At 38.4% G+C, this 144,179-nt stretch overlaps 3 protein-coding genes and 1 pseudogene across 4 annotated transcripts; 3 read left to right on the top strand and 1 right to left on the bottom strand.

Annotated features, from left to right (window-relative positions):
• The first annotated feature begins 495 nt into the window (after positions 1–495).
• LOC118847693 lies at positions 496–978 on the top strand (annotated as a pseudogene).
• A 53,287-nt stretch (positions 979–54,265) lies between these two features.
• Positions 54,266–90,881, top strand: TMEM220 (transmembrane protein 220). The gene is made up of 6 exons (XM_036754620.1): positions 54,266–54,438; positions 55,934–55,963; positions 58,084–58,144; positions 85,074–85,197; positions 87,752–87,811; positions 88,056–90,881. The coding sequence occupies exons 1-6, from the start codon at positions 54,349–54,351 to the stop codon at positions 88,189–88,191; spliced, it is 501 nt and encodes a 166-aa protein (XP_036610515.1). The 5' UTR covers positions 54,266–54,348; the 3' UTR covers positions 88,192–90,881.
• A 927-nt stretch (positions 90,882–91,808) lies between these two features.
• Positions 91,809–112,197, bottom strand: ADPRM (ADP-ribose/CDP-alcohol diphosphatase, manganese dependent). The gene is made up of 4 exons (XM_036755664.1): positions 112,127–112,197; positions 95,416–96,077; positions 94,995–95,111; positions 91,809–92,299 (listed from the first exon to the last, which is right to left on the bottom strand). Exons 1-4 carry the CDS (start codon positions 112,195–112,197, stop codon positions 92,004–92,006), a joined length of 1,146 nt encoding a protein of 381 aa, XP_036611559.1. The 3' UTR covers positions 91,809–92,003.
• A 44-nt stretch (positions 112,198–112,241) lies between these two features.
• LOC118848741 (protein SCO1 homolog, mitochondrial) lies at positions 112,242–136,594 on the top strand. 2 transcript variants are annotated; one of them, XM_036757757.1, is made up of 7 exons: positions 112,259–112,611; positions 114,684–114,774; positions 119,659–119,856; positions 123,203–123,295; positions 127,152–127,267; positions 129,159–129,274; positions 135,513–135,591. In XM_036757757.1, exons 1-6 carry the CDS (start codon positions 112,306–112,308, stop codon positions 129,225–129,227), a joined length of 873 nt encoding a protein of 290 aa, XP_036613652.1. In that variant the 5' UTR covers positions 112,259–112,305; the 3' UTR covers positions 129,228–129,274; positions 135,513–135,591. The 2 variants fall into 2 exon arrangements, with proteins under 2 accessions (XP_036613651.1, XP_036613652.1); XM_036757756.1 differs by lacking the exon at positions 129,159–129,274 and having other exon boundaries at positions 112,242–112,611; positions 135,513–136,594.
• Positions 136,595–144,179: the final 7,585 nt, after the last annotated feature.

Genomic DNA, 144,179 nt, shown 5'->3' with positions numbered 1-144,179 from the left:
TGAGCTGTAGCCCTGACAATGAGGGGTAACAGCAAAAATGAGACAAGTTTGATTTATAGGAGGGCTTCATGACTATAACGTGGGTCCCACAGGTGCTTGTCTGAACTTAGGGATCATCTGGCGCTAGTGTGAAACAGAGGGTAAGCACAAAGGATTGTTGTTATGCCAAGCTCAGGGCACAGCTTGCTTGCTGGGCCTTAGCAGAAGTACCTAAGTTAGAAAAGACTTCGGAGCATCCTTAAGAGATATGTGTGGTAGACTTCTTGAAGTGGGAAATGAGATGCATATATATCAGTCAGAATGTAAAGGGATTTTCTGGGGAGAATTTACTACTGAATTCAACTGTACCAAACTTTCTTCTCAAACACATCTATCGTCTAAATTTCCCTATTTCTGCCAAGTGAACCATTATCTTTCTAGTCACCCAGATTCAAAATGGGACCTCTTACTTTTTTGAAGAGTATATAGCTCTGTTGCTGCCTGATCATCACCATCATGGGTCACATGCACATTCCCAGGAAGGGCCTGTCCCAGTCAGGTTGGCTGTACCACCAGGGTGTGACCGTGTGGCTGGAGATCACCTCGGAAGCCATGATGGAGCAGATCTCAAGCTGGCCAAGAAGGGCCTGACGGTTCCCAGATTCGTGTGATCCTGAGGGATTCTTATGGTGTGGCAGAAGTACACTTTGTAACTGGCAACAAAATTTTGAGAAGTCTGAAGTCCAAGAGACTTTAGACTTTATCTTCCTGAAGATCTTTATCACTTAATTAAGAAAACTGTTACTGTTTGAAAGCACCTTGAGAGAAACAGAAAGGATATGGATTCTAAATTCTGTCTGATTCTGAATGAGAGCTGGATTCACTGGCTGGCTTGGTCTATAAGACCAAGAGAGTGCTCCCACCCAATTGGAAATATGAATCATCCACAGCCTCTGCTCTGGTTGCATAAATTTTGGTTTGTGTACTAAAATAATAAAGTCACATTAAACTGGAAAAAAAGTATATAACTATTCATTTGCTGGGTCTTATTACTTCTACCTTCACAGTCTCTCTCATTTGCATTCCTTTTCTCCCCAATTCACATAGCCATCACCCTAGTTAAAAGGTCCTTATCACTTCTTACCTCAATTGTTGCTTTCCAAATGGTTTCCCTGACTTTAGCTTCTGCCCCAATATAGCAGTAAGGCAAAATTCATGACCTCTGAGAAGACCATGGGCAAGCCTAAATGATTCAGAATTGTGAAGTATAAGGAATTCTCTAGGTAGAAAGCAGAGGAAGTATAACATTTATTTAGACTCCAGAGGATCAGATTCAAGGACCAATGTTCCCAACTTGATATTGTGGCAATAATATTCCAAAACCAATAAGCCCACCTCACTCTAGTAACAAGGAAATTATAACAAAATATTACAGCAAGGAACCAAGCCATACTGTAGCTTCCCCTCCATATAGGCCTCACTATAAAAAGGTCACTCATGAATCCTAATTCTCTGCTCAGCACTCTCTCCTGCAGCTCTGTCGACTCCGAGTCCCTCGATCTCTGCAAATCTCTCTTGTTTAGCACTCTCTGCTTTGCACTGTCAATGGTGCTCTCTGAATCCTGCCACTCGTCACTCCGCTGGTCCCAGAGCTGCTGTAGGGGTGTAAGACCCAACAAGATCAGCAACAAGTGTTGTCAGTACAGGTTCTTTGATCTGCTTTTCTAAGGAAAGCAACTTTAAGGGGTTAACAATCTCACTTTAATCAAACATACATATATAATTCACTTAGCTCAGGGGGAAAAGCCAGCACCCTGAACTTCAGAGTAAATACAAATAGAAATTGCAAACACAGAATATCAATAGATCAAATAACACAATTCAACAGACAGGCTTTGTCTGATTAAGATATCACATACATAGTTACCAAAAAGAGAAGCACCAACATCTGGGTTTTCTTCAAAGCTAGGAGGCTCCAACAGCTACCCAGAGTCTCCACACGAACACTTTTCCAGTGAGTGAGAGCCCCAAACAAAATGCTAACCTCTGAGTTTATATACCCTTCTTAGGTTCTGAAGGCTTCACACCTAATCAGCAAAAGGGTGTGGGCCTGGGGCTTTACACCTAGTTAGCAAAAAGGGTGTGGGCCTGGGGCTTTGCACCTAGTAAAATTACTTCAGTGCTCCAAGAGGGAAAACAGTAAAAAAAAAGTCCCACCTTAATTACCAATACACCCTCTTCATTCCATCTTCCAAACATCTACCAAGGTGGTTTTCCTAAAGCAAAGATCTCACTATGTCATTACCCTATGTAATAGTCACTAGTAACTCATTATTAGATCTTGGATCTCTGGCATTTAAAGGACTTTGCAACCTGGCCCCAACCTACCTTTCCAGACTTATTGTACATTATTTCCCTTCATTATACTGTTGTCCAGTCAAACTGGCATTCTTGCTTTTCCTCACATATATCATTCCATGCCTTTGCTCTAGATGTCGCCCATGCATGGAATGCACTCCCTCCTTACCTACCATCCCCCACCATTAGAAGCTCTAATTTCTTTCCAGGCTCAAATCATAGTCTCATAGACCTAGAGCTGGAAGAGCCCACAGAGGGCACCTAATCCAACCTACTCATTTTACAGATCAAAATTGGAGCCAGAGAAGGTCACACAGAGAAGTGCCCAATGTCACACAGAGAAGTAGGGAAGAGAACATTATTAAGGGTCTTCTAAGTACTTTACAAATATCTCATTTGATCCTCACAACAACCCTGTGAGGTTAGGTATCATTATTATCCCCATTTTACAGTTGAGGGAATTAAAGCAGACAGAGGTTAAGTGACTTACCCAGGAACATCACAGTCATTAAGTGTCTAAAGTTAGATCTGGCCTCAGTTCTTCCTTACTCCAGGGACCAGCACTATATCCACTGAACCACCTAGCTGCCTACACACAGGTATGCGATTTTAACCAGCATACCACAAACTCCATACCATACTGCCTCCTCAAGCACCACATCTGACGTTAAGACCTGCTCTGATCTCCGTGGGTGTTACTACCTTCCTAGAAAAATTATTAGTATATCTATTTTGCATTTATATTGTTTCCCAGCTAGAGTGTAAGCTCCTGAGGGCAAGGCCTTTTTTCTTTGTAAATCTATAACATAATATAATACCTGACATAGAGGAGGCACTTAATAAATGCTTGTTAACTGATTGGAGAATCAGATATCAGAGGATCTGTGCACTTACAGAGTTGTGCACAAAGGAATTCTAGTTTGGACTATGGGCAGAAGCAACTGAGGCAAGGGAAAGACTAAGAGAAGCAGGAAGCAAGGCCTAAGTGAGTTGAGACTGAATGGAAGTGCTTCCAACAGAAAAGCCAGATTGACAAGAAGGCTTTAGCTGGATGGATAAGCTCATTTTTTTGTTCTTTTTTTGTTCCGTCTACATTGTTGTAGTCACTGTGTATACTGTTTTCGTGCTTCTACTTACTTCACTCTGTATCAGTTCATACAAGTCATATTTGTCATTTCTTAGGCTGTAGTAATATTTCATTACATTCATATACTACAATTTGTTTAGCCTTTCCCCAATCAATAGGTATTGACTTTGTCTCCAGCTCTCTGCTATCACAAAAAAAAACACTTCTATGAATATTTTGGAGTATGAAGGAATTTTATTTCTGTCTTTGACCTCCTTGAGGTAAATGTCTAATGGTGGGGTCAAAGGGTATGGGTGTTTTAGTCATTTTTTTAGCATATATCCAAATGCATTTCCAAATGGCTATACCAAGTCAGTTCCAGCAATAGTGCCTGTCTGTCCACAAAAACTTCCAACATTGATTATTTCCATCTTTTTTTCATCTTTGATAGCTTGTAGCTAGATGAGACAATAAGATTTTATCTTGTTTAACTCCCCATACAAAGCAAGGAACCTCTTTACAACATCTGTGGCATGTGGCTCTGCTTGAGGCTGGATAATGTCATAAGCATATCTCAGCAACTTTCCACCTAGAAGGTAGAAATAATAATAGAATTTGTAGATTTTCAAGAGGTCTTGCAAACCTGCTGAGAGTTAATTGGTCCTTATATTGGCTTGTCCCCATGCCCCACAAGTCAATGATATTTATTTGGAAATAATAATAATATATATAATAAAATAAAAATAAAACATATTGGTATGTTCTAAGAAATAGTTATACAACAATACTTTGGTATCCATTAAATTCATGAGAATCAAAGAATCTCAGAGTTGGAAGGGACCTCAGAAGATAGCAACCCATCCATTCCTTCTCATCCCATCCAATTCTTATCAATATCTTTGCACATACAAGATATATGTAGAGTGGATGAGATATAAATTCATAGGATGGGCATTACCAGAAAAGGGATCAAGTAAGGCCTTCTGTAGAAAGTGAGATTTAAGCTGAATCTTGAAAGAAGTCAGAGAAGCTAAGAAACAGAGGTGAGAAGGAAGAACATTTCAGGCATAGAGGACCGCTAGTGTAAAGGCTGAAAATTGAGACATAAAAGCATCTACTAGAAGGAAAGGCAAGCAAACCAGTGTAGCTACAGCACAGAGTTTAAAGAAAGGTAGTAAGTATAAGAAGGCTGGAAAAGTAGGAAGGGGTCAGTTAGTGAAGGGCTTTAAATGCCAAAGTGAACCACTGGATTTTATTGAGTAGGGGAGTGCCATGGGAAGGACAGTGGGAACAATCTGCTAGAGAAGGTCAAATGGAGTAGACTGAATGGTGCAGTCAGAGAAGTTAGTTTTGGCCAAAAGGGCTGCCTCTTCATAGAAACAGGAGCATAGCAGGGACATAGTAGGAGAAGATGTTTGAGTAACATGACATGTGGAATTGGGGACAAAAGGAAACTCTTGGCCAATTGTTTTAATTTATTCAGTGAAGTACAAAGAGAAATCCTAAGTCAAGAGGGTTGGGGATGGGTATGGTGGGAGTTTTGAGGAGGGAGGAAAAGGTTTGGAATAGGTTTGGATAGAGAGAGAGTAAATCGATAAGGGAAGTATAAAAGAATTGCATCATGGTTAGCCTTCTGGTCTTCAAACTTGACTGAGAGAATGAATGACATAGTCTGATAGCAAAATTCTTTCCTCTTACTCTACATGCCAATTAGTTGCCACATCTTGTTATTTCTACCTCTATACAGTCTTTCGCATCTGTCTCCTCTCCACTCACACAGCCACCAACTTTATTTAGACCTTTATCACCACCTAACTGGACTACTGCAAAAGCATCTTAATTGGGCTCCTTGCCTCTAGTCTCTTTCCACTCCAATTCATTGTCCCCTTGGCTGTCAAAATGATTTTTGCTAAAACAAAGATCTGGCCATATCAATGTCCTATTCAATAAATTCCAATGACTCCTTATTACTTCCAGGGTCAAATATGAATTGCTCTGGTATGTATATAAAACTCTTCCCAATGCAACTCCCACCTACCTCTCCAAATCTTCCTTCCATGCCCTTCATGGTCTAGTCAAACTGGCCTTTTTGCCATACCCCCATACATGACACTCCATCTCTTATCTCTGTGCCTTTGCATTGGTTAAATCCAATGTCTAGAATTCACTTCTACACTATATCTGCTTCTTAGAATCTCTGGTTTTCTTCAAGACTCAGCTCTGATACTTAATGTTTGCGTGACCTTTAAACTCCTTCGAGCTTCCCCATCTTTAAAATGAAAGAATTGGACTGGTGGCCTCTGAGATCCCTCCCAGCTCTATAGATCTATAATCCTATTAAGTCACCTAACTTCCCTAAGCCTTCTTTTCTCTTTTGTAAAATGAGAACATTAAAATTTGCATGATATACCTCAGAGAGTTGTCATGAAGATAAATAGGATAACAATGAAACACTAAATCATTATGAGGGATTATTATTGTCATCAACAAATATCTTCTTGGCTCTTTATTTAGGTTTCTGATGTCAAAAAGTAATGAGCTGACTCACCTTCAGATCCCTGAAGTATTCATTAGAGATCTGAAAAAATATATGTGTGTGTGTTGAGGCTACTCATAGAAATGAAAAAATGAAAAAACATTGCTGTCTCCCTTCAGTGCAGAGGGGGCAAACAATGGAATATTGCATCCACTGTCAGATTCATTCAATATGTCGGTTGGTTTTGCTGAACTGCTTTTTTTTCCTTTCTTTTTTTACCTTTCTTATAAGATATGACTTGAAAGTAAGAAAGTAGAAAGCAATATATGCTGAAATGAACATGGTTGTAAAAACAAAAAGCATCAATAAAAATAAGAAAGTTCATAGGATGTACTCTCATATCTGGCACGGGGGCCTATCAGATAATCCTCAAATGAGATTGCTGCAGTAATTCCCAAATTCTATTCTGCCTGTCTCTATTTGCACAGTCAGTTTGGGATTGGTTGGGTTCCAAGACCAGGGATCACACTGACCAACATCATCAGTCAAATGGCTTCATTAGGCCTTTGGTGAACAAAATTCTCCTGAAGGCCATGATTTGTTCTTTCAAATATAGTGCCTTACCCAGTTGCTGATAAAGCTAATGCCATGACTATAGAATATCTTTATTAGGGCTGGCCATACAGTTGGATAATTTTCTAGTAATAGACCCCTGCTAATCAAACAAGTTGGAGAAAATACCTAAGTGGGATTCCCCCAATGGCCCAAAATATATTAGACAATCACTGAGTATTACAAGCCTCATTAGCTTGTCTAGCCAATATACTTCTAATAAATGCTTGTTATGTTTATAGTACTAGGCTACTGTCTCCTAGGGGCAGATAGAGAACTGGGCTTGGAATCAGGAAGTCATTTTCATGAGTTCAAATCCAGCTTCAAATCCAGCTGTGTGATCTTGGGCAAGTCACTTAACCCTTCTTGCCTCAGTTCCTCATCTGAGAAATAAGTTGGAGAAGGAAACGGCAGACCACTCTAGTATCTTTGCCAAGAAAACCCCAAATGGGACCATGAAGAGTCAAAAATGACTAAACAACTGTTTCCTAATATTCCAGTTTAGATTGTTTTCCATCCTTCTTATGGATGGCTCACCTTCTCAGCCCAACTTATTTGAAATTTTTGTGTCTGGCATGAAAAAGAGGAAGAAAGTTGAGGAAAGGAAAATGTGTTTTCTCTGAAATGGTCCCTGCCTCCAGAGAACAATATGATACATTCTGATCATTCAACCAAAGCCAAAGAATGTTCTAATTACTGCTTTTCTCTTTTTGCTTTGGACTGCTGAAAGCCTAAATACATTATCTTTTCCCTCTCTCACTTCTAATGTAGGCTGCTTGGAGTGTCACACCCTTAACCACAACCATTATGGGGGCTCTAGGCCAAGTATATCATCCCAGAGGGGAAAAAAGTCCTATTTCTGCTAAGATCAGCTGAAATAGAGACCAAAAGAGAGGAGTTGGGGCCAGAGAACAGAAAGAAAGATGAACGATTAGGAAGGGAATAAGGGGAAAGGTGGAGGAAAAGTTGAAATGGGGGTTTAGGGGTCAAGATGTGATGGCTCCAGCCCCAACCTTTCTGCTTAGTGGGGCAGAAGTTCCAGGAGATTTTCTTTTAACCACTTTCTAATTTATCACTGATTTCTAACTTGCAATTAGAGGTACTAAGGGCCTTGAATTTTCTAGTCTCTGAGCCTGTTTTGACTCCCTGGCTCAATCTCATTCCTAGTTACCTATCCTCACTTTTATCACTGCTATTGTAACTGGATGCATTCTAGTACAGCAGTCACTTCATCTTTTTCTGCTTATCTCTGTCAGCCACACACGCTCCAGACCATGAGAGTGGGTTTTCTGGGGTTCATTTATGAGTGGAAAAAGAATAAACAACTATAAGCCAGAGTAATTTAAAGGTATCATATCCAGAGTAAGAAATCCATAAGTATAAATAAACCAACCCAATCTCAGACTGAGTGGTGCCTGTGCAATCTAACTTAATATTTAACTAAAGTTCCCTGGTGATTTTCTCTAGATCACTCATAGCCTCTTAAATCAAAAACTTTTTGAGGATTACGGGAAAATTATAAATTGTCTGTACTGATGTTATACCTAAAAGAATTGTTGATCTTAAAGATGAGTCGCTATGCATGAGGATGTCTTCATCTGAAGAATTAAAAACCAGAGGAGACCAGATGACAAGACAGAGGTCAGAGAAATGAGAGAGCAACCACAGTAAACTAACAATAGGTAAAGGAGCAGAGCTGAGAATGTTCCTCAATGCTTGAAAGAAATAAGGTGGAAGAGGATCAGAAGTTTGAGCAGCTGCTTCAAGCTGTTCTGGGAGCTGGTTGGATTGAAGGAGAGCTCTGTAGCTGTTGAAAGCTAGAAGAAAGCAGAATCCTGCTATGTGAAGAGCCAGCTGGGTTTGGGTGCATTGCCCAGAGATAAAATTTGAAGAACTTTTCACCTCTCTGTTTTAAGGGAAAAGTTTGTCATTGACCTAGCTTAATACTGCTTCAGCAATAAGGCAAGGGAACAGACTCAAAATGCTACTGATCCCAGGATTGGGTCTCCTGTTTCACTGAAAAAGTAAAATATGACTACTTGATGAAAAGAGCTTAACATTTCCTCCAAGAACAGCAGAGAAGTGTATCCAAGTGTATTCGAAAGGATACAAGCACACCTGTCTTTATTTCACTTCACTTTATTGAGCTCCTCGGCACAATTTGCATTTTTTTTTTTTTTACAGATTGACGGTTTATGGCAACCTTACTTCAAAAAAATCTATTGGTACCATTTCCCCAACACCATGTGTTGACATAGTGTATGTCACAGTGTGGTAATTCTTACAATACTTCAAACTTTTTCATTATTATTATATTTATTATGATGATCTATGATCAGTGATCTTTGATGTAATTGTTTTGGGGTACCACATAATACAGTGAACTCAATCGATAAATGTTGTATGTCTTCTGACTGCTCCACTGACCTGCCATTCTGTCTCTCTCCTTGGTATCTCTGTTCCCTGAGACACAACTATATTGAAATTAGGGTGATTAATAACTCTGCAATGGCTTCTATATGTTCAAATAAAAGGAAGAGTCAATCAATGCAGCAAACTTCATTGTTGTCTTATTTTGAGAAATTGCCACAGCCACCCTGACCTTCAGCAACCACCACCCTGATTAGTCAGCAGCCATCAGCATCAAGGCAAGACCCTATACCAGCAAAAAGATTACAACTCTCTGAAGGCTCAGACGATGGTGAGCATTTTTTTTTAGCAATGAAGTATTTTTAAATTAAGGTCTGCACATTGTTTTTTTTTTTGACATAATACAATTGCACACTTAAAAGACTACAGTATAGTATAAACATAACTTTTATATGCATTGGAGAACAAAAAAATGTGTGATTTGATTTATCGTAATATTTGCTTTATTACAATCATCTGGAACTGAACCCACGATAACTCAGAGGCATACTTGTAGCGTAGAAGTCCAAAAGGCCAGTTGGTGACATGTGTAGAGATTGTTTCCTAAAAAAGACCACTAATGTCCAGGCCAATAGGCCATCATGACTTGCCTCAGAAATATGAGTTTCTCTGTTCGTGTCTCAATGCCAAGTTTCTCTACGTGTGCACCCACTTCTCAGCTCCCCTCAACTCTTAGATACTGTGTATGTACACTGATAAGAGAGTGTGACCTGGGTTTATAGACAGACTGTCATGTTTGGATTATTTCTCCTTTTGCTTTCAATTAAGTGTATGTTATATTACAGTTATTCTGGATTTTGCCTTCTAATTTAGTAAACGTTTCATGTTAAAGAGCCAACAGTAATATTATGACTGATTTGTATGACAATGATAATAATGATAATGACTAACAATTATTCAGTGCTTTAAACCTTGCAAAGCACTTTACACATATTATATCATGTTAGCCTGACAACAACCTTAGAGGTAGGTGGTATTATTATCCTCATTTTACAGAAGAGGAAACTAAAGCAGACAGTAAAGTGACTTTTCCAGGATCACATAGCTAGTAATTATCTGAGGGAAAATTTGCACTCAGGGCTTCCTGACACCAAGTCCTGCATGACTGAGAGTACATCCACTGGAGCTCAGTAGCTACAATAGTACAAAGAAGAAATGCATTCCCCAGATTTCCTACCATGAGTTCTCCCTAAATAGGAGGCATTTTGTCTTGCTTTCATATGCCTACTTAAGAATATTTTAAAGTTTGCACTAGTCCAAAAAATGATCAACAAATCCAATGAGAAGCGACAGTAAATGACTTTTTCCATCCCAGTACTAAAGAAGAAGTCAAGTAAAAGCCTGATGGCAATAGGAAAGAGGATTCCTCCAGCAAATCCAGCACCAGCCCAGCATAACCCAGAGACAGCCAGGGACATGCATAGCCTGTCAGGCTCTATGTCTTAGGGAACACGAGTAGGGAAAGCCTCAGAATAGAGATCCTGGAAGTGTCAGAGAGTCACGGTGGGCAATGAGACTCCCTTGCAGACTTAGTCTGACTAAGACAACCCAGGCCCAGGGACTGAAGTTCCCTGATATGTTGTCCTCAGATATCAGAGAGGATCTTAAAGATCTGGAATGCTGAAACTCAAAGATCCAGGAGAGCCTAGCCCCAGGAGGAGAAAGTCAAAGACCCCTCCCAAGACCAAGTAGAGCCAACCATAGCACCAAAAAGTTCAGCATAGAACACCAACTGTTTCTAGCATGAAATTAGCCCTAACTATTCCTCCAGCTATTTTAAGGTCTTTATTTCTTTAATTGTAATTGAAATGACACAAGTATTTTGTGTGCTTTGATAGACTGATCCTCAAAGTTTTTATGCATTTAGTAGATATTTTGAATTTATTTTTCTATTATTCCTTCTGGGATTTTTGTTATTATTACATAGCAGTGCTGCTAAATTTTGTGGGTTTATTTTGTGGCCTGCAAATTTGCTGAAGCTATCAGTTGTCTTGATGGCTATCTTTGCAGATTCCCTAGGATTTCTGAAGTAAATAATTATGTCATCATTAAATTGGAGTAGTTTTATCTCCATTTTGCCATAATACATCTAAAGCAGAGAGATTTCTCTACCTTTGTCCTCCATTACTGAGAATTTTCCTTACTTCTTGGCCTAATTAAAATTAATCAATCAATCAAGAAGCATTTATTAAGCAGATGAGGGGTAAAGAAAGGATGCTCATCATCACCATTACTCTTCAATATAGTGCTAGAAATGCTAGTGATAATAATGAGAAAAATAAATTGAGGAAATAGGTATAGACAAACAAAAAATTAAATTATTACTTTTACCTTAGAGAGTCATGTAAAAAACTGATTGAAATAATTAATAACTTCAGCAAACAAGCAGGATATCAAACCCATAAAAATCATGAGTATTTCTCTATATTACCAACAAAAATCAGCAGGAAAACAATAGAGAAATTCCAATTAAAATAACTAGAGAAAATTTGAAGAAAATTAAGAAAGCACTTATGAGTATGCCTGCTAAGACATATACAGGAACTATATTAACACAATTATAAAACTCTTTACACAAGTAAAGATAGATCTAAATAACTTAAAGAATACTCATTGCTCGTGGGTAAGCCAAGCCAATGAATGTAGTGAAAATGACAACAGTTTCTAAATTAATTTATTTATCCAGTTCCACACCAACCAAGCTAACAAAGGATTGCTATGTAGAGTGAGAAAAACTAATTAAAAATTCATGTGACAGAATGAAAGGTAAATAGTATCAAGGGAATTAATGGGGGTGAGGAGTGGGAAGGAATGGGATCTAGCAGTACCAGACCTCAAAGTATACTAAAAGTCAGTAATCATTAAATTTTTGGTACCAATAAAAAATAGAGATGTTGATTAGTAGAACAGAGTAAGTACACAATATGCAGAAGTAAATGATCATTGTGGATCAATATTTGATCAGTTAAAGTATACCAGCTACTGGGTAAGAAGTCCCTATTTGACAAAAATTGTTGGGAAAATTGGAAAGCAATCTGGAGGAAAGTAGCTATAGAACATCATCTTACATCAAGATAAACTTAAAATAGGTAGATGACTTTTACATAAAGGGTGACATCATAAACAAATTAGAGAAGCTAGGAAGAAATCATCTGTCAGATATATGGATAAGGGAAGGGTTTATGACCAAACAAGAAATAGAGAAGGTAAAAGAAAGTAAATTGGTGATTCTGATTATACGCAATTTAATTTTTTTTCACAAACAAACCGCTTGGAGGTTCTCTTTTACACACATCAGATTGGCAAAGTTGACAGAAAAAGAAAAAGGCAAATTTTGGAGGAGACGTGGGAAAACAGGTACGTTAAATTAATGTAATATGTCGGTGGAACTGTGAATTATCCTAGACATTCTGGAAAGTACTTTGGAACTATGCCCAAAAAGCCATTAAACTATGCATACCCTTTGATCCAGCAATACCACTAGTAGGTCTGTACCACAAAGAAATCAACAAATGAGAAAAGGATCATATGTACAAAAATATTAGGGCAGTTCAGTTTGTAAGGCAAAGAACTGGAAACTAATAGGGTATCCATCAAACAGGAAATAGCTGAATAAGTTATGATATGTGAATGGAACGGAATACTATTGTGCTATCAGAAATTATGAAGGGGATGGTTTCTGAGAAACCTGGAAAGGCTTGTATGAATTGATGCAGAGTAAGGTAAACAGAGCTAGAAGACCAATTTATGTGACAACAACAATATTATAAGGACAAGCAATTTTTAGACTTGGGAATTCTGATAAATACAATGACCAGTCACATTTCCAGAGGCCTCAGGATCAAACATACTGCCTACTTCCTGATAAAGAAAGGGATGGTCTCAGAGTGAAGATTGGAACATAACCTTTTTGGATTTGGTCAATGTGGAAATTTGTTTTTCTTGACTATTCATGTTTGCAAAAGAAATATTTTTTGTTGCTTTTTGTAGGGGAAGGGGCTGGGGAGAAAAGGCAGATCTTCATTTAAAAATAAAAATTTAATTAAAAAACAGAAATAGAGGGAATGGTTTCAGAGAAAATTGGGATGTCAGAACAAGGAGAACAATTATACAATAACAGCAATATCATAAAGACAATTAACTTTAAAATCTTAAGAACTCTGTGAACTACCACAATTCCATATGTCTCATGATGAAACAGGCTACCCACCTCTGGATAAAAAGGTGATGAATTCAGAGTGTACCTATACATATACATGGCCTGTGTTTGTAAAAGGGAATTTTTTTTCTTGCTTTCTCAGTGGGGGCAAGTGTAGGTGAGAAGGACAATGCAGATCTTCATTTGAAAAAAATTTTTAAAGAAGAAAATAAAATGAGTCAAATGATGTAATGTCAGTTTCAGGGAACATTAATTAGTCTAGTTTGACTAGGTTAGACTTCATGGGTCTTCCAAGGTCCAAGTCCCATACCACTTCCCACATTCTATTCAAATATGCTTAGTCAATCCTAAAAGAAGTAAACTTTTTTCAGTCAGGTTTCCATTTCCTCACAACTAAATGTCAGGTCAGAGGATGGCAGGAATCAATGTTTGTTTATGACCCTCACAACTTCTAGTAAAACAGAAGCATAAGTTAACTAAATGCGCTGTAAATACTCAAGGAGTTCGTGTTTTGTTTTGTTTTGTTTTTTCAATTTATTTATTTATTTTTAGTTTACAACATTAAGTTCCACAAGCTTTTGAGTTTTAAATTTTCTCCCCCTCCCTCCTTCAACTCCCCATTCCCCAGGACAGCATGCAATCTGATATAGGCTCTACATATACATGCATATTAAACATATTTGCACATTAGTCATATTGCAAGGAAGAATTATAGCCAATGGAATGAATGACAAGAAAGAAGAAACAAAACAAAACAAAAAAGAGAGAGAGCAAATAATCTGCTTCCATCTGCATTCAGACTCCATAATTCTTTCTCTGGATGTGGATAGCATTTTCCATCATGAATCTTTTGGAGTTGTCTTTGAACCCTGCATTGCTGAGAAGAGCCAAGTCTATCAAAGTTAGTCATTGCACAGTGTGGCCTATACTGTGTACGATGTTCTCCTGGTTCTGCTCACTTCATTCAGCATCAGTTCACATAAGTCTTTCCAGGTTTTTCTGAAGTCCACCTGCTCATCATTTCTTAAAGCACAATAGTATTTCATTACATTCATATACCATAACTTGTTCAGCCATTCCCCAATTGATGAACATCTCCTCAATTTCCCATTCTTTGCCACCACAAAAAAGAGTTTTAAATGAAGGAAGTGGGGAGGGGAACATATAAACCTTACTCTAATCAGAATTGGCTCAAAAAGAGAATACCCACTTAGTTGGGTATAGAAACCTATCTTCCCGTATAAGAAAGTAGGAAGGGAAGGGGATAAGAGAAGGGAGCCAGGAGCTGATAGAAGGGAGGGCAGTTTGGGGGAGATACAAGTCAGAAACAAAACATTTTTGAGAACGGACAGGGTAAAAGGAAAGAGAGAGAGAGAGTAGGATGAATAGAGGGGAAATAGGATGGAGAGAAATAAGTAGTTGGTAATCATTACTGTGGAAAAAAATTTTACAGTGAGTTTCTCTGATAAAGACTTCATTCCTCAAACATAAAGAAAACTGAGTCAAATTTATGGAAATAAAAGCCATTCTTCAATTGATAAATGGTCAAAAGATATGAACAGACAGTTTTCAGACAAAGTAATCAAGGCTATCCATAAAAATTAAAAATGCTCTAAATCACTATTGATGAGAGAAATGCAAATTAAAACAAGTCAGAGCTACGACCTCAACCTGTCAGATCGGCTAATGTGACAGAAAAGGAAAATGACAAATGTTAGAGGGGATAGAAAAATTAAAACACTAATGTACCACACACAAAAGAAGGAGATAGTGGCAGAAGTTTCAGACTTCAAAGTACAGAGGCCCCAGATCTCCCTGCTACTGACTGCTTCCCTACTGCTTTCAAACTCACCATGTCTCTCCCATCTTAAAAAAACAAAAACAAGCAAACAAAAAACTCACACTTGATCTGTCCATCATCTCTAGCTTTTGTCCTCCCTTTTGTAGCTAAACTCCTTGAGAAAGCTATCAGTACTCAGTACCTCTAATTCCTTTCCTCTCCATCACTTCTTAACTCTAGAGTTTGGCTTCCAACCTCATTAATGAACTAAAATTGCTCTCTCTGAAGCTGCTAATGATCCCTAAATGACCAAATATAGCAGTGAGGCAAAATTCATGACCTCTGAGAGGACCATGGGCATGCCTGAATGGTTTGGAATTGTGAAGTATAAGTAATTCTCTGGGTAAGAAGGCAGAGGAAGTATAACATTTATTTAGACTCCAGAGGATCAGATTCAAGGACCAATGCCCCCAGTTTGATATTGTGGCAATAATATTCCAAAACCAATAAGCCCACCTCACTATAGTAACAAGGAAATTATAACAAAAGATTATAGCAAGGAACCAAGTCATACTGTAGCTTCCCCTCATTGCTAGGGCCTTCCTATAAAAAGATCACTCATGAACCCTAACTCTCGACTTCAGCACTCTCTCCTGCAGCTCTGCTGACTTCGAGTTCCTTGATCTCTGCATCTCTCTCTTGTTTAGCACTCTCTGCTCTGCATTCTTGATGCTGGCTCTCTGCTTCTGAATCCTGCCCCCCTCTGCTCTACTGCTCACAGTTCTGCTCTGCTGCTACCAGTTCTGGGCTCTCTTTTTATACAGTCTTAGCCATCATCTGATTGACTAGAACTCATCGTACATACCATTGGCTCTGGTCTTAGCAACTCCCCTTAGGGTCCTGAGGGCTTTATGCCCACATATGCTTAGCATCTAGTAAGCAGGGGCTTGGGGCCTACTTATGAACAAAGATATAATCAGGCCTTCCCACCTAGGCCTACCTGAGCCCCATTGAATGAGTGGGGAAGATCTTTGATCAGATTAATACTATACCAAACCTAATGGCCTTTTCTCAATCTTTGGGCTTCTTGATCTCTCTGCAGCTTTTGACAGTGATATCAGTCTCTTCTTGATACTTTCATCTGTCTAGGTTTTACTCCTATCTGTCTCACTGCTCCTTCTCAGCACCTTTTGCTGGATCCAGATCACACCTGCTAACCCCTCTTCTTCTTCCATACTCGTCCACTTAGTCATCTTATCAGTTCCTATAGCTTAAATTATCACTTCTATAAAGATGACTCTTAGATCTACTTATTCAGTACTAACTTGTCTCCTGATCTCCAGTCTATTAAACATCTCAAAATGAATATTGCGCAGACATCTTAAACTAAGTATATCCAAGCCTGAATTCATTGTCTTTGTCCCAAAACCTTTCCATCTTCCTAACTTTCTTATCACTTTTGAGAACACCGCTATCCTTCAAATAACCAAGCTTCAACCTACTCAAATCCTTGATTCCTAACTCTCACCCTCCATATCCAATTAGTTATCAAGTCCTGTCATTTCTAGCTTTGCAACATCTCTTGTATATGTCCTCTTCTCTCTTCTGATACTGCCACCACTCTGGTGCAAGCCCTTATCAACTCACACCTGAATTATTGCAATAGCCTACTGGTGGGTGTTCTTGTCCCAAATCTCTCCACATTCCAATCTATCCTCCACTCAGCTGTCAAACTGATCTTCCTAAAATGAAGTTCTGATAATATTACCTTCCTCTATTAAATCATCTCCAGTGGTTCCCTGTTTCCTGCAGAATCAAATTATAAGATTCTCTGTTTGCTTTTAAAGCCCTTCATAGCCTGTCTCCTTCCTATCTTTCCAGGCTTCTTACACTTTACTACTTTCCATGTACCCTGAAATCTCACATCCTGGCTGACACTCCATTTTCTGATTCCATGCACTTTCATTGATTGTGCCCCATGTCTAGAACACCCTTTCTTCCCCTTCTTTCTCTTGGCTTCCTTCAAGTCTCAGCTAAAGCTCCTGCAAGACGCCTTTCTCAGTCCTCCTTAATCTTAGTGTTTTCCCTTTGAGATTACCCTCTGTTTTATATAAAACATCTTCTTTGTGTGTGGTTATTTACATGCTGTCTCCCCTATTGGTCTGTGAGTTCAGTGAGAGCAGGGACTGTTTTTTTGCCGTTCTTTATATGCCCAGAATTAATGTGCCTACACATAGGAGGTGCTTAATAAATGCTAGCTGACTGACTGCTGGGATCCTCCTTGGAGAGGTTGCTTCCTCCTTCTCTTCCTTCATGTCACTGTATTTTTATTCCCCATCTGTTGTTCTCTTTTTCATTTCTTTGGAGAGACCTGTTATTGTAGATTCAGATTTTTCTATTCTGCCAATTATTTCTGCTGTGTAGGCCACAAATTATGTGATCATGATTCTTATTACTCTTTGAACCATTCAGCATCATCTTGCTTTCTTTGGAATCTACAGGGTCTTATGTCTCATCAGGTGTTGATTCATTTTCCTTTGTCTTATAGTATGTATTCAGATACGTTCAGTATAGCTTCATTTAGATGTTCCAGAGTCATCTTCCCTTCTGCTATTTAATTATCTGCTTGTGCTCAAGGTTTTATCTTTCTTCCTCCTGATATCTTTATTAATTTCAGTCCTTTTCTCTTATATACTGCTATCACCCTTTCTAACTCCTCCTTTGATGGAAAATGGCCCAAAGTTTGTACCTCGAATAAAGCTATCTCAGTCTCCTTCCACATCGGGGGATTCACTTTTAACCAAACTCAGTCCTTGCTCCAAATGACTTCTGCAAGGACAGAACTAGAACTGCTTGGATGGCAGTCCCCTTTCTCTGAGGTCTGATAGAGCCTCACACACAAGCTGGGCCTCAGTATCTTCTGATCTTTTGTTCTCCAGCTGAACTCTGAAGCAATACAATATTGTTCATTCTGCCCCAGGGTGAGGATACTGCTTTCCTACACCTCTACTGCGATTGTGAGGTCAGAAATTGCAGCAGCAGTAAAGGAAACAATTGTGGAATGGGTCCCAGAGCCCTAAGCCCATGGTCCTGTTGTGTAGCTCTGCCAGGGTTTAGAAGTTGGGGAGAGAGGTTGGTGCTAAATGAGCATATTAAGGACCGGAGATTAGCCTTCTCTGAAGTTAGCTCATCAACCCTTGTTTGGTTCCTTGGTGTCTTAGCCTGTGGAGACAACTATAATTACTTTACCTCTTGCATATAATTGTTATTTTGGAGAGTTTTGAGATGTAGTAATCTTCAGTGAAAATGCCTAGTCCTCCTTCTTGCTGGTCATGTGACATCTTGCCTCTTTATTAAATACTGATTACTCTACTACTGTATGGGACAGGATTTTTAAATAATAGGAGAGACATCCTTAGGAGAAACAAAGTAAATTTATTTTACAAACCTTGCAAGATTTGAGCACACGTCCATAATGGAGGAGGCAAGGTAAAAGGGAACCTGCCTTAATTTATACTCTTAATGAAAAAGATTCCCACCCACTTCTATCCCTTCTCACCATTGGCTGGGAGGTGGGCTTACAGTCTAGGCTCAAAAACTAGGCAGAGGACCAAGGTTGATCTGGTCCATTCAGGTTTTTCCTTATCAGAACTCAACTGCCAGGGTGGCGTCTGAAAGTCTAGGAGAAGAAATAGGGTGGGAGGGAGAAGAGACCTTCCTGGAGGAGAGAACATCTGTTATCTTCTAACATCTGAGAGAGGGGAGGAAGGGCACGCCCACAGTTCCAGGCCCTGACCTTCCAAAATCACAAAGCCAAATCCTAAAACCTCTCCTACTCCATTCAACATACCCTGTGAAGTCTTCACAATTATCCATCCCATTCACTACTCTCTGCCTATCCCAATTATCTCTCTCCTTCAAGGCCCCGATCCCTTTTCTTCCCAGAAGTCTTCTCAGGCCATTGAATCGTACAGGCATCACTCCCCTGAATCTTGTATCTACAATTTTCTGTACTACTATTCTGACACTAAATACAGACTAACTGTGACATCTATTTATTGTCTCACATTATTATTTGTAATCTTTATATAAACTGGGGTCCTTATCCCAACTCCTATTTGCACTGACAAACCGGGTTCCCAGAATAAGGCTATTGTCTTCCTCCCTTCTGAGGGTTTGGGGTGCCTTTCTAATGCTGTCATCTTCAGTGCATTCTCCCAGTAGCAAATGCCAGTTATAGTTTTATATCCCATTTATTATCACACCCTGCAGTGATTAGCAACCTTTAGCCAATTAACATTCATTAGCTTTTATGAAAGGATATTTATGGAGAAGATATATAAAAAAACAAAGTACAAATCATTCCCCTAGGCCAAGGCACACTCTCCCCTTAATACACAGTCTAGAGTTGGGGGGTGGGGTGGGGAAGTCAGTTCTCAAACCTAAGAGAAATTACAAAACATTTCTCCCAAACCAAAGGCCCACCTCAGACTTTGAGAAAAGTGGTTTCTGCCTTAAAGCAATTGCTACAAAGCATTCAGCCCACACAATGCTCACTTCTGAATAATGATGGATGAATCATAGGCACTGTCACTGCCACTCCTGGGCTGCCTTATTCATTTCTAGGCTGGGTCAAGCAGGTGGGTCAGGACTTTGCTCCTCACTGGGCTTAGTTGTCTGTAAAATCTGGCATGGACTCCAACTGCAGACATCTGGCAGCTTGCTCTCTCGACCATTTGAAGCTCACAAGTGACAGCCTGATCTTTCACAACATGTCTTCTTCACTTGAATCAGGCAGGAAAGAGAGCTGAATTTCCCCCATCAGTCTTTGGGATCCAAAGCTGTTTCTGGCTCAGCAGCCAATCACAATAGGATGTGGCAAGCTATGTAGAAAGGCCACAAAACTACTATGCATGCTCTGAAATGAAGAGCCGGGACCCTCGATTCTGTGTTATTAGACATTTTCAGAAACAGGCTCACCCAACATGCATGTTTCCAGGACTTGCTGGCCAGACCCATAATATTTAACTTTGTATGCTGTATTACAGATAGCCAGGTAAAGAAGTGGCTAGAGTGTAGACCTGGGGCCAAAAGACCTTAGACAAGTCACTTAATCTCGGTCTCAAGTTTCCTCAGCTCTAAAATGGGGATAAAAATAACACCTAACTCTTAGAGCTATTGTGAGGACAAATATTTCTAAAGTGCTTTACAAACCTTAATGCATACTATAAATGCTTAGTAGTATTATTATGCTATCTCTGCTATACTACAATGAAACTTCTTTGAGGTCAGGGGCTGTGTCTCAGATTTCTTATCTTGCCATCACCTTAGATGTACAAGGTTCCAAACACAGGAGGCAGTAGGCTCTCAATAACTATATGTTCAATGAATGAATGAATGGAGATTTTTAGTGCCTTTTCCTTAATGATCTCTCCATTCTAGACTTGAGAGCAGACTCAGATTATTCTTTTCCCCAAGCTCCTTCCCCACATCTACAATGGCACTTGGGGACTTCCTTGTCAAAGCAAAACCACATGTTTTTCCATTCACCAAGCCAAGCTATGGGGACTGCAGAAATGGCATGCACACACACACACACACACACACACACACACACACACACAAAATGTCTGATTGTAAATAAGAAAAGTCTTTTGTTAGAAGAGCTCTTTGTTAGAAGAGCTCTTCTAACAAAAAAAGGGTTTTGTGTTGTTGCTAGTCAACCATATTATTGAATAAAAATAAAAGAGAAAAAGGAGTCAATAGTGGTCACTTTGCTGTTCCACATATATATATATATATATATATATATATATATATATATACACACACACACACACACACACACACACACATATGCATATGTGTGTGTGTGTGTGTGTGTGTGAGTGTGTGTGTGTGTAGATTCTGGGCTCCTACTCTTCTAATCTGACGCCTCGTGCCTATACCCCATTCACTGCCTATGAACCATATGGAACAAGATGGATCCTACTGTTTGAGGAATCATATGATTGCTATTGGAGCTGATTTCTTTTTGGTTTAGGGTTTTGATTCAATTTAACAAACACTTATTAATCATCTACTTTGTGCAAAGTATATTTCAGCAAAGTAAATCGAATGTAAGACTTAGAGTTGGGAAGACTTGAGTTTAAACCGTACTTCTGGTCTTTATTAGTTATGTGAGCCTGAGCAAGCCAATAAATGTCTCTGAGTCTCAAGCAATTCTGTTAGACTGGAAGTTATATCAAAGCTGCTATGTGTCTTGGTTTGGGGATGGGGGTGGTGTAGAGAGGGGCTTATCAATCCAAGGAAACCAGAGATAGTTGACACACTGAAGTATGTGAAGGGCAAAGCCCGAGTTGGGGGTGGGGAAGCAAAATAGCTCATACATTTAAGGAGCTAATGTTGGGAACAGCCCATACAATGAAATATACAAGGTAATAAGAGAGAAGAAGGCTGGAGAAGTATTCTTACATATGGCTTACAAAAGGCTAAAGTAGATGACTTCCAAGGATCTTTCCAATCTCGACCTTCTAATTGATTTGGCCATTAAGTCCAGCTAGCAGAGGCAGAAAAGTACAAAATTCAGAGATATCAGCAAGTTTGTATTGAGGCACATAGCTGATGCTGCAAGAGGACTTGGAGGCGAGATAAAGAGACATCCAGGGAAAAGGGAAGAAACTACAAAAAACAAAGTTAAATGCTAGATAATCAGATTCAAAGGCAAACTAAACTATTTGATTCTGAATTGGTTGATGGTTGCTTGAGAGCTCATAGAAGAGCCCGATTCACCTAAATACATGCCAGCAAAGATCTAAAATGGGCACAAAACTGATGCAAGCAAGATTGAAGAATGTAAAATAAGGGTGTGCAAGAAGATTTTACATACGTGGAAGAAGGGGAAAGGTAGCAAGAATCCCATGAACTTACTCTTAGCTGAACTGAACTAAGGAGGGTAGGGTTGAACACAAGCACAAAGTGTCAGATGTAGAAATACATTATCCTGTTGGAGAATATGTGGGAAAATTAGAACACTAATGCATTGTTGGTGGAGCTGTGAACTGATCCAACCATTCTGGAGAGCAATTTGGAACTATGCTCAAAAGGTTATAAAAATGTGCATACCCTTTGAACCAGCAATAACACTTCTAGGGCTATATCCCAAAGAGATCATAAGATAGGGAAAAGGACCCCCACATATACAAAAATATAAAAATAGCAGCTCTTTTTGTGGTGGCAAAGGATTGGCAACTGAGGGGATGCCCATCAATTGGGGAATGGCTGGTATATGAATGTAATGGAATCGTATTTTGCTAGAAGAAATGATGAGCAGGCAGACTTCAGAAAAACCTGGAAAGACTTATATGAGCCGATGCTGAGTGAAGTAAGCAGAACCAAAACATTGTACACAGTAACAGCCACATTGTGTGCTCTTCTCAGCAATGCAACGATCTAAGACAACTAAAAAAAAAAAAAAAACTCATGATGGAAAATGCTATCCACATCCAGAGAAAGAACTTTGAAGTCTGAATGCAGATGGAAGCATACTATTTGTTCTCCTTTTGTTGTTGCTGTTTTGTTTTGTTTCTTCTTTCTCATGGTTCCTCCCATTGTTTCTAATTCTTCTTTACAACATGACTAATGTGAAAATATGTTTAATATGAATGTATATGTAGAGCTTATATAAGATTGCATGCCATCTTGGGGAGAGAAGAGAGGAAGGACGGAGAGAAAATTTAAAACTCAAAATCTTATGGAAGAGAATGTTGAAAACTAAAAATAAATTAAAAATAAATTTAAAAAAGAAATGCATTATCCTTGATAGGGAGAGGTGAGGAGAAGGAGAGTAGAGAGTAGTTTAAGAAGGAGAGTAGAGTAAGGTAGGGAACAGTTATGAGTAAAACAAACTTCAATTTTGGGCTTCCTTCAAGTACCAGTTAAAATTCTACCTTCTTTAAATAGCCTTTCTCAGCTCTCTAACTGCCTTCCCTCTGTTGATTATCTCCAATTTATACTATATATATATCTTGTTTGTATACAGTTGTTTGCATGTTGTCTCCCTTATTGGAAAATGAACTTTTTGCAATCAGGGACTGTCTTTTGCCTTTCTTTATATTCCCAGTGCTTACTTAGTATAGCCTCTGGTGTGCAGTAGAAGCTTAGTAAATGCTTGTTGAATTAATGTACAAGAAAAAGTGATCAGGGTTTTGGTAAGGGGAAGAAAGGAGAGCTATGGGTGAGGAAGAAGATCATTTTCACTATAGATCAGTAGTGGTGGTTGCACTCCTCTTTGACCACATTCTTCTTTGTTAAGAGATGAGTAAACAGTAAATGGAGAAAAAAAGTAAGAGGATATGACAGAGGAAAATACACAGTAATCGTAACTGTGAACATCAATAGTATGAACTCACTGAATAAAACAGAATATAGCAAAATGGATTAGAAAACAGAATCTAACAATGTGTTATCTACTAGAAACAAACAAAATAGAAAGATTCACTCTTAGTTTAAGGGGATGGGCAGAATTTATTTTGCTTCAGTGGGAATACAAAAGAACAAGGTAGAAATTATGATCTTAGACAAGGCAACAATTAAAATAGACATGGTTAAGATAACCAAGGAAATAATAGTATGATTAAAGGCAATGAAATAAAATCAATCCTTAATATATGTGCACTAAATGGCATAACATCTAAGTACTTAAAAGTGAATCAATGTGTAGGTAAAAGCAGAAAGCAAAAACTATTATAGTTGAAAACCTCAATGTATACCTTTCAGACCTAGATTAAGTCTAATTTAAAAGGAAAAAAACAAACAGGAAAGAAGTTGAGAATCTGAATGGAATTTTAGAAAAAAAAGAGATGTTAGATTGCTAGTGATTACTGAGTATTTATAAAAGGGAGTATACGTAATTCAAGCTATACATGGCATCTTTACAAAAACTAGCCATTGCTATGGCATAAAAACTTCATGAACAAATGTAGAAAAGCAGAAATTTTAAACATATCCTTTCCTGACCACAATGCAATAAAAATTATAATCAATAAAAGTCCCTTGAAGAAAAATTCAAGACTAAGTAATTTAATGCTAAAGAATTGGCTAGTCAAAGGACAAATCACAGAAACAATATATAATTTCATCAAGGAGAATTATAATATTGAGAAGCCTACTAAAACTTTTGGGATGCAGTCAAAGTATTCCTTAGTAGAAAATCTGTATCTCTAAATTGGAAATTCACCTAGAAAAACACCGAATAAAAAAGCAAACACCAAAATAGAAATCTAACAATCAAATATGAGCATTGATTTTAATTTGTTGAAAAAAAATTTTAAATAGAAAAAAATAATTGAAACCTACTTGCTAAGTTGCCCATAGAGGATGAGAGGATACTGCACAAGGTTAAAATTATGTTACTTAATGAGGTAGTATCCATAGATAAAATATCAGAACTTGGAAGAAAAACCTATCTGTGGTTCTGGTTGATAATAGATTTTCCCACTGCATACCAGGGTCAAACCATAGATGTAGGTTAGGACTTTTCTCAGGAAAGGACACAAATTCCCCTGGGGAAGAAAAATGAGATATCTGGGTTAGAAACATATCCAAAGTAGAAAAAAGAGAGAGATTTCTAGCTCATTTTAAAGGAATAGCCTTTGGAATCACCTACAGTCTGAAGAGTGATAAACCCTAAGTTATCTTGCATGGATAAAAGACCAGCAAGATAATAGACCAGACTTCAACAGATGACAAACTTTTGCAAGGGACCACATCTAATACGCCATAACTAGGGAATATACATTTGCACCACATTCATGAAACGGTACTATGAATCAAGGTTTCTGAGCTACTACCTCATCATCTGTATCAGTTGTATGCAAATTAGGCACTAGGAAACAGGACACTTTACCCATCTTTACTCTGAATAAAAAATTTTCTCCTAGGGGGAGCTTTTTTTTTCACAATGCATAAGACAAGGGCACCTGATAGCCCCTATCCCCTGGTCTTGATTGCTAAGTCACTGTCTTCACTGACTGTCCCTGGTACCTCTTGTTGAGAACCCACACTCCTTCCCTGTGCCCTCCTAGTTTGTCTGATCTTTTGTATTCTGACCTCAAGCCATTGACTATGAATTCTCTGTTGATCCTTTCCTTCCCATTTTGCCTGTTATTTTGGATGTTAATCCTTAATTTGTCTAGTTGGAACCTGTTCCCTCCTGGCTGCAGGATACTCATATACACCTCTGTAATAATAAATTGTCCCAGGCATGACTTGTATCATCCATATGTCTGCCCACAATACTCACCTGCCTGTTCTTGTCCTTTCTTATTCAGACTTGATTTGCAGCCCTGGCATGGGCAAGAAGATTATAGTTCATGGTTATGAGCTCCATTATAGTTTAGAGGAGGTTATGTTTACCTTGTTCTCAGCCTCTCTTGAAGCTCCAGTTCCTTCTTGCAGGTGAAAGCTCTAGGGCTCTCTTACTACATTTACCTCATTTCTTTTACTTCAATCTTGTATATTCTTAACACAGAAGCACTTTTCTCTGTGCCTCTCTCCCCCTCCCTTCTGTTTTCCATTTCCTTCCCCTTGTCAGTTTCATTTGCTTTTCTCTGAGCCCTAAACAAATGTCAGCTTTAATAATAATGTGATTTTATTAGTAATTAGACCTTAACTCAGACTGCCATTAGGAAAAGGTTATGTACGACCCATTTTGTTCTCAAACTGCATTAACCTCAGAGGCATACAAAGAATATTTTTCTGAGCTCCAGACATTACCATCACCAGGGTGAGGTGGGAGTGTTGGAGGTGGGGGTGGGAATGGTCATGGCATTACTTTACCACTGTTCTTGTCTCAACTAGAATTACTTAAGTTCAGATTGGGACCCTGAAACCTTTTGTTTCGTTTGTGAGTTCTCTTCCCTAATATGCTGGAATCTATAGAGAGCAAAGCAGTGGCTATGTTCCTCAGGTGGTCAAACCTTCTCCCACAGTGCCCGGTCTCATCTGGGGAAAACTGCTGCTACAGAGAGGGACAGGAGTATAATGGGAGGTACACTAGATTTTGAATCAGATGACCTGGGTTCAAATTTTTCCCTCTCTGGACTTTTGTTTCCTTATCTGTAAAATGAGAGAGTTAAAAGAGATGATTTCCAAGGTCTTGCAGCCTTAAATCCCCTCACATTTGACCCTTACCCTTTAACACACTGGGAAGATAGAAGCTGAAGAGCATGGCTTAATAGTAATAAAGCAACTCATCTAACTCTCCATAACAATTCAATTATAGTCAAATGATGGAGAGAGTGACAGCTCTTCCAAAAGCCACAGGAAGCAATTCCTAGGGAGTGGTACCTTTCTTTCCTTAGATGAGACAAAACATTTTATCCAGAATTGCCACACTTAGTCCCTCCTTGGGGATTATAGCCAGAATGTGTTTATCAGAACTCTATCTCCTGTTGTCCCTCCAAAGAGTCATATACACCCATTAACCCTGTCAGCCTAACTTCCTTGAAATGTTATCTTCATTACATTATTATTTCTCTGCATGGCATTAAAGTTCTCTATTATGTGGCCACACCTATAATACTAGCTTTATCTCCTCGACATGAACTCTCCTCTCTAGTTAGCACAGCCTTCTCACTGTTCTCCAAAATGCTAGGCTCACTACTGCTCCAACTCCCCCAATGCTCTCCTCCATTTTCCGCATTCAAACTTCTATCCCTCTTAAGACCTAAATCATGTGGGATAGCTAGGTGCTGCAGTAGATAGAGCACTGGCCCCTGAGTCAGAAGGACCTGGGTTCAAATTCAACCTCAGATACTTACTGGCTATGTGACTGTAGGTAAATCACTTAACCGTGATTGCCTCAAAAAAAAAATCCAAATCAATTCCTACATCCTCCATGGAGCCTTTACTAGTTACTCTAAAGCACACTTATCTTTGAATTCATTTGCATTTTCCATATGTTCCATACAATTTAGTGTATTATGATTTGTACTAGTCTATGATCATTTTATAAAGGCGGCTAGATGGCTCAGTAGACAGAGTATTGGGCCTGGAGTCAGGAAGACCTGAGCTCAAATTCGGCCTCAGACACTTAACTAGCTGCGTGTCTCTGGGCAAGTCACAACCTCTGTTTGCCTTGATTCACTGGAGAAGGCAATGGCAAACCACTCCAGTATCTTCGCCAAGAAAACCCCATGCCCATTATTAGCATGCTATGATCCATATGGTCAAGAAGAGCTGGACACAAGTGAAACAACAAATAATTGTTTCACGTGAATGTATATATCATGTCTCCCCAGGTAATCTGGAAACTTTTTAGGAACAGAAGCTACATTTTATACTCACACATGATACATAATAGAGACTGTGAGACATAACTGACATGGTTCAGTTTGATAAACATTTTTTGCTCTATTTAAAAAAATTTTTAAGGGATAGTTCTATGGATAGGAGAGGAGAAAGAGATATATTTACAAATGAATGTGACATAAAAATAAAATACCAATAAAAATAAGGTCATCAAATAAAAAATATATATAAGAAGCTTGTCTGAATACATAATAGGTACTCAGTTTACTCCACTGATTACTGCAAAGGTCTCCAGGATATCCCTATCTGAAAAAGAGTGGGGTCTTGTGCTTCTAAGTATGAATTGTGAGGAGAAGAGCTGAGCAGGATTCTACACTACTAAGAGGGAGTCTCTTATGCTTATATAAAGCTTTTTAAGTTTTTAACAAAAGGGTATTTACGATAATGATATAGTAAGAACACAAGTGCAAACATTTCCACCCACATACCTTGTGGGCACACTCTCTCCTATGTCATCTCAGTCTCCCGGAGAGTAGGCTCATTGTTAGTACAATACCTATATGATATTGGTTTCACAAAGTTTATATCCAGATGCAGCATGACTGCTCAGTCAATCCTGTCTCAGTTACCCCGGCCTGGGTCCTGAAGGCCACTACTAAGACTCTATAGATGCTGCTCTGGCTGCAAAATCAAGGATAGCCTCCAACTTCTGGGTTCCGTGGCACCCTGTCCTAATCTCCACATTAACATTCTTCACCTAAAACATTAGAGAACAAATGCTGAGGCCAAACTCAAAGGCACTTTCACAGAACCACATGGCCTAAGAGAGAAAAAGTCTCCTGGGCCTCTCTCCTTACAATGCTGTCTCTCACCAGACCGGTGAGTGGAGATACACCATGAACAGAATATCCAAGAGGACTGATTGTAATGGCAAGCAAAGTGGGACTTTTTTTTTGGAGGGGGGAAAACAGGGCAATTGGGGTTAAGTGACTTGCCTAAAATCACATAGTAAGTGTGTCAAATGTCTGAGGCTGGATTTGAACTCAGGTCTTCCTGACTCCAGGGCTGGTGCTCTACTCATTGAGCCACCTAGCTGCCCCCTTGTTCTTTTTTCTTCTGGAGTTAGAGTTCTTCTCAGCACTAAGGTAATCAAGTGTCTTTGATTGAATCTTGCCTTTGTTTCAATCAAGAGTCTTTGATTGAATCAAGAGTCTTTGATGACCTGCTTAAGTGACAAGAAAATCTAAGTCACATGAGTTTGAGTCACATGGTTGTGACACTCTCTGACCCTGAAGAAGTGTATATATACTTAGAGGTTAGCATTTTGCTTTGGGGCTCACTCACTGGAAGAGCATTCCTGCAATTTCACCAGACAAGACTCTGGGTAGCCATTAAGGAGCTCCCCACCCGCTTTGAAAACCCAGATGTTGGTACTTCTCTCTCTCTGGTAACTATGTGTGTATTGCGATGGATAGATGGTTAGAAGCCCTGTCTGCTGATTTGTGTTATTTGCTCTGTTTATATAATGTATGCATGTAATTTCTGTTTGTGTTTTCTCTGAATTTCAGGGTGCTGACTTTTTCCCCTGAACTAAGTGAATGATATGTGTATGTTTAATTAAAGTGACATTATAAAGTCCTTAAAGTTGCTTTCGTTAGAAAAGCAGATCAGTGCTTCTGTGTGCTGGTGTTGTTGGTCTTGCTGTTGGTCTTATGCCTCCACAGCAGCTGCAAGTTACATTGTTGTTACACTTGTGTAGAGATTTCTGGTTTACAAAGTGCTTTCAGATACGTTATCTTAGTTTACAATAACCCTATGGGACAGGCAGTGCAGACATTTTACAAGTGAAAATATTAGCAGAGCCAAAACAAAAAAGTAGACAAAGGATATGGACAGGTAGCTCTCAAAGGGAGAAACAAATTATCAATGACCTACTAAAATTGTTTTAATTCTCTAATAAGTGAAATACAAATTAAAACAAGCTTGAGATACCATATTTTCCCCCTAAACCTGTAACTTCACCAGAATAGACAACTCTCCTTGAGGACACTTCCTTCACCAATGCAGATCTAATTTTCTCTACAATTCAGAGTCTTAGAGACTTGCCTAGTGCACTAAGAGGCTGTGCCTTAGCCAGGGTCACAATTCAGTATGCACCAGAGGCAGAATCTGAACCCAGGTTTAAACAGACTCAAAGGCCCATTCAATATCCATCCTGGCATGCTGTCTCTCACTATAACCATTACATTGGCAAAGATAGTTTAAAAAAAAATGAAATACATGGTGAGCCTGGCTATAGAGAAATAAGCACATTACACTATTGGTGGGATTGTAAATTGGCATAGCTTTTCTAGAAGGCAACATAGCAATATAAATGAGTGTTTGTAACCTTTGCCTTGGTGATTTCACTAGGACTACACTCCACTCGGACACATCAAATTCTTTCTTGTAGCATCATTTGCAATAGCCAAAAGCTGGAAACCACCTGTGTGTCCAACAATTGAGAAATAAATAAATTGTGGTATGTGAACATAATGGAATACTATTATGACATAAGAGATTACAAATATGATGAATATGAACAAGTAGGGAATGATACACAAAGTGATGCTAAGTGAAGAAGACAGAATCAAAATGACATAACCATAGGCCACATGACCATGGAAAAAGCAAAACTTAGAAGAGTTGTTACTTTTAAGTTGTTCCCTTGTGATGCTATGAACTTGTCCATGGAGTTTTCTTGGCAAAGAAATTGGAGTGGTTTGCCATTTCCTTCTCTAGTTATGTTACAGTTGAGGAACTGAGGCAAATAAGGGTTAAGTGACTTGCTCAGGGTCGCATGGCTAGTAAATATACATAGAATAAAATAGGATGTTTTGCTATTATCTTATTACATTTATGTAAGGAAGACAGGGACCTGGGACAGGAATATAGGACAAAGGCCAACAATCCCTAATAGTCACCTTCAGTGTTGCTAAGGGCATTCTTGTGGTTTATAATATCTCCAAAAGCAATTTGCACGCCTCTAGTGCTTGCTTTCAGTGGTATGATAGAAGCTGAAAGGAACTGATTCCCTATAATCTGTCAGAGAATATTGAGGACATTTCCTTCTCCATCAACTGATGAGTTCATTTCTGGAATGTCCATTTGAGGAAGTATCCATGCCAGGATTGCTCACTTTAAGCCCAACTCACACAATGACACCCTGGACTACTTCTCCACCTTGCCCCTGTGTGGGTTGCTTCCTACCCCTTTCCCCTTTAGCTTTTTAGCTCCCTTTTATGTATTGTTTTCCCCCATTGGAATGTAAACTCCTTGAGGGAATATTTCTAGCACCAAAATGGCTAGCACAAAGTGTCCTTTCACTCTGTGTGTGTGTGTGTGTGTGTGTGCGCACGTATGTTTGTATGTGTGTGTGCCTTTCTGTCTGTCTGTCCTTACAGAGGGATAAGAATGGCTTAAAAGAAAATTAAGGTCTTAACAGCTGCCTTGCATTTATTTTGTATGTCCAGCTGGCATGACTATGGGCCTAGTGAAAGACTGGAGAACGCGTTGCTTGGTATAATCACTGAGGAAGAGGGAATGTTGGATGTTCTCAGTGGAAATGTAGAAAGCTATTTCCAGGCCCATGCAAATTTAAAAAGGCACTTTACAAGACTGGAAAGAGGGGGTGTTCCTTGTCCTATATGCCTGTCTGATGGCTCAGGTCTAAGCCCTCCTTATGGTTAACATGCACATTTTAAAAATAAATTATATGTAATGGAGTTTATCATTTCATGGTCACTCATGATCAAAAACATATTTTTGCTTGAGTAGCTTGAGTAGCACAGGGTGTGGCATGGCCCCCATTTTCACTCACTGGGTTGGCTCACTCATCTAATCTGCTGTCATACTGACAGGTCTCAGCTTCTCAGAGAAGGACTACCACCATACCACAACTCAGCTTTCTCAGGATTCTAGAGGTAACCTGTTGTTAGGAGATAGAACAAGATGTCACTTGTCATGACACAATGGTGCTTAAACTCTAAACATAAACCATTTACTTAAAGAGAGGGCAAAACCAATAATCACAGTCAATCTATACAAAGCAAAGAGAGGAATAATTAACATCACAATCCAGCTATAAATATGATTCACATACTCCCACCAATGTACACAGAATCTGTGTCGAAACCTAGGAGGGAGGCATATGAGTAGTGTGAATTGCTCAGAACAACTCACAATCTGGATAGTAAACCTTAATATCCATGGTCCTTCAGGAACAGTCTGTAAACATGAAGCCAAGTCTCTGATAACTGTTGCCATTTTGGTCCCACTGAAAAAAAAATGATACACTGACATCATGATTGCAAAGCTCCTCAGTGGAATCTCTTAGCAATGCAGACCAGCCCATGCAGCTCCTCACTGAACAAGATTCTTTTTTGTCCAATAATTTTTTTAGCATGTTATAGCAAATTAGAGTTCACAGAAAAACTCCTCAGGTTACATGTCCGGATGATGTAGAGAAATCTAGCCAACTCTTCATTCAATAGGATTTTGCTTAAACCATCTCCTTATAACATAGCAGCGGCAAAGCCTGTCTTTTCCCCTATTTCTCCCTTTCCTTGCCACCTTCACAGCCAGTTTTTGTTTGTGTCTTCCTTCCTTTTCTTTCCTTCTTCCTTCCTTTTTTTTCCTTCCTTTTTTTTTCTTTTCTTCTTTTTTCTTTTTTTTTTTTTTTTTGCTACTCCCAATACCTCAAATCAGAACCTCAATGATCAGCTTTCCCTTATGAGGTAAAACTCATAAAATCTACCCTTTTTTAAGTTACGAACCCAACAGTCCTTATTTAATTTTCTCATGGTTCCCAAACGGTTATTTGATTTAATACCTTGTCAGCTCCATAAAAAGTCACATGTAGAAGAACTAAAATATCTCAATGCCCTGCAGCCTTAGTTATTTTTCTCCCCTCAAACAGGTCCTTTCAGTCTATTAATCTGAGGGGCAGCTCACTATCCAGTGTTCTTGAACAGTCTGACTCTCTCCTCATACTTTATCAGAAGAATTGCTTCTTGGCATACAGATTTTGATTCACAAAATCTCTTTTTCTGCCCCCTTTGGCAACTAAACTGTTACAAAGCACAATACCTTATAATTTTATATCTGAATATTTGTTTTTATTAATAGTTACTCAACATAAAAAGAGAAGCAGCCTGATGTAGTGAAGACAGAATCAGCCTCTGCTTCACTCAGGAAAACCGACGTTCAGGTCCCACTTGTGACACACACTGGCTACATATTGACACTTAACCTCTCACTGTCTCCAGGCAAGTTGCCAAATAGTTGCTAATCTTCATTCATAGAGGGGAATTCTTACACAGATTCAGACCAAAAAATAAAACAAGTTAATAATAAATTCAAAATATAAAAATTGGGGTGGAGTGACAATGAGATGAAGTGACTTATTTAAGTTACATAGTTCAAAAGTGGCATTAGATCATTTGGTTCCAAATCAAGTGTTCTTTCCACTACACCACACTTCCTTTCATAAGGGCATCTGCCTCAATTGGCATTAATGTAGGAAATGAAAGATGAATCAGAGACCCAGCTGCTATCTTTCCTTAAGAGAACATTAAGGCTCTTTCCAAGCAATTAGAGTATTTGCTAATGCTTTCCTTCTGGAGTGCTCTGGAGCCCAGGGAGGAAGGAGTCATCTTACTTCCCATAATTAGCTCCCTACACACTAAGCCACATAAGTAAGCAGGAGAAAATATCCTTCAATTAGAGTGAAGAAGGGTCTGTGTCAAGAGTAGGTGATGGCTAGGGGCAGCTAGGTGGTGCAGTAAGTAGAGCACTGGCCCTGGAGTCAGGAGGACCTGAGTTCAAATCCGGCCTCAGACATCTGACACACTTACTAGCTGTGTGACCTTGTGTAATAGCAATTTAGATTTGAAAATCTTTCCCACCCATTAATAGGCCATGTAACCTATTTATGTCACAGGAAGCCCAAGTCCCATGTGGTGGGAGGAGCTTCCTGACAGGAAAAGGAAGTTATGTCATAGGAAATGCTGAGAGACAGAGAGAGAGACAGACAGAGAGAGAGAGAGAGAGAGAGAGGGAGAGAGGGAACACAGTTATGGCTGCTAATGGCTGCCATTGTGATAGAGCTGAACAGGCTGACTTAGCTGTACTGTGAGTTTGTTTTTGGGAAGTCCCCAGCAGGGGGTTGGAGAGGTTTGGGGATGGCAAGGCTCCATGTTGTGATACTGTGTTTTAAGTTCCTTGCTGTTATGACGAAGTGGGCTAACTGGCTAAACATTTGGTTATGGGATATAGTTCTTTGGTGTCTGAATAAATGTTATACTTCTTCTACCTTCTATATGGAGAGTCTCTCATACTTTGCAATACAGAACTACATAGGCATATTCACAATTATCATTGATGTGTTTATTGCCTTACTGATACACCTTGGGCAAGTCACTTAACCCCAATTGCCCTGCTTTCCCCCCTACAAAAAAAGTAGGTGATGGTTGATGTTGGGGAACCTCTCAAGGGTAAGTCTTCTCTACCTTTCTTAGAACAAAAGTGATATGGTACAGTCTCTGTGGCCAGGGGGTACAGCCAAAAACATCACAGTGTGATAAGTAAGCAAAGATATTAGAGAATGAAGTGGATACTCCTAAAGAGAAAGTTAGTAAAAACAATGAAAATTTGAATTCTACAGCTTTATGGGGAAGAGGGTGATTTTATGGGGCTGTGAAATAGTTTGAGTTGAGAGGAAATGAGATCTTTGGGGGCCTATAAGGAAATTTTGGGATCACTGAGAAATGGGCAAACTGCAGAGAAAAGTGATTGTCCCAGAAATTCCACTGCTGGCAGATAGACATCAGACATCAACCACGTGGGTGCAGAACCCTGAATGAAGCATGAGCTGCAGTATAGGATTTTTCCCCATTAGCTACATAGAAGAGGCTAGAATGGGACTTTTTTATCTCCACTCCCTTCCTTTCTCTTCAGATTGGTGAGAGGTGAATTAACATAACCTTGTATATCCTCCAGACAGAGAGCTATATTGAGAAACCACAACTGATGTAAATGAAAGATAAGTCTCAAGCAGCAAATAGGGGTAGTGGGGCTGAGAAAGAACCTGAAAGTTCCATTCAACTTTTGCCCTTGGGAGGATAGCTATGAAATATATAGGATTAAATGGTTCATAAAACATGCCTACAGATAGTTTTCTTTACCACTAAATCAAGAGTTAAATCCTAGCTTTCACCTATTCTGTTAAGTATAAAACCTCTTCAAGCAACTTTCACAGTCATACTCCACAAATGGAGGGTAAAGCTCACTACTACTAACTGGGCTGTTTCTTGGTGACCTCAAAGTCGGTTGTGACCCCAGATCTCATCTCATCTCCACCCAAATCTCCACATTGTCACAATAAAATAACTCCTTCCCTCAAGGATCCATCAGATTCCTTCCTTGAAGCATACGGGTAGGGCCCCAGGGTCAAAGATCTGTCTAACCAAATCAAATTAGTTTGGTTTCTCACTTAAGAGTGAGGGGAGTATTTGCCAGTTTTTCCTAGGTTTAAACCCTTTCAGGGACAGTTTCGTCTTGTCTGGGAAGCCCTGCAGGGACCAACTATTCTATGACTGTTTCCAATCTGCTCACTACATTGCCTTTCTGAATGGCTGCTGAGCCAGAATTGAGTTTATATACACAAGTGTAATAGTAATTAAGGTGGGACATTTTGCTCTTCTTCTCTTAAGTGCCTTTAATGATTCTGGCCTTTGTTTAAATGGGGCAGAAAAAGTGGGATCTTTTTGTCTTGGAGTATTTCTCAGCACTGAGACAAATGGAAGTCATTGATTTGTATATGATGTGATCCTGGGGATGGAGAACTTTCCCAGACCCAGCCTGCGTGAGGTCAGGGCCCTCAGGGCTCCAAACTGGATATAATTGAGGAGAGCTTGGCATTTGATTTTTAGGGCACACTCGTGGAAGGAGTGTTGAGACTCTGGGCAAGCTGCAAACTGCTTCCCAGCTTTGCAACCCAGATGCTGGAACTGGTGACCATGTATTGTGATTTGAATCTGTTGTTTGTTGTCTGTTGATGTTTGTAATTTCTGTTTGTATTTGTCTTGAAGTTCAGGGGGCTGATCTTTTCCCCCTGAACTGTGAATGATATGTGTATGTTGCTTTGAAATAAGATTGTTAACCCCTTAAAGTTACTTTCCTTGGTAAAGCAGATCAAAGAACCTGTGTTGGCAGCTTTCTGGGTGCTGCTTGTTGGTGGATCTTACACCCCTACAGCAGCTGCTAGCAAGATTATTGAAACAACAAGGGCAACTTAATCTCTTTCCTACCTGGCTACATTTGAGAGAGAAGTAAATAATTTCTGTAAGCCTCTGTATAGAAAGAGAACTAGTAGCCCACTCTCCCTCCTTACCTGGCTTGATATGAAGCCATGCACACCTGGCCTGGCTATGCACAGCCCCTATGGTGTCTATTCTTTGCTGCCTTAAGTAAAGGCAGGACATGGAATGGGTTAGGCTATGGCCCTTTAAGCTCCAAAAGGTCAGGGTAATGCCAGGGGTCTGGGAAAAAAATCCATGACAGACTTTGAAGGCCATCAAACCTAGTGAGAAGTGAAGCCTACCTGAACCAGCCCAGGAGATAACTTCTTTATCAGCTATGCCACATTCAGAAATGAATTTGGTGTGTGATGAATGGTTCATAGCAATCACTTTAAATTTGCTTCAGGAGTCTAATGCATTTATATTTCTGTTCTGGCTACATCTTCTTAGTAAATATCCCTATTGTAAAAGCTAATTAATGTTAATTGGTTAAATGAAAATGGAGTGCTAATCAATATATCTAAGCTATATTAACTAGCAATAGTTAGATGATATTGAAGAGATAACTAGCAATTGATATGGGGGGGGACACACAGGAATGGGTGCTCAAGCAAATAGTTTTAAGGAGTCATCCATCAGGGATTTTGTTAAAACTCTGGGGAGAAAATTGCTAGCCAACAGCCCTGTAGGATACCACTCATCTGTGCCAGTGGTAATTAAGATTAGAATCCCTGGAGTCTATATGAGATAAATAAAGCTTAATCAATAACCCTTAACCATTAACCATACAGATTTGATTTAGCTAGATTTCCCTTCACCTCCTAGGCTTAAGTACCGAACACTTTTTTCAAAGTCACCTTGAACCTTGAGAAGCAGCATAGTGTCTCAGACTAGGAAGCAAAAGAGTTGGGTTTGAAACCCAGGTTCTAATAACAACCTTTTAGATCTCCATGTACCCACATTCACCCCAGTCTATGAAATGCAAGGATCCCTAAAGGCCCTGTCAACTCTGAAAATGATTTTATTATTTACCTTAGAGTTAATGTACTTCAAAGAGCTGGAATTTTTTTCCAGATCAAAAGTCCCTTAAGCAGTCTGTCCTCAATTTTTGGTCTGCTCATAGATTCTCCTCAAGTAACAACAGACTATTTCAAAAATTTTGTTTTTATATTTGTAGTGAATAAGGCATTGAATACACAAGTAGTTATAGGAAGTACATGGTTCTGTAATCTGGATGGCCCCACTGGCAAGCTGTACCAGCTGGGAGACCCGTATTTTGTATTTCTCGAGTAGTTCTAAGAAGCATCTCTGATGATCTCTATGGAAGAAAAAGACTATGAAAATCAAGAACGAACTACTTTCACAGTTCCCATCAGAGGACACACAGTGTGCACTCAAGCCCTGCTAGTTGAATGAATAAATGAATAATTAATTTACAGACAGACAAGGAGAGGGTGGCAGGGCTTCTTTCCATCTTTTCCCATCCCTGACTCATTCCATTTCTTTGAAGTGAATTAGATACAGCTCAAGTTCAGATTATAAGTACTGTCAAGTGGCAGCCAGAATAGAATTTGAGAACCTTAGATACTAAGTCCAAATTCCCATTTTACAGATGAGGAAACTAAGATCTAAAGAGATTAAGTGACTGGTACGAGATTTCAGAGAGATAGTGGAAGAGCTGGGACAACAGTCTAGGTGATCTGGCTCTCAATTAGTGCCCTTTGTCCTCTGTTCTCCTCAATATTGTAGGACTCATGGGCAAAGGTATCCAGCTTCTCTTTGAGAATCAGCAGAGAAGATCCTGAGCATCTTGGAATTGGGCTGAGGAAGTATCAGTCATTTGAGGCTGTGAGGGTTATCCTAGGGGTGCTGAGGCATACCTTATGCTGGAAGCCCTTGGTCACACAGGCAGTGTCTGTCTAAGGCAGGACTTGAACCCAGGTCTTCCTGGCTTTAAGGTCTCCATTACACAATACTGCTTCTCTCTGGGAAAATCATAAGCAAAATGTTACTAGTAGTTAGTGTCATAGAAACAGTTTCATAAATGTCTGATGGACTGAATATTATAGAGCTTTTAGATTTTGAGAAGTGATCTGGGGTAGGGCAATGCTATGGAGAGTATGTCTATAGATTTATATTGAGATGGCATGGTGGAAAGAGAAGCCTGAGTTCTAGTCTAGTTACCAACTAGCTCTGTGACCAGGTGAGACTTGCCCAGGTTATAAAAGTGACACTCAAATAATAAAGAATTATACTTCTGGTTAAGTTAATCCTTAAGGTCCTTTCCATCTCTAATATTCTGTTTAAGGCAGTCTAGTGTAACGGATAGAGTGCTGGGTCTGGAGACAGTAAGACTCAGGTTTGAGTACTGTCTTAAACACTAATTATATAACTCTGGGCAAGTCACAGGATCATAGACTCATTTAAATTCTCTAAGCCTGTTTTCACATCTGTAAAACAGTAATAATCATAATCCTTCTCTCACAGGGTAATGGCAAGAATCGAATGAGATAATATATGCAAGATGCTTTGCAAACTCTGAAGTACTATACAAATGTCAGCTATGATTCTAACACTTCATCTCAACAAGGTTACACTTAGAATATATGTGTCATTGGAAAAGGAGTTTATTTATCACCATGACCTCTCAAAAGAACATACCCATGGACAGAGGATATAGATACTCTGGTTGTTTAGTTCCCTCAGGGGATGGAGGAGGTCAGATGGGAGATGAGGGAACATTTCAACTTGCTACTGCCCAACTACTGAACTCATGCTGCTTGAATTTTTCTCACTTCCTTTGAGTCCTGCTAACTAATTACATATTATACCCTCCCCACTGGATAGCAAAATCTGGGGATATAAAAATTTATGAGCATACCTCTCATTCATCAGTCTGATAAGCTGGTGTATAGGGTCCAAAAGTTGCCTCTATTTGCACCACCTGCTTCTAGATTGTGTTGTTGTGTTTGCCCTTTGTTTTTGAAGAGGATCATGACATCAGGGAAATGATGACATGACTTGCAGCTGACTTTGATTTGAGTGCAAGGTCACCAGCCCCACTTTCTCCTCCAGAGCCATCTGGATCCAATGACCAGATATTCATCAGGATGACTGGAGATGACCCAGGATGCAATGGGAGATCCTGGTCCTTTTACGCTCAGGCCTTTTCATATACTCACTTAGAGTGAGGTAATGCCCATTCAGTGAATAGGCTTTTTTAAGAAGTGAGTCAAGGGATGGCCAAACACTCAAGCTGGAAGGGGAAGACTCTCAGGGTTCCTTTTCCAAAGAGAAACAGTTACCATTGACATTCACTCTAAGGCAGGAGGGCTGAAGATACAGCCATTAAGTGGAGCTTGGACAGCAACCTATTGTTGTCCAGTCCTTGAGTTTCAGAGTGAACTGGGTTTAAGGTTTTATGAAAGAAAGAAAGGAAGGAAGGAAGGAAGGAAGAAAGGAGGGAGGGAGGAAGGAAGTAAAGGAAGGAAGGAAGGAAAGAAGGAAGGAAGGAAGGAAGAAAGGAAAAAAGGAAGGAAAGAATCTAGCCAGTAAACCCCAAGTGGGCAGCTTCTAGCCATCAAAATTTGTCTCCCTTTGGAGAAGAGAAGGAGAAGGAGAGGGAGAGGGAGAGGTTCTAGATAACACAGAAGGACAGATATTGACATCATCTTATTTATACCACTATGTCTGCTGAGGTCATCCTCCCTCCCTCCCACAGTAGAATTTCTAGTTGCCCATGGCTATTTTTCTAGAGTTTCTGTGTGCTTCAGCATCTCTAGTCACCCAATACCACATGGTTGAGAGTGGAAAAAGTTCAGAATAGTCAGAGTATTTCCCTACATATCTCCCTACTTCCCTTTTGGTCATTTCTGGAGGGTTTCCGCCACCTTGCGGCCAAATGTAGCATTTCCTTAAAAACAAGAAGGATTAGAGAATTGTAAACAGTGTAGGTAGGTCTTGGTCATAGAATCATTGGATAAAAGAAGGGATCTCAGAAATTTATGTTGTCCTCCATACAGTTTAGTGGTAAAGGTGTGGTTTTTATCCTGTCTTAAAAGTCTCTAAGAACTATCCCCCAAGGAGAATGTCTATAGATACACATGATCCTTAAGCATCTTGTGCACTGCAGAAGTCAAGTAGGCATTCTCATACAAAGAGTGCATTCTCTAATATCTACGGAAAAGCTTCTGCAATTTCTATCCATTGTTTGTTGTTCTGTACTCTGGGGTCAAACTGAAAAAGTCTTCCATACCTTTTCAAATACTTTTTGAAAAGATTATCTTGTTCCCCATCCCTCCCTCAAGCCTTTTCTCCTTCAGACTAGCCTTCTCTAGTTTCATGACCCTTAGATGACATGATCTCTATTTTCTTCTTGATCTCCCTCCACTAGAAGCACTCCAGCTCGTTAGTTTTCTTCCTAAACTGTGGTACCCAGAATTGAATACAAATCAATAAGCATTAAATGTTTATTGTGCGCCAGGCTCTGCGCCAAGTACTGGGAATAAAAAAAAAGAGGCAAAACAGCTCCTCAGAGAGTTCGCAACATGTAAACAACTATGTACAAACAAGATACAGGATAAATCTGAGGTAATCCCAGGGAGAAGATATTTCTAGCACACACAGGGACCAGGAAAGGCTACTGCCAGAAGATAGGATTTTAACTAGGCCTTGAAGGAAGCAAGAAAAGCCAGGTGGTAGAGATGACAAAAAGGAGCATTCTAGGCATGGCAAACAGCCACTGAAAATACATGTGGTCTGATCCAAGCAGTGTATAGTGAGGCCATCACTTCTCATTCTACACATTGATTCATTATATGTCTGCTTTACAATATAAGCTTCTCACTGTGATCAGGTTGCTCTCCTCACACCTCATACCACCAGAGTTAATTCCCTCAACAAGTTCAACCCAAGTCAATAAATATTTACTGAGTGCCTGCTATATGCTAATCCATATTCCTTACACTTATATCTGGGCTTTTGTAAAAGTACTTCCATTTGACTGGAATGACCCTTCTCTTTCATCCTTTTCCCTTCTCTAGACATATATTCAAGTGATTGAGGCTGGTGACTTCCCACAGCTGTCTCACTTAAATCCAATTCACTTGCAAGTTATTACTTTCCTGATGTCATTGGTCCTCTTCTAGAAAGAAGGACAAACAACAATCCATGAGTAATAAGTAGTAGCTGCCCCACTGGGGACCCACCTGGCCAGCTCCAGTTGGGCAATGCTTCTCTTTCCTTCCTCCCTCCCTCCCTCCCTTCCTTCCTCCCTTCCTTCCTTCCTCCCTTCCTTCCTTCCTTCCTCTGTCCACATGGGGAATCATGCACTTACATGCCCAAAGGAAAGTGGATTTCTTGAAATAGAGCTCTGAAAAACCAGGATTTGGTAAGGGCCATTGGGATTCAGATGGAGCTACTTGAGTATGCTTCATTTCTTGCCTTAATCACTGAATGGGTGTTGCCTTAAACAAACTGAGACCTGGGAAAGACCTTATAAGGAACATAAATTTCTTGAAACAAGGCTCTGAAAAACCAGGCATTGATAAAGCCACTGGGATTCAAATAGAGATACTTTACTGTGCCTTAAAATCATATCACTCTGGCTCCACAATGGTCAACAACAGGTTCTAACCCAAGCCTCAGTTGGTCATTGTTTGGGTTTTGTTGGCTCTGAGTGAGTTTAAATAGCAATTGCTTTTGTTCTTGCCAGAAACCCTGAGGATCTTTCCCTACCAGATTGATTTTTTTTTGAATAAGTAAAAGAGGCCTTCTTCTGCCTCTTTTCTTACCTAGCACGAATCACCGAATAGGTATTGCCTCAAACTGAGACCTGTAAAAGGCCTTAGCTTAAAAAGGGTATGATCTCCCATTCCATCTGGGGTTATCTCCAAGAATCATGATCTATGTCTTGCCACTGGATCCAGATGGCTCTGAAGGAGAGAGTAAGGCTGGTGAATTTGCATAGTCTTGCCTCACTTAAATACAATTAACTTGCAAGTCAAGACATCACCTTCCTGACTTCATTGGTCCTCCTCTAGAACAAAAAAATAAACAACAACAATCTAAAATCTATCTATCCTTCAAAGCTTCCTTGAAGACTTCTTTGATTACAACTGTAGTCTAGACTGATCTCTTCCTTTCTAAGTTCCTCCTGTGAGATGCAACTTTTTATTCCCTGTTTCTTTCTTGTGCTTGTTATGCTTCCCTCAAAGGACTCCCATGTCTTATTTTCTTTTGTATAGAATGTGATGCACATAGTAGCGTGAGAAACATGGTTTTGGGGATCACTGGACTTCCCAAAATTGTGAGAACACGCAGCTTTGGGGAATCATTGGACTTCCTAGGCAAGGCCTTAAATCCTGAGGAAGAACCCTGTGATAATCCCTAGGGAAGGCTGTACAGACCACAGGACTCCCAGAGGAAGACCAAGTGGTAGCCACCCCTTAATCTGTGGGGATCACAGGGCCTCCTAGGGGTCAGACCCTAAGGAGAACCCAAGCAATGGCCCCTTAGGACAGCAGTAAGATCACAAGGCTCCCGAGACAGGACGGGAAGTCTCAAGTGATGTCCCCTTAAGAAGGCTGTACAGATCACAGGGTTCCCCAAGGGAATCCAGAGTGGTAGCCCTCTTAACACCACAGTGGAGATCACAGGACTCCCCAAGACAAGATCCAGGAGTAAGCCTAGCAAGTTTCCACTGCCTATTGCTTCCCTTCACTTGGCCTTAGGAAAATCCACGTGATTTGCCCATTCTCACCCAAAGAACTCAAGACCAGAGTGGGCAGAGGAAGGTATTTTATTACACTCCTCCAGAGAGCAGGTGTAGTGCTCATGGGAATACTCACACTGATACAGCTGCAGAAGCAGGGGTAACCATTCCCTCCACTCCTGCTAGAGTTTTGGTTAGTTTACAATCTTTATTTTTTACATAGTTTTCCTAGGTTATACAGTTTATACAGGTAGGATAATAAGGATACAGAAGCAAAAGTGAAGTTAATTAGATCTTCCTTGTCTTAGTTCAGGATTAAACTATATTCTTTTACTTTCCCTACTTTCCCTCTTTAACATATGCAAATTATGCAAATCAGGAGGCCTGGATTCTTGACCAAGACCAGACCCTAGATAAGCCTGAACTGGTTCAAGTGTGTTTGGCCTCTCTAATTCCCCAGACTGCCTTCTCAAAAAGCATGCACATGCATACAAGCCCCTGACCTCTCACCTGACCGACCTTAAGGCCTGGTCTCTGCTAAAGCTGGGGTGGGGGAGGGCAGGGAAGCACACCTTTAGTTCTGTGGAAACAAAACTCCTCCCATTTCTTACAGTAGGTACTTCGTACTTTTGTGGACTGACTAAATCTTGCTGTAATAGTTTGGGCCTTAAGTGAATAACATGTTTACTATCAGAACATAAATATCTTAGGAAAATAACAAATGTCTAGAGGTCCTGCTTTTTGACTTGATGCCAAAACAGGACAGACCCATAGTTCAGCAAAATGTCCAATTAGTATATGAAATTATTCTAGTGCTCCAGATTCACCTATCCCCAATGGAAATCTTCAATCAGCTTCTCTGTTCAAATTTATACCACTCCAATTTTACATAAGTGGCAAAGGAAAAGGAAGAATTGGGCCTACAATTACACGTAGTAATGAAAATACTGTTTTTGTTAATATGATGCTTGTAAAAAAACAAAGAAGAAGCTATTTCCAGTTCTACCACTGCTGTACTCCTCAAGTGTTAGTAAGTCATTCGCGTTACACCAATAAAACAGATCTAGCAATCTGGCTATACATAACAAGAATTACAAAACTAATTATGCCCTTTGAACTACACTCTTTCTTACAGAAAGAAATGCCATATATGATTATTGAATCAATGACAACGTAAGTTGAAATATCATGGAGAAGGGAAAAGGTACGTTAGAACTGGAGAAGAGCAAATGCCATTTTAATTTTCAAAAAAGAAGAGAATGGAGTCTTCAAATTATAGCCTAGGAAACTTGATTTGATTCCTGGGAAAACTATAGAGTATATTATCAAAGGGATGCTTAATAAACATGTCGAAATGAAAGTGATGATCACAAATAACTGGCATTATTTCAACAAGAACAGGTCATATTGTGACGCCTGAGCAGCCAGCTATTGCTAGAAAAACCCTGCCCCCAGCCCCTAACTGAAAGCCCCAGTTTGCATAAGAAAAATGGACTTAGTTCCTGCCATTTGGCGTTCAGCGAATGTCCTTGGGCCCTGTGACTGTTCTAAGGAATGTAGACTAGTTAACCAGAGGAAAAGCCTGATGATAATAATCTCTTTTTGTTTCCTGAACGGGCTCTGAGATGTCTCTGTCTTGTGTCAGCAAACCCAGCTGGAGCATCCCTTGGTCTGCCTATGGCCTTGAAGGATGAAGGCCTCAGCCCCAGACATTCTCTTGAGTTATGTGACTGTTCCTTATCTTATACCATGTTGTGAGATGCAAATTGCAAATTGGACATGGAGATCCTGGGTTGTAGTTTCAGTTGACACTTTGTCAGCTATCTAATATGCTGTATTTACAATCTATTCAGGAAGTTTCTCTTCATATATCATGGTCATAGAAGTGAAATAACAAAGGCTTGCCAAGCCTGCTAAAATAACATATGTAAGTTTCAAGAGATAATTAAACCACTGTATCTAGATCTTTCTGTATAAATACTACTTCTTCACCCCAACTCAGGGTCATTCTGATTTGGGTTGAACCCCGAATGGACGCCGGCTAGTAAATTCTCCATTTAAAACTTATACTCTGTGGTGTGTCTTGCTCACTGTTAGTACCACAATATGAGACTAACTTTATTTCATTTTTTTTGAAAGGGTTACTAAACTTGTAGATGAGAACATTGTGGATATAGTTTAACTAAATTTTAGGCATGTTTAATTATTTTATGCTATTCTTATGGAAAAGATGAATAAATATGGACTAGATGATGCTATAATTAAATGGACTCAGAACTGGTTAATGGCCAGTTCCAGTGAATTGCCATTAAAGGTTTCAATTGCAACTAGGGAAGTTCTACATGGACCTATTCTTGGCCCAGGTTGTAAACTGTTACCAATTACTTCACTAAAGCATAGATAGTATCTTCTCAAATCTGTAGAAACAAATCTAGGAGGCATAGCTAACATAATGGATGATTGAGTCAGGATCCAAAAAAGTCTTTACTGGATAGAAAATGGGGTTAGGCCTATTAAGGTGGATTTTGAGAAAGATAAATGTAAACTATTATGCTTGGATAGAAGGTTGGTTGTGTTGTTGTTATGCTTGTCCTTTGCTCTCAAAGAGGACCATGACATCAGGGAAATGATGACATGACTTGTAGTTGACTTGGATTTGAGTGAGGCAGGGCTGTGCAAGGTCACCAGAGCCATCACTTGGATTGAAGAAATTGATGTCAAAATACACGATGACAGAAACACGGTTAGAAAGAAAAATTTCTGATAAACATCTGAAGGTTTTAGGGTTTCAATATGAATCAGTATGATATGGAAGCCCGAAAAGCTAATAAGATCTTGGTCTGAATTAGGAGAGGTATAGTTTCCTTTAATAAGGTAGCGATGGTCTGCCTTGGTCAGGTTTTACCTGGAATAATACATTAGCTTTGTGAACCATATTTTAGGAAAGACAAATGATCTGAAGAATGTCCAGAGAAGAGCAATAAGAATGGTGAAAAATCTTAAATATATGCCATAAGAAAACTGGCTAAAAGAATCAGTGACATTTAGCCTAGAGAAGAGAACTCTCAGGATGGCCATTTTCACATCTTCACCCTTCACAGGTGCAAAATAATATAGCTTCCTGACTATTCCACAGGAATGTTGTGAAGTCCAATGAGAAAGATGTGAAGAGAAGACAAAATGCCACCTGGATGGGAGAGGAAAAAATGGGCACAGCTGCTGCTGTTACAACTACTATTACACCTTCTCCTCTTAATGATAGCTGTCATTTATATTAGGATTTTGAAGCTTGCAAGGTGCTTTGTATGTATTATGTCATTTGAGCCTGACAACAACCCTGCAAGGGACTACCTGTATTGTTATTCCTATTTTACAAATGAAGAAACTGAGGCTCACAAACTTTAAGTGACTTGCCTACAATTATACTCTATTGACTATTCCATCTTGCCTCTCTACAAAGAATTTATTAAATCTTATTATAAGGAAAGGGAGAAGAATAAAAAACAAAGGTTGAGTTTTGAAGGGACAGAAGAAATGCTTTAGCTTATGATGTGAGAAAATAGGACCTTATACCAAAATGTGGTAGCAACTTGACCTTAGTAACAGTTATGGGGGACATAAAAAGTGAAAGAAGAGGGTTTCTAGATAGAGAATAAGTATCCCCAGATGCAGTACAAATATGAATAAGAAAAGAAAAAAACAGGAAGGTGAAAGACTTTTTAAAGGATGAGAATTCCAGCAAAATGGCAGAGTAAGCCCATATCCTACATGACCTACATGAATAAATGAAACACCTCCAAATAAAGTAAATAAGTAGAATAATGGAAAGGAAAGAAGAGGAACAACCAAAGAACATCAAGAGGGAATAATGGCTTAGATAATGGAAAGGAAGGGCAAAGAAATAAGAAAACAGCAGGGGGAAAACACTTCCATGAGGCAGAACAATAAAAATCAAATTAATGTCAACAACAGCTAAGGAAATAAAGATAGATTGAATACAAGGTGCATCAAACTAAATAATAAGCATTTTAAAGAAAATTAAGTAGGATCGAATATTATTAAGGAAAGATATGTTGTCAGTAAAGAAAGGCCTGACATCTGTAATGAGAGATCTATCATAAGTAAAAATAGAACAAGATAAATGGATTAAAATATCAACAAGCTGGAGAGAGCAATAGGATATGTCAATAAGTGGAATAAATGAGGAAAAAAATTCTCAGGCTATGAGGCAGATTGGTAGAAGTGGGAGAAAATGCAACAAAGAGCAAAGGTCAACTGGACAAAATGTTTGGTAATATTACAAGCAAAGATGGTTGGTTGATTGGTTGTTGTCCTTTATTCTTGAAGAGGACCAAAATGACAACACTATGCTAAAGTCAAGTTTCAGTGTGACCGACTGTGGCTGATCAGACCGATATGAGCTTGGAATGCTCTACCACAGGTAGGGCACAAATAATCCACGTGAACATTTGGGGTGGATACTCTAAATATGTGCATCCTGGAATTCCTTTGAGCTGTTTCAATTCTTCTTTGCTCACAGAGCATAGCACCTTCTCGTATATGGGCAGGCCATGCTGAGCAGTCCTGTGCCAGTGTCTTCCATGTCAATCAATTCCAAAGTTCTTGAGAGAGACCTTGAGAGTGTCCTTGTATCACTTCTGTTGACCACTATGTGAACACTCGCCTTGTGTAAGTTCTCCATAAAATAGTCTTTTTGGCAAGTATACGTTTTGCATTTGAACAACATGGCCAGCTCATCAGAGTTATGCTCTCTGAAGCAGAGTTTGAATGCCTGGCAGTTTAGCTTGAGTAAGGACCTCAGTGTCTGGTACCTTATCCTGCCAGGTGATCTTCAGAATCTTCCTAAGACAATTCAAATGGAAGCAATTCAGTTTCCTGGCATGGCACTGGTAGACTTCCCAGGTTTCACAGGCATACAACAATGGGGTCAGCACCATAGCTCTGTGGACCTTCAATTTGGTAATCAGTCTAATACCTCTTCTCTCCCGTACTTTCCTTCGGAGCCTCTCAAACATTGAATTAGGTCTGGTAATGCGTGTGTCAACTTCATTATTAATGTATACATCCCTGGAAAGTACACCACCAAGGTACATGAACTTATCCACAGCATTCAGAATTTCTCCATTTGCTGTAAGTGATGGTTCCATGTATGGATGGTGTGGTGGTGGCTGATGGAGCACCTGTGTTTTCTTGGTGTTAACTGTTAGGCCAAAATTAGCACAAGCGGCAGAGAAGTCATTCATACTTTGTTGCATCTCAGCTTCAGAGGCTGCACGGAGTGCACAATCATCTACAGACAGAAAATCATACACCAACACTCCCTCCACTTTGGTCTTGGCTTATAGCTTTTTCAAGTTGAATTTACCATCAGTGCTGTAGCTGACCTGGATGCCGTGTTCATCCTAATTGAGAGCATTTGACAACATGGCTGAAAACATCATGCTAAAAAGCAGGGGAACAAGCACACAGCCTTGTTTCACTCCATTGGTGACTGGGAAGGCACAAGAGCATTGTCCATTATGTAGAACCCAGGCAAGCCTGCTGTCATGAAATTGATGTACAATGCTGATGAACTTCTATGGGCAATCAAATTTTGACATAATTTTCCATAAGCCCTCACAACTGACAGTAATGAACACCTTGGTCAGATCAACAAATGTTGTGTACAGACCTCTGTTCTGCTCCTGGTATTTCTCCTGGAGTTGTCTGGCAGCAAACGCCATATTGACTATTCTTTGGCCCTTTCACAGTGCAATCCTTAAAAGGCTGCTCAGACACCTAGGGGGCTGCAGAATCCCACTGCTGCTTCTAGCGACAAACGACCCTATGGCCTGGGCCGCCTGTGTGCTGGATTGTTACTACACCTCCCAGTGTATCCTCACCTGCTGCTTCATCATTTGCTTGTCACCACAGGACTTTGAGATAGGTATAATGGTAAAATGGTACGGGTGATGTCTTTTCATTTATGTGTAAATTGGATTTAAGCAAGGCAGAGTTGCAAGAAGTCATCACCTCACTCTCTCCTCCAGAATCATCACAGTCCAGTGGCGGGACAGAATCAAGACGACTGGTGATGGCTCAAGATACAGTGGATGACCTTGGTGTCATCGATGTCTAACCAAGCACTAAGCATTCCACAGCACCTGCTTCAGCTGCCTTCATGGCTACCGGAACAAATTGTTCTCATCCACCCATTCCACTGGGGGAAGTCTTCACATGCTTGGGGTAGACACCCTCTTAACTCACCAATGAATGGGTTTAAGACCCCTTGGTTACCCTCAACCTGATTTAGCCCATCCGACAAAATGGTTTACCAGGGTGTGGCTACTGCGCATGCCACAGCTTCCTGGAGCCACATGTGAGAGTTGGATGGAACATGTGGACACCAAAGGTGGAAAGCGGTCCTGAAAAGAACTCAGCAGCCATCACACCAGAGGTACCAGTCCTCCCTGAACACACCCTACACCCCACAAGCAAAGATGACAAACTAAAAGAAAGAGCTCTAAGAGACAAAATAAGATTCATTGGATTACCTGAAAAATGTGAAGAGACAAAGTGTGCACCTATCATTTTAAAAAGATTATTCAATAGCCAGATCAGAAACAAAATACATATTTATAGATTTCATTCTCCACCCCAACCCCCACCTTAAAGAGTGACATCAGATTCCTCTCATCCGTACATGCCTTTCATCAAGCTCATTTAAGTGTCAGAGACTTTATTAGGTTTTATTAAGTTCGAAATTAAAAAAAGAAAATATAATGCAAACCAACAATAAAAAAGAAATTGCTGCTGTCCTTCTGTTGTGAGAATATATATGGGGAGTGAACTTAACAGCTTCCTGATGCCTAATTTAGTTCCATATTATTCACTTTGCATTTTGTTGAAGTAATTGACCTTTACTTTGCTATGATGTTTTGCATTTTATTTTGGTTTGTTCTGAGAGTTAGTGGACATGGAGACTTAGGAGTTATGGGTTGACATAGATGATTAGCCTTTTGTCTACTATGGCACTGTGAGAGTAGCCAGTAGGGGAAATATTAAAACCTAATATTAAATTAATTTAATTAAATTTAATTAAATTAATATTAAAACCAATTCCAAAGTTCTTGAGAGAGACCTTGAGAGTGTCCTTGTATCACTTCTGTTGACCACTATGTGAACACTCGCCTTGTGTAAGTTCTCCATAAAATAGTCTTTTTGGCAAGTATACGTTTTGCATTTGAACAACATGGCCAGCTCATCAGAGTTATGCTCTCTGAAGCAGAGTTTGAATGCCTGGCAGTTTAGCTGGCTACTGTGACATAGATGAAAATAAAGTGCATTTTTGAAGTAGAGAATAGGTGATAATACTATATGCTTTAAATTGGAGTACTCTGGTAAATGCTTTTTTTTCCTTGTCTGTGATTCCTCCTGACATTCCTCCTATTCTCTTCTCATTTTGGGATGGAGGAGACTATTAAGCTTAGTGTATCCCCCCATTTTGTCTCCTCCCAAAAAATTGAAGAAAAAAAAAGAAAAACAAAATCCTTGTAACAAATATTCACAGTTAAGCAAAACATATTCCTACATTGGCCATAACCGAGACTACATGCATCATCATTCTACATCTTTATTATATCAGGTCTCTGTCAAGGAGTGAGTAGCATGCTTCATCATTGATCCTATGGTGTCATCACATTTATTAGAGATCCTAAGTCTTTCAAAGTTGTTTGTATTTAAAATGTTATTATATACATTGTTCCTTGGGTTTTGTTCACTTCACTCTGTATCAGTTCATACAGATCTTTCCAGGCTTCTTTGAACGTATCCTTTTTTTATAATTCCTTATGGCACAATAATATCCCATTTCATTCATATATCATAATTTGTTTATCCATTCCCCAGTTGATGGGCACTCCCCTTAATTTCCAGTTCTTTACTACTACAAAATGAGCTGCTGTAAATATTTTTAAATATATAGTTCCTTTTTCTCTGTCTTTGAGCAATTTGGTGCACAGGCCTACTAGAGATATTGCTAAGTGAAAATCTATGTAAGTTTAATGACTTTTTGGCCATGGTTAAATTGCTTTGCAGAATGATTGGACCAATTTACTGCTTCACCAATGGTATATTAATATACCTGTTTTCTCAAAGCCCCATCAAGATTTGCTATTTTCCTTTATTTTTGTCAATTTTGTCTATCTGATGAGTGAGAAGTAGGACCTTAGAATGGTTTAGATGTGCATTTCTCTAATTGAAATCATCTAAAAACAAACCTTGAAAGACTTTAAGAACTCTGATCAATGCATGATCAGCCATGACTGAAGAGGACTTAAAGTAAAACAAGCTACGCACTTCCTGACAGAGAGTTAATGCACTGTGTGTATATGTGTGTATGTGTATGCGTATGCATAGATATATAGATATATATAATACATATATATATATACATTTTACATTAAAAAGTTTTTGCACAAACAAAACCAATAAAGCTAAAATTAGAAGGAAAGCAGGTAACTGGGAAAAAAAATCTTAGCAAGTTTCCCTCATAAGGGTCTCATTTCTAAGGATACATATTTATACATATATAAATTTAAATATGTAAGCATAATATACATAATTTATACAAATATTTTTGTGTATATATGTATTATGCATGTGTGTATTGACAATCCTTTCAGGTTATTTGAACCCCAATAAGATCCAAAGCCTGAACTAATCAAACCAAACTGCTTTGCTTTACTCTAAAAACACCCTTTCCTGTGTCAGCAACTTCAAAGACCAGATAAGATTGACAAGGAGTATCTTTCCTGTTAGTGACAGGATGTCTGCAACTAGAATAGTGGGATTTCTCTTATCTTGGTATCTTAGGGACACATGCATATACAAAAGAAACACAGATCCTAATTTCCAACTGACACTACTTTGTCAATTGTCTTGTCAATTTGTAACAAGTCTGAAGGACACAAACAATCTTGACTTATTATTCTGAAATGTATTTAAAGGTGTTCATTCTTTTGTCAGACAGTCAGAATTTATGTTTTGGCTCCGTGCAGCACATATCTGCTAGCTTTAAGGGAATAAACAATATGGATTTACAACCTCCTAGCCTGTTTGCCCCCTTTAACCAAACTTTCAGGCTGATGGTATATATGTGTACACACACACACACACACACACACACACACACACACACACATCTTAGAAATAAGATCCTTATCAGAGTAACCCACTGCTACAATTTTTCCCCAGATGCTTTCCTTCTAATTTTAATTGTATTGGTTTTGTTTATCTAAAAGCATTTTAATTTTATGTAATCAAAATTGTCCATTTTGCCTTCTGTGATTCTGTCCCTTGTTTGATCATGAACTCTTTCCCTATACAAAGGCAATTTTTTTCTTTGTTATTCTAATTTGTTTGTAATGTCACCCTGTATTATCTCTGTCATGTGCTCATTTTGAGCTTATCTTGATATATGGCATGAGATGCTAATTTATAGCTAATTTCTGCCACAACGCTTTCCAGTTTTCCCAGGAATTTTTGTCAAATAATGAGATCTTTACCCAGTATCTCAGATCTTTAGGTTTATCAAGTACTAGGCTACTGTGGTCACGTGCCTCTGTATGTTGTATAATTGTATATTGTATAACTGCATGTTGTATAAAGTATCTAATCTATTCAAATGATTGGTCTATTCCTTAACGATACTGAATCATTTTGAGAATTACCACTATTGTTTTTAATAAAGTTTGAAATCTGCTGGGTTCTATTCTTTACCATTTCCCCCCACTATTTCCTGTGAAATTCTTGACTTTTGGTTCCTCCGGATCATCCTCCTCCCCCCTGCCTCCCACTTAAGGTAACCCTTTGGCAGTGTAACCACAATGGCACAGAACACAGAATAAGTGGATTAATTTTTGTAATATTACCATTTTATGAATAGGTACAGCCTACTCATTAGCAACTCAGATTTCCCCAATTATTTAGATCCATATTTATATAAAGAGTATTTCTTAGTTCTATTAATAAAGTTACTGTGTGTGTTTTGGCAGGTGGACTACTTATTTAATATATTCTCTGTGGAATTTATCTTCCTGCTGGATTTTGTTGGCAACATACAAACATGCTGATGATTTCTGTGGGTTTATTTTACATTCCAGAACTTTGCTGAATTGTTTCAATTAATTTTTAGTTATAAGTTCAATTTCGTATAAGCTGAATTTAGGATGTCTATAGGACATTTATTTTCAGAAATTCAGTAGACAGTAAATATATATATGAATGTATACATACATACATATGTGTATTATATATCTTATTTTTAAAAATCTATTCTGAGCTCTGAGAAAGACCAGTGTCCTGAATATGTCACAGAAAAACCACCCTCTTTTCATCATTTTTCTATGAGAGTTCTAGTTTCCAAAGATACCCAAGTGTGCAAAAAAAAATTTTATAATTAAAGGCCATCCATATAAGGACTGTACTCTTTATACTTTGGGCCTGTTATCATACAAAAGTTTGCTTTAGAAAGCTGGGTGGTCTAGTGGGAAAAGCCCATTCCTAGGGATTATGGAAAACATGGGTTAGAATCCTGCCTGGGACACAATCTTAGGTGTGTGACCCTGGGCAAGTCTCTCAGCCCTGTTTCTCCATCTGACAAATAGGGAGAATAATAACTGAAATATCTCACAGGGTGGTTGAGAGGATCGAGGAATTTTTTAAACTCAAAAGTGCTTTTTAATTATAAGTAGTTACCAAAAAGTTTCACTAGGTCATGGACTGACTCACGGGCTATTGAGACTGCTAGGGCCAGCTCCTCCTGCTGACTTAGGAGAGCTGATTGGTAAATTTCAGTGATGGGGAAATGTTAATAATGCGAACTAAATTAAATTGTGTTATACACGTTTTGCTGTTGCAGGAGGCGGTCCTTGAACAAAATCACTGTACTACAGTCCTGGCTTTGTCATTCATCAGTCACCTAGCTCTCTTTGCCCCTCTATATTCTTACACGTAAAATAAAGTGGCTAACCTCGCACCAAATCCGAGTGTACGAGCGTAATGCTGAGGCACAGACCTTAGGAACTCGATGGGCAGCGGTCCTCTGGTGAGTGCCCCTGTCACCGTCACCCTGGGCAGGTGATTTAACCCCTCTGGGTCTCCTCAGCTCCAAAATGCGGATGTTGACTAACTAACCTCGAAGGTTATTTCATCCCAGAACCTTTGATCCTTTGATCCGCGGGCAGCTCGGGATCAGTAACTGTGGTAGCTTTGTTGGGTGGGAGGAGCCCAGATAAATCCAGCTGTCGGGATGAGTCCTGACACTTATAATAATTGTGCCACACCTCCTGTGAGCGCCAAACAGCACCTGCTGGAAGGAGCCAGACCCTAAATGAATGCTTGCTCAATGTCTGCAAATCCCACAAACGCAGGCTGTGGTAAGAGCTCTGGCTTGGGAATCAGAAGAACTGCGTTAAAGTTCTGGCCCTGCTATTTACCACCGGTTCAATCAAGCATGTATTTAGCGCTTCCTTTGTGCTGAGGTAGCGGGGAAGACAAATACAAGTGAGACAGCCCCTATTTAGTTTGCTCACCTGTAAAGTGAGAGGTTGTACTAGGTAGTGGAAGATCCCTAAAGTCTTTTTTATCTTTAAATCCCGTCATTCCCCCTTGATACCTTTTTTGCTTTATAGCATCTTATTTTCTCAACACTTCTCTATGGTCACCTCCAAACACGTTATCTACCCCACATCAGTCAATGACCTGTGCACTTTAAAGACCCGAGATAGTTCTTGTAAGGGAGAGAGCTCTGCGTTCTCACTTTTCCAGCACAGAGTAAGCCCAGGGCAGAGCGGGAGGGGGCGGAGCCGGGGCGGGGGGTAGCGCGAGCGTGGCCAGAACCCAGCGGACCCCAAGGCTGCGCTCCTGGAGCCCACAGACCTCGGAGGTCTGCGCTCCGACTTTTCCAGCACAGAGTTCGCCCAGGGCAGAGCAGGAGGAGGCGGGGTCCCGAGGGATAGCCCCAGAGAGGGGTGTGGCGTGGGCGTGGCCAGAACCCAGCTGCTCCCGCGGCTGCGCTCCTGGAGCCCACGGATCCCGGAGGGCTGCGCGCCTAGGAGGGCGGGATGGCGCTCGCGCGGTCCCCGGCAGAGACTTTATGGAGGAGCTGCAACCTGGTCATGGCCGCATTCTTCGGGCTGGCGGCCTACGTGCAGGTCAGCTCAGGGCCAGCCCGGACGGGCTAAGCCCCGGATGCAGGCGTAGGTTCTGACGTCAGCTTGCGGCGCGTCTGTTCGTGGTTGGTGGGAGAGAACGGAAGTGAAAGGGGATAGGGACTCTGAAGTGGGGGGTGGGAGGAGAGGGAGGGACCAGAAGAAAGATGGAGGAGGCGAGGGGTTTGCTAAAACGAGTTTTAAGTGAGGCTGTTGTTTCTCAATACACCGTAGTACCCCAGGGTTCAGGGGCAGAAGCGGCTAGGGTGGCGCGGTGGGTAGGGAGAGCTTGGACCTAGAGTCCGAAAGATCGGAGTTAAATACAGCTTCAGACACTGGGTGTGTGAGATTGGGCAAGTCACACAAACTCTAGGCTTCGGTTTCCTCATCTGTAAAATGGGGTGCCTCCCAAAGTTGTCTCGAGGATTCAATGGGATATTTGTAAAGCGCTTTGCAAACCCCAGAGCACTGTATACATGCTGTTTATTATAATTAGGAAGGACTCTAATCTCTAAATTTCAAAAGAAGAAAATTCGTATTCCGGGCCATTGTTTTTACAAATGGGTAAAGTGAGTAAGTAGCAGGATCGGGGCTCCGACCGAGGACCTTACTCCAAATGCAGGGTTTCCCCGCACCTCCCTACTCATGAGTGCGCCTGTCACCGTCACCCTGGGCAGGTGATTTAACCTCTCTGGGTCTCCTCAGCTCCAAAATGAAGATGCTGACTAACTGACGTCCAAGGTTATTTCATCCCAGAACCTTTGATCCTTCGATCCGCAGGCAGCTGTGGTAGCTTTGTTGGGTGGGAGGAGCCCAGATAAATCCAGCTGTCGGGATGAGTCCTGACACTTACAATAATTGTGCCACACCTCCTGTGAGCGCCAAACAGCACCTGCTGGAAGGAGCCAGACCCTAAATGAATGCTTGCTCAATGTCTGCAAATCCCACAAACGCAGGCTGTGGTAAGAGCTCTGGCTTGGGAATCAGAAGAACTGCGTTAAAGTTCTGGCCCTGCTATTTACCACCGGTTCAATCAAGCATGTATTTAGCGCTTCCTTTGTGCTGAGGTGGTGGGGAAGACAAATACAAGTGAGACAGCCCCTATTTAGTTTGCTCACCTGTAAGGTGAGAGGTTGTACTAGGTAGTGGAAGATCCCTAAAGTCTTTTTTATCTTTAAATCCCGTCATTCCCCCTTGATACCTTTTTTGCTTTATAGCATCTTATTTTCTCAACACTTCTCTATGGTCACCTCCAAACACGTTATCTACCCCACATCAGTCAGTGACCCCATGCTAGGCCTGACCTGTGCACTTGAAAGACCCGAGATAGTTCTTGTAAATAGTAAAGCCATCCTTTGGTTTTATCTGGAGTGAGAACTTCCTTTAATAAAACAGCTTATTTAACTATCATAGTAGACTAAATTTAGTATGAAGTGTGATTCAACAGTCTTCTCCTTATGTGCTTATCTAAGTTTCAGTGCCTGTTTTGCTATTACAGATAAATGACCCAGATGCAGAACTGTGGATGGTAAGTATTAATTACTTTTAGCATAGCACACTATATCTTCACCTGCTTCTTTAAACTCTGAATTTACTTGCATAACAGACTTTTTAAAGCCTTTCTCAATGAAATAAAAAAAAAATAACTGATTGCAAGTCAGGCATACCTTCTTTTATAAATTAAGCATTTTCTGGAGACTTCCACACACTGGGCAAGTGAGTACTACTTAATTTATTGAGAACGCTGCAATATACAGCATTAGCTGAACACCACATCAATGAAATCACACATCTTCTAAAATATAAAAAATGGAGACTTGGAGATCTCTATTACTCACATTAATTGCCTTTCTTGAATTGGCAGAAGTAACAGACCTTTTTTTTTTTTTTTTTGAATGCCTAAAGAGATTTCTAAGTCTCCAGCAACTGTTCATATTGTGTTTGTTTTTGTCTCTAAACCTGCAGGAACGACCTAGCGAATTCTGTAAGACTGGTCCTATGAATTTTGATCAGGAAATCACATGAACCAGGGTTATATGTCTATAAGGGATAATTACAAAATAAAATCAAAGTAGACTGTGATTAAAATACTCAGTTCATCTAAACACTGATGTAGAGTGCATGAGAAAGAGAGATTGTGAAGTCTTTTCTTTCAGTTGCATAATATAGTGAATAAATGGACTTCAAGATCTATGTTTGATTCTTATCTCTGACCATAGATATGTGACCATTGGCAGGTCAATTACCTCTTTTCTTTGAGCCTCAGTTTTCTCACCATTTTGGGGAAAGAGTAGTGGTACTGATCTCTGTTTTCACTGATGTTCAGTAAAAAAAATTCCCTCTACCAATGTAGAACAGCAATGATTCTGCAACTTTACAGAGTTGTCTGAGCACCATGAAAGTTAAACGACTTGTCCAAGAGTCACATAACCAGTTTATGTCTCACCATAGCAGGAGCTTATTAAATGCTGAGTCTGTAACATGAAAATACTTCTACCTCATAGGACTTAAAATGTTTAAATCTTAAAGCACTATACAGTACTGAGTAGTTAGTATTATACTTTTACGGAATAATTGAAATTTATATATTTTATTCAGTTCTGTTTTGGTCTGACCAGTCATGGTTGTATTGCATTTCCAATGAAAGGATTCCCAGACTTTTGTCTTGTTTTGAATTGTGTAACAATAGTAGCCAATGATCTTCTTTTATTCTAATCAGTTCCCATGTACGTTAGATTGTCAAATTTAATTCAATTTACTGATTAAACAACATCTTATTATAATACTACTTATATTATTCTATTATATGACATAATAAATTATATTATTGTCCCCTTCTTTTTGCAGCAGGCCAGTGGTCACTGTCAGTGTCATCCTCTGAAAGACAGTGAATTGGCTATACCAAGGGTTTCACTGTTTTCTTGAACCACTGGTTCCTCTCTGCCCTCACCCCCTACCTCCTTCTTGGTGCCCCTTGGCCTGTCCCCTCTTCCTGCCAAAGTTGAGGCGGTGGAGAGATCCCAAGAGGTGACTGTGACCTTTTTTGACCTTAAGGTGGGGTGTTTGAAGAATATCCAGACTTTGACCTTCTCAGGGAAAATGTAACTCCTCTGTCTTTGCAGCTTCTTCCTCTGATTGGTCAATTTCTCCCTAACCTGATTTCCCTCAGGTGCCTTCTCTGCCCCCCCTGCCCCACCCCTTTTCCCCTTCAATTTTTAGCTTTCTTTTATGCATCATCTTCAAGTTCCTTGAAGGCAGGGACTCTTTCTTTTGGCTTGTATTAATATCCCCAGTGCTTAGCACTGAGCATGGCATGTCATTGCTTGTTGACTATTCAGATTCAACATAGAGGCAAATCAAATTCCTCCTTGTGATCATGGGCAAAAAGACTGAAGCTATCCAGACCCTCAGGACTATAAAAGGAAAGGTTTAGACTAAATGACCTCTAAGGTCTTTTTACACTCTGTCCATGAGCCCATGATGTAAAAGCTCAGAAGAGTTACTCAGACTTAAATGTGGACAATGACATCCAGTGATTCTACCTTATTTACTTCCTATGTCCTTTGAATGATTTGTACTCTGGATTCATTCCTTATGGTAAATAATTCTGCAGTCATGTGATACGAGGATATTCTGTTTTGCTAACAGGTTATATACATGATACCTGCTATCCTTACACTACTTGTTGGACTTAATCCTCTGATCACAGGTATGAAATTAGCTTTTGAGTTGAGCTAAAGCAGTTTTATTACCTTCACTGCAAAAATGAGAATCACCTCTGCTTAATTCCTGAGAGAAAATAAGGTAATCTCTCTTCATTGTCCTACAAGCATCTTTCTCTCTGAGTCCTTCTACTTGAGTACTCCTTATTCTTCTGGAACCCTCCTCTAGCTTTAGCCTTTCTTTTCTTTCAGCTTCTCAAGTACTTTCAAATTTCACCTACCCAAATTCATTCTCTGGTCTTCACAATTCCAAAACCTGCAAAACTTCTGATTCTCCGTTCCATTTTCTTTTTTCAGTTTCTCCTACAAGTCCTCCTTTAAGAAATGATATTCATACCTTTAGAAATACTAAAAATGACTATATATGCTAAATTCACAGGAGTCATTTTTGATGCATTTGTATATTGTTATTAAGATAGAAATTTCCTCCAGTAATTGTATCAGTAATAATATTAGATGGCACTTTTTTTTACTGTTTTTTCTTTTGGAGCACTTATTTAATTAAGTGCCTTGATGCCAGAAGCTTTTAAGTCATGTGGGTTTGAGTCACATATTGTGATGCCCTTTGACCCAGAAGAGGGTATATAAACTCAGAGGTTAGCCTTTTGCCTTTGGGGCTCTCACTCATTGGAAGAGTGTTGGTGTGGAAACTCTGGGTAGCTCCCGCCCCTCTCCCCCCAGCTTTGAAGAAACCCAGATGTTGATGCTTCCCTGGTAACTACATATTGCTACAGGTAGTCTGGTTTGTGTTGTTTGCTCTGGCGTCACAAACATGCGACTCAAACCCATGTAAACCAGGCTTTCCCTTGAGGTAAGCAGGCTAACAGAGACTCCTGATTTAATCAAAGAAACAAAGGCCGGACTCATCAAGGGCACTTGATTAAATAAGTGCTAAAACAGAAAACAGTAAAAAAGTCCCGGATTTATTACTGATACAGTAATTCATGTCCATCAAATGCTTCTCTCAAGCAAATTATACATTTGTTCAGTGGGGCTCAGCCTGCCAGGCATTTTATTGTTCATGACTGAAAAGATCATAATGAGATTTGGGGGTAATCTTTAAGAAGTGTGTCATGAATAGTTGATTGGTTGTCTGTTGATCCTTGTAATCTTATTATTGCTGATAATTTAATTATTCCTTTCCTTAGACTAGAAAGAGAATATTGAAAGGAAATGATCAAAGCCAATGAAATCGTAAAGGGCATGAATAGTGAATTGTTTATAAATACCAGACTAGAATCAGAGGATACCCTGTGAAACTTAATGAAATAAGTTGTTTTAAGACAATTAAGGAACTATTTTATACTCTAGATAGCAAACTTGTTTATTGTAATTGTGAGAGATGGGTAATTTTAAGTTGACTCTGAAAGGGTTTAGGTTAAATATACATAAAATTATATCCTTTACTTTTTGAGATAGTTACTGTTACCTTCCCACATACTCATTGATGCCACTTTCAGAGTCAGAGTATATTGGCCTATCCACCTAACCCTGAATGACATTTTTAATTTTCTTGTGTCTAGAAGGTAAGACCAACAGGGCCATCTAGCAAAATGCTGGCTGTTCTTTTACTTATTTTTTTTTTAAATTCTGAACTTAACAAACACATAAGAAGTACACATTTTTCCATATGCAAAGTAGAAGAGAAAAAGAAGCTATTTATCTCAAACCACTAATCTCTGTTAGGTACACAGAGAAGCAGAACATCTTCTGAATACAATAAATGTTCATGTAAATTTCAGAGTTGTCCTGCAAGTCTAGTGTTTAGCGTACTGTCTGGCACAAAGTTGACTTGGCTTATCTGTGTTTCCTTCTTGCTTTCGTGATGTTATTTTCTGTGAATTTAAAAAAATTTTTCGGTGACTATCTTATTTTATTTTCTTCTTGGAAACCATATTGATAGCCCTCCTCTCAGTTCTCCCCTCCCATTAAAAAAAAAATAAAACTCTTGTAACGTATATACACAGTCAAACAAAACAAATTTCCACACTGACCATATCCAAAAGTCCATTCTGCATCTTGAGTTTTATCAGTTCTCTGTCAGGAGGGTGGGTAAGAGGCTTCATCACTGATCCCCTGTAGTTATTGTGGTCATTGCAGTGAACACAATTTTAAGTCTTTCAAAGTTATTTTTCTTTACAATGCTGTTGATATTGTAGAAATTATTCCCTGGGTCTGGCTAAGTTTAATCTGTATACGTTTACACAAATCTTTTCAGGTTTCTCTGAAATCATCTGTCATTTCTTATAGTACCGTAATATTCTATCATGTTAATATACCACTGATTGTTTAGCACTTCCACCCTGATGAGGACTCCATAAATTGGCAGTTTTGCTATGCTAATGAGCTGCCATAAATATCATAGGGTAGCTAGGTGGCATCGTCAGAAAGACTTCTCTTGATGAGTTCTGTTTGGCTTCAGACAAGCTGTGCGATCCTAAGCAAGTCATTTAACCCTGTTTGTCCCAGTGTCCTTATCTGTAAAACAAGCTAGGAAATGGCAAACAACTTTGCCAAGAGCACCCCAAATGAGGCCACAAAGTGTCAGACACAACTGAAAGGACTGAATAACAAAAATAAATATTGGATATATGGCTCCCTTTCTTGCCTTTTTCGGGCGTAGACCTAGTAGTCGTATCACTGGGTCAAAGGGTATGCACAGTACAGTGAATTTTGGGGACACAGCATCAAACTGATTTCCAGAATGGTTAGATTGATGCACAGCTCTACCAATAGTGTATTATTTTCCCAGAGCTCTTCCAGCAATCTTGATTTTATTTTTTTGGTCATCTGTGCCAAATCGATGGGTATGAGGTGAAACCTAAGAACCGTTTTAATTTTCATTGCATTTAGTTTTTTTCTAATTATTGCTAAAATGGAGCATTTTTTGAGACGGCTGTTGATAGCTTACATTTTTTTTTTCCTCTTTGAGCATTACCTATTCCTGTTCTTTGGCCATCTCCTTTAGGGAATAGCTCTTTTTCTTACATATTTGAATGAGTTCCTTGTATATCTTGCATATCAGACCTTTATCGTAGAAACTTAGTGCAAAGACTTTTTTTCCTCTAGTTGACCATTTTCACTCCTGACTTTAACTGCATTGATTTTGTGTAAAAACTTTTAAACCTTGTTATCAAAATTGAACATTTTATTTTCTCTTATCCTTTCTAACCTTTCTTAACCTTTCTAACTTTTCTACTTATAGTTGTGAAATGCATCTCCTTCCTTGCTCCTCTAACTTAACTATGATGTGACCTGCTTTAATTTAAGTCATAGCTCCATTTTGAGCTTATCTTGGTTTAGGGTATTAGGTATTTATCTAAATCTATTTTTTGCTTTCTAGTTTTCACAGAAGTATTTGTCTAATAGTGAATCCTTAAAACAGTAGTTGAAGTCTTAGGGTTTATCAAACAGTGGACTACTGGGTTCGTTTCCACTGAATAACCTTTTTTTGGTCCACTAAATAGTTTTATTGGTTACTACACTATAGTATATAGTGTGAGATCTGATATTACTAGGCCACCTTCCTTCCTACATTTTTTTTTAATTCTTTACCTTGACCTTTTGCTCTTCCAGATGAATTTTTTTCCTAGTTTTATAAACTAATACTTTGGGAGTTTGATCAATTTAGGTAATATTGTCATTTTTATTATATTGGCACATCCCAACAATAAGCAGTTAATCTCACTCCAGTCATTTAGGCCTATCTTAATTTGTGTAACAAGTGTATATTTGTACCTAGACTGCTATTTTACACATTTTATAGATATTTTGATGCAACTTCTCTATTTTTTCATGCTGAGTTTTTTTTTTTTTTAGTAATATATAGAAAGACTGTGTAGGTTTTTTTTTACATCCTATGGTGAAGTTTTTGTTTATTTTTGATTGATTCTGTAGGGTTATTTAAGCAGACCATGTCATCTGAAAAAATTAACAATTTTGTTTCCATCTTGCCTCCACATATTTCCTCATTTTCATTTAGTTGTTTATTATAGCTAATATTTCTAGCACCGAACCAAATAATGGTAGTGATAATAGACATACTTGCCTTACTCCTTATTTTACTGAAAAACCCTCTTCTCTCTAATTTATCCAAATTAAATACAATGATGATTTCAAATAACTATTTGTCATATATTTATTTATTCCTATGATTTTGTGTTTTTGAATATTTTATTTTTCCCAATTACATGTAAAAACAATTTTTAACATTCATTTTTAAAAATTGTTATGTTCCTAATTTTCTCCCTTCCTCCCTCCTTTCCTACCACCTTCCTGAGATAGTAAGCAATTTAATATAGATTATACATGTGCAATCATGTAAAACAGGGGTGTCTAAAATGCGGCCCCACAGTGTAATTTATGTGGCCCGCCTACAAGCATAGAAATTTACATAAATGCTTTAGTAAACAAAGCCAAGCTACCACAGAGCTCTCACTAAAATGGCGAATCAAAATATGTTATCTATTATTTCAAGAAAAACCTAAGGTTGGACAGCCCTGATGTAAAACATTTCCATAATTAGTCATGTTGTAAAAGTAGACACAGACCAAAACTAAAAACCTATTAAAAATTAAAAGTGAAAAATAATATGTTTTCATCTGCATTCAGACTCCATCAGTTCTTTATCTGGATATGAACAGCATTTTTCATCCTGAGTCTTTTGGAATTACCCTGGATCATTGTATTGCTGAAAAAAGCTAAATCATTCACAGTTGATCACTTACTGTATACAGTGTTCTCTTGGTTCTAATAACTTCATTTTACATCAGTTTATGTAAGTCTTTCCGAGATTTTCTGAAACCATCTTGCTCATCATATCTTGTAGCACAGTAGTATTCCATTAAATATACCACAACTTATTCAGCCATTCCCCAACTGATAGACATCTTCTCAATTTCCAATTCGTTGCTACCACAAAAACAGCCTCTATAAATATTTTTGTACAAATAGGTAATTTTCCTTTTTTTAAATCTCTTTGGGATACAGACCTTGTAGTGGTATTGCTGGATAAAAGGGTAGGTACAGTTTAATTACCCTTTGGGCATAGTTCCAAATTGGTCTCTAGAATGGTTGCATCAGTTCACCACTCCACCAACAGTGCATTAGTGTCCCAATTTTCTTACATTTCTTCCAACATTTGTTATTTCCCTTTTCTGTCAGATTAGCCATTCTGATAGATGTAAAGTGGTACCTCAAAGTTGTTTTAATTTACAATTCTCTAATCAATAGTAATTTGGAGCATTTTTTCATATAACTATAGATAGCATTTATTTCTTCATCTGGAAACTACTTACTCATATTGTTTGACTATTTAGCAATTGGGGAAGAACTTGTATTCCTATCAATTTTGACTCAGTTTTCTGTATATTTGAGAAATGAGGCCTTTACTAGAGACACTTGCTATAAAAATTTCCCCCAACTTTCTGCTTTCCTTTTTATCTTGGTTGCATTGGGTTTATTTGTGCAAAACCTTTTTGATATAATCAAAATTATCCATTTTACATCTTGTAAAGCTCTATCGTTTGGTCATAAATTCTTCCATTCTCCATAGATCTGACAGGTACTTTTTTCCATGACCCCCTGATTTACTTAGGCTATCATCCTTGATATCTAAATCATGTACCCATTTTGACCTTAGCTTGGTATACAATGTAAAAATGTTGGTCTATAGCTACCGTATTTCCCCATGTATAAGAAGCACCCTTTTACAAAAAATTTGGGGTCTAAAAACTGGGTGTGTTTTATACAGTGGTTGTAGATTTTTTTTACTTGCATTTTCGACTTTTTCAAGCTTGTTTTTGCACTCATTGTTGTAGATTTTACTTGCATTTCCCGCTTTTTCGCGCTTGTTGTCTTTGTGCTTATTGTTTCACATTTGTGACCGGTATATTAGGTTACGTTTCGCCACATTCTGCCCAGAAATGGCTCAGAAAAGATTTTTGTACACTGCTGAATTCAAGTTAAAAGTGATTCAGTTTGCAAAAGTGAATGGAAATCATGCTGCTGAACATAAGTTTGGTCCTCCAACTGAGAAAACAGAGACTGGCTATGGGAAGAAGAAACCCTACTGAAAATGCCAAGGCAGAAGAAGGCTATGAGAGGCAAGTCAGCAAAATGGCCTGATTTACAGAGGGAATTGAAGATATGGATTGAAGAGCAAAGGACAATTGAAATTCCTGTGTCCACAAAGATAGTTCAGCATGAGGCAAGAACAATTGCTGATGAAAAAGAAGTTCCTGATTTCAAAGGAAGACACAATTGGTGCTTCAGGTTCATGAAACGTAATGGACTAAGCATGCATACATGTGCCAGACTTGCCCAAAAGATGCCTGAAAGCTATGAGCAAATGAATAAAACTTGAGTTCAATAACTTTATATAATACATTTTTTTTCAAATTTTGGGCCCCAAAATTAAGGTGCATCTTATACGTGGGGAAATATGGTATACCTTTTAGATAGATACTACCTATCATTTTAAGGAAAGCTCCATTCATTCCTATATTCTCTAGTGTTTTTTAAAAGAAATGGGTATTTTGTCAAAAGCTTTTTCTGCATCTGTTGAAATAATCATGTGATTTCTGTTGGTTTTGTTATAGATATGGTCATTTTTGCTAATAGTTTTCCTAATATTAAACCAAGTGTGCATTCCTAGTATAAATCCTACTTGGTCATAGTGTATATATTAGTTCTCAGTTGCCTGTAAAAAGAATTTTTAACATTTGTTTTTAAAACTTTGAATTCTAAATTCCCTTTTTCCCTCCCCAGCCACCCTCATTGAGAAGGCAAGCAATTCAATATAGGTTGTACATGTGTAGTTATGTAAAATACTTCCATAATAGTTATGTTGTGAAACACTAACTATATTTCCCTCCATCCTATCCTGCCCCCCATTTATTTTCCCTTTTATCATCCGCCCCTACTTTCCTGTAGGGTATGATACCCAATTGAGAGTGTATGTCATTCCTTCCTTAAGCTAAATCTGATGAGAATAAGGTTCCCTCATTCCCTTTCCCTCCTCCCTCTTCCCCTCCATTGTAACAGCTTTTTCTTGCCTCTTTTATGTGAGATAATTTACCCCATTCTATCTCCCAATATATTCCCCCTCACCCCTTAATTTTATTTTTTAGATAGCATCCCTTAATATTCAACTCACCCTGTGCCCTGTCTCTCTCTGTATGTTTCTCTCTCTCTCTCTCTCTCTCTCTCTCTCTCTCTCTGTATCTATCTATCTATCTATTCCTTCCAGGTACCCTAATACTGTGAAAGGTCTCATGAGTTATAAATATCATCTTTTCATGTAGGAATGTAAACAAGTTCAACTTTTATATGTCTCTTATGATTTCTCTCTCCTGTCTGCCTTTTTCTCTTGAGTCTTGCATTTGAAAGTCAGATTTTTCTATTCAGCTCTGGTCTTTTCATCAAGGGTGCTTGAAAGTGGGGCAGAGACAAGATGGCAATGTGAAAGCAGGGACTTACTGGAGCTGTCTTACAAATTCTGTCAGATACTTCTAATAAAACGAATCTGAGCAGATTTGAGAGAGATGGAAGCCACTAGGAGACTGAATGTGGCAGATTTCCAAGCCAGGAGAGTCCACGGGGTCAACAGGATGGGGGCATGGAACTGTACCTGACCACACCAGAATGGGAGCAGCAGTGGAACTCAGCCAGCAGACTGGCCTGGTAGAGCATTGAGCACACAGAACTAAACAATACTGGAGTGGGAGGAGGAGCAGGATCAGGGTGGAACTGCTGGCTACAGTGGCAATCCCCAGGCCTCTCAGCCCAGGGTGGGAGTCTGTTGGAGCTACGTGAGACAGCAGCGCAGAACTTGAGGCCGTGACAGCAGCTACTCCTGAGGATTTTAGCCCAAAGTCTAAAGGTTGGAAACTTGCCTCCCTGAACTTCTGGGAGCCATGATGACCAGGTAAAATGGCTCTCATCCCTCCCCTCCTCACCTAGAGAACAATGCCCTGGGAGAAACCCTGGAATAGAGGAGCCAGAAGTAGGGCTTCAGGAGCCTTTTAGCTTAGGAGGCTAGGGAGATAGGCCCTTCTTGTGGTTGCAAAAGGAGACTAGTGCAGGAAGATAGGTGTCAACGGGAGTTCCTGAGCCCCAGTGGGGTGGAAACTGCAAGTGCCAACACCAGGAACCCAGGCTTGCCTTTGCACAGCCAAGGAAATTGGTAGATACCAGTGCAGACAACTGCTGAGACCACCATGCTGTAGCGCAGCCCTAGGGGAAGAGGAGACTTCCAGCAGCCAGACCACCTCTCCCCCCACCTCACACCCAGGAGCTTCAGTGTAAACCACTGGAACTCAGAGAAACATGCACCTGCCCTCAACTTTTGTACACGAGCCAGCTCCAGCTCAGCACTAGGTGAGCAGCAGTATTTCCAATAAGATCAGGGGCGAAACAAGGATGTCCATTATCACCCCTATTATTTAATTTGGTACTAGAAATGTTAGCTTTAGCAGTAAAAGAAGAAAAAGAAATTGAAGGAATTTGAATAGGCAAAGAAGAAACTAAGTTATCACTCTTTGCAGATGATATGATGATTTACTTAGAGACTCCTAGGGAATCAAGTAAAAAACTACTTGAAATAATAAATAACTTTAGCAAAGTTGCAGGATATAAAATAAACCCACACAAATCCTCGGCATACCTATATATTACTAACAAATCCCAACAGCAAGAAATAGAGAAATTCCATTTAAAGTTACTGTAGACACTATAAAACATCTGGGAGTCTTCATGCCAAGACAAACCCAGGACCTATGTGAACACAATTAAAAAACACTTTTCACACAAATAAAGTCAGATCTAAATAAATGGAAAAACATCACTTGCTCATGGTTAGGCCAAGCTAATATAATAAAAATGACAATTTTACCAAAATTAATTTACTTATTCAGTGTCATACAAATCAAACTACCAAAAAATTATTTTACAGAACTGGATAAAATAATAACAAAATTCATCTGGAAGAACAAAAGGTCCAGAATATCAAGGGAATTAATGAAAAAAAATGCTAGGGAAGGTGGCCTAGCCATATCAGATATTAAACTGTATTATAAAGCAGCAGTCATCAAAACTACTTGGTACTGGCTAAGGAATAGAGAGGGGGATCAATGGAATAGGTTAAACAAGGCACAGCAGTAAATGACTGTAGCAATCTACTCTTTGATAAACCCAAAGAATCCAGCTTCTGGGCTAAGAATTCACTATTTTACAAAAACTGCTGGGAAAACTGGAAAATAGTATGGCAGAAATTGGGCATAGACCAATGTCTTACACCTTATACCAAAGTAAATTCAAAATGGGTCCATGATTTAGGAATAAAGGCTGGTACTATAAGCAATTTGGGACAGCAAGGAATAGTTTACCTGCCAGATTTATGGAAAAGGGAAGAATTCATGACCAAGGAAGAGATAGAGAGCATTACAAAATGCATAATGGATGATTTTGATTATGTTAAATTGAAAAATTTTTGTACAAAGCTAATGCAACCAAGATTAGGAGGGAAGCAGAAAATTGGGAATCTTTACAACCTGTGTCTCTGATAAAGGTCTCACATCTAAAATATACAGAGAACTGGGTCAAATTTATAGGAATACAAGTTATTCCCCAATTGAGAAATGGTCAAAGGATATCAACAGGCAGTTTTCAAAGGAAGAAATTAAAGATATCTATAGTCGTATGAAAAAATGCTCTAAATCACTATTGATTACAGAAATGTAAATCAAAACAACTCTTAGGTACCACATCTCTCCTATCAGATTGGCTAACATGACAAAATAGGAAAATCAAATCCTGGAGAGGATGTGGGAAAATTGGAACATTGTTACATTGTTGAGGGTTTGTGAATTGATCCAGCCATCCTGGAGAGCAATTTGGAACTATCCCCAAAGCGCTATAAAAATGTACATGCCCTTTGACCCAGCAATACCATTTCTAGGGCTGTATCCCAAAGAGATCACCCAAGAGGGAAATGGACCAGTATGTACAAAAATATTTATAGCAGCTCTTTTTGTGATGGCAAAGAATTAGAAATCAAGGGGATGCCCATCAACTGGGAAATGGTTAAACAAATTGTGGTCCATGAATGTAATGGAATTGTGCTATAAGAAATGAGGAGAAGACAGACTTCATTATAGCCTGAAAGACTTATATGAACTGGTGCTGAGTGAGGGGAGAAGAACCAGAAGAACATTATACACGTTTACAGATACACGGTATCTGTAAGGAATCACTTCGATAGACTTGGCTTTTCTCATCAATGCAAGGTTCAAAGACAGCTACAAAAGACTTATGATGGAAAAATGCTATGCACATCCAGAGAAAGACTTGTAGAGTGTGAATGCAGATTGAGGCAAACTATTTACTCTCTCTTTTTTCCTTCTTTTTTGATTTTATTTCTTCTTTCTCATGATTCACTCCATTGGTTATAATTCTTCTTTACAATATGACTATTATGTAAATAAGTTTAATGTGAAGGTATATGTAAATCATATATTGGATTACATGCTGTCTTGGGGGGAATTGGGAAGGAGAGGGAGGGAGAGAAAATTTGGAACTCAAAAACTTGTAGAACTGAGTTTTGTAAGCTTAAAACAAAAAAAAATTAAAAAATAAAAGCATGCTTGAAAGTCCTCTATTTCATTTAAATCCATTTTTTCCCCTAAAATATTATATTCAGTTTTCCTGGGTAGGTGATTCTTGGTTTTAATCCTAGCTCCTTTGACTTTCAGAATATCATATTCCAAGTCTTCTGATCCCTTGATGTAGAAGCTGCTAGATTTTGTGTTATCCTGATTGTGTTTCCACAGTACTTGAATTGTTTCTTTCTGGCTGCTTGAAATATTTTCTCCTTGACCTTGGAACTCTGGAATTTGGCTACAATATTCTTAGGAATTTCCCTTTGGGGATCTTTTTCAAGAGGTGATTGATGAATTCTTTCAATCTCTATTTTACCCTCTGTTTCTACAACAGGGCTGTCCAAAATGCGGCCCACAGGCTCAGGCCTGTGCCTGCAGTGTGGTTTACGCCACCTACCTACAAACAGAAATACTGCAGAGCTCTCACTAAAATGGCAAAATCTATTGTTTCAATAAAAACCTAAGGTTGGACTGCCCTGTTCTAGAACATCAGGGAAGTTTTCCTTGATAATTTCTTGAAAGATGATGTCTAGGCTCTTTTTTCGATCATGGCTTTCAGGTAGTCCAATAATTTTTAAATTATCTCTCCTGGATCTATTTTCCAGGTCAGTGGTTTTTCCAATGAGATATTTCACATTGTCTTCTATTTTTTCATTCTTTTGGTTGTGTTTTATAATTTCTTGATTTCTCATAAAGTCATTAGCTTCCATTTACTCCATTCTAATTTTTAAGGAATTATTTTCTTCAATGAACTTTTGGACCTCCTTTTCCATTTGGCCAGTTCTGCTTTTTACAGCATTCTTTTCCTCATTGGCTTTTTGGACCTCTTGCCATTTAGGTTAGTCTGTTTTTTAAGGTGTTATTTTCTTCAGTATTTTTTGGGGTCTCCTTTAGCAAGCTGTTGACTCTCATATCTCTTTCCAATTTTTCCTCTACTTCTCTTACCTGATTTTCAAAATCCTTTTTCAGCTCTTCCATGGCCTGCAACCAATTCATGTTTTTTGGAGGCTTTTGATGTAGGAGCTTTGACTTTGTTGTCTTCTTCAGTTTGTATGTTTTGATCTTCTTTGTCACCAAAGTAAGGTTCTATAGTCTGATTTTTTTTCCACTGTTTGCTCATTTTCCCCGACTTTTGAGCTCTTTGTCAAAATAGGATTCTGCTTTTAGTGGAGAGTGCACTGTCCAAAGTTTCAGCGATTTTGTGCAGTTGTTTTCAGAGATACTTTTAGGCACCTGTAAATTTTCAGTTCTTCTAAGGTGGTACAGTCAAAGGATAGGTATTTACTCCTCTCCTGGCCTGTGCTGTGGTTTATGAGTGACCTCAGGCACTCTTTTCTGCCTTAGAACTGTGAGGAGGATTCCCTCTCCACAGCCGCCACCAGCTGTGCCACTCCAGTGCTCCTCCTCACCCCAGGACCACCACCCAGGATTGTGACTCAGATACAGGCATGGGCAAAGCAAGATAATCCTGCCTCTGCACCAGCAAAGAGATCCTTGAGTTCTCCTTCTGATAAGCCGCTTGAACCCCCCACCATCTGTGAGCCTAGTGCTCTGGAAGCAGCAGCTGTTGCTGCTGCTGCTGCCACCACCACCACCACCTCCATGGCACCTTGCTTCTCTCTTACCCAGGTCCAACAAACTTTTCCTACTGATCTTCTATGTTGTCTTTGGTGTTTGTGGGTTGAGAAGTCTGGAAACCGCCACAGCTGCCAGAGATTAAGTCTCCTGAGGCCTGCTCCAGCCCTGTCTCTGCTGGCACAGCCCACACTGGACTGCACTCCACTCCCAGCCCAGTGTGATAGACCTTTCTTGTCAGCCTTCCAGGTTGTCTTGGGCTGGAGATTTGTTTCACTCTTTCATTTTGTGGGTTCTGTAGCTCTAGAATTTGTTTAGAGTCATTTTTTACAGGTATTTGGAGGAGTTTGGGGGAGAGCTCAAGCAGGTCCCTGCTTTTACTCCTCCATCTTGTCTCTGCCCGTCCCTCCTTATTTTTACAAGTAGCTTATCTAACATTGGAATTGTTCTTTGAATGTTTATTAGAGTTCCTTTAAAATCCATGTATTATTGCCTTCCTTTCCATGACCTCACCCCTTCATTTATGGTTCATTCAGTTTCTTTCTCTAACATCAGAGCATTTAAATTCTGTTTTATTCTGTTAATCTAAGTAGATTATATTTATGTAAATATTCATCTATTTCATATATCAGTTTTTGTTTACATATAATTGGGCAAAATAGTTGCTAATAATTTTTGTTATTCAGTTTTATTTGTTGTGGCTTCATCCTTTTTGATACTAACAATCAGGTTTTCTACTTCTTTTTAAAAATCAGATTAGTTAATGATTTATCTACTTTATTTTTTTTCCAAAAAAGGTTTTAATTCTTTAATAACTGCCACTTATTTATTTACATTTTCAGTTTTGTTCATCTATTTGTTATTTTCCAGAATTTCTATTTGATATTTATTTGGGGTTTTTTATTTTGTTGGTTTTCTAGAATTTTCTTTTAGTTACTTGCCCATTTCATTTGTATGTTCTCTCTTTTGTTTGTTGAAAGTTTTTAGAGATTTAAATTTTCCCCTACGGACTGTTTTGGCTGCATCTCACAAGGTTTGGTATGTTGGCTCATTGTTTCATCTTTTATGTCATTATCTATTGTTTCAGTGATTTGTTCATTGACATACCAGTTTTTTAGGATTGCTATTTATAGACTCTAGAGGGAGCTAGATGCTTCAGTGATAGAGCACTGTCTTGGGCCTGGAATCAAGAAGACCTGAGTACAGTCTGGCATCCAACAGCTACTGGTTATGTGACCCTGGGCAAGTCATTTAACCTCTGTTTGCTTTTATCCACTAGAGAAGGAAATGGCAAACCACTCCAGTATCTTTGTTAGGAACACCTCATAGGCACCATTGGCATGCTATGGTCCAGAGTGATGAAGAGTTGGACACAACTGAACAACATTTAGTCTCTGATTTTAGTCTTTTCTTCAAAGGTCCCATAACAACAATGTTGCTTGCTGCTACTGTGGCTGTGTAAGACCAGTAACACCAGCACACAGAAGGGCTGCTAGCATAGGTTCTTTGATATGCTTTTCTAAGGAAAGTAACTTTAAGAGGTTAACAATCTCACTTTAATCAAACATACATGTTATTCATTTAGTTCAGGGGGAAAAGTCAGCATGCTGAACTTCAGAGCAAATATAAATAGAAATTACAAACATACATTATATAAACAGAGCAAATAATACAAACCAGTCTATTCACAGCAACACATAGTTACCAGAGAAGCACCAACATCTGGGTTTTTTCAAAGCCTGGGGGCTCCTTAGTGGCTACCCAGAGTCTCCACGCTAACACTCTTCCAACGAGTGAGATCCCCAAACAAAATGCTAACCTCTGAGTTTATATACCCTTCTTAGGGCCCAAAGGCTCCACACCTAATCAACAAAAGGGTGTGGGCCTAGGGCTTCATACCTAGTTAGCAAAAGGGTGTGGGCCTGGGGCTTTGCATTGTGTAAGACTTAATCAAAGACACTTGATTACTTTAGCATTCTAAAAGAGAAAACACTAAAAAAAGTCCCACCTTAATTACCAATACAGGTCCTTTATCAAGTATAATTTTATTGCTTTGTAATCAGTAAAAGATGTGTTTAATACATCTGCATATTGTGAGGTTTTATGATCTAGTTTATGATCACTTGTGTAAAAATCCCATGCATACCTGTGAATCATGTGTATTCCTTTCTATTCTCATTTAGCAATTGCTAGATATGTCATATCTAGATTTTATACAATTCTATTTAGGTCTACCTTCTTTTTACCTCTTTGTTTTGTCTAAGTCTCAAAGGGGTACTCATTGAGGTCCACAACTGTTATAGTTTTGTTACTTTTTAAAGTAAATCAATTAATTTTTCCTTAAAATACTTAGATGGCATACCATTCAGTATACATTATTCATATATTAAGTCACTATATTACTATAAATTATAAAGAAAGTATACTCATATTAATGATATTAAATATTGGTATTGTATATTATGCCTTTAAGAATAATCTAATTTCTTTATCTTTTTAATGTTTTCTGTAAATTTTTAAATTTATTTAAAACTTAATTATGAAATGAGAGAAAGAAAGACATTGCCAAAAAGACATTGCCAGGTACGCAGCAGAACATAAGAGAGGATTCATGAAAGCCTATATAATAAATACTACACATTGTTTTCAAAGCTGCCCTGCTTTTCTTTGCTTCCTTATAGGTTTTCTTTTGTTCTCTGCTGCGTACTTTTCACTTTATTTTTCCCTCTCCACCCCCATCCCTGCCCTGAGGAAGGCTACACTTAAGCATGGATTATATGTGTATGTGTGTACATATATATGCATATATACATATATCTGTATGTATATATATATATATACATACATACATACAAACACACAGATACCGATAAATGTACACATATATACACTCATACACATGTGTAAGACTGTCCTATGCTTTTTCCACCTGTCATCTATTTCTCTGAAGGTGGATAGCATCTTTCTTCGTAAGTCCAAGTCTTTCCATGTTTTTCTAAATCAACCAGCTCATCATTTCCTACACCAGATTGTCTATGAAAATTCCCCCCCCCCAATTTTCTGCATTTCTTCTATTCTTGGCTACATAAGTTTTATTTATACAAGAAAATTTTAATTTAAAGTAATCAAAATTATCCATTTAACACTTTAATAATGCTCTTACCTTATAATATAGTTTAAGGTCTGATACTACTGAATTTGCTTCCTTTACATCTTTTTCCCTCGTTTCTTTGAAGTTCTTTTGAAGAACCTTTTGTTCTTTCAAATGAACTTTGTTATTTTTTCTAATTCAGTAAGATAATTTTTTAGTAATTTAATTGGGATGGCATTAAATAAATAGATTAGTTAGGTTAAATTGTCATTTTCAAAAAAAAAATTATATTGGCTTTACCTACCCATGAACAATAAATATTATTTCAATTATTTAGATTTGACGTTTTTGCATAAAAAGTGTTTATGTTTCTGTTCATCTAATTTCTATGTCTGTTTTGGCAGGTATAGTCTCAGATATTTTATCCTGTCTAGTTATTTTAAATAGTCTAAAACAATATTGAATAATATTGCTGACACATAGTGTAATTTCCTTACTCTTTTGATTAAACCTATTTTACTTTTTAACTTTGAGATCATGATAACTATCCCTGATTTCTTTACATAATACATTCTATTCCTGACCTTTATTTTATTTTCATGTGTATCTCTCATTTTTGTAGTATTTCCTGAAAGCAACATATTCTTGAATTCAAAATTTTAATGTATCAGTTAATGGCTACATCCACATTCTAAGCTATAATTATTTTCCTCCTCCTATTTTTCCTCACTGTCCTTCTCACCCGCCTCACTCCTCTGCCTTACTTCTACCTGCTAGTATTTTCTTGAGTGGTCTTTTGGACCTCCTTTTTCCATTTGGGTAATTCTGCCTTTCAAGACATTCTTCTCCTCCTTGGCTTTTTGGATCTCTTTTGCCATTTGAGTTAGTCTATTTTTTAAAGTGTTATTTTCTTCAGTATTTTTTGGGTCTCCTTTAGCAAGTTGTTGACTTGTTTTTCATGGTTTTCTCGCATCACTCTCATTTCTCTTCCCAATTTTTCCTCTACTTCTCTAACTTGCTTTTCCAGATCCTTTTTGAGCTCTTCCATGGCCTGAGACCAGTTCATATTTTTCTTGGATGCTCTTTGACTTTGTTGACTTCTTCTGGCTGTATATTTGGTGTTCTTTGTCACCAAAGAAAGATTCCAAAGTCTGAGTCTGAATCTGAGAGCATTTTCGCTGCCTGTTCATGTTCCCAGCCAACTACTTGACCCTTGAGCTTTTTGTCGGGGTATAACTGCTTACAGAGAGTACTTTGTTCCAAGCTTGAGGGGCTATGCTGTTGTTTTCAGAGCTACTTCTACACAGCAAGCTCTGCCACATCAGCCCTCCTCCTCCCCCAAGAACCACCAACCTGGACAGTGACTCAGATCTAAGCAGGCTCTGCACTCCTGCTCTGATCAGCCACTTAATTCCTCCTACCAGGTGAGCCTGGTGCCAGAAGAAACTGGAGCTGTAGCTCTGTAAGCAGCCTCAGAGCTGCACCACCTCTGCTGCCCCCGGGGCAGTGGCCCACCGTGAACTCCTTTCACTCTGTCCCCGTAGTTTTTTCCCACTAACCTTCTCTGTTGTCTTTGGTGTTTGTGGGTTGAGAAGTCTGGTCACTGCCACAGCTCACTGATTCAGGGCGCTAAGGCCTGTCCCACCCAGCTCTCGGTCTGGTTGGTCCAGGCACGGCCCATGCTGGGTTCCGCTCCACTCCTGTCCCAGCATGGTGCGATAGACCTTACCCAGCAACCATCCAGGCTGTCCTGGGCTAGAGCCCAGGTTGGGTTCTGCAGTTCTAGAATTTGTTGAGAGCCATTTTTTATAGGTGTTCGGAGGGTTCTGGGGGAGAGCTTTAGGCAAGTCCGTGCTTTCCAGCTGCCATCTTGGCTCCACCCCCTCCAAGAACCTTTTGTGCTTGGGACCATTTGACATTTCTCATTGAAAAAGGAGTGGCATTTTTAGCTCCATTGGATTTCTCTGAATATAAACCCAGATCTTCTCTACCCCCATAGTAGTTATCTATGGTTGGGTTCTTTGTCCTTTGCTTACTCATTTTTCTTTTTATTGTTTTTGTTTCTTTTCTTTTGAGCAGCTATTAGTGTAATCAAGTTCTAGTCCCAAGCTATGGGGAATAATACCCCAAGCTTCAGGTCCTTCTTACTTTATTTTCTGAGGTCCATCCTGGGGCTCAAACTTGGGCTGTCCTCTCCGCTCTTAAGCTATATCTAGGGCCCCCAGCCATGCTTTACTGGAAATGATCTTGCTCTCTTGCTCCCTTGCTCCCTGTGGTCCCTCAGGTGGCTGCAAACTACAGCTGTCCTTTCTGCCCTGGAACTTTGTAATATAGTTTGAAAACTGGTACTGCTTGGCTGCCTTCACATTTTTTTATTCATTTCTTTGAGATTGCTTTTCCTTTTTTCTTTCAGATGAATTGTTATGGTTTTATCTAGCTATATTAAATAATTTTAATAGTTTGATTGGCATAGAAGTGAATAAATAATAAATTGGCATGGGCTTGAATAAATAGTAAATTTACTTAGGTAAAGTTGTCATTTTTATTACATTGGTTCAGTTTACCCATGAGCAGTTTATATTTCTCCTCTCTTTATATGTGTGAAAAGTATTTGGTAATTGTGTTCCTACAGTCCCTTGGGTTTATCTTGGCAGGTAGACTCCCAAGTATTTTATATTGTTTGCAGTTATTTTAAAGGGAATTTCTCTTCTATCTCTTCCTGCTGGTTTTTGTTGATAATACATAGTAATGCTAATGATTTATGTGGGTTCATTTTGTATTCTACAACTTTGCTAAAGTTGTTTCAACTAGTTTATTTGATTCTCTAGGATTCTCTAAGCATACTATCATATCATTTGCAAAGAGTGATGCTTTTGTTTCCTCATTTTCTATTTTTATTTCTGTAATTTTTTTCTTGTCTTTTTGCTTTACTTAGAATTTTTAATACAATATTGAATAATGGTGTTGATAATGGACAAATGCTTCACCCTTAATCTTATTGGTAAGGCTTCTTGTTTCTTCCCATTACAGATAATGCTTGCTCCTGATTTAGGTAAATACTGTTTATCATTTTAAGAAAAGTTCCCTTCATACCTATGCTTTCTAATGTTTTAATAGGAATGGGTATTGCATTTTGTTAAAAAAGCTTTTTCTCAGAAGATGGCACAGTAGGTCAGAAAATTCCCAAGCTCTCAAGATTTTCCTCTACAAAAGAGATAAAATTGCACCTCAGGGCAGATATAGAGTGGTAAAAATAAAGAGTAGGGGCAGAATCGTCCTTCTGAGACAATTGGAGAAGATCTGAAAAAAAAAAATCCCAGGATGTGGTTTGGTCCTTGTGAAGATTAAACACCTCCAGGCTAGATTCACTGAAACAACAAGCAGCAAGCCCTGGGCTGAGCTGTGTTGAGAAGCTACCTCAGCCCCAGCCCCCAGACAGTGAGGACAGTTGGGCATTTGAGCTGGGGAAGATTGAGGGAACCTCTGCTGACAAGGAATGCCAGACCCAGCTGTGCTGCAGACATATGGCTGGGGCAAGAAGGAACCAACACACACCTACTGAATATAGAAGCAGTGGGGCGGGAATGCTGCTGGCTGTGGGCACTTACCAGAGGCTGGAGGTCTTGGTTTCAGTCCCAGGCCAGAGGGGAGAATTGAAGGAGGATCTGAGGCCAGAAGTACTATTCCCCATGCCCCAAAACTAGAGGCGATTAAAATGCACAGGCAAAGGAGAAAGAATTCAACCATAGTGAGCTACAGTGGGAATAGAGAAGACCAGAGTTTGTCCTCAGAGGACAGTGAAGCAAAGAAACCCTCTTCAACCCCAAAGAGTAATGTCAAATGGTCACCTGCCCAAAAAGAATTCATGGAAGAACTTTAAAAAGATTTTAGCAATCAAGTGAGAGATTTAGGTAAAAATTTTTAAAACTCCAAGAAAAACAAAATTATGAAAAGAAAGTCAGCCAATTAGAAAAAGAGATCCAGAATCTTAAGGAAGAAAATGACTCCTTGAAAATCAGAATTGGGCAAAGGGAAGCCAGTGAAGTTAAGAGATTAAGAAATAACAAAACAAAATATAAAGAATGAAAAATAGAAGAGAATGTGAAACGTCTTATAAGAAAAATTGATCAAGAACACATCAAGAAGAGAAAACCTAAGAATAATTGGACTACCTGAAAGCTGTGATCAAAAAAACTATCTTGATACAGTAATACAAGAAATAATTAAACTTGTCCTGAAGCATTAGAACAAGATGAGAAAGTAGAAATAGAAAAAATCCACAGATCACCACCTGAAAGAGATCCTATGAGGAAAACCCACAAGAACATTATAGTCAAATTCTGAAACCCCCAGCTTTAGGATAAAATATTATGAGCAACAAGAAAAAAACAATTTAATTATGGCCCTGCCACAATTAGAATCACAGAAGACCTAGCAGCAACAACACTGAAAGACTACAGGCCTTGGAACACTGTATATCGAAGAGCAAAGAACTGGGGTTCCAGCCAAAAATATCAAAGCTAAACATAATCCTGAATGAAAAAATAAAAATAGATATTTGATGAATTGTCAGACTTTCAGGACTTTGGTAAAAAAAAAAATAACAAAAACCTGAACTTAATAGAAGATTTGACCTACAAGAGCCAAGAAAAATATGAGGTACATACCAAAGACTAATAATTACTAGGGATTCCATAAGGACAGAATGTTTACCTTTGATATATGTCAAATGTAAAATGTATATCTAAGATTGTTATTAGTAATTGGGTAGCTCATAAGAAAGATTAGGGTAGACGTGAGTATAATATGACTTGAAAAAGTAAACCTGTTTAGGAACAGCTAAAAAGTAATTATACAAATGAGGTGCAAGAGGAAGAACTGACACAGAGGAATTAGGTGGAGGAGGAGGGCTGTTAGTTCTAGAAATCACTTTCATCAGGAATGAGTTCAAGAGGGAACAATACATATATATCTAGAAGAGTATAAAAGTCTCCTAAATTCAGAAAGCGATAAAATGCAAAGGCATAGGGAGTGGGGACAGGATAAGGAAGGGATCTCTAGAGGGGAGGGGGAGGAAATAGGTTAAGGCGGGTAGAGAAGGGTGTGTAGATTAATGAGAATGGGAGGATAAAGAGAGGATCCTTGGAGGGGGATAGGTTCAGTAATAGCAGGACAAAGTAGAGGGTAGAAGTGAAGTAGAGGAGTCAGGAGGAATAGGAAATAAGAGACAGGCACAAACATAAAACAAAGATCCGGAGTAGAATTTATTAGGGAAAGTATATGGTTTTATATATACATATATATATATATATATATATATATATATATACACACATACACATACATACATACATATATATGTATATGTGTATGTATCTATGTCTATATAAGTATATCCATGCTTAATTGTAGTCAGAGGGGAGGAAGGGGAAAAAAAGAACAAAGTGCACAGCAGAGAACAAGAGAAAACTTACAAGGAAGCAAAGATGGATAGCTCTCAACACAATGTGTAGTATTTATTACATAGGCTTTCTTGAAATGGAAATTTATTGCCATATATTTTGAATCCTCTCTTATGCTCTGTTGTGCACATGATGTGTTATTTTTTTTCCTTTCTTATTTTGTATTTAAATTTTAATATTTCCTGTGGCCCTTTGGGCATAGTTCCAAATTACTCTCCAAAATGGCTGGATCAGCTCACAACTCCACCAGCAATGTAACAATGTTCCAATCTCCCCACATCCTCTCCAGCATTTATCATTTTCCTGTTTTGTTATTTTAGCCAATCTGACAGGAGAGATGTGGTATCTAAGAGTTGTTTTGATTTGCATTTCTCTAATCAGTAGTGATTTAGAGCATTTTTTCATATGCCTATAGATAGCTTTAATTTCTTCCTCTGAAAACTGCCTGTTCATATCCTTTGACCATTTCTCAATTGGGGAATGGCTTGTATTCCTATATATTTGGCTCAGTTCCCTGTATATTTCAGAAATGAGGCCTTTATCAGAGATACTAGTTGTAAAGATTTTCTCCCAATTTTCTGCTTCCCTCCTAATGTTTGTTGCATTGGCTTTTTTTTGTACAAAAACATTTCAATTTAACATAATCAAAATTATCCATTTTGCATTTTGTAATGCTCTCTATCTCTTGTTGGGTCATGAATTCTTTTCTTTTCCATAAATCTGATAAGTAAACTATTGACCCAGCAATACCACTTCTAGGGTTGTATCCCAAAGAAATCACACAAGCGAGAAAAGGACCCATATGTACAAGGATATTTATAGCGGCTCTTTTTGTGGTAGCCAAGAATTGGAAATCAAAGGGATGCCCATCAATTGGGGAATGGCTGAACAAGCTGTGGTATATGAAGGTAATGGAATACTATTGTGCCATAAGAAATGGAGATGATACGGACTTCATAACAACCTGGAAAAACCTACATGACATAATGCTGAGTGAGCGGAGCAGAGCCAGGAGAACACTGTACGCAACCACAGATATATGGATTCCGTGAGGACCAACCCTGACAGACTTCACTCTTCTCAGCAACACAAGGTGCAGGCACAACTCCAAAGGACTCACGATGGAGAATGCTATCTACATCCAGAGAAAGAACTATAAAGTTTGAATGCAGATTGAGGCACACTTCATGCTCGCCTTTTTCTCTTCTCTTTTGTTTTTGTGTTTGGGTTGTTTTTTTTTTTGTTTGTTTTGGTTCTGTTTCTTCTTTCTCATGACTCATTCCATTGGTCATAAGTCTTCTCCGCAACTTGACTAGTGTATAAATTAATTCAATGCGAAGTTATTCGTGGTAGTTATATGAGATTCCATGCCGTCTTGGGGAGGGAGGGGGGAGGGAGGGGAGAAAATCTGGAACTCAAAATTATGTAGAACCGTCTGCTATAAACTAAAAATAAAATAAATATTAAAAAATAAATTTTAATATTTAAGTTTGTTTCTTTTTTATTGTATATTTAAGTTTTATAAAAACAAAATTAAAAAAAAAATTTTTAAAAAAGGGACAGGTAGGTAATGCAGTAGATAGAGCACTGGCCCTGGAGTCAGGAGGACCTAGATCAAATCCTGCCTCAGACACTTGATACTTACTAGCTTTATGATCCTGGGCAAGTCACTTAACCCCAATTGCCTCGCAAAACAAAAACAAAAAAGTTTAAAAATTTTTCTACATTTATTGATATCATATTTTTGTTGGTTTTGTTATTGATTTGGTCAGTTATGCTTATAGTTTTCCTAATGTTGAAGCAGCCCTGCATTCCTGGTATAAATTTCACCTGGTCGTAGTATATTATCTTTTTGATATATTGCTGTAATCTCTTTGCAAGTATTTTATTTAAAATTTTTGCATCACTGTTCATTAGGGAAATCATCCTATAATAGGAATATGGAAGGATTCCTTTTTACCTATTTTTTCAAATAGTTTATATAGTATTGGGATTGTTCCTTAACTATTTAGTAGAATTCATTTGTAAATCCAACTGGTCCTGGGTATTTTTTCTTAGAGAGTGCATTGATGTTCAATTTCTTTTTCTAAGATAATTATTTAAGTATTCTATTTCCTCTTCTGTTAATTTGGGCAATTTACATTTTTGAAAACATTCATCCATTTCACTTACATTGTCAGTTTTACTGGAATATAATTGAGCAAAATAACTTCTAATGACTTGTTTTAATTTAATTTTATCTTCATTGGCAGTACAGTCACCCTTTTCATTTTTGATACTGGTAATTTGGTCTTTTTTTTTAAACAAATTAACCAATGGTTTGCCTATTTTAATTTAAAAGAAAAAAACTAGTTTTACTTATTAATTCAGTGTGTTTTTCTTTCAATTTTATTCATCTCTCTTTTGATTTTCAGGAATTCCATTTTGGTGTTTAATTGGAGTTTTTTATTTGTTCTGTTTCTAGGTTGTTGCATGCCTAATTTATTGATGTACAAATGCAGAAATATACATTTTCCCCTAAGTATTGATTTAGCTGCATATTACAAATTTTGGTATGCTGTCTCCTTGCAAGCATTCTCTTTCGTGAAATTATTGTTTCTGTGATGTTCTTTGACTTATTCTTTAGGATTAGATTATTTAGGTTTCAATCAATTTTCATTCTTTGCTTCCATGGCCCTTTATTTTATTATGTTCTAAAAAGGGAGCATTTAATATTTCTGCTTTTCTGCATTTGTTTGTAAGGATTTTATGCCCTAATAAATGGTCAGTTTTTCTGAAGGTGCCATGCACAGCTGAGAAAAAGGTGCTTTTCTATTCCAATTCAGTTTTCTTCAGAGGTCTACCATATCAAACTTTTCTGTCATATCCTTAACTTCTTTTTTATTTGTTAGATTTATCTGGCTCTGAGAGGGAAAAGTTGATGTTCCCCATATTTTCTATTTTATTTTCCTATTTCCTCTGTAATTCATTTAACTTTCTTTATGAATTTAGATGCTGTGCCATTTGGTACATATATTTAGTATTGCTATTACTTCATTGTTTATGGTGCCATTTAGCAAAATGTAGTTTCCCTGCTTATCTCTTTAAAATAGGTCTGTTTTTGCTTTTTCGAAGATAATGATTGCTACCCTTCCCATTTTTACTTCATCTGAAACAATGGATTCTGTGTCTCTGCTTTCAAGTATTTTTAAATTTTTTTTCCTTAATTATATATAAAGCAAAACTTTTTAACATGTTTTTTAAAAAAAAATTGACTTCCAAAATTTCTCCCTCTTTTCCCCTTATCCCTCTCCTTGAGAAGGCAAGCAATGTGATATAGCTTATACATATATGCAGTCATGCAAAACATTTTCGTATTAGAGAAAAAACAGACCAAAAACCCAAGAATAATAGCAAAAAAAAAAAGTATGCTTTAATCTGCATTCAGACTTCATCAGTTCTTTCTCTGGAGGTGCATAATAGCATTTTTTTTTAATCACTAGAGGTTTGGAAGTTTTCTGTGCTTACAAGATCCAGAGAGGTGTGGTGTCTCCTCTACTGGTCTATGCTCTGCTCCTTACCCAGGAAGGGCCCTTGATCCCTTGCAACTGTAAGCTTTATTGTTGTCTTGATCTCTGGTGACAGAAAGTGCACCTCTCTGCCCTGGAACTGCCACTCAAAAGTGCAACTGCCAAATAGCACCTGGTCTTAAACCCTGTGTTAGCTGTCATCCCATCTCTTTCTAACCAGTTGTCTGATCCCTTACCATCTCTGGCTTGGGAGCATCCAAAGCTGCTGCTGCTGTTGCTACCTCCCAGGTCCACAGCTGGTATTACTCTGGGCTAGCTCCCATAGACCTCTCATAGATCTCTCCTTCCAATCTCCTAGTTGTCTTGGGCTGGAAAAAGTCTCACCCTTAACCTTTTGTTGGCTCTGCCACTCCAGAATTTGATTTGAAGCATTATTTTAAAGTTGTTTGGAGGGTAATGTTGGGAGGACTGGGCTGTATTGCTTCTTCTACTATATTGGCTCTGCCCCAGATGTCTAAGTCTCCTTTTAACATACAAATCCCATACATTATTTTCAAAACTGTCTTCCTTCTTTGTACTTACTTCAGAACTTTTTGTTCTATTTTGTGCATTTAAATTAATATTTCTATGCAACATTGTTGCTACCTTCCTTTCCCCCCTCAACCTGCTTTTCATGGGCAGTTTCTTCTCTGAGGAAACTGAGGCAAACAGAGATTAAGTGACTTGCCTAGGCATACACAGACACTATTATGTGTTAGAGGCTAGATTTAAACTCAGGTTTTCCTGACTCCAGACCTAACTCTATCCATTGTGCCACCTAGCTGCATAGAAATGATAGTTGAAACTGTGGAAATGAGTTGAAACCATGAAATGAGATCACCAAGTGAAACAGCCTAGAGGAAGAGGAAAAGACAACCCAGGATGGAACCTTGGGGGATACTCTTTGTTAACAGGTATGACTTGGATGAAGATACAGCAAAGGAAATTAAGGAGCAGTCAGACAGGTAGGAGGAGAATCAGGAGAAGCAGTGTTACAAAAACCTAGAGAGAATATTGAGAAGAGGGTGATCAGCCACGTTAATGGCAACACAGAGAGAAGGAAGTCCAACATTTTCATCTGGGTAGAATTTTATTTTGCTCAATTCAGTTCTTTGCTAATGAGTAATATTTGGAATAGCTTAAATATTTCTCTAAACCCCGACAGGTTTCAGAGAAATAGGTCAGAACATATACAAAGATGATGTAACTTGCTGTATTAGTGGTAGAACAGTGTTACCCCTATTCTGAAAATTGCACAGCATAGTTGTTTTCCCATCAACCAATCTCTAAAAATGTGGCTAAATTAGTTAAAATATGCTAATAAAGGCAAAGTCACAGGCCAAGTAAGCTATCAACTGAATAAATATTTACTGTTTGCTTCTGACTCAAGAACAGGAGAATATCAATCAGTAAATGTTTATTAAGTGCCAACTGTTTGCCTGGCATTCTGCAATGCCCTAGGGATATAACAGTCCAAGAATGAAAGGATTCTTTATGCAAAATGAGTTTACATTCTAATGGGGAAGACAAGTACATATACAGCATAAAGTTAATAAACATATATAGGACATATGTATACACATACCAAGTAGTTAAATACAAGGTGGGAAGGACAGTAGCTGTTGAGTGGATCAGGAAGGGCTTCATAAAGACAATAGTACTTGAGCTCCATCTTAAAGGAAGAGAGATTCTGAAGTACAGTTAAGTACAAAGGGCATTCCAGGCATGGAGGATGGCCATGAGTGAGTAACTGTGAGAAGACAAATCTGGCTGGATCAAACAGCGTGGGAACGAAAATAATGTGGACGCAAGATAGAAAAAGTAGGTTGGGGCTAGACTATGAATGGTTTTAAAAGCTAAACAGAGGTAATAGGAAGTTGTTGGAATTGGTTCAGTAAAGAAGTCACATGGTCATATCTGCATTAAAGGAAAATTACTTTGGCAGCAGTGTGTAGAATGGACTGCAGGGGTAAGAGACTTGAGGCAGGGAAGACATCTTTGGATTTAGATGTACAATTATTTCTTGTTCTCTTCATCCTTCAAAACCTAGCTTCAGATCCTATCCTTCATAAATTCTTTCCAAGTTTACTTCAACTCCAAAAATTATATCCTTATTGTGATACTCTCTGATGCTTATAAAGCTTTATCACACATTTGATTGTTGCTTTCAAATTATTTTCTAGCTGTTTCATATGTATGTTTTATCTCCCCAAGTAGACAGTATATAGGGATTATCTTCTATTTATTTTTCATAATAAATGCCTGTAGAAGTGATATATTCCGTTCTGCTGGAGTTCTGTCATCTAACAAGTGCAATGACTTCTTGCCATTTCTTCTCCATGCTGGCAGCCCCATTTTCATCAACTAATACACTTCTGCCATAAAACATGGATTGTCTGAATGTAGCACTCAACCAAAAGTTTGCCTTGAATACCTGGCATTAGACAATAATATTATTGTTAATAAGTTCTTAAATATAAGACAACTGACACAAAATCCATAACCTTAATTTTCTCCTTATGGAAAGCCCTCCTTTAAAACATGTAGTCATGATTAATATACCTTAGCGTTGTTTGTCCTAGGTAATTTTATCTGGAAGAAACTTACCAAGCTGCACTTAATCCTTTGTGCTCTGGGAACTATTAACTTGGGCTTCAACCTCTTCCCTCATACAGAAGGGAACCTCTTACATGAGGAGGAAGGCAGGTGAGCAGTAACTTTTGGTATGTTTGCTTTAAATAGAGAATTAAGAAATGTTTAATAGCTTCATGAAATGCTTTATTCTTGTTTTTAAATCAACTTTTTTTCAATGAACAAAAATTTGTTTTCTCTTCTTCCCACCTCCCCCTCCACATGGACTAAACAAATAAACAAACCCTTATAACATAATTGCAAACAGGCAAACAAATTCCCACATTGGCCATGACTCATTCTACACCCTGAGTATATCAACACTCTTTAGCAGGTAGGTAACATACTTCGTAATTGCATTGTTCTAGTTCTGCTCACTTCACAGTGCATCAGTTCATAGAAGTTTTTGGAAGTTTCTCTGAATCTGTTCTGTCACCGTATCTTACAGCACAATAGTATTACATTATATTCATATACTATCATTTGTTTAGCCATTCATTCCTCAATTTCTGGACAACCCTTTAACAGTTCTTTGTCTACAAAACAAAGCTGCTATAAATATATCTCTCTGGGATATAGGCCTAGAAATGATATTGCTGGGTCAATGGGTACACACAGTCTAGTAATTTTGGGGGGATAATTCTAAATTACTTTCCAAAAGGATGATCAGGTCACAGCTCCACCAAAAATACAATGATGTAGTGTCTTACCTTTGCATACAGCTTTAATTTTCAAAGCATTTTTACATTATAGCACATGATTCCTACAATATCCCAACGGACTAAGCATGACAGGTTGTATCCCTATAATGAAAGTGAACAGATGATGAAGCTGGCATTCAAATCCAGGTGTTCTGACTCCAACTCCAGAGGTCTTTGAACTGTACCACAGTGCCTTTCCTGAGTATCCATCCATCATGGAACTGAATCAAATCTCTCCAATGACAAGCAGAAAAACTCACCACTCTAGTAATATGCAATCCTATGAGCTCAACAAATCCTTAAACAGATTCTGATGCAAAGAATCATAAATGATTCACAGTATTTTGGATTGTCTCTGTATACTATTTCAATGGCTTCTTTTTCAGCATTCTATTTCAGTTCTAATTCAAGCTAAATTCTCAGTAATGTCTGAGTTTAATCAGCCAACTGAATAGTAATACTTGAGGCCTAACACTAGTGAAATTTCCTTGGTTTATGCCTGTTCCCTATGCCCTTAGTAGTCTTCTCCTGTCAGTCATTCCTAATGCTTATTTGTACATGTCCCCACAACTCACTGAATTTACCTTTCATCAACCTCTATGGCTAATATTCTACTTTTATTCCCATAATCCATATCTATTATATCCATATCTGTTGAAACCCAAGAGACTTTATAGGTGAATTTTACCCACTAGTTTCTATTTCTGCCTCCAGATCCAGTCTAATACAGCCTAGATCCCAAGCTGCCACAAGCTAAAAAGTTACTGCTTCATTGATGAATCTGAAAATAGACTATATAGTATATAAAATTTTTGAATGGTGCCAGTGAGCAGAGTATATTTAATCTGTTGTCAAGAAAGGAAATCACCAGATGGGATGCCTCTAGCTTTGTCAAGTGCTATACCCATACCCACTAACTTTGGCTTTGAGTAGTCTATTTCCTACCTTATGTAAAAGTTAAGAGACACATTTGATCATAACTCATGCTATATAACTCCATCTAAAAGAGCATAAACTCTTTAAGTCATCACAAATTCCTCTTCTCCAGTAGTCACCCCTCCTTACTACCAGACAACTAACTCAATCTCCAACATTAAATGTGCAATAAACAGTTCTTGAAATTTGATATGTCCTTATTACAGTACTTTTTTTTCCTCTAGATCTATAAATTCACCTTTGTAGAGGACTTCCCATGAAAAATGTCCTTTATCAGATAGATAACAATTTGAATTTATATCGAATCGTTATCTCATTTCATCCTTAAAATAGTCCCATGAAGTAGGTCTATTATTCCCACTTTATGGGTGAGGAAACTGAGGCTGAGAAATTAATTTAATGACTTGCCCTGGCTCATACAGGTACTAAGTGTTTGAGGTGGGATTTGAACTTAGGTCTTCCTGACTCCAGTTCAACATCAAGCTGCCTCAATACCAATGCAGTCTTAGAAAATTGTCTAGAGGTCGAGAAGTGAAGTAATTTGCCCAGGGTCATGTTGCCACTGTGCAACAGAGCCAATTTTAAAAATGTATAATCTTTCATATTAGGAATACTATTTTTTTAATGTTTGTAGGAAACTGGAATCCATTTCCTTGGTTCTTGTTCAGTAGCATAGTGCCTGGCATATATTAGGTTCATGATAAATTCCTGTTGAATGACTGATTTAACCTTTTTGCTTATATTGTTTTTTGTTTCTTCTTCACAAATAAAGTTGAGAGTCACTTTTATCTTATATTGGATTTTGTATGAATAAAATGATTGATAAATCATCATCATTAAGGTGGGAAACATCCCTAAGAGTTGATATACATTGAGGGTAGGTCAATCAGAAATTAGTATTACAGGAATCTTGGCTGCAATAACTAATTTGATGTGCTTTTCATTTTTTACCACTTTAAAGATATAAAAAATACTGTACTTTTTCCTCTTAGGGAGCTGTTTGGACTTGGGATTATTATAGTATGGCTGAGTCTTTGCCACATCTCAACAAAGTAAGTTTTCATCCCATTAGTTTAAAATTAAGGCGCCTCAGGACTAGCAAACCAAGTGCCATTCATGAAAATGTTAGTGAGAGAAAGACTCTGCTTTTCTAGAGGAAGCTAATGCTAGTTGAGACTATTAATACAAGCTGTCTTTCTGTACAAGTTATGTTACAAGAAGTGCCACAGTTATTAGCACTTTTGATGAGATAATTTCAAATTAAAACAATAACACTGATTTTTTGCTTCTTTCTAGAAATCCAGTTGGTAGAAGAGTTCAGTTGGTTGTTGCCACTGCTATTTCTCTTTGCCCATTTATCACGTGGTTCTACATACATATAAACGAAGAGATGCGATCCACTTGGCCGACACATTGCAAGACAGCCATTTAAATGAATTTTACCATCCTTTTTATAAGTCTTATCACATTAAATTTGATTACAATCTAGTCAATTTAAGTACTTCATATGATTTAAGATATACTAATAATATTAATGAAGGGTTTTGACCCAGGAGCTCTTTAAGATTGACTGAGTTAGACCGACAGTCTAAGACTAGATAGAAATGAGAAGACATTGGAAGCCTTTTCTAAAAGCGAAAGTGCTATGAGGTAGTAGAAAGAATGTTGAACTGAGTCATGGGGTTTGACTGCTACTCTGAAATATTATAACTTACTGTGAGACAAGTCATTTATCTTCTCTGGGCCTATTTCTTCATTTTTTAAAATGACAAAAACATTACATGTACTATTCACAAAGTTGTGAAGAAAGCTCTTTGTAAACACCTTTGTAAGCACCTTAAAACACAGGCTGTGTTACATGGGCAGCTGGTCAACTTCTTATTTCCTCATCAGAAAAAGGAAGTATCTCCCCTACCTACCTCATAAAATTATTTTGTTGATTAAACAAGCTAACATTTTATACTCAAAAGTATAAAGGCACTCTACAAACTCAGGGTAGCATTATTATTACCTGGGTTGTAAAATTTAAAAAGAACATGTTTGGTTCTTTTTTACTATCAAGAGAGAAAATATAGGGCCTTATACATAGATTCCCAGGAAATCATTTGCTGAGTGAACATGAAAAGATGTTTTCTGTAATTTTTAACAGAATTGCACATAGAGAAAAAGAAAATGATTAAATTGATAGCTAGACAAATTTCATTAGCAAGTTGCCTTATGAAGCAACAAACTGCATTCTATAAGAGGTTATGAGTAATCAAATACTCATTGATCTTTTAATAAAATTGTGACATCGATGGCTGTGATAGTCGTATGAACAGCACTTACTTCATACACATCTGATTTTGTTTGTCACATCTGACATGAAAAACAGCCTTATGCAAACTGGCAAATAGAATTTGACCAAACAATGAAATTACCTTTTAAAGCTTACTTTATGTATGAAAGAGAGTAAGGCTTTTTTAGTTTCTAAATTTTTCTGCTTTAACTCAAAGTGTTCTTTTTAAAAAGCCTCAATTGAATGGTTCTTTGCCCGGGGACAGGTCTCATTTGCCAAATTGTAAATAGGTTAATTTCAGCCTTCTTAATATGTGCCAGTTTGCCTCAAACACTCACCATTTTTCTAAGGAGGGTGTAATAGTGAATAGAAAATTCACTTCTACAGTGGGGACAGTATATGCAAGGTATAGTCCTGTACCCTGGGATACAGAGGTGAAAAAATATATACAGTCCCTACCCTCAAGGTACTTAGAACATGATAAACAACATGATGTAGTGGAAAGAGCACTGAAGTTGGAATCAGAAGTCCTGGGTTCAAGTCAGTTAAGAAAACAGGGTCAGACAGGTTATCTGCAGGATGGAAATAATAGGATAATAGATTTAGAGTTGGAAAACATGTTAAGATATGATCTAGTCTGATTTTATTAGGGAGACTGAGGCCCAGAGAAATTAAGTGACTTGCTCAAAGCCCACAGAAGTAGCAGAGCTAAATTCCAACCCAGATCCTCAACTACCAATCCAGCACTTTCCACTACCCCAAGCCTCAGGTTTTATGGAAGTGTTTTGCAAAATTGAAAGCTGAGTTTTGAAGCAGTAGTCAAAACTATTGTATATTTTGGATAGTGTTACCATGGGTGCAATAGAGGTGGTAACAGCTGAACCACTTGGCCAAGGACTCTGCCAGATCTTCAGTTACAGCTGAACCCACCAGGCAGGTGTCTCTGCTTCTTCATGTTCTGTGTAGACTGGTCTGGGATAAGGCTGGCCAGGTTCTTTGTCTTTTGGAGCTACACTTCACCCTGGCAGAGGAGATACTGCATTCTTTTGACCTATCGACTACAACATAGTTTTATGGATGGTGGAACACTAGAGGGAATGGGACCACAACCATGGATAGACAGATACTCTGGAGATGAACCTTAAAATCTTATGCTTTGGCTTTCTGCTTTTTCAAAATGGTAAACATTTCACTATTATTTTTAACATTTATGTAAAGTCAATTTTTCTGCTGTAGCTGTTATAAAAACAAAATATCAAACTTGATTAATAGTTTCCCCCTCTTTTGCTTATTTTCAGTCTTTCCCTGTCTACTGGCCACTTCCCTACTGCCTAAAAACATGCCTATATCTCCTTCATCCTTACTTGTTTCATTTATCCCTACTACCAATTTGCCCATATCCCTCCTGCCTTTTGTGGCTAAATTCCTTGAGAAAGCCATCTACAAGAGATGCCACTTTCCTTTCCTCTCACCCTCTTTCTTCTCAACTCTACAATCTGATTCCAACCTCATCATTCAACCAAAACTGCAACATCTTAATTGCTAAATCTGAAGATTTTTATTAGCCCTTATCTTGGAGATATTTAAAAAATGTCTGACTGACTGACTAGCTGGCAGGCAAATAATTAGATTTAGCAATATCATCAACGACATGCCATGTTTTAGGAAACTTTGCACCAAAAAAATGAGCCTATTCTTCACAACAATGATACCTCAACAGAATGTTACCTTGATAGCAAGAGACTTTAGTTTTGTCATTATTTTCCCAGTGTGTAATACAGTACCTAACATAGGTGCTTAATGCTTGCTGATTTATGATTATTTTAATAAATAATAAGCGTGAACACTGTAAAAGATTTTATTATCTAAAGGCTGTTAACACTATTTAATTTGAATTATGTAACTTTGGGCATCATAATCTCCTTAGGACTCAGTTTCCTTATCTGTAAAATGAAGGGGTTGGTTGGATTAATTGGTAACTGAGGTCCCTTATGAAAATGTGTTATAAAAATTTTAAGAAATTCTTAATTTTGAGTGACATATGAACTAAAAATTATTTTCATTGCATTTTATAAACTATGGGAAGCATGACAATGTTTTTTAAGAGTAACCATTACTATAAAAGTTTGGAAACTACTGCCTTAAAATAGGATATATGAATGATAAGCATTATTAATATAAAGGGGGAGCATAAGCACAAAAAAGTATGATAGAGGATTTTCTTGAACTGGACCTGTAATTCATCAGTCTGGGAAACTTATATGGATAGTCCTTCTGCCGGTGGAGATCAGCAGCTCTTCTTCTTGCCTGAGGCACTGAAAAGTTCAGTAACTTGCTCATGTCACCCTGCGAGTATAGGCCAGAGGCAGGGCTCAAACACAGTTCTTGACTCCAAGTTCACCTCCTTCACACCAGTCTGGCTCTCACTGCCCACGCCCCTGATTAAAAGTAACATGTGACCTCTAATTGGTGACTTCAGTATATCAGGTTATTGCATTTGGTACCAAAGTCACAGCTGTGGTTACGATGATAATTGAGACTTTGCAGAACATGATGATACACAGGCTCTACCAACGAAATGATTCCCTGTCTTATTCATCAGTGACCAAATTAAGTAGCTTTCAGAGCAAAGAAAAATACAACTATCTGCCTCCTAGGGTTGTTGTGAGGATAAAATATGACAGGACATTTACAAAGTAGCCTGCAAACCTTTAAATCCTACGTAAATGCTTCATTATTGTTGTTCCTGCTGTTATTAGTTCACGAGAGCTAATAGGAAGATAATGGTTACTGTTCTAACCACAAAACAAAAGAGAACTTCTGAAATATATAATGAACATATTAACGTGAAATTAAACATGCCAAATGGGGACCTAGTTATTTATTAACAAAAACAAAGCAATTTCTATTATTTCTCAAAATTAACCAAAAAAAAGAAAAGCCATTTAGGAACAGAATTTCCTTTTTCAGTCTTTCTCGTAATACATGATCCTATCTGGAACTCTGCCCCTCCCTTTCAACACCATTTTATCAGGATAAACATGCACCGTACCAAAAGCCTGGCTCTCTGGTGGTGTTTCGATAACTCCTTCCAGCGTGATATGGTGCACACCATGAGTATCTATGCAGTACCCACCATCATGGTTGTGACCAGCAAGGAAACACACTACACATTTATGAGACCAAATGACTGAGAGAGCATCACTGTAATTCCAGGCAAGGCATGAATCCTCAGTGGAGTGTGGGTGAATAGGAACATGACCTGTAAGTAAAAAGAAAACACTATAAACTAGTCCAGGAATATTGTCACATCTTTCCATCAAAATTACTGGTTGCTGAGAACTGTTACTTTGCAGTAATATTAAACACTACCTTGATATTCAGACTGATTAATGAGGACCAGGCATGACCCAGATTAAAATTCAAATAATGTAGTAAAATGTTTCAAGATTTTCCCCCTTTTTGCTAAAAAATGGAGCAAGAAAATTTATACAGTGACAGAAACATTCTTTATAATTTGATGCAATGAAACTTTTAGCATGTGCATAATCTCAAGGTAATAAGCACAATGCCTTGGTCTGAGGGAGCAGAGAGATACCCCTTATGCAAGCTGAGATAAAGAGCAAATTTTTTAAAAAAAGAGGTCTGTACATGTGGGGTTAGGATAAATAAGCTTACATTTTCCCCTTAAATCTAAATAGTTTACATATATCAAAAAGATGGAATCCAAAGGGTGTGGGGTCATGCATGCAATACCTATTACCTTCGAATCATGTTTCCATTTTTTAATTTTTTTCCTCACACCTGTACCTGTGAGATACTATGTGTTTACTTTACAGATAAGAAAACCACTAGAAAAGGGCAATATTTCCTCTGTATCCCAGTATGAGTGTTTAAGTACAGCCAGAAAGACCATGAGTTCCTGAATCCCAGACAGGACCACATTACTTCACTATCACCTAATTTACTGTTCAGTTAGAAGCTCTGCTGCATGCCCTCCCACTGCCATCACATCACTACTCTCCTTTTACCTGATCTAATTATCATATTCCAGTTTTTGTAGCAAACTTTAGTTCTTCAAAGGTGAAATTTAGCGAATACCTTATTTAGCAGAAATGGAAAAAGGCCTGCTGGTAGTAGCTTGGGGTTTCACAGAACAAACACATAAGTGTTTAGTGGTTCCTAAAACCTGCAGAATGGGACCATCTCTTTGTAGTTATTCCACCTCTCTGGAACTCAATTTCCTCATCTGCCAAATGATGAGGAAGCCCAATTTCTTATGGTTCCTTTCAGCTATCTGTAACATCTGTATCCTATTAATCTATGGATTCCAAATGTTCCCTTTTTCCCTCCCCAAAGAAGTCTGACAAGAAAGGAGGTAAAAGGAAGAGGCTGATAAAAATCTTCTCTGAAAACAACAAAACACAGATTTACATGAAGACTCTCAGCTACTCAAAAAATTCACTAGGTGCATGGTAACTTGTAGTAATAATCAGTAGTATGAACCTTCACTAAAGCAATACCTCCTCATGCCCTGGGGCGGGACTCCAGGCTCCTGAGGGGTATATGCCAACAAAACATAAGCTCTTAACAAGTCCTACTCCATAAAGCTACAGAGGATTCCAGCTAGAGACACCTGATGTATGATGCCTTTTCCTACTTCTTACTACCTCCTACTTTATGTTGGTCGTCTGAGCTGTGTGTATTCTTATATTTCACTTTATATAATTCATTAATAAATTCTATTTTATATAAAATAATTGCATTAGTGGTTTTATCTTGAGATTCTTTGCCAAGGTGTATTGAAACATATAGTGCAGGGGAGAAGGATATGCATGCAGTAAGAGTTCATCAATATAGTACTTATAGAAGGTAACCTTGTGTATTGGGAACAAAGCTAAGAATCAGGGAAGAAATACAAACTGTGATTCTGATGGCAAAATAAATGTCATAAAGTCTATACACTTTACTATCAGGAAAGGATTTGAAGCCTTCACTGTTTATTTACGCTTATTTTACAGATAAAAAAAATTCAAGTTTAAGTTTCTGGTTTCCAGCTACTTCCAGTTCCCTATCCTCATGGCTAGATCCCCAAATCCCCAAACACTAAAACAATGTCTTATCAAGACTGAGACTCTATTTGAAATTTGTATGCAAGTAGGCAAGAGTGTTCAGTACTGATTGTGATTTACTTGTCTACCTTCCACCTATTCTGTATATTTTGTTATGTACCTTGTCGTTCCCATATTGTATTATCTATTAGAATGTACATTACTTGATGGCAGGGACTATTTTTTGCTTTCCTTTGTATCCCCAGTGTTTAGCAAAATGACAGTTTGGCACAGTAAATCACTTCACTTCTGCTCAGTCAATTTTCCCTGGTGAGAAATTTTCTAAGATTTTGTTTGAGGTCCTGGAATTATTCATTTCATTTTATATTTGACATATATGTTAATCCCATTTGAGGGAGACTTTTAAAAATTTAAATGTGGATTTGACACAATACATGGTTGCAGAAGTAATAGTAGGAAGAGGAGGAGGAGTAAGAGAAGGAGGAGATCATTTATGTCGGCATGACCGTGGTGAGCAGTCACTGGAGCACATTATGGTAACTCTAAGACTATAAATTGTAGGACAACTACTAACCTGTACTAATTGAGTGAATTTCCTCACAAGGATCTCCATACCCTAATTAAATGACAAGTTCAAATGAAAATATAGGGCTTTAAGGATTACAAAACATTGTTATTTTACAGATGGTCATTTCTTGACTCACCCCGAAAAATTAGTAATATTCATGTATTTTCCAATAAGAAAATGAAACAAAACATTCATTTTATAAAATTGGGATATCAAAATGGAGTAACTTTCTTTTCTTTTTTGAAAAACAAAAATTCTCCCATTTCCAAAAGTATTAAATAATAAGTAATTCAGAAAGGCACAAAGCTAAAACCTACCTACAACCACTACCTTTTCTTGGTTTGTGTCTGAGAAAGTAAGAACTGCATTGAACCAGTCCAATTGGTCCTGACTGAATCCTCCATTATACTGGACAAACTGAGGTTCGGAAAGTCCTGTAACAAATAAAGCAGGTCAAACACATAGGTCTTTGATCATTTGAATATAGGACTGGGAAAGGAATAAACATTTATTTTGCTTAAATGGATGTAACATGCGAAAATCACTAGATTTTTCCGGGTTAAGAAACATAAATCATAATCTGTAGCAAATAAGCTATGTGACATTTATGTCACTGAATCCTGACCCTAAATAGCAACATTATAGTTTTACCTTAATTGTTCATCTTCCTGCTGAATAAAAGGTATTTGAAGAATTTTAAGAAAATGTATTAATTCTCAGTTCAAAGGAATAATTCACCTTGAGGGCTATTCAGTTCCTTATTTGGATTCTTCTCCTTCAGCATCTTCATACAATCTTGATATTTTGGAGAAGACTGATCCATTCCAAGGACACTTAGATCATAAGCATCAAGTAAAACAAACCGAAATTTAGGGAAAGGTACAAAGTGGTAAGCATAATAGTTTTCTGAAGGTGTGGTCTCAGGACAACGTGCAATCTGGTTTCCTAAAACTTTTGTGTTAAGTTTAGAGTTTTTTAAATAGTCCCTGCTGAAGTTGTAGAATTCATGGTTTCCCCAAGAATGATGAACAGGGACTTTGAGTTTTTTAAATTCCTTCAGGACATTTTTTAGTGACTCTTCTGACACTTTATACTGTGCATTAAATCCATCAATGATATCACCAAGTTGCAACACAAAAAAGAGGTGATTGCTTTCTTCATTCCAGTCTTCAATAGCCCCTTGAAGATGACGAAGACTATGTCGGTAGTATCTCGTTCTGGTTCCTAGGAAATTATAGCCATCTTCTAAATCAGCATACTGAATATCTGATATAACTCCAAAACTGAAACATGGTTCTGAGATCTCATCTATGGCTTCTGGACTGGTTTCTGAGATCCCGTCTATGGCTCCTGGACTGGGGTTGATATTATCCATAACTTTTAAACTGGTTTCCTGAAAACTATATGAAAAAGACAACTCAATTATAAAACAATAATTTTCTAATTAGGGACTGACAATTTATTAAGACTAGAAAAAGTACTGAAATGTCTAACTTTGAAATGAATTCTAAATTAAGCTCAATGTAGGTTTGCATAAATTAAAAATAACTAATAAATTTAAGACCAATAAATTAAGTAATCATCTTCAAAAATATACACAAAGATGACTAGCCGTGGCATCAGAAGCACCTAGATTAAGGTCCTGCATCTGGTATTACAAGCTGTGTGATCATAATCAATTTACTTAATCTCTAAGACTCTAAGTTACAGCTGAGTTGTTGTTAGAGGGAGTCACCATAATGGGAGCTACCAACAAATGAAATTATGGATTTAGACTTGTGAGGTTTTAATTTTATAAAATAAATGTTTTGCTTCAATTTCTCCTTAAGAAATACAGAAATGTCATTATTATGAATATTTCAGCACAAGTCAAGAAATGATTGTCTATAAAAATAAACATTTCAAAATGTTTTACAAACCTTAAAACTATATGTATACACACACATTTTCTGTTTCTGACCCCTTGATTTAATCAATGTAGGGATTTCCTTGTGGGGAAACTCCCTCTACCTATGCAGGCTAGCAACTGTTCTACAACTTAAAGTCATATACAATTGCCAAAGGCAATGTGTCCCAGTGATTTTGTTCAATATCACAGACATTGCTAGCTATAATTATTATTAAAGGTGTATGTTGTGTCAAATAAACCTAATTTAACTCCTGCTTTTCAGTCATTTTCAGTTATATCCAACTCTTTGTGACCCCATTTGGGTTTTTCTCGGCAAAAATACTGGAGTGGTTTACCATTTCCTTCTCTAGCTCATTTTAGAGATGAGGAAACTGAGGCAAACAGGGTTAAGTGATTTGCCTTGGGTCAACCAACCTATCATCACTACAGTATTTATAATTATGAATCTTTCCCCAATTGTGTAATCTATTCCCCTCCTTCTATTGGTAAATGCTATTTCATATTTACTCCAGTACTTGAAATGGTAAAAGATGATTGGGAACTTATTAAGTAAGGCTAGTGACATGGTTTGGCAGCTCTGCATAGAATGGACTAATGCTGGGAAGGACCTGAGGTAGAGACCAAATTAGGAGACTAATTCAGTCCTTTAGGCAAGAGAAAGTAGAGAGAAGGGAATTGATACAAAAGATATAGTAAAGGAAGAAACAAGTTTGGATAAAGGATTAGCTGTTGCTGTGGGAGGTGAGGGAGAATGCGGTGTAAAGGATAAAGCTGTAGGTTAGTCTATGGACTACTGGGACCAGCAACAGAAATAGGGAAATGTGGAAGGGAGGTGGGTTTATATGGGGATGGATAATAAGTTCAGTTTTGGACATGTTGAGATTGAGATGGAATATCCAGTTTGATATCTCCAATAGGCACTTGGAAATGTGCAATTAGATTTCAGGAGAGAGATAATGATGTGGGTATACCCTTTGCAATTCTTGTCTCTGTTTCCCACAGATCCTTTACAAAAACCTACCCAATAAGCTGTCTGTTATCCTCCCTCTTCATATATACATGGCTATCTAGTCGACCTTGTTTATCCAATCATGTTTAGTTTATATTACTTGGGAATATTGCTACAAACATGCTGCAAACTACTTATGTTTATCTCCATCACCCTTTGGATGAACCACAGTTTTGATTTTTCAAAGACTGGTATTCCAAGATTAACAATCATATGGCATCACAGAGATAACAGGGCTATTTTAAAAGTGAGCTTAAGTATTAAGGAACACCTTGGGATTGTTAAAAATACCGTGCAGTCTAGTCTATCTGACCAGAAACTGACTTAAATTGGACAATAAAACAGTGCAAGGAAAAAGTAGCATTGTAGATGGATAATGTATCTATGCCATGGACTAATAATGTCACAGAGGTAGGAACTGTATAGAAGCATTTTAAAACTACTTTTTCAGTTGCTGTAGAAATATTAAGAACTAATATTTCTTTAGTTAAAAAGCTCTTTACAGATTTGTGTTCCCCTCTTCCTCTATCTCTCTTAGAAAGATGGGTTAAGTGAAGAACAAAAGGCTTTTCTTAAAAAAGTGAATTAAGGGTAGACATTAATCAATTTGTCTGATTTAGGTCAGTCTTCCCTACTCCCTACAGTGACTAGGCTACTGACCCAACTAAGGATTGAAGTATGGTTAATGTTGAACACAAAGAGGGAGCCCTGGCAATTCCTGAGGGAAATGGTCAAGAAAGGAACTGAGAAATGACTACTGTTTTGGAATATTAATCCTAAACTATATTTTAATACTTTATAATATTTTCCTTTTTCAAGATTCCCATAAATGTCACCTCAAATCACTTATAGGCAAAGGGAAACGTCCGAGAGTATGGGTGCCTTATGCCCACTTGGACATTTCTCTAGGTGAAAAATAGCTTGAATATTAATGTTATATTTTTAAAAATTGCTTCTGGCAGCCTTGTACCTAAAAGGAAGAATATTAGTATGTGTTTCTTTCATAGTCAGTACCTGAATATCCAAGAGATTAAGTGAAGTGAACCCAGATCTTCCTGATTCAAAGTCCAACTCACTCCTGATACCATCAAACTGCTTCTCAATAATTACAGCTGACCCATACCTAAAGACTGGTCTTTACAATTACCCTATGATGTAAGTACTATAGGTATTACCCACTTTTATGGATGAGGAAACTAAGGTTCATAGAATTTAAGTCACAGGTCACATAATTAGCCCATCAGTTATGGGCTTCAAATGTAGCTATCTCCTGTCTTCCAGCCTAGTGCCCCTTCCGTTTCTCCATGCTGACTCTATAGATAACCAGGGGCCTAGGAACAATGGAAAGTGGATAAACTGAATATAAACAAAGTTTGGAAGAAAAGAGAAATACTATAATAAGATGAACAGAAATGAGACAGAAAATCTGGATCCCAATTAATCAAAGCAGGAGATAGATATAATTATTTAAATTAGTCAGTATTTCAATTCAACAAACATTTATGGAGCATTCACTATGTAGAAAATACTGGGCAAGATGATGCTAGCTAAATGCCTAAGGAAAAAGACTTCTGAGAATGGAAACCAGAGGAGACAGAGTAGCAAGTAATTTGGCTGAAGCTACAGGCTATGCCTGGTATCAAAAGCACCTTCATCCTCAAAGACTATACCACAATAAAAGTCTTCTAGGTTGTTTGCCATGTAAATCATAGTGATACTGAAAGAACCCAAGCTTATCAATCTAGACAAACTTCTATTTTACAACTATACTTGTATTTTTCCTGACTATATAAAGTTTTTACTCTGATTTCTCACACTGCAGTCATTTCTAGCATACTAAACAAATGGTTGAGTATATAACAATTTATATTATTTCTTAGAGGAGGCCTGTTGAGGAAAATCAAGCAGAACAGCACTCCTAAGGCTTCAAGAGAACCTTTTGTATCATTCAAGTGGCATCAGCAATGAATACAGAGCAAGTAGTCTTTTTATAGATCTACCTGAAACTTATCTCAGAGAGCAATACAGCAGGAATCTTGAATGCTGATCATTTTAGGATTGTAGCTCTAGATCTGAAAGGGACAGATCAGAAGACATTTAGTCCCAAGGCTTCATTTTACAGATGAGGAAACTGAGGCCCAAGGAGTTTAAGTGACGTGTGCAAGTTCACATAGCGGATAAGTGTCAGAGATGGGATCTGAACCCAGCTCCTCTGATTTCAAAACCCTTTCTAGCTATGAAGGTAGAAAAACTATAAGGAAAATGTACTTGCTCTTGAGACTAAAGTGAGGATAAAAAAATGTTAACTGCTTTAAATGAGTATGTAAATTTTTCATAAAAACTTTAACTGAATAGATTATGTTTTGATTTTTATTTTGCTTTATTTGCAAACCAAATATCCTTTTTGGTGAATATGAGTTCCAGCAAACACATTGTCACAGAGGGATTTTTTTCAAAGCTCCTGACAATAACTGGTTCCTGGAGCAAACTGAAGCATTCCTGAATCTCTTTTACTTACCAGACTAATGATCAGTAAAGACTGCTTTCCCTTGGAAAAGTAGTAACATGAAACGGAGAGGTAGGGATGGGAGGAGAGGCATTATTTTAAGTATTCATCAATTATCTCATACATGTCTTCTTGTTCATTTGATCTGCAACCTTCTATAAGGGGCAGAAACTGGGGAAAAAGTAAGGGTTTGAGCGAAATGATGTGATGCTAAAAATATGTTGAATTTACATAATTTTGTGTTTAGGGAGATAGTGATCTCATACCTGGAGTTGACAATGCCTGGCATTTGTATTAAAGACATCATGGAAGCCTACTCAATCAGTTCCAGTGGGTACCTATTACTTCTAGGATCAATTATAAACTGTTTGGTATTGAAAGATCTTCATAACTTGGCCCTTTCCTTCCTTTGCAGACTTCTCTCTATGCACTTTATGATCCAGCTACACTGACTCACTGTTTCTCCAACCCCACTCTCTATCTCCCATCTCCCTGACTTTGTGCTGGCTTTCTCCCGTGTCTGAAATGGTTTGTCCAATGACCTCCACCTCTTAGCTTCCCTGTCTTCCTTCAAGGCTAAGATGAAATCTCACATTCCCAGGATGCCATTCCCAGTGGCTAATATTTTCCCCTAGGAGATTATCTTCTATCTATTCTACCTATATCTTGAATGTACTCACTCGTCTGTTGTCTTCCCAAATTAGAAGGTAAGTTCTTTGAGAGTAGAGACTGTTTTTAGTTCCATTTGTACTCTCAGTGCTTAGCACAGTGCCTGGAATATACTATGTGTTCAATAAGGATTGCTGACTGACAGACAGATGAGTCAGTTATTATGGCCATCCCCTCCTAGGGAGAGCAACAAATGGCTAACAGTAAGGTAAAGCTTCCTTCTTATATAACATCAGCTAACAATCATTCACTCAACACTCTTCCCTGACAGTAACACCTGAATGCACACACACCAACACGTACACATAGCCCCAATACCAAGAAGAAAAAGAGTTGGACCTTAATATACCTAATTAAAGGAGTTTAATCCTTTATCTAGCTTAGACCTTTATCTAGTTCCTACTCTCTTAGAAGATACATATGTTATGTACAAAAACATTTATAGCAGCTCTTTTTGTGGTAACAAAGAACTGGAAATCAAGGGGATGCCCATCAATTGGGGAATGGCTAAACAAGTTGTGGTATATGAATATAATGGAATATTATTGTGCTACAAGAAATGAGAAGACGGACTTAATAATAACCTGAAAAGACTTATATGAACTAATGCTGAGTTGGGGGAGCAGGACCAGGAGAAAATTATACACAGTTACAGACACATTGTATCTGTGATGAATAACTTTGATAGACTTGGCTCTTCTCAGCAATGCAAGGTTCTAAGACAACTCCAAAAGACTCATGATGGAAAAAGCAATCTATATCCAGAGAAAGAATTATGAAGTCTGAAATGCAGATTGAAACAAACCATTTGATCTCTCTTTTTTTGTTGCTTCTGTTTTTTTCTTCTTTCTCAGGGTTCATTCCATTGGTTATAATTCTTCTTTACAACTTGACTAGTATGAAAATGAGTTTAGTGTGAAGGTATATGTAGAACCTATATCAGATTGCATGCCGTCTTGGGTGGGGAGGGGGGAGGAGTGGGAGTTGGAGGAAATTTGAAACTCAAAAACTTGTGGAACTGAATGTTGTAAACTAAAAATAAATAAATTTAGAAGAAAAAAAGAAGGTATAAATGTTGTGGTAGTAATTGATGTAGTATGTACTCCAAAGATATCAGTAGACAGAACCAGGAGGACCTAGGTTCAAATACTACCTCTGACACATTCTGGCTATGTGACCCTGGGCAAGTCATTTAACATTTCAAGGGCTGTGGGCTTATCACTGAAACAATAACTTCCAGAGAAGTTGCCAATCTGCATTTGTAGGGGGAGTTCCTCATTGAGATGGTCTCCCCTATACCAATGAAATTACAGGTCCTGTTCCTATCCTGATCCCCATTATCTCTATTTACTACAATAGCAAAATGGTTTTATTCTTCCTTCTCTTCTGACAATCTGGTAAATGAGCTTACATTTCTGGGCCCTTACACAAACTGACCTACAAGTATGAAATGCTTTTCTTTACATCAGCCTCTAATAATCCTTAGCTGCCTTCAAGGATCTCCTCAAGTGCTACCTCAAAAATAAGACCCTCAATGAATCACAGATTTAAAACTTAAAGGCACTCCTGAGGCAACTTACTCTAACGCCTTTATTTTACGCATGAATAAATGGAAGCCCAGGGAGTTAAATGATTTGCGCAAGATTATAGAGGCAGAATTTGAACAGTGTCCTCTGACTCTAGAGTTGGTGCTCTTTTCAGTATTATACCACTTGCTTTCCTTCCTGATCTGGCCCCCGAGAAAAACTGTCAGTGTTTTTCCCACTTCCAGAAAATTATTTTATGTTTGCTCACCCTTGTGTGTATATTGATATCTTCCCTCTCTCTCTCCTACCCTAACCATAATAAGTTATATATAATAACCATAATAAAAAGCAGGGATTGTTTTGTTTTTTGTCATTGTATCTTCACCTTCACATATCATACTACCTGGAACACAACAAACACTTAGTAAATTTTTACTAAATTGAATTGATAGGCACACTGATACATTGCCAGTGGAGTTGCAAACTGTTCCAACCACTCTGGAAACAATTTAGGTCTATACTATAAAAGGTAGTAGAGGGGGGGAAACAGAGAGAGAGAGAGAGAGAGAGAGAGAGAGAGAGAGAGAGAGAGAGAGAGAGAGAGAACGTGTGTATGTGTGTTTACACACACATATATGTTATATGCCCTGACCCAAACATTCCACTACCAGAGACATACTACCAAGAAAGTCAAGTTGAAATATTTGCCCATATATACAAAAATATTTATAGCAAGTTGCGTGTATTCAAGTTCATGCTATTTGAAGTTGTAATTATGTAAAATGTTGTAATTGACTCCAGTCCAATGTAAATATGTAATATGCTTTCAAATAATGTGATCACTTGATAGAATTCATTATTCCATCAATCAGGACCTAAATGTGCTTTTTTGTGGTAGCAAAAACTGATAACAAAGTGGGTATCCACCCATGGGGGAATGGCTGAACAAACTTATGATATACAAATGGAATGGAATAGTATGCCATTATAGTAGAACCTCGGTTTATGAGTAACCTGGTTTATGTATGCTTCACTGGACAAGGAAAAATTTTTCGCAAAATCTGACTTGCTGGACAAACAAAAATTTGCAGCTCACGAAGGGATGACACTCAACTAGAACAATGGGTTTTTTTTTTTAGCTTTCTTTGTCAAACAAAGGAACCTGAGGTGGGTATACCACCTCCTTCAGCAGTGACCATTTGTGAAGGCAGCATTGTTTGCTCTTAACAGTACCATTACAAGTGTGTTCACGTGGCTCAGATTCAATCTAGTTCAGTAGGTTGAATCTGGCCCGCTTGTGGAAACAGGCGTCACAAAGGGACCCGGCGTGTTGGTATTTTAGGGTCTCGAGCACCCCTAGAAACCTATGGTTCCCCAACAATCATCATTTTTACCAAAAACCTCCTCAATTTTTGGTTCCCTGGCACCGGGAATACTGCTCATCTCAAGTTCTTCTCCAGCCAAGATTGGAAGGTTGCCTGCCTTCTACACCGCTGGATGGCTACTCTGATGAGAACACAATTCTTTTAAAATAAATGAATGAATGAACAGATGAATAAATAGATGGACAGACAAATGAACGAGTCGGTGAATGAATTAATGAATGAACAAACATCTATCAACGAACCAGCATCACCCCCACAGAATGACCACATCTCAGCACTGGAAGGGAAGGATGGTCAAATCATCTAGTCAGCTCATCCCAAACCAGCACTTCATCTTACTTTCGCCTAAAGATCTCCAGTGACAGGCAGCTAGGTGACGCAGTGGATAGAGCATCCTCCCTGGAGTCAGAAGGAAGTCAGTTCAAATCTAGCCTCAGACACTTACTAACTGTGTGACCCTGAGCAAGTCACTTAACCCTGTTTGCCTTAATTTCCTCATCTGTAAAATGAGCTGGAGAAGGAAATGGCAAACTGCTCCAGTATCTCTGTCAAGAAAACCCCAAATTAAGTCATGAGAAGTTCGACATGGAAAAAATGACTCCACAACAATCCCCACCTTTAGAATTTGAATTCCAAGCTATGTTATATTTCTGTGTACATGACATGCTTAGCACAATGCCTGGCACAAAGTCAATGCTTAATAAATGCTTATTCAGTAAAAAAAACCAAGTGTGTTCACGTGTGTTTGTGTACATACAGTAGTACATTGCGTAAAAGTATACAATAGGACTGTGATCTACAATAATATTTGTAACGATGGTCCCAAAGAAGAAGATTGAAAAGGAAGGTGCAAAGAAAAAGGAGACCATTGGAAATGAAATAGGAAATCACCGAGAAGCATGAACATGGTGTGTGTGTGTGACCAATCTGTCACGGTTTTGCAACAGGTCTACATCTAGAATCTGCACCATTTTGAAGAAGGATGAAATAAAGGCAGTAGATGGAATGAAAGGGATCATGAGAATATCAAAACAACGGCCATGTATTCTAGACGATATTGAAAAGTTGCTTCTCATGTGGATCAATGAGAAGCAGTTAGCAGGTGATACTATAACCGAGAACATTATCTGTGAGAAGGCAGGGCATTGCATGCCAATCTTGTTTCAAAGATGCCAGGCACAAGTCAGTCAGAGGAAGAAAGTTTCAAGGCTAGCCAAGGCTGGTTTAATAATTTCAAAAAGGGAAGTAGCATCCATAGTGCTGTATGGTACCGTGAAGAAGTAAGCTCAGATGCTAAGACAGTGGAGGCCTTTGTCAGTGAATTTGAAAAGCTTGTGATTTCTGAGAATTACCTGCCACAGAAAGTTTTTAACTGTGATAAGGTGGGTCTTTTTCGGAAAAAGATGCCTAATGTTCGTTTGTACATTACAGTGGAAGAGACTGTAATGCCTGGGCCCAAGCTCATGAAAGACTGTCTAACCGTCTTGTTCTGTGCTAATGCCCCTTCTTGTGTGTCATTCCGAGAATCCCCGAGCATTCAAGAAGAGTAAGGTGCAGAAGGGCCAGTTAAATGATATTTGTAGTTCTACCATACTAGAAAAAGATAAGAGTGAATAGAAGAAATCAGAGAAAGTTGTGAGAACCTATATGCACTGATGTAGAACAAAGTCAGGAAAGCAATCTGCATAGTAGCCACAATAATGTAAAGGAAAACAATACTGAAAAACATCAGAACTCTGATAAATGCAATGACTAATGCTAACTTTAGAGGAATGACAATGAAACATACCTCTCTCTCCTCTCAGCTGAGGCATAGTTGTCAGGAATGGCAAATAAGTTGACTTGTTTTACTTAACTATACTTCTTTGTTACAAGGGAGGGTTCTTTGTGGGGAAAGATAGATTATTGTGATGTAACAGCGATGCAAAAACTTTTTTAAAGTTGTAACAAAACTATATTTGAAGTTTTCCCACAGTGGTTTTGCGGATTATGATAACATTACTATTGGTGTCTGAATTCAACTCAATAGTGTGGGAAGTTAAGATTTTGGAGGGCTAAAGACTCTTTCAAAGAAATGTATAACCAAAAAAAAAAAAAGATCTGGTTACATAGAGAGGAATAACCAATGGACAGCAAGTGTATTCCAATGGTATAGTAGAAGAAATGTTGATTAGGCTAATTTTTTCTTAAAAGGTACAAAAACTGTCCTTGAGATTTTATTAGTTCAAGCTATTTAGGATAGCTACAATAGTTAGTGCAGTTTCTTCATTGCTTGAGGACATAAAAGTCATGAAGATCCAGCCCTAGCATAGACCTGAGGCTTTAGACATAAGGATGACCAAAACCAAGAAACTGTGCTAAAATGCTAACTGTTAGATCAGAACAAAATAAATCAACCTCAGCTGAGCCACCATATCTGTCCTACCACAACTGACATAGCCAGCATGTGGGAATGGAATAATTTACTTGGACTGGGGGGACTGGCCCAAGTGCAGAGGAATGTGAGCTCATTATGTCCTCCATGTTTCTGGTGATCGATGGAAATAGCATTGTTAGATAACATTTATTAGACAACGTAGGGATAAACAGTTCTTTTCTTGAAAGCCAAAAATAGGCAAAGAGTAAACAAAAAGACCACTTGTAGCAAACCATATCATAGTTTAGAGACAAAAAACATTAATTGAAAGAATTAACTTCAGCTAAGTTGTAGAATATAAAATAATAATATAAAATAAATCATCAGTATTTCTGTATGTTAGCAACATGATCCAGTAGGAAACGATATAAAGAGAAATTATTTTTAAGTTAACTACAGAAATTCTCAGAAGTCTGCTTACCCAAACATAGACAGGAACTATATGAACACTCTTTATAGAACTAAAGATAGACCCAAATATTGGAGAAATATTAATTTATTGTGGGTAGAATGAGCTAATATAACAATACTACCCAAATTAATTTACTTACTCAGTGCGATACTAATCAAACTACCAAAGGATTACTAAAGGTGGGAAGAAATGGGCTTAAGCAGTACCAGATTTCAAACTATACTACAAAGTAGTAATTATTGAAATAGTTTGTTACAGAGTAAGAAATAGGTTGATGATGAATGGAACAGGTTAGGTACACAATATAATGATACAAACAAACACCATTGCCTTGTCTTTGATAATCTGATCTATTGAGATAAAACCTCATATTCAAAAAACAAAAATAACTGTTTTTGTTATTAACTGCTGGGAAAATTGAAAAGTATTCTGGCAGAAACAAGGTATAAACCAGTACCTCAAAATGTCTACCAAGATTAGCTCCAAATCACTGATTACAGCCAGCCAAGTCTCAACCTTGGATCATTCCCACCATTTGTTGCCTTCACTTCTATACACATGCTGCTAAACAAAGGTGAAGAAAATCATGCAACTGTTCTGACTGGATCCACTATAAATTTACATTACATAATCTCAATTGGGCAGGCAACCTCCCTGCTGCCAGGCAATCATACTATACATCCTTATTAATTCACTGTCCCACTCACCATGACGACTCTTACAAGCCTTTTCATCCCTCTTCAAAACTCCCTTGACTCCCCCTTCCCTGACTCTTTCAACTGAGAATCTTGCTTCATATTTTACAGAAAAAAATTGAGGCCATTTGCAATGAACTTCCTCTTCCCCTCCTTTTTCAATGCAGATCACTCATATACCTTCTACCATATCTCCTCCTTCACCTGTCTCACAGGAAGAGGTTGCCCTATTCCTTACCCAGGGTAACTAACCCTTCCATTTGTTCAAGGGATTCCATTCCATCACATCTCTTTCAGCAGACCCTTTGACATCTTCACTCACTTATTTTCAATCTTTCTCTACTGGCTCATTTCCTACTGCTTACAAATATATCCATATTTTCCCCATCTTGAAAAAACCCTCTCACTTGATCTTTCCATCTTTGCTATCATCCTATATCTTTTCTGCCTTCAGTCATCAAGAAAGAGCATCTACAATAGGTGCTTCCACTTCTTTTCCTGTCAGTCTCTTCTTAAACCCTTATAATCGAGCTTCTAACTTTACCATTCCACCAAAACTGCTCTCTCCAAAATTACTAATGATCTCTTTGCTGCCAAATCCAATGGCCTTTTTTCAATGCTTATTCTCCTTGACCTCTTTGCAGCCTTTGACACTGCTGATCACTCTCCCCTCCTTGCTACTCCCTTCTCTCTAGGTTTTCACTGTCTCCTAGTTCTCCTATCTATCCGACCAGCACTGTCTCCTTTGCTAGTTCTTCATCCAGATCATGCCCTCTAACTGTAGATGTCCCTTAGGTTTTGTCCTGGGCCCTTTTCCCTTCTCCCCTCTATACCACTTCATTTGGAGATCTCATCAGCTCCCATGGATTTAATGATGATTCACAACCCTACCTATCCTGTCCTAATCTCTCTGCTGACCTCCAGTCTTGCATCTCCTTTCAGAAACCTCAAACTAGATGTCCAGTAGACATCTGAAATTCACTACGTCCAAAACAAAACTCATTATCTTTCCCCCTAACCTCTTACCTCCCAATCCCCACACCTTCCTTATTACCATAGAAGTCAATACCATCCTCCCAACCCCACAGGGTCACAATCTAGGAGTCATCCCAGATTCCTCACTTTCTTTCACCTCCCCATATCCAAGCTCTTGCCAAGGCCTGACAATTTCACCTTTGCAGCATCTCCCCTTCTGGCCTCTGACACTGCCACCACTCTAGCGCAGGCTCTTATCACCTCATGCCTAGATTATTACAATAGATAACTGGTGAGTCTACCTTCCTCAAGTAACTCCCTATTCCAATCCATTTTCCATTCAGCCACTAAAATGACTTTCCTAAAGCACAGATCTGATCACGTCACCTCCTTCTTACTCAATAAACTCTAGTGGCTTCATCTTGCCTCCAAGAGCAAATATAAAATGCTCTGTTTGGCATTCAAAGCCCTTCATAGCCTAGCCTCCTCCTAGCTTTCTAGTCTTCTTACACCTTACTTCTTGCCTTATAATCTTCAATCCAGTGACACTGGCTCCTGTCCCACAAATAAGACACTCCATCTCAGCTCTGAGCATTTCTCTGTGCCTCATGCTTGGAATGCTTCCTTTCCTTCACTCTACTTCTACTGACCAACTTGGCTTCATTTAAGTCCTATCTAAAATCCCACCTTCTACAGCAGGGCTGTCCAACCTTAGGTTTTTATTGAAATAACAGACAATATAATTTAATTTGCCATTTTAGTGAGAGCTCTGCGGTAGCTAGGCTTCTCCTAAAGCATTTATGTCAATTTCTATGCTTGTAGGCTGCCGCATAAATCACACTGTGGGTCACATTTTGGACAGTGCTGTTCTACAGGAAGCCTTCTCCAACCTATCTTAATTCTAATGCTTTCTCTTCTTTATTTCCTGTTTATCCTCTATATCACTTGCTTGGTATATATCTGCTTGCATATTGTCTCCCTCATTTGATTGTAAGCTCCTTGAAGACAAGCACTGTCTTTTACCTCCTTGTGTATCCCTAGAGCTTAGCACAATGTCTAGCACACAGTAGAGGCTTAATAAATGTTTATTCATTGAGTGCTTCTGGGTTTGTATCTTGGGCATCCCTTTATCTCTTTATGGTGGGATTCTTTTGTTTGCTCTTTCTTCTAGTCTACTTCCTGACCGAAGACTTGATGTTAGGGTTGGTCTCCATAGCAATTCTAGAGCGAAGGCTTAGGCTGGCCATGTTGTTGCTTTCCAGGGGCTACTGAACGTTGTGTTATTTCAGGATCTCAAAGATAGGCTGGGGACCTACAAACTTTCAGTCTACTGTTTCAGAATGATAGAACTACAGCTGTATTGGCATGTCTTCAGTCACCTGAGGGTATAAAAATGGTCACCCATATGGGGTCCAGGCACTTCAGACTTGATGGATATCCCAAGACCACAAAAGTCACCAAATCTACCCCTTGAAAATACTCTCTGGAATTCACTGCAGAGGAAGAAGCAGGAGCAAGCAAGGCCTGCACACTCGTGACCGATTTGCACTTACAGGCCAGCCAGAGCTCTGATACTGAAATCTCCCAAGGTTAAAACAATGAATTGGGGGCAGCTAGGTGGTGCAGTGAGTAGAGCACCGGCCATGGAGTCAGGAGGACCTGAGTTCAAAACCAGCCTCAGACACCTGACACATTTACTAGCTGTGTGACCTTGGGCAAGTCACTTAATCCCGATTTGCCCTGCCAAAAAAAACCTTTAAAAAAAACACAATGAATTGGTTTCCAATGTATATTTGTGTGGTTTTTTTGTTTCTTTCAACGGAATGCCTGCTCTACATCTCCTTTGTTTTTTTCCTGCTCCTGTAAATTCCTATGACCAGTCTAAGAAGATCATTACAAGAATCCTAGATATGGATGAAAAACTTTTTTGAAGTTCTTAACAACATCAACCCAGTTCCTATTTTCAGGAAGACATAATTTTCGAGGCCACATTTTGCTCAAGAAAGGAGCTGACTGGAAAGACACCTACAAATACTGACATGGACATGGAAGAGGCACACACTGAGCCAAATGAATATTTGAAAGATCATTCTCTGGAGAAGGGCAGTTCAACAGGTCAAGTGGCTCTGAAGACAAATATAGCTGTAAGTGCAAATACATGTTCTAAGAAAGAGGTCCTACCTAGCCAGGTCGTTGGAGGGAACCCTTTGATAGGGAGAGGCCTTAGCAGTTGAGAAGGATCAACAAAGGCCTCATGTAGAAGGTGGAGCTTGAGTCAAGTTTTGAAGCAAACTAGCAGTTCCAAGAGGAAAGGAGTTCCAGACAATGGGGGACTGACCAACTCAAGTGCCAAAATATGGACCAGGGTGATTGGGATATGTATGGTGAACAAGTAGGAAGGCTAATTTGGCTGGATGATAATATGCATTGATACAGATAAATTATATATAATAAGGCCAGAAAGTTGGAATTGTGAATAGTTTTGAATGTCAGAGTTCTTTCTCAACTCTGAAATTGTGTATATGATTCTATGAAGTAAGTTAGTCAATAAACATTTATTCAGTGCTTACAATGTGCCAGACCACTATGCAGAGGATAAAAAGAACAGTAAAAGAGAGCTTGAAATCTAACAGAATGTAGGCCAAGACCTTCCCTTATCTAACCAATCTTCAAACAAAACAGGTTATTCTCTCCTTCTGATGCTCATGCCAGAAGCGAATGCTTCAGTCTTATGCCTTCAAATTCATACCTCCAAGCTTCTTCACCTCAGTGGAAATCCTATTAATTTTCCAACATCTAAATTAGAAACTATGAAGCCAATTTACTCTCTCTCCCCTCCTCCCCCAATGATTTCTCCCAAACAGAAGGCTAGAGAAGGAATACAGAAGGTTACATTTATAAACAGTTTACAAAGGAATTGAGTTATTTTTTTTTCCATCGAGTTACCGTAGGTCTAGAAGGAAGTTGGGAAATAAAGCTTTGGGAGGGAAGGCCTTAATATTCTATCCTTCCACCCACCCCCCACCCACCCCAATACTGTGTTTTGAAAATAATAGGTGCTTAATAAATGATTGTGGAATCACTTAAAGATCTAGTCCATACTTTTTTTTTATTGTGGATGTAACTGAGACCCAAAAAGGTGAAATAACTGCATTCTCCAACACTCTGAAGCACTTTTGTCATACTTTTATTACATTCATGTTACACTGTCCTATGGTATAAAACTGCTCAACATTTTTATTACTGTAGAAACTTGTGTAACAGTCCGCTAAGGAAAGCAATCTATCTTAGACTGCAACGGGACGGCCCTTCCTCTCCCGAGTGCATATGACAGAACTCTACACATTGCGGGAGTTCCGAATGTAATTGTTGAATAAATGAATCATATCAATCTAATTCCCTAATTTTACAGAGCCAAATGACGTTCTGAGCAGGGCACAGTAATCATAACTGGAAACAACCTAACAAATCATCCAGCCCCTTCACTTGACAGAAGCCCGGAAGGACTTGGACTTGAAATTAACTTCTCTCGCTCCAAACCCGGTGTTCTTCCTACCACGCTCATCTACATAGCAGCTGAACGGCCCGGGTATCCCAGAGGCTAGCACAACGTCTACACAAGACTGGGGTCGCAAGGATCCACTGGGCAGCTCCCGAGAAGAGTCTGGCCCCCCAAACCACCTCTGACATGGGTCAGAAGGGCAGACAGAGTCCTGTCCCTCAGGACACATCTCCCGACCCTTCTCGCTCCATCCGGCGGTAGGGCGGTTTCCCAAGGAGCCGCCTCAGCCTCTTCTTTCTCCCTCTTCCCACCTGTCCTTCCACCTTTCAGCGGTTCGCCTGATTCACGGGGAGACTGGGGAGGGGGAAACTGAAACCACGGACACTAAAGACCCACCTCCAGCCTAAGCGTCCCTTGCTTAGTGTCACACAGCGCTCTAACTTACCGCTTCCTATCACCGAGACCCGCGCATCCCTTCACGGCCTGGCAGGCAAGTCTCATTTCCGGCGGAACCATCGAGTGTGGGGCCAAGCCGGAAAGAGCCGCCCCTCGTCGCCTTTTCCTGCCGGCCGGAAGTTAAAGCGGACGGTGGTGCTCGCCGCGGATGTCCTCTGCCTTCAGCCAATGGCGAACTGCTTGTTGGCGTGGTCGCCCTTCAGGGGCTTTGTGGCCCCTGGGGGGCAATCGTTGCGAGAACTGTGGTGCCGAAGTCCGGCCCTGGGGAGCAAGCGAGACCTCCTGAGGCCAGTTGGTGCAGGAGGAAGGGCGCCCCCGGGGCGGGGCCGGGCTGGGGGTAGTCTGGCCATGGGGCCTCCGTCTCTTTGGCAGTCAGCGTGTGTAGTAAATGGACTCTGCGGGGGCCGGCCCTTTTCCACTGCGGGGCGGCTACCGCGAGGAACCAAGGGTCCGAGTGGCCCACGCGCAGCGGGGGTAAGTAAGCCTGGGGCCGGGCCCAGGCTCAGGTGCTCCGAGGGATCTGCTAAGCTTCCCTGTTCCCTCCTCCATTTTCCCCCTCCCTCTCTTTTCTGCAAGCCACGCCTGTCTAGTGCGTGGTTTGCCATTTCCTTCGCCTGCTCATTTTACAGATGAAACAGGGTTAAGTGACTTGCCCAGGGTCACACAGCTAGTAAGTGTTAGAGGTCAGATTTAACCGGAAGATGAGTCTTTCTGACTCCGGGCGTGGCGTTCTACCCATTGGGCTACTTTTACCCCTACTCAGATCGTGAATCCCAGAGGGGAGGCCGTTCACCTCATAATTTATCATTATTATCATTACAAACAGTCACCTCCATGAGCAAAAAAATTTAAAATTCTCAGCTTGGAGTTCAAAGCCCTTCATAATGCGTCCATCCTCCAAAATTCCGACAGCTCCGTACTCTCCCCTCGGTCCAGTGACACGGCTCCTGGCTGGACCTCGAACAAGATGTCCCATCTCCTGAGTGGGCATTTTCTGTGACTGCCCCCCATGCCTGGAATTCTCTGGCTCCTCATCGCTTCCGACTTCCCTTGCTTTCTTCAAGCCCCACCTTCAGCAAACCTTTCCTGATCCCCAGCCCTACTTAATTCTAGTGTCTTCTCTCTCCAATTTATCTTGTTTGTACATAGTTGTGTCCCCTGCTCGACTGAGCTCCTGAGAACAGGGACTGGCTTTTGCCTTTCATTTTATCCCCAGCTCTTAGGAATGTATCTGGCTTAATAAATGTTTTTTGACTGACTTAATAACGTGCTACTTGTTTATGGTACTTAAGATTTACAAAGTTTCTTCCTGTAATCCTATGGAGTAACATCTGTAAGTACTTAAGACTTTTTTTTTTTCCTGTTGGTTAGGGCCTGTGATTTCATTGGTGTAGGAAATTCCTTCTTTCAGGGCAGATCCGCTGCTGTTCTGGGAGGTTAAGTGGCTTGCTTAGTGTCACACAGCCTATATGTATCAGACTTAGTACTCTTAGGACCCACCTCTTCCTAACTCCAAGGTTGACTTTCTATTCACTATTCCATGCTTCCTCTAATCTTAGGCTAATAATAGGGTTTGGTTTGGTTTGGTTTTCTAAACCACACACCTCTCATTCTTATAATCCCTTGTATTCAGAAAGTATAGTACTTGTTACCTATGATAACCTTTTCTGGTAGGTAGTGCTGTCACCATTTTATAGATGAAGGAAAAGACCCAGAGGTTAAGGAACTTCTACATAGGATGTGAAAAGCTGGTTGACTTTGAGCAGGCCACTTAAATGAACTACTCTCTGTGTCTTTATTTGCTGTTCCTTAAAAGTGAGGGGCTTAAACTTAATGATTGCTAAGGTCCTTTCGAGTTCTAACATCCTCTAAACTATAAGACAGCTGAAGTCATACCCAAGCAAATTAGATGCCACTACCTTTGCACAGATTTGATTCAAACCTGTGTCTTCTGACCTCATGTGTGTTTCTCTTTCCATATATAACATTTTCATGGAGCCAGTCTCTTTTGTAGGAGAATTAAATATCTTCTAGGCTGAAACAAATGTTTCATTTTCCTAGGAGGAAATCATAGCCTTTATCTGGGAAGAGGGATTCAAGACTCATAGTTTTTCCTACAATTTATACTACTTCTAATCCTAAGGATTTTATTTTAAAATTTCAGGTAACCTTAGCAAATACACATGGGCAAGACCTATTTCTTGAATGAGAAATCAGTATGATCACAAATAGTAGTACTGAGAGTCAAGTGGAGTTGCCTTATATAATTTTTACTATGCTTAACATTGTCAGTTTATTTTTTTTTTCACTTGTATCAGGGTACAAGATGTGATTTTATTTTTTCAACATCAAAGAGTAAATGGAAACTTGTGTAAGTTCAAATACATTGTATCAAATAGCTGGGTTGGTTATTGGGACTTAGGTATATTTGTAAGTATAGATTTTATTCCACTTCTATTCACTCTAGTTTTATTATAGTAAAATTGGTAGGATTACATAATTGCATCCTGTTATTATTTTTACTGTTGAAATTTCTGTCCTAGTAGCCTGTTTCCTGGAAGTCCTTGGCATTCACATTTGCTATTGGTGGAGCTTTATTGGCTGGAATGAAGTACTTGAAGAAAGAAAAGGCAGAGAGTATGTACATATCCCCGATGGCCTTTGAACAGAGCGTTTTATAATTATGTGCTAGCAGGGATGTTTAGAACTTGTTCCTTGGAGATTCATATTTCAGTGTTTTAGATTTGTTTTAGCACCTTGTAACATTTTAAGATGTTGCCTAAATCTGTGCAGGGACTCATTCCAGGCTATTATAACTTTGTTAGTTTTTTAATCTGAAAATGAGAATGTTACTTCAAGTCCTTGGTTACTCAACACTCCTTACAGTTTGTGCCAAACCTCTTTTCCCTTCATGTCATTATACCAATCACTGCCCTGTCCTCAGAGAGCATACTTTGCCATGATAATTTGGCATGAAAATCAAACCTATCCATTGTGAGCATCTTCTCGCCAATTCCACACATTGAAATCATCCTTCATTTTCTCCTCCTTTGCTTTACCCTTTTTGCCAGGGTCAACCCCTTTGTTCATGCTTTTGTTCCCATCCCCTCCTTTTCACTCTGAGAGTTCATTCTATCATCCCCAGTCTCTTTATAGTCTTCTATATTTCTATATATGCTAGTTCCTTCTTTGTTCATGAAAAAACCTTGCCCTATCCCTAACCAACCATCACTTGGTCCTGCCATTCCTTGTCATCTTATATTTCTTATCCTTTTCCTTGCCACACTTCTAGAAAAGACATCTATACTTATTGATTTCTCTTTCTCACTTCCCACACTCATTTCATCCCTCTAGCTAGCTTCTTATTCCACCATTCATCTGAAACCGAAATTTCCAGGTTACCAGCGATATCTTAATTGCGAACTTCACACATCTTTTTCTCAACTCTTGACTTCTTCAATGTTTTCTACTGTTTACTATCCTCTTCTGGATTCTTTCTCTTAACTGGGTTTTTGTGATATTTCTTTCTCCTGATTTTCATACCTATCTGATTGTTCCATTAGACTGTCTTGAGTATACACTGGGGCTCTGTCAGGGGCAGCCTTCTCTCCTCGGTGATATCTTTGGTTCTCTTGGTGTCAAGTTTCATTTCTTTGCTGATGACTAAAATCCCTGTGCCTGGCCCTCGGTTCTCTTCACTTCATAGGCACCTCAAATTTAGCGTGTCCATAATAGAACTAAATTTCCTTCTTCCTAAACTGAAGCTTATTCCTCACTTCCCTATTTCTGCTAAGGGTACCACCATCCTTCTGAACTCAGGTTTATTCCCTTGGAATCATCTGCACCTCTCCATTCTTTCCTATTTTTATTTATTTTTTTTAGTGTTGAATTCCATATTTTATTAATATTTTTTAGTTTTCAGCATTGATTTCCACAAGATTTTGAATTACAAATTTTCTCCCCATTTCTACTCTCCCCCCCACTCCAAGATGGCATATATTCTGATTGCCCTGTTCCCCAGTCACCCCACAACCCAACCCCCCATCCTCTTTCCTCTTACTTTCCTGTAGGACAAGATAGATTTTTATGCCTCATTGCTTGTATATCTTATTTCCCAGTTGCATACAAAAACAGCTTTTTTTTTTTTTGAGCATCTGCTTTTAAAACTTTGAGTTCCAAATTCTCTCCCCTCTTCCTTTCCCATCCACTCTCCCTAGGAAGTGAAGCAGTTCAACATAGGCCACACATATCATTATGCAAAACACTTCCATAACAGTCATGCTGTGAAAGACTAACTATATTTCCCTCTATTCTATCCTGTCCCCCTTTATTCAATTTTCTCCCTTGACCCTGTCCCTTTTCAAAAGTGTTTGCTTTTGATTACCTCCTCCCTTCCGCCCTCCCTTCTATCATCTCCCTTTTTTTATCCCCTCCTCCCTATTTTCCTGTGGGGTAAGATACCCAATTGAGTGTGTATGTTATTCCCTCCTCAAGTCAAATCCAATGAGAGTAAGATTCACCCATTCCCCCTCACCTGCCCGCTCTGCCCTTCCAACAGAACTGCTTTTTCTTGCCACTTTTATGTGAGATAATTTACCCCATTCTATCTCTCCCTTTCTCCCTCTCTCAACACGTTCCTCTCCCAACCCTTAATTTAATTTTTTTTTATATCATCCCTTCATATTCAGCTCACCTCTGTCTCTCTCTATATATGTATATTCCTTTCAACTACCCTCATGCTGAGAAGGGTCTCATGAATTACACACATCATCTTTCCATGTAGGGAATGTAAACAAAACAGTTCAACTTTAGTAAGTCCGTTATAATTTCTCTTTCCTGTTTACCTTTTCATGCTTCTCTTGATTTTTGTGTTTGAAAGTCAGATTTTCTATTTAGCTCTGGTCTTTTCACTGAGAAAGCTTGAAAGTCCTCTATTTTATTGAAAGTCCATATTTTGCCTTGGAGCATTATACTCAGTTTTGCTGTGTAGGTGATTCTTGGTTTTAAGCCTAGCTCCTTTGACCTCCAGAATATCATATTCCAAGCCCTTTGATCCCTTGATGTAGAAGGTGGTAGATCTTGTGTTATCCTGATTGTGTTACCACAATACTCAAATTGTTTCTTTCTGGCTGCTTTGCAGTATTTTCTCCTTGACCTGGGAACTCTGGAATTTGGCGACAATATTCCTTGGAGATTTCTTTTTGGGATCTTTTTCAGGAGGTGATCAGTGGATTCTTTCAATTTCTATTTTACCCTCTGGTTCTAGAATATCAGGGCAGTTTTCCTTGATAATTTCTTGAAAGATGATATCTAGGCTCTTTTTTTGATCATGGCTTTCAGGTAGTCCAATAATTTTAAGTTATCTCTCCTGGTTCTATTTTCCAGGTCAGTAGTTTTTCCAATGAGATATTTCACATTGTCTTCCATTTTTTTCATTCCTTTGGTTCTGTTTTATAATTGCTTGATTTCTCATAAAGTCACTAGCTTCCACTTGCTCCAGTCTAGTGGTATTTTCTAAAGTGGTCTTTTGGACCTCCTTTTCCATTTGGCTAATTCTGCCTTTCAAGGCATTCTTCTCCTCATTGGCTTCTTGGAGCTCTTTTGCCATTTGGCTTAGTCTATTTTTTAAGGTGTTACTTTCTTCAATATTTTTTTGGGTCTCCTTTAGCAAGTCATTGACTTGGTTTTCATGATTTTTTTGCATCACTCTCATTTCTCTTCCCAGTTTTTCCTCTACTTCTCTAACTTGCTTTTCCAAATCCTTTTTGAGCTCTTCCATGGCCTGAGACCAATTCATATTTTTCTTGGAGGCTTTTGATGTAGGCTCTTTGACTTCATTGACTTCTTACTGGCTGTATGTTTTGATCTTCTTTTCACCAAAAAAAAGATTCTAAAGTCTGAGTCTCAGTCCGTTTTTTTTTTTTTTTTTTTTTTTTTTTTGCTGCCTGTTCATGTTCCCAGCCAACTACTTGACCCTTGGGCTTTTTGTCAGGGTGTGACTGCTTGTAGAGAGTACTTTGTCCCAAGCTTTAGGGGCTGCACTGCTGTTTTCAGAGCTATTTCTACCCTGCCATCACTGCAATCTCTGTCACAGCAGTGTTCCTCCTCCCCCAAGAACCACCAACCAGGACCTCTACCCAGATCCAAGTGGGGCAAAGCAATCTCTGCACTCCAGCTCTGATCCTTTGTTTAATTCCTCCCATCAGGTGGGCCTGGGGCCTGAAGCAACTGCAGTTGGAGCTCTGGAAGCAGCCTCAGAGCTGCACCACCTCCACCACCCCAGGGGCTAGGGCCGACCCCTCACTCCTCTCACTCTGATCCAGCAGTTTTTCTACCAACCTGCTCTGTTGTCTTTGGCATTTGTGGGTTGAGAAGTCTGGTAACTGCCACAGCTCAATGATTCAGGGCTCTCCTGTTCCACCTGGCTCCCCGTCTGGTCTGTCCTGGCGCAGCCCACGCTGGGCTGCGCTCCACTCCAGCACTATGTGATAGACCCTTCCCAGTGACTATCCAGGCTGTCCTGGGCTGGAGCCCTGCTTCCCTCTGCTATTTTGTGGGTTCTGGATCTCTAAAATTTGTTCAAAGCCATTTTTTATAGGTGTTTGGAGGGACCTGGGGGAGCGCTTAAGGGAGTCCCTGCTTTCCGGCTGTCATCTTGGCTCTGCCCCTTCTTCATTCTTTCATATCCAATTGATTGACAGACTTTGTCAATTCTATCTCTCCAATATCTCTTACATCCATTCCTTTCTCCAGTTTTGCAGCTATTACTCTGACTCAGGGTCTTATTGCTTCTCATCTAGAATATTGCAGTAGCCTCCTAATTATTCTGCCTGTCTTTAATCCTTTCGTTTTTGAATCCATCTTCCATAAAGGTGCTAAATTGATATTCCTACAGTGCAGGAATCTTCAGTTTGGTTCCTTCTTTCTTCTAAGTATAAATTTCTGTTTGGCGTTTAAAGTCCTTCACAGTCTAGGTCCAACCTGTCTTTTTAGAATGATTTCACATTTGTCCCCTTACATAATCAGTTCTCCAGCCAAACTGGCCTCCTTGTTTTTTCCCATGATAGTCTATAAACCACACCTGTGCCTTTGAAAGACAGACTGTCCCTCTTGCCTGGAAATGTTCTCCTTCCCCACCTTTTCCTCTTGGAATTCTTGGCTCCTTTTCAAGTCTAAGCTCAAGTGTTACCTCCTCTATGTGAACTTTCCTTATTAGCATGAACTCTCAAATTACTTCTTGAGGACAATAACCTATTTCATTTCGTCTTTGAGTTAATAGTGTCATAAATGCTTGTTGAATTGAATGCAATTTTTAAATCAATTAAGGTATAAGGCCTAAATTTTATACTAAGTGATTTACATTGATTTTTATTGTGTCACCTTGTTTCTTGAGTATTACATGCAGAAACCATGTCATATATTATTTCTCTTTACATTACTAACTATATTCCTTAGCTGACAAAGTGATGAACTAATATGTGTCCTAATACTTCTTGATTGTTTCATAATATTTTGTTTTAGAGTTAGAGAAGGAACGGAAGCGAACAATAGGAAAGCCTTTACTTGGAGGACCTTTCTCACTCGTGGATCACAACGGAGAACCCAAAACTGATAAGGACTACTTGGGACAGTGGATACTAATTTACTTTGGTTTCACTCACTGTCCTGATGTCTGTCCAGAGGAACTGGAAAAAATGATAGCTGTAGTGGATGAAATTGGTAAGAGATCACTCTATAGGAATAAAATACCTAGAGTTATCTAATCTATATTTTTCCATATTACATTTCTTACTGCTTCTTTGTAATATCTTATTTGGAATTTAAATTAGTCTTATAGGAAAACTGTCAGCATCAAATTAGTCTGTTGCTTTGATGAACCTAGTAAAGAAGTTCATTTTCAGCCTTGTAAAAGATGATTTGTTGTTGTTTTAGTCATTCGTTTTAGTCATGTTCAACTGTTGGTGACCCCATTTGGGGTTTTGTTGGCAGATACTGGAGTAGTTTGCCATTTCCTTCTCCAGTTCATTTTATTGATAAGGAATTCGAGGCAAACAAGGTTAGGTGACTTGCCCAGGGTCACACAGCTAAGTATCTAAGACTGGATTTGAACTCAGGTCTTCCTGACTTGTGGCCTGGCACTCTATCCACTGAGCTATCTAGCTGCTCCTAAACCAGTAGATGATTTGGGAGAGTTATTACTGGAAATGGTTAATCCTCTAATTTTGACTTAAAGTTAGCAAAACCTGTTTTTCAGGCTTCCAGTATACATAGTAATATGTATGTGATGAAGTCTAACCGTTTATCTTTTTCTCATTTTTCAAAGTCACAAGCTTGTTTAGATAGATCAGGATGGTGTTACCTTCCTTGGGTGCCATGGTTCTTATTTTGATTCTAGTTTGGTATTGAATTCGGTCTTTATTTCAGAAGGTCAATGGTTTGACTAAGATAGCTACTTCAGACTTAACTTTTACATCAGTAAAAAGTCATTTTATGTCTTTTAAAAATAGAACCAATTCCAATTTTTGTAGTATCATTTCACAATATCCAGTGCATACCAATTTCTCAAAGAAGATATTCATGAAATATAGGTATGAAACTTCCATACTTTTTACAAGCCTTTGACCTCTCTTACTTACTCTGATACCATATTTTCCAAGTTTTTGTCACCATCCTCCCTTATATCCATCTTTGCATTGATGCCACAAAGTGTTTATTTAGTTTGGAATGTCTTAACAAATTCTTTATAGAATTTATACAACAGTGCAATACAAAATAAACAAAATTCTCATGAAATGATGTTTTTGCGTTGTCTTTGAGTGCATCATGAAACCAATTCTACCTTCATTTGCTTCTCCAAAGGGAAACTATGGATCATCATTCTATTCAGTTGTAGCTTCTTTTTGTATTCCAGTTTCTTTTATAGCAAGAATTTTCTTCCCCAAATAATATGTCTACTTATTGTCTACTAGACAAGAATCTCATACTTAAGACTACATACAGCTTAGTCCATTTCTGTAGACAATCTATACAGTCTGATGCTAAAATCCTCTGTCCCTTTTTTTTTTTTTTTTGCTTCTCTGTCACTGCTATAGCAGAAAAGCAATACATGGAACTGAGAGCCATTTTGCATTTTCTTTGATTTATGGGTTGTTTTGGTCAAATACTTTATTACTAAATGGTTGGGCTTTCTTATTTCAATCCTGTGATTAGGCTGTGGTCTCATAGAAGTTAATATCCTCTCCTTAGGTGCCCCTGCCCTTACCCCCAACACATTGGGGTTATTTCTCTAGTTTTCTTGACATTGCATGAGTACCAGAGTACATGGACTACAAATTATTTTTCCTCAAACTTGCAACGTGACTGGGGTGCCTTTTGCAGTAGTTGTCCATATGACAGCTTTTATTTTGTTTTCCTTTCCAGTTCTTGATTCATAATGTATTGCGGTCCACTTATACCAGCCAGGTGCCTCTACATTGCTTTTTAGATAACCCTCACATTTAAGCCTTCAGAGACTATGGTATTCCATAACTCACAGCCGTGTAGTATCAGTAGAACAATATTACTTTTGCATTCCTTTCCAGCTAGTAAAAAAAAAAAAGTTAGCAAGATATTAAATGTATCTGGGCTGCTTGTAGTAAATACTGGTTATAAAAATGCCCCAGCAATAATTTTATCCTATTCTGGAGATGGTTCTCTTAGGCTAAGATGTTTTCTTTAGTTGAGTTTGTTTTTAGGCTAACTGAAACCAAGTTAAAATTTTAAATTTGAAGTTTGTCTTCTTGAAGACCTAAATGAAAATCCTTGATACACTTGGTATTTGTATCAAAAAATTATGAATTACTGGTAACACTTTAAGTACAGCAGGCTTACACTACTGGATGTTGAATAGACTTATTTATAAAGTGATATTCCATCACTTCCAATAGCTTGGGACAATTTGTGAACCAAATATTTTCAGTTAATAAAAACTTGCCTTTGAAAATACTAAAGGAATAAATTCCCATTTTCAAAAATTTGAAGTGCTTAATGATGCAGAAAACATAAATATTCAATCTACATTTATAGGAAATAGGACCTGAGGAAAACAATATAAAGAGGCATCATGGATAAAGGGGCAGCTTTAGAGTAAGTAATAGAAGTTTTGCTGATCTGTGTTTATTCTCTGGTGAAATCACAAGTATCAAGTAAATAAAGGATGAATGAAACAATCTCCAAAGAGAAGCGTATAATAAGTTTTTGAAAAAGAAACATGGTTGGGCACATCTAATAATGAATTGTTAGAGGAAGAAATTGTAGTTAATACTAACACAGAAAAAGTCTTAAAAAGAGGCATGGGCAGAATAAGTTCTGTTTTTCTTGGCTCTTTGATTAGTTCTTTTTTCTGTTCTTTACTTTAATTCCTCCCTCATTCTATTCTCTGGTCTTTTTCTTTAGTTGCCTATAATAAGCCACAAAAGTCGAGTGCAATGCTGTAGCCCAACTCTCCAGTTCTTTTAAATGTACCTGTATATGAACAGTTTTCATATGTAATCATCACTATTTTCAGACACTAGTGCAGAGCTTAGGGAAATGCTATTTTTTTTTTTTTTACTGAAGCAGTGCTTATTATTAATTGCTACTTAGCATAAATGAATATACCCCAAAGCTGTTATCAAAGGATAAGAAACCATATGTTTGCAAAATTTCATATGCAGTAAATAACCCTCCATGTAGTGCATGTTTATTAAATGTTTTATAAAGCAACATGGTGCAATGTAAAAAGTACTGGAGTAGAATTCAGAATACCCAAGTTGACATGCTACTTCTGAAGCTATAAGTCATTTCTTCTGGGATATGACGAGAAATAGTGTTAGCATTTTTATAATAAACTGGAATAGAGTTACTTCTCAGTTTGCTGTTTGGTGCTTTCTTTTTGTAAAAAGAAGTTGACAAGGATAAAAAGCCAAGCTAGAATGATAATTACTCTTAAGTCCTCAGTCTTTTACTTAGACTACTGATCTAATTTGTTCATTAAAATTAGCCTGATGATGAATGGTTTTGATCTCTAATAAAAACTTTTTTTCAGATAGTATTCCAACTCTGCCAAATTTAAAACCACTTTTCATCACTATTGACCCAGAGAGAGACAACAGAGAAGCCGTTGCAAGATATGTGAAAGGTAAGATACACTACTTTTATTTTTTTTTCACTATCATTAATGGCTATAATAATACTTTACGTTTGTATTATTTTTTACAGTCTTTTCAAAGTGCTTCCACATATATTCATTCAAAGCAACAACTCTTTAGTAAGAAGTAAAGGCATTTGTTACCCCTCTTTACAGAAGAGAAAAATGAGGCTGAGGTACTTAAGTTACTTATTTGAAGACATACCCAGCTAGTAAGTGGTAGAAGCAGGACTAGAAACTTGAGTTTTCTGATACCTTCTAGTGTTTTGGTTTTTGTTTTCATAGCATTGTAACAGTAGAGCTTAAATTAAGCCATGAAGAGTCTGGACAGGGAGAGAATTGGGTTCCCTTCCTACTTCCATCCTTAGTTTTCATTTTTAAAATCATGAAAATAGGCGGTGTGTGTGTGTGTGTGTGTGTGTGTGTGTGTGTGTGTGTGTGTGTGTGTAAAATACAAAATTTAAAAGCATTCTTGATTTTTAGCAAAAGCCGTTTATTGTGGGAAGGCATTTATTAAGAACTTATAATTATATGACATGCCAAGCTTTGGAGATACAGATTACAAACAAGCAAGACAATCCCTGCCCTGAAAAAGCTTACATTCTGATAAAGGAAAACAACATATATAGGGGAGTGGTCTGTATGGTAATAGCATTATAGTCATAAGATTTTGAAAACTGGCCATTTTTTAAAATTTCTTTATTTTGCAGATGAGAAGACCAAGGTTAAATGAGTTATTTAGGCTCACACTATACCCCATACAATCTTTTCTCTGTCTAATAGCACTGGAATTTTTAAAACTGCTGTTTCCAAAAATACTGTTACCCTTGGGCTCTGGGATAGGTGGATCAGATAGGTAGAGATCCCTGAAAGGAACATAGGGCTTGACCAGGTGGGTGGTCTGAGTAAAATGTCCACACATAGACTGGGAAGGTTATTTGGGAGTAGATCATCATTTTCCTGCCTTTGGCATCACCCAAATATCCAGGACAACTAGCACAACCCAATAGACTCTCTAAACCAACTGATAATGCAGCTTAACCAGAACATTTGGGGCTGAAGATGCAAGCTTGATCCTTCTACTTGGCTTACCCTAGTCAGGACCCTAAGTTAAGCTTGCCTCACACCTTGAGCCTGCCTTATCTCTTGATCTTCAGTTATCCCTTGATCACCAGATACCTACTGCCTCCATGAGCCAAACCAGGATTTTCGATAAGCAGGCATACTCTGTAGAAGTAATAGAGCAGCTCCCACAGTCTCCTGTGACCATTTAAGACAAATTCTTGAGAGGTTTCTTAGGTTTCAAGACTCCTATAAGAAAGCCTGCCTGACAAAGCTGTAGTGAGATCACTCCTGACCTTCTCGAAGAATGATAACTCCCCTGGTACCTTGACAAGGTAAAATAGTCCATAGTGCTGAGAGTAAGAATATGGGAGAATGAAAAAAGGAGACTGTTCTGGGACCTAGACACCATCCAAAGAATACAGGCTGGGCTTGGGACTGATTGTAATAAGGAGAACCTGCATTAGTCCTTGGTAAGCTAGAGCTTAGTTCTGTTAGCTAGTGAACCTTGCTTCATTTTCTGTCATCCCCTACTTTACATGAGGAACTGAATTTAGGCCTTGGCCCAGAGATGAACTGTTCATCTGACCTTTTTACAAATCAAAGGTAAATTAACTCAGAAGGAAAGAACCATTGTCAGCCATTCTCTCTGTCGACCTTTATCTTTTCTCTGCAACTCTGCCCACATTTTGAACAGTATGTATTTGTTGTTTGTGTGTGTGATTTCTTATATATCAAAAAAAAATTTACCTAAAGAATGCACTCAACCTTCTGGTATGGGTAATGGTGGCTTGGGGAAAAGAGAAAGAATCTGAGAACAGCTCAATTAAGAAATCCCCCTTTGGAGGAGGCAAGTGTTAAACTCTAGTTTTCCTCAAGTAGGTGAGCATGTTACCCCTCTCTTCCCCAAACCTTCCCCTCTACGTAAACTCCAGTGTCTCCCTGTTACCTTCATATAAATATAATATGAAGTCCTTTGTTTGGCATTTAAAGTTCTTTACAACCTGTCTTCCTCTTGCCTTTTCAGTTTTCTTAGGTTCTGCCATCCTTCTATACGCTGTGATTCTGCCCTATTGTTGCTTTTGCTTTATCTTGCATACAACATTTTTGCACTGGCTGCCCCCCTCCCCATGCCTGCAATACTCTTCATTTCAACCTCTGACTCTTAGAATCCTTGCATTGAACTCAGCTCAATTACTAGATCCTCCAGAAGGTCTTTTCTAGTCCCTCCTGTTGGTGATGCCATTTTCTCTATTTATATTGTATGTATCTTAGAAATTTTTTTGTATGTTCTCTCTCTCTGTACTTATTTTATAAATTCTGATTTATCAATGTTGTCTTCCCCATTGGAGTTTAAGCTCCCTGAGGATGTGGATTGTTTGGGGGTTTTTTATATTCTAGCACTTAGCATAGTGTCAGGAACATAGTAAGCACTTAGTAGATCTGATTGACTGATTGATTGAATGTTTTTTTCTAATAAACTTTACAATTACATTAGAAAACAAAGTGATGATGTGGCTATTTTATTTATGAAAGCAAATTGAAGCAAATGCTTCATGAGGGCCTTGGGAGCTGAGTCATCTTCAATTCAATCCAAATCATGGCTTTTGGGTTTTATGATGTGTTATTTAGGACAGCTGCAACCATCACCAAAAATAAGATATTTTAATTGTTTAGCCAAAGCACCTAGCTTACATATTGAAACTTTTTATTTAGCAAATAAATATAGCTTTAATGTATTTACATGTATGTTTTTGAATATTAAATTTCGCAGTTATTTGAAATTAAAAGTTTCTTTAGTAGCAAAAATTAATCTTATTTCAGCAATCAGTAAGAAACTAAAAAATATGGATATGTAGCTAATAGTCTCCATCATCCTCTTCCTAAGGAGAATGAATGAAAAAGAAAAACAAGCTGCTTTTTTGATCCCAAAACAGCTACTCAATTTAAAATGAATTAAAGTCCAAAAGAAGAAAATACATTTTCTGTGCCTGTGGAAAGCACTTTTGATAGCAAAAGTCTTAACGTATGATGAATCTAGGTGAATGTCTTCCACATTTCACCGATTTGACTTTCTTTAAAACTTCATCAAGACAGATTCTTGAATGGTTTAGTCTTAGCCAAGAAATTTATTATAGTTGATGTTGTGGAAAGATGGCCCAGCCCTAGCCAACTCTTTATTAATAGTTAGGGATTGACACTGGTACTAAACAAGAAAATTACCTGAAAATAGTGCATAACTTGCTATGAACTGCTTAGGACATTTTCTTTAAAAGGTTGCACAATATTATTATCGTCACTGTGTACTTATAAAGTATCCCTATTCTTTGATCATTTTTTTAACTGTCTACTAAATGAAGCCTTTACTTAGGTATTTATTTAAAAGTTTTTATTAAGCACCAAAAGTGACTTAATTGAAAAGAAATGATTGGAAGATCTGAATTTGACCCCTAACCCTTGAGCAAGTTACATAACCTGGCTGGACCTCAGTTTCCTCACTGGTAAAATGAAGGGGTTGGATTAGATAATTTCTGATGTCCCTTCTAGTTTAACATTCTGTAAGTCTTTAAATAAATGTGCCCTGGCTTGGTAGTTAGTGGCAGTTACCATTAAAGAGTTTCATCTGTATTAGACTAATTCTCATGACCTTACCAGATGAAATTCTTAGCACCTTAGCAGCTTAGAAATGGTTAACACTGAAAATTAAACTGACTTCTCAAATAGAGAATGTTGTTTTGCATGTATTAACGTCAATACCATTCTCATTTGTTGGTTTCCTTTTTAGAATTTTCTCCCAAGCTAGTTGGCTTGACAGGTGGTCCAGAAGAGATTGATCAAGTTGCCAGAGCATACAGAGTTTATTACAGCCCAGGACCCAAGGATGAAGATGAGGACTATATAGTAAGTAAATACCTTGTTCCAGACTTAATTTCTTATATTCCCATAATAACCTCTGGAGAATTTCATGGGATTCAGGGATGAGGAAAAAAAGAAATAAGAGAAAGAGAATTGTACCAGCTACACACATTTCTTTAAGGAAGTGTCTTTGTTTTGAGATCAGAATGGATTCAGGATAAATGACCAAACTTCAGGCTTGTAATTGGGCTTGCACTTAGTCTTCAGACCATTTCATAAGGAAGAAGAAGTTATCATTTGTGGACAAATTAAATTTTCATTGTTTATATTACTGGCTTTCCCCACTTATAGCATTATATCTTTGGGAAAATATGCTCTTGAATTGAGATTGCTGCTTTAATTTTGGAATAGAACTCATTTGTAAGTTGGGGTTCACCCATAGAAAGACCTTGAATCCATGTGAAGGTCTCTAGCCTTAACAGTGCCAATGGGACACAGAATAATCTACTCTCAGCCTTGCCCACCCATTTTCCATAGGCCTTCAAGTGGTCCAGCTCCAGACTTCTTACAAGCTTCTCCAGCTACCTGCCCCACCATTCCCAGAAGCCCTAAGGGTGATATTGTCTTTGGAAATTAGTGGATAAGTGTCAATGGTAGGAGACAAGGAAAAGACAAAATGGTATGGGAAAAGCAGACTATCTGAATCAGAACATCTTGGTTCAGACTTTATACCTCTACTAATTACCTGTGTGATTTCTCTCCCTTTCTGTGGGCCTCAATTTCCTTATCTGTAAAATGAGGGAGTTGCACTACCTGGCCTCCAAGGGTCCTCTTAGCATTGAACTCCAGCAAATGTTTATTCTAATGTTATTGAGTAAATTGCCCAGTAGAGGGAGTCATAATTCAGGTCCTCAGGCTGTTGTTAGATCAAGTAGTTCCTTGAGAAGGCATAGCCTTTTCCATTATAGCAAAGGTGGTAAACCTTGAGGTCCATAAAGGGAAAAATTATAGGATAGTCTTTTTTTAGAGTTAGGATGGCCCTCAGGAGCCCTCTAATCTGCCCCTCATTTTACAGATGAGGAAACTAAGGCCTAGTTAAGTGACTTAACGTCCCTCCAGTAGTAAGTGGAGGTAGGCTTTGATGCAGATCTCTTCCTCTTCTTTCTACTACTCCTTAATGTAATCAAAAAACATTTTTCTTTTACACTCTTAATATCTTTAATCCTCAATCCCTCTATTTCTTTAGAGCCCAGTGCCCCCTAAGCCTTGCATTTTATAAAGGGTCTTTCTTCAATTTCCATAGTTATCTAGTTTTAAGCTGATTTGGGCCTCTTCTCCCAAGAATGTTAATATCACTTAAGTATTGTTCTGATTACCCATTTTTAAAGAATTTGCCCTAAGGTGTAATGTGTAGTAGGCTTAAATCTCTGCAAATGCTAGCATTTTAACTCTAATGTATCTCTAGTTGGTAGAATATTGAGGATTTTTTACTATTCTCCTTCATCAGGAAGTAACATGGAATCATTACAGCCACATATTACCTACACCTTCCTCTCTGCTCCTTAACAGTCAATTCTGTATTCCATTGAGTGTTTCATCTTTGTTTCACCTAAATAGTCATCTCTTGGGGAAGGTACGGTATATGTGAACTTAGCAAATTTCTACAATAACTAAGGGGAGAAGCTGAGGGACAAAAGGCAAGATTAAGGTAGTTTTCCAAATTGGGGCTAAACCCTTTCTTCCATTTTAAAATGAGATATTTTAAAATACAGCTTCCACCTAAGTATATAAAGTTCAGATCAGTTAGTGAAAATAAGATTAACACAGCAAATTTGTTCCTTTTGGTAGGGAGTAGAACAAAGGAAAAGTACAGTTTTTGGGCCGCAGGTGTGGGCAACTAGAGATGAGTCATTTACTTTTCCTCACCTCCATGTAGATTTGTGCATGGCCATACTGCAGAGGAAGGAGCTGGACACACCACTGGAGGAAGGTGACAGGCACTTAAGGCAGTGATTCCTCCTTATGATCATCAACTATCCACGCTGGTCCTAGGTATCTAGCTTGCCTTGCACAGAGGATTAAAGATTCAGAGATATTTTTCTTTTTTTGCCCTTTGCCTTTTGGGAAGTAGTGTGGTACAGTGGAAGAAAGAGTGGATTTTCACTCAGAAGATCTGGGTTCATGTTGAGATGAATGGAAAGCCTGAGAGACAGTTGCTGGGTAATAATTTATTAATTAGGCTAGCTGATAATAAATTGATGCTTAGTGGTGTATGTCTATAATTAAAGACAAAACCATGGAGATCCTTAAATATTTTTTGAAAAGGAGGTACCCTGACTTGTGAAAATCCACTCTGATTGGTGAACAATTAATGCAGGGGTAGACATAGTAATGAAGAGGCGGGCTTAAAGCCTTCAGCTCCTCCTGCCAAGAAGTGACTTGATCATGATACTCAGCTGCCTACAGCAGTTTGGACAGAGAAATCCATCTCTACCCAGACCACTCAGGTTGGTTTTCTCCTCCATGAGATTGGTTCCCCCAGGCTCCATTGGAGGGGTACAACATGACATGGGTTTATTTCCTAAGGGCAAGAATTCACCTAGATTAGATTCTGTTTGTAAAGTCTTCTACCTGGGTGGGGTCCTGCCTAAGGTCGAAGAGCATGTACCCAAAGGATATAAACAATCTCACCTATAGGCAGTACCCTTCAGAGACTGACTGGCCTGCAGGAGCCAGTCCCTGAATGAGGAAATAGAAAGGAAAAACCTCAATCCTAATTTAATAATTGGTTATTAATGTAATAGAACGATAATCACTTCTCTCAGAATGTAGGCTCTAAACTAACACGTCCTGTGTGATCGTGGGCAAGTTGCTTAAACTCTCTAAGCCTCCATTTCCTCAACTTTAAAATGAAGCCATGTGAACAAAATGACCTTGAAGGACCCTTTCATTTCAGAATATATGACCCTGTGATCTTGTGTGGCAGTGAATAGAGCACAACAAAGATTATTTTATACATTATTTTTATTGTATATTTAAGCTTTGTGTAGTTTGAAATTGTAATCCATTTTATTAAATTAAAATACAAGCCAAAGAACTATTTGATTGTTTTGTAAATTAATGTGAAGACATGACAATTTTTTTACTTAGAAAAAATGTCATTATGTAACATTTAGAAACCACTGTTTTGTTTTTTATGTTGTTGAATGATGTTAGTACAAAAGGGAGGAAAATTCAAATTAACCACAAGAAAAGCAATTTTATTTAATCCTTTAACAGCTCATCATTGATTAAGAGATAAAAATCAAGCTTATGTTAAGACAGAGTTTTCCAAACTAAGGAACACATCCAGGACAAGAGTAGAGGACTTGCTATAAAACAGGAGCCAGAGTTTTTGAGATTGGATAGAGGATCAGTCTTACAGCCTTGACTAACGAGGTTCAAGTCCCACCCCTGACATTTTCTGACTATGTGAGTGATGAAGTCATTTAACCTTTTCAGTGTTTTTTTGCGGAGAAGGTGCTAGCCTTCATTGGTAGAAGGAGTTTTCTCACTTGAAAATTTTCCTGAACTGATGGAATCCCAGATCCAGCTCCTATATTTAGCCTTCAAGCTATCAAACCTCAAGTTTTTTTTTTTTAATTTTTATCTTTAATTAGCTCTAAGGCATATTCTTGCTCACCATATTTTATTGATCACTTTAAAGCATCTTGCTTACCATATTTTATTCAGCACATTAAAACATTATGTCTCAAATACAGAGCTTTAGAGATATTTTAAACTTACATTTCATCCAGAAAACTGTAATAGAAATGTTGCTTTTGCTTGGGCTTTCTTTGTAGTACATAATATAAAATACCTTAGTTCTTTCAAAGCTGATGAAATTTACCAGTCATTGGAATGTAATCCCATGTTTCCCTTTAGATGAAATCTTTCCAGCATAATAGAGTAAAATCATAGCTTCTTTGTGATGAGTGTTGTTATCCAACATTGCAAAGGAGTATTAGGAGAATTTTATGTATGAGTCAACAAACGTTAAGCATCTATTGTACATCAGTGTTGGATCAAAGACAAAAATGGAAAGAGTTTGTGCTGCTTACTCCCTACTGAGGAAGAAAACTATAAGTATACAGATCAGTAAGTACTTTGCACCTATTTTGTAATTTCAGGGTACAAAAGCACTAACAAGTAGGGGGACCAAAAAAGGCTTCAAGTAGTAGGTAATACTTAAACTACTCTGAATAGGGTTAGATATTCTAAGAGGTGATGGTGAAAAGGGAAAGCATTCCAATAAAAAAGGCATGGAGGTGAGAGGTGGAATGTTGTGAATCAGGAGTGAATAGGTGTGTTGGTAAGCAAAATGGGCTCTTGGCACTTGGTTCACCCAGGTGCCCTTGAAGAGTTTGGCTTTTGTTTCATTTGAGTAATTCAGTGTATTTCATTGAGTCTTACTAGGTGCTAAGCCCCAGGCCCAAACCCCTGTTAGGTGCTAAGCCTATGTGGGTGTGAAGCTCCCAGGGTACCAAGGGGTGGTGCTAACTCAAGAGCCAATCATAGCAGCCTAAGTTCTGGTCATTCAGATGATGTTTGATGACGTCTGAAGCCCTGTAAGAAGAGAGGACAGAAACATTTGCGCAGGGCTCTCACGTGTGCTGATGTGGAGACTCTAGGCAGCTGTAGCTAAGGGCCCTCCAGCTTGTAACCCGGACGCTGGGACTTTGTTAAACTCTGGTAACTATGTATTGGGATTTGAATTGGACAAGGTCTGTCTGTTGATGTTTGTAATTTGTTTGTATTTGTTCTGAAGTTCAGAGTGCTGGCTTTTTCCCCTGAACTAAGTGAATGATATTTGTATGCTGAATTAAAGTAAGCTTGTCAGCCCCTTAACGTAGCTTTCCTTAGTTAAGCAGATCAAAAGAACCTGTGATTTTGCAGCGTGCTGGTAGCGTTCTTGTTGTTGGGCTTGGGTTGGTCTTACACCCCCCACAACAGCTGCTAGCCGGATTGTTGAAACAATAGGCCAGTTTGGTTGGAATGTAGCATGATCCATGAGGGGAAGTTCATGTTGACTGAATTGAATTGGTAGAAATCCCTGATTAGGTCTGAATCCACAACGAATATTAAACCTGAACAGTATCAGTTTGCATTGTAATAATGTACATCAGTCTTGTAATTAATTATCCAGGCTTAGAGGGTAAGTCAGTTTTTACCAGGTACATATATTAACTGTTTGCAGGCACTTAGTTATGTACATATGTCCCAGGGAACCATGGTATGATCTGTAAAACTCTTGGACTTATTTAGTGTGTCAGTGAATGTCTTTTATTTTACACTTTAATTATAGCTTGTATTTGTATGGACCTTTATATGTAAAAGGAATATTCCTCGAAATAATTCAGGTAGGTAGCACAAGTGTTATTCTTATGTTAAAGATTTGGAAACTGAGCCTCAGAGAGAATAAGTGATTTGCTCTGCAAGTGAGTGTTAGAGCCATCCCTCAAACCCAAGTCTTCTGATTCCCAAGTCTAGGATTTTTTTCTAGTATGATGTATATCACGTTGGTGGTAACCAGTTAATCCATAATATCTTTTAAAATAGATTTAATTGTGCCAAAAGTGGGAGCTGTTGGAAGGGTAGGTGGTAAATGGATAGAAATTGTGGCAACCAATGGTAAATGGTATGTTTGCAAAGACTGCTTTATTTAGATCCCTTGTATACTAAAGACTGTTTTTGATTTGTAACACAGTGTTGTTTTGATTTTGCATTTAGTGCATAACCAGGCTAACGAAAGTCATTGAAAACCTTCAGCTTCTATTAAAAGTCTGAAGTGGCTTATATTAAAATAGAACGCATATCAATTTTACTTTGAAGGGGAAAGGAAAGGAATAAAAATATTTATATAACACCTACTATATGCCAGGGATTATGCTAAGCACTTTACAAATATTATCTCATTTGATCCTCACAACAACCCTGCAAAGTAGGGGCTATTCTCCCCATTGTATGGTTGAAGAAACTGAGGCAGAAATTCCACACCTTGGCGAGGGTCACATAGTTCTTCCTTACTCCAGGCCCAGCACGCTACCTCTTGCATCACCTAGCTTCCTAGACTCTTGTTTTGATATTGATTTTGAGACATTTGGTTCATATATATATATATATATATGTCATATAATATATACATATTATATTATATGACATATATATATATATATTCTGATTAGAGTATACATGCCAAGGGGCAGGTGAGGATTCCTTCTGAAATTTGAGCTCCCCCACTGAGTTATTTGGGGGGTGGGACAGGGCAATTGGGGTTAAGCAACTTACCCAAGGTCACACAGCTAGTACATGTGTCAAGTGTCTGAGGCTGGATTTGAACTCAGGTCCTCCTGACTCCAAGGCTGGTGGTCTACTCACTGAGTCACCTAGCTGCCCCGCACTGAGTTATTCTTAAGACAAAAAAGACCATTAGCTGTTTCAATTCCCTCAATTCTTGCTGTAAAAGAATAGACCCTTGGCACTTGACACTCTGGAGAACAATCTCTATACATATGTGTGTATGTAAGAAATAACCTTATGCAATGCATGTTTGTATTTATGGATGTGTCTCCAGTTTAGCATTAGGTGTGCATTATAGTCTTTCTTGCCAAATGACAGCCAAACATACTGTTAATCCTGAGGACTTTGGTACTATTATGTTCTTGATTGATAGATGCAGTACTTGAGGTGTTCTTTTAAAATAGGACTTTCTGGAGACATTTAATTAAGAAAATTAGTGTCTAATCTAACCTTACGTTAGAGAAGAGGAATTTTTAAATAGGACTTTCTGGAGACATTTAGCTAAGATTAGCTAGCTAATCCAACCTTAAATTAGAGAAAAGTAAACTAGGAACAGTTTTAGGAACTCTACCAGAAGGGGAAAAAGGATAATGGATTTAAGATGACTTCAGAAGAGTATCATTTATGTGCCTTTTTAGTAGTATGCAGGGAGCTTTACTTCAGATAGTGTTACTTGGTGGGTGAAGTTTATAAAGGAGAAGATAAAATAATCCCCTTCCCCCTTAAGTCTCCACATTTGAAATTCCTGGCAGCAGTACTAAATTGAGTATTTAGATTTGTAGACCAGATTGCTGATTTAGTTCTCTTCCGGGTTTATGCATAATTAAGTATTAATAGTATAGGTAGTAAACTGTCTTGATCAAACAGACAGAAATCCAATTCAAAATAAAAGTGCCTGTGCTTAATTTAAACTTAGCATGAGGAAATAACATTCTTATTGACACCATCTTACCCTTTTATTTCCTAGACTCTATAAAGATATATTAAAGTTCTGGAGGTGGATGAAATGTTTTGTTCATAAATTAGAATACAATATGCTACTTTTAAAAATTAATTTTATTTTATTAACTTGGACAAAAAAAAGAGCATTTCCATGCACAGAACAGAACACAAAAAGAGAGTTCTATATGAAATTGTGGATTTCCATTTTACAATGCTTGCTTTCTTTAAAAGTAGGTCATAAATTCCACATATTACTTTTAAAATTGTACTGATTTTCTGCATTTCCTTCTGAACTTCCTTCTCTTCTGTGCACTTTTAAAAAAAATTATGTCCCTTTTTTTTTCTTTTGCCTTGCCTCACTATTGCTTCCTTTTTCCCTTCTTCCCCCATATCATATACATGCTTTTAAATAGCATTTCCAAGTAGTTGCATTGAATAGGTAGAACCTCCTTCACACTTAGCACAAGGCAAGAAAATTTACTAAGTGAAATAGCTGGTCATTTGCTTTTAGCATGGCTGATGATCTCTGAATTAGACTTTGGAGAATCTAGGTATTTTCAGTGTAAAATCATTCAGGTTGGGAAGGAAGAATGAGGATGCACACCCAACCCACACTGCAGCATGTAGGGGTAGAAAGGATGGAGCCCCTGCTTGAAGTCAGTAATTTCATTTTAAAAAAATGCTTTTTTTAACTGAATGAAGTATCTACTCTTTGAAGATTAGAGACTGGAAGTGGGGGTGATTAAGAGGAATCAGGGAATATAATTTCTCTGAGAAATCAAGAAATATTTGATATAACAACATTTCAGTACACAGAAGAATATTTTTAGTCCTTAGGAAATTACTGTAACATAATTTGGCCCAAATTTTACATGGCACTTTTGCTCTGCAAAGTCACATTTGATAATGTAACAATACTTTTTAATAATCATTGGTAAAAGTTATGCTGTCATCTTTGTCCATAGCTGTTGCTGGCCTCACCAGTTTATATTTTCCTCTTTCTGTACAGGTGGACCATACAATAATAATGTACTTGATTGGCCCAGATGGTGAATTTCTGGATTATTTTGGCCAAAACAAGAAGAATTCAGAAATAGCTGGTACAATTGCTGCACACATGAGGGATCACAAGAAGAAACACTAAAATAATGTTACTTGTGTTGCAGTGAGATTGTCTTACTAATAAGAGGACTTTATCTCCCTTAGGAGATGGTATATATATGATTTTCAGCTCCTCTGAATCCCTATACTCTGATTACATTGGACCTTTGTCCTTGCAGACCAGGAGAAGAACAAGACGGTTTGCTGAATTCTTTGAACTGTAATGATTAAAGCAGGAAATCTCTCAAGAAGTGCTTTTCATTGTGTTACTGAAGTATGGGGAGAGATTAAAGCAGTAACTAGTGATAGCATAAAAAATCATAGACATCCCCAGAAGCCCTCTCAGTGCCCTGTATTTCATCTTGCTGACCTCCTGGCTTCACAGACAGTCTAGAACTGTGGAAAGTTATTTCCAGAGAAAAGGAGGAATCTTCACAGGGCTATTTCTCTTCTCTCTGATTTCTGGTGGTTGTTTTAAAAAAAAAATAATCATACTGGGACCATGATTGGGCAAAGGTAGTTTTTGTATTTAAAAGTAAAAATGCCACCCTTATTCCTTACTTAACCTATACCAATCAGTCTGGGGAGGGAGAGCTGATAGAAAGTTTTGAATTTTTTTTTAGGTTGGAGATAACTGTATTGCACCCTTTATGTGTTTTCTTCCTGTAAATGAAGTCTTCAGTGGAAATGATTGAAAATAAAAGTGAGGTATGACTATAAATAATGGTTTACAGTGTTGTATAGTTGCACTGAGTGTAAAATAGAGATGTTCACCTCTTTTTGCATAGTTTAGCTCAGGGTTGTTTGTTTTTTCTAAGACAATCAAGATCTTCTTGTGGATAAATGTTCGTTCCTAAATTGGCAATGTACTGCTCTAGGGATAGGAGGTTACTAGGATGAAGAGATTTGAAGATTTTGCCTCCTTTTAGTGTAACTGAATCAGTTCAGAGCCAGACACAACCTGGGTGTTGAATAAATATATTTGTCATATGAATGATTAAATTTTTTTTTATTATCTTTGGAGGGGGGAAGGCAGGACAATTGGGGTTAATTGACTTGCCCAGGGTCACACAGCTAAGTAAGTGTATCAGATGTCTGAGGCTGGATTTGAACTCTCGTCCTCCTGACTGCAGGGCCGGTTCTCTGCTCACTGTGCCACCCAGCTGCCCCGAATGATTAAATTTTAACCTGAACTTTCAGAATTTGTTAATCCTTTGCTCCCCAGACTTCACTATCAATTTTATTCGATGGGTAGTTATCACCTGAAATAAAGTTGTTCTTGTGGGATATTGATTAAATATCCTAATATAAAAAGGGCATAGGGCTAACCTGGTTGTTATCAAAATAACTCAACAGGAGTCAAGTAGTTACATCAGCTTCTTGCCATCAGGACCTCATGCAGTCATAAAACATCAAGATACCAGGCCCCTGGGGCAGCTAGGTGGCTCAGTTGAGTAGAGCACCGGCCCTGGAGTCAGGAGGACCTGAGTTCAAATCCGGCCTCAGACACTTGATACACTTACTAGCTGTGTGACCTTGGGCAAGTCACTTAACCCCAACTGCCCTGCCAAAAAACAAAAAAAAAAAAAGATACCAGGCCCCAAGTTGTTATACATCTTGAGGAGTCTTCTGACTGTATCATCCTTTAATATCTTGGGATAAGGCAAAGGATCTGATTTTGAGTTCAGTCATGCCTGAGAAACCCATTCACCATGTATTTACTAATCCATCTGCTGTATCTGACCTCCCTGAATAACTTGACTTATTCTTACATCATTATCAGACTTTCAGTAGTGGGAGCCCTAGTTAAGTGATACTGTCTGCCCTTCCTAATGCGAGCAAACTCCCATTTCCTTTCCTCATCCTTTTGACTTAGTGTTTTAGGCACCTAGGTGAACCTGCTAACAGTTAATGGTCCTCCCATTCCCATCCACCTTAGCTCCTGACATACCCTCCCTTCTCACTGTGGCCCCTTCAGCTTAGGCCTCTTCATTTCACTCTGTATCTACTGACACTTCTGGAAATGTATCTTCCCCACAGAAGGTTCTTTACCATCCTTTCCAGTGCAGAGTACACCTTTTCTCGTGTCCCCCCAGTGCCCTGGGTCAATAGGAAAAGGTAAGTAAGCTTCCTTGCTACTCACTGCCAGTTTCAGACCCTTCTCTATTTCTATAACCATAACTGAACAATTCATTTAAAATCCATTCTAATTTGATTATTGTACTCAAATCATTGTTGCAGTTATCTACCAACCTTGAGTTATTTCCCAGCATTTTTTAAAGGTGTTTAGTCTTATATGGGGATAATGGCATCTCTCTTACAGTGTTGTGAGGACCAAATGAGATAAATGTTTTAGTTGTAAGCACGGTGCCTAACACCTTAATAGATGCTGCATAAATGATTATTCTCTCTCTCTAACCTCATACTTGGAGATTTCAGCATATAAATGTTTTTCTCAAGCACCCTATCCTAATTCATTAATCAGAGTTCCTTTGGCCTTCATTTTCATTCTACCTCAGCCATATCATTGGGCTTGCCTTGATGTCATCACAGTTGTACCCAGGATCCCACCATCACTCATAATATATATCCTAATTCAGAACCATAAAATCTCTTATTCCAGCTCTCCCTCTGGTTTACTCCTAAACCAATTCTGTACCCTCACTCAACTTCAATCACTCCATTCTTCACTGCTTTCCCAATTAGAGTTTAGTCCAACTTTCCTCATTTTAAAAGTCTCACTTTTCTCTAGGATGATAGGTTCTTAATTAAGCCTGTTAAATTATGTTTATACATTTAACATTTCATTACTTTTTCTTCCATTTTTAAGAGTTCCGGTCCAGTGGTATTTTTTTTTTAATTGTTTCAGCTGATATCTTCTGTTTCTTACGTCATTATGGTTATCCCAAATAACCCTGTTTCACCCTCCCAAGGAGCCATCCCCTATAACAAATAGCATTTTTGGAGAGGAAAAAAATGAACACAACTTGAAAAAGTCTGAAAACATGCAATATGTGGAACTTTCCACCTCCACAAAGGTGTATATTAGGGGCATCCTCTCATATCTCTTCGTTCAAGTACTGCTGGATTGTCACAATTTTGTTACATTTACTTTTGATTTTTTGGTTTGTATTTTCCATTTATGTTGTAGTTAATGTGTATTTTTTTTTGACTGCTTGACTTTACTCTGCATCAATTTGTGTAGATCTATCTATGCTTCACTGTGTTCATCACATGTATCATTTCTTGCAGCATAGTAACATTCTATTACATTTTGTTTATTTGCTTACAATTTGTTTATCTGTTAATTAATGGACATCTATTTTGTTTCCAATTCTTAGTTATCACAATAAGTGCTGCTATAAATATTTTGGAGTATATGGGGACTTTCTTGTTATCAATGAGTTCCTTGGGTGTAAGCCCAGTAATGGAGTCAGTAGTTCAAAGATTATGGACATTTTAGTTACCTTATTTACATAATTTCAATCATATTTCCGAAAGAGTTGTACCACTTCACAGGTCCACTAACAAAGTATTAGTGTGCCTGTTCCACAATGCCTCCAATATTGACTGTTGCCATTTTTTTTTGTTTTTGACAATTTGCAGGGTGTATGGTAAAACCTCAAGGTTGATTTGATTTGCATTTATTTTATTATTAGTGATTTGGAGTATTCTTTACTGTGATTGTGAATACTTGGCAGTTTTAAAAAAAAAAACTTTTGTTTATCTCCTTTGACCATACATCTATTGGAGAATGACATAGACACACACATATGTATGCAAGTGTGTGTATACATATATGTATATCTATAGCTATCTATCTAATCAATCTTGGATACCAAGCCTTCGTCAGAGAAATTTATTACAAAGATTTTTTTTCCATTTGACCACTTCCCTTCTTATTCTAGGTACATTAATTTTGTCTGTGCAGAAGCTTTTCAGTTTAAAGTAATCAAAGTTATCTATTTTATCTTTTATAATTCTCTCTACCTCCTTAAGAATATATCTCCTACTTCTAGCAGTGAGATGTATATGATCTGTTTCTTTTCTAATTTTTTATAGTATAATCTTTAATGTTTATGTCATATATCCATTAGAATGTATTGTAGAATATGATGTAAGGTATTAGTCTAAGCCTAATTTCTGCCAGACTGCTTTTCTATATTTCCAGCAATTTTTATCAAATAGGGGTTTTTTCCTAAGTAATGTATGTTTTCCACTTTTATCAAACACTAGGTTCTCAAGTTCTGTTGTTTTTGATTCTCCCTTGTCTAGTCTGTTCCACTGATCTGTCTCTCTATTTTTTAATCAATACCAGATGGTTTTGATGACTACTGCTTTATAATATTGTTTAATGTCTGGAAGTACTATTCCCCCTTCATCCCTATTTTTCTTCATTTCTTTTGATATTCTAGATTTTTTTTTGTTTTTTTCAAACAGATTTTGTTATTTCATCAAATTCTATGAAGTAGCAAACTTGGTAATTTGGTATAGCAATTTTCTTATGTGATTATTTTCAAACCTCCTGAAAAATATTTTTTGAAGTTTCAATTCAGCATTTACCTACTGTGTGCAAGATGATGCTATTTGTGCATGTAACAATATTAAACAAGACAATTTAGAAATCAGTAAACTTTATAATATTCTTTCTTCAGTTAGTTCCCTTAATAAGCAGCTGTAGCACTTGACTTGTAAGAGGCTATAAATTAGAAAGGCTGGTTGTCTCAAAGAACCTTCTCAAGAAGGTGAAGAATTTACTAAAAGAATATTTCCATGTAACCTGAGAGAGCTTAGCTGAATCTGAAATGCCAAGTAGATTAAAAAAGATTGTCTGTTTTAATCCATTAAACATTTGCCTAGATCAGTTTGCACTAAGTGTGTTGTATGGGCTGATAACTTTGAACCTTCATTCTCAGCTGTTGCAGGTTAGACCTTGGGTAATCATCTTGAAAAAGAGGCAGCAGCTTTTGGAAAAAAAAAAAAAGTCTTCTGCCTTGACTTTATTCCCGTATCAAGTTTGAAGGGTGGCATTTGTAGAAAGTTAGAGCCAAAAGGGGCCTTAGAAATTCAGTCCAATCCCTTCATATTTTACACATGAGGAAATACCCTAGAGAAGTAAAGTGATTTGCCCTGATCATGCAGCAAATCAGCCCTAGAAGGAAGGACTGCAGCACAGGCTCACCTCCTCAGTTCTATCACATAAGTGTAGACTGTTAGAGTTGAAAGGGACCTTAAAGATCATCTTGTCTAACCTATTTTATAGTTCACTGGATCATACATTTAGATCTGGAAGAAACCTCGGAGGCCATCAAGTACAAACTCTTCATGTTATAGATGACTTAAGATCCAAAGAAGATAAGACTTGACCAGGGTCATACCAGTAGAGTGACAGAACCAGAATTCAAATCCATATCAACTAAGTGCCTACTATGTTCACTGAAATTCTAAATCTAGCCCTCTTTTTCACTGTATCACCACAAAGGATTCCCTAATTTCACAGGTGAGGAAACTGAAGAATAGAGAAGTGAAGAACTGGCTTAAGGTCTGTTATGGCAATCAGACTTTTCCCAGTTCTTCCCTTTTGGGATGCTCAGACTATCAAGTCTCCCCTTTGTTTGAATAGGCGGGGAAACCTTTTGTTGTCTTTGTCTTGGAATATTTCTCAGCATTAAGACAATCAGGAATCATTGACTTGTATATGATGCGATGCTGGGGATGGGGAACTTTCACACACCCAGCCTGGGTGAGGTCAGAGCCCTCAGGGCTCCGAACTGTATATAATTGAGGGGAGCCTGGTGTTTGACCTTTGGGGCACACTCATGGAAGGGGTATTGAGACTCTGGGCAAGCCGTCTGCCCCCCAGCTTTATAACCTAGACCCATTGGTTCTTCTCTGGTAACTATTGTGATTTGATCAGACAAGGTCTGTTTGTATTTGCCTTGAAGTTCGGGGAGGGGGGGGGGGGCCTAATCTTTCCCCCCCCCCCGGAACTAAGTGATTGATATATGTATGTTTAATTAAACTGAGATTGTTAACCCCTTATAGTTGCTTTCCTTAGAAAAGCAGATCAAACAACCTGTGTTGGCATCCTTCTGTGTTCTGCTGTTGGTGGGTCATACACCCCCTACAGCAGCTGCTAGCAGATTCTTGCTACAAGGTTGAAGAAGTAGTAAGTAGCAAAGTTGAGATTTGAACCCACTTCTACCTTGAAATCCAGGATCTTGCCCACTATTTCATGCCACCTTATCTCACCACTTTCTTACCACTGCTTTTAGACAATGTTACCCTCAATCTTCTGGCATTGGTGGAGAAGGGAGCAGGAGAAATTTAGGGGGTGACTAGAATAGTACTAGATTGCTCTGGACCACATGGGCAATGTTGACTTGTGACTTCCAGCTCTCTTTACACACAGATCCCAACTTAAAAATGAGTAGAGAAAATAATTTAGTGAAGTTCCAAGACTAACCCACAAAATCCCATTTGACTGATAGAATCAGAAATTTGAAGTAGGACTGACCGACATCATTTATTCTAAGAAATAATGCAACCAAAATTACTATGGGATAAATAGTATGAAAGTTGCTGAAATAGTTCTGTTGGCATTATAATATTTATTTCAGGCATTTTATGTAGCACAGATTGGTAGCACCAGTTCAACCATTATTTCTATGGAAAGTTCTAAAAAGGGTTTAAAAGTAATCATTCATGCCTCACCCAATGCAGTAATTTTGGCCATCTTCCAAGAGAAGAACGTGGTGGCTCCCTTTCCATGATCTATAAGGAGCTTTTTCACACCTACAATGCAGAACACTCCAGCCATTTGTATGTTCAGTCATTCATGAGTTGGGTACTCATTTTATATGCAAAATGAATTGTAATCATATTGTCTCTAACTTCTTTCCCTCACTTCTTTGCAGCAGACTGTCCACTCTCCCAGTTGTATAAACCCTAAACATGATCCATGATCTGAAGAACCTTTGTGTGCTTTCATACATATTTGTACGTGGGCAAATGAGGCAATTTATTATTTTTTTTAGAAATAGTATTTTTCCCAATTACATGTAAATAAGTTTTCAACATTCATTTTTCATAAGATTTTGAGTTTCAAATTTTTTCTCCCTCCCTATTGAGTGGGATAGTGAAAACTTGTCTTGGAATATTGGTCTCAGCCTTTCTGTAAATTGAGTGGGATAAATAGAGGTGGGGACCTTTCAGCATAGCTCAGGGCTGCTGATTGACAGCTAGGCCTAAGTTTCGAATCACCTGTCCTGTAGGAATCTGAAACTTAAAGCAGCCTGAACCAGCCCCCCAGCACCAGCCTCACCAAATAAGAATAAGTGTTTTTTAAGAGTTGGCATTGGCTAAATTGTACCTGGGGTAGTAGATTTCCACCCTTAGATTGTGAACCTGAACTCCAACAATGAAAGTAAAAGGTCAGTGGTGGGGTGGGGGTTGTTTGCATTAGGGTATAAAGCTAAGTTCTGCCCTCTGGGTGCTGCTTCTCCCTACTGAATTGTCTTATCGGTTAGGAGACCCATTTCCTGCAGGATTGTAATAAAATTCATTTCTACTTTCTACTTCAGAAGCCTCTGAGTTTAATTTTGGGTGATGTTGCTGTCCCACCGTGTTGGCGAACAAAATGGGCTCTTAGCACTCAGTTCAACCAAGTGCCCTTGAAGAGTTTGGCCTTGTTTCCTTGATTAGATTAAGAGTCCTTGGTGACCTCCTTGCCTCAGGGGAGGGCCTGGTTTACACATGAGTTTGAGGGACATCAGAGGCTTTTAGACCATGGTGGGTTTAAGTCGCATGTGTGACTCACCCTTGACTCTGAAAAAGATATAGAACCAGGGGTTGGCTTTCTCTTTTTCAGAGCTCTTACTCACTGCCATTGTGGCGAGCATGACTCTGGGCCAGCCCTTGTTATGAGCCCCTGGGCTGAACCTAGATGTTGGTAGCTATGAATTGTATTTGCCCTGTCTGTCCATGTTTGTAATTTGTTTTTATTTGTTTTGAAGTTCAGGGGGCTGGCTTTTTCCCCTGAACTAAGTGAATGGTATTTGTGTGCTGAATTAAAGTAAACTTGTTAACCCCTTAATGTTGCTTTCCTTAGTAAAACAGATCAAAAGAATCTGGGCTTTGGGAGCATTCTTGTTGTTGGGCTTGTGTTGATCTTTCACCCCCACAACAGCTGCTAGCCAAATTGTTGAAAAACCCACACACTACCACTCACCCTCCCCAAGATGGCAAGCAATCTGATATAGGTTATACATGTGCAATCATTTAAACATATTTCCCCATTAGTCATGTTGTGAAAGAAGAAACAGAACAAAAGGGAGAAGCCAGAAAAAAAAGTGAAAAGAGTATGCTTTGATCTGCCTTCAGACTCCATCATTCTTTCTCTGGATATGGATAGCATTTTCTATCATGAGTCTTTTGCAATTGTCTTGGATCGTTATATTGCTGAGAAGAGCTGAGTCAATCATAGTTGATCATTATACAGTGTTGCACAATGTTCTCCTGGTTCTGCTCACTTTACCCAGCATCAGTTCATGTAAGGCTTTCCAGGTTTTTTCTG

The sequence above is a fragment of the Trichosurus vulpecula genome, chromosome 4 (genome assembly GCF_011100635.1).
Source record: "Trichosurus vulpecula isolate mTriVul1 chromosome 4, mTriVul1.pri, whole genome shotgun sequence".
Taxonomy (NCBI): Eukaryota; Metazoa; Chordata; class Mammalia; order Diprotodontia; family Phalangeridae; genus Trichosurus; species Trichosurus vulpecula.
The sequence above is the reverse complement of the archived record's forward strand: the minus strand, read 5'-3'. Positions and strand labels throughout refer to the sequence as shown.

What these genes read in the sequence shown, in the direction of transcription:
- LOC118848741 (XM_036757756.1), top strand. Translation starts at nt 112,306, where the DNA reads ATGGCGAACTGCTTGTTGGCGTGGTCGCCCTTCAGGGGCTTTGTGGCC. An exon ending in AGCTGTAGTGGATGAAATTG is followed by an intron (nt 119,857 to 123,202) that starts GTAAGAGATCAC and finishes ACTTTTTTTCAG; the next exon opens with ATAGTATTCCAACTCTGCCA. An exon ending in ATGAAGATGAGGACTATATA is followed by an intron (nt 127,268 to 135,512) that starts GTAAGTAAATAC and finishes CTTTCTGTACAG; the next exon opens with GTGGACCATACAATAATAAT.
- TMEM220 (XM_036754620.1), top strand. Translation starts at nt 54,349, where the DNA reads ATGGCGCTCGCGCGGTCCCCGGCAGAGACTTTATGGAGGAGCTGCAAC. An exon ending in ACTTAATCCTCTGATCACAG is followed by an intron (nt 58,145 to 85,073) that starts GTATGAAATTAG and finishes TGTTTGTCCTAG; the next exon opens with GTAATTTTATCTGGAAGAAA. An exon ending in CTTTGCCACATCTCAACAAA is followed by an intron (nt 87,812 to 88,055) that starts GTAAGTTTTCAT and finishes GCTTCTTTCTAG; the next exon opens with AAATCCAGTTGGTAGAAGAG.
- ADPRM (XM_036755664.1), bottom strand. Translation starts at nt 112,197, where the DNA reads ATGGTTCCGCCGGAAATGAGACTTGCCTGCCAGGCCGTGAAGGGATGC. An exon ending in GGTCTCGGTGATAGGAAGCG is followed by an intron (nt 96,078 to 112,126) that starts GTAAGTTAGAGC and finishes TTTTTCATATAG; the next exon opens with TTTTCAGGAAACCAGTTTAA. An exon ending in GGAACTGAATAGCCCTCAAG is followed by an intron (nt 95,112 to 95,415) that starts GTGAATTATTCC and finishes TATTTGTTACAG; the next exon opens with GACTTTCCGAACCTCAGTTT.